General features: G+C 44.5%; 1 protein-coding gene and 1 long non-coding RNA gene across 2 annotated transcripts; one reads left to right on the forward strand and one right to left on the reverse strand.

The window, feature by feature from the left end:
* Positions 1–14,493: 14,493 nt before the first annotated feature.
* On the forward strand, positions 14,494–20,253 carry LOC140533385 (uncharacterized). Its single transcript, XR_011976903.1, has 3 exons — positions 14,494–14,731; positions 17,919–17,977; positions 19,989–20,253. It is a non-coding gene; the product is annotated as an uncharacterized lncRNA (long non-coding RNA).
* Positions 17,879–112,587, reverse strand: WNT3A (Wnt family member 3A). Its single transcript, XM_072653037.1, has 4 exons — positions 112,347–112,587; positions 81,147–81,388; positions 27,278–27,543; positions 17,879–23,804 (listed from the first exon to the last, which is right to left on the reverse strand). The coding sequence occupies exons 1-4, from the start codon at positions 112,415–112,417 to the stop codon at positions 23,325–23,327; spliced, it is 1,059 nt and encodes a 352-aa protein (XP_072509138.1). The 5' UTR covers positions 112,418–112,587; the 3' UTR covers positions 17,879–23,324.
* Positions 112,588–144,179: the final 31,592 nt, after the last annotated feature.

Below are 144,179 nucleotides of genomic sequence, written 5' to 3' on the forward strand. Positions count from 1 at the left end.
ACCCTACTAGATAGGTACTAAGGATATTATCATTCCCATTTAACAGATGACGAAACTGAGCCTCAGAGAAGTTAGTGATTTGCCCATGGACATACAGCTAGCTAGTGGCAGAGGAAGGGCTAGGACCCAGATATCTTATGACTCTAAGTGTAGCCTTCTTTCCCTTACACTGGTAGTTGGTGAAGTTGAAAGTGAAGATACCGGTGATTCGTGTAATGACAGTGGAAATGATAATGGTTAAGGTGGTTGTGATGGGGATGGCGATGTTGAAGATGGGTCTATGAATGTTGCTGCTGATATTATTATAGCAGTGGTGATGACAGTGACTGTGAGGATGGGATATCTTATCTAGGACAGAGTTAAAAAGGGCTGGTGGAAGAAAATAACAAATTCTACTTCTACTTAATGAGATTTGGGATTTCTCTTGGGGTTTCATGGAATAATCAGGTCTAAGCCACACCCAGTTTTTATATGGGCCTATAAAGAGCTGGCAAACTGTGCCCTTGTTAGCCACATTGATAAGCAGCTGCCATAAGAGGCACAGGACAAGAATGAACATTTTTGAACCATTGAAATTTAACAATTTTAACCAATTAACAATTAAGCTTCTAGTGTGCTTTGGGCCCAGTGCTGGTCACTGGAGAACATGTCATAGGATGCAGTCCCTGCCCTTGGGAATCTCTTACTCTGGTTGGTAAGAGAAGATTCACATGACTGAAAATGAATGAATAAATGAAAACACGTTTATCAAGTGCCGTTGGTGCCAAACACTGTACTAAGTGCTGGAGATCCAAAACAAACCAAGAAAGCGCTTGCTCTCCAGGAACATAACTTCTCATGGAGGAATCAACACACATTGGAGAATAAGGATGGGGAGGCGATGTCTGTTCAGAATGTCATGGGGCCGTAGGAGAGGGGATTGTCTCACCCCTTCAAGAGCAAGGCAGGGTTTGACCATGGTTCCAAAACTGGAGATGGGGTGGGATGGCAGGATGACAAAGAGATGGAGGGGAGTAGAGAGTAAAGAGACGCAGAGCTGGGAGATGCCTGAAATAGTAGGCTAGGGGAGCGAGTTAGGACAACAGAAGTCCTGGAGGTAAGAGAAGCAGCATTTTAGTAGTAGAGACTGATAACTATAAGGGCCCTTAGAAACCATCTAATTTAATCCACTCACTTTACAGAGGAGGAAACTGAGGACAACAGAGGGCAAGTTACTTCTTCAAGGTCACACATCTATAGGTAGCTTAGTTTTGATTTGAACTCAAGTCTTCTGCCTTTCAAGTCACTGGCTGGGTTGGGATTAGGGCTGAAAACAGCCGACCACAGTGGGTTCAAAGTGTTCAATTTTTCCCAACTCTCACTTCACCTAATCCAAACTCCTTTCATTTCTGGAGCTGTTGGCCACTCCCATCTTTCCCTACAGGAAAAGAGAAACTGAAGCACAAGACAGCCTAGATCCCTCTGTAGTAAGGAAGGAACTTTCAGAAAGACTTCCTGAATTTGCTTCTTTGCCTCTCTTTAGTGTATATGTGCAAACTCTGAGGGCTGTGAGAGTGGAGGGGTCAACTGGAAACCTGGGTACATTTCCTAACTCTGCCACTGACATGCTATTTGGCCTTAAGCAAGATATTTCCCATTTCAATTTCCCACCTATAACATGAACCATTTGGACCAGGTGGTTGTTAAGGTTTCTCCCAGCTTGGGCAGTCTATATTCTTTCAGCTCTTAACACTGGAGATTTTTTTCAGAATCCTTCTCTGATGAATTCCACACTTGGTTATCCTACTTTGTCACAGCCCCACTGCATAATTGTGGATTCATTTTCCCTGATTTGAACTGGTTTTTGCCTTACTAATTAAGTGTTTATGAAAGCATCTGTCTTTGTGTTAGCTTCTATCTTCCAGGGGTTTCCTAGGACTGGGATGATGACTTTCAGAGAATTTCAGGGTTAGAAGGGACCTCAACAGTCATATACCTGAAAGTCCCGAACCTGAAAGAGAATTCTTTGTCATCAAAGGCGATAGTGAGAGGGACCAAGGGAGCCCTTCACCATTCAGAGTGGTGGTAAAGATGCTCCCCGAGAGAGGGAGTCTGTCTCTCCAATCTGGTCAAAGCCAGAGGAGAGATGTGCTGGTGATGATGGGGTATTTGAGAATCAACTTTGATGTGACTGAACCTATCCAGGGCCACCATTTGAGGGGATCTGGGGAGAACCCCTATGCTTCAAATCCTATTAACAGCTGTGAATCTGCTCCCTATCCTTGAGAGGACCCAAGGGTCTAGAGAGGAGTCTAGTAAAAGAAACAGAAGAAAGGAGTGGAGAGAGAAGGAGTGGTGGGAAAGAAAGAGAAGAAAGCAGGGAGGAAAGGAGAGAAGATGGACGAGGAGGACAGGAAGAGCATGGGGCATGCTGAGGTGGGATTGTCTCAGGGCTACTTTGCAAGCCTGTCATGGAGACCTGGCCTCCTTCCTCCCAGGCCCCAGACCCTGGGTGCTTGCCCCAAGCGGCCACATCAAAGCTGATTCCAGCCCTACATCTCCCCCACCTCCTGGGTACTATGGGTGTGAGGTTTTTCAGGGGTGGGGTTTGGAGAGGAGGGGCAGGGAGTCCAGGAAGGGACTGTAGACCCCCAGCCCAGGGCCCCCCATGGCCCATTGTTGTCTCTTTTATATGGTTATTCCCCTCCTGTCTCAACTACCTGTGAACTGGCCCCAATCCCGCCCCATTTCCTCCCTTTGGGGGGTCAGTGGCTGTAAACTTTCCTCAGGGGGGATTTAAGGATTTAGAGCTAGTAAGGACCTTAGAAATCATCTAATCTAACCTCTTCATTTTATATATAGGGAAACTGAGGCCCCAAGAGGGTGAATGAGTGACTTACCCAAGGTCACATAGATATGGGCCGCCAAATCCAGTGCTCTTTCCATCTCATGAGATCACTTTCCTGGTGACTGTTCTGGGGCTCCAGTCTGGGACTGGAGGTGGGGTTGGGGGTAGGGAGGGAAGCATTTGATTTTCCAGACTTTTGGAAATGGCTTGTGAAATGGGTTTCTTCCTCTTCATTCCCCACCTTGTCTCCCTTTTCCCTACCCCCACCCCACCCCCAAAGTTGGGAGGAAGTCCAGAACTCTGGGCAGGGGTCTGAGGAGTCACCTCTCTTCTCCCTCCTAACCCACTCCAGCAAAGGAAGCCAAGGTGGTGGGGTGGAGGACCCTGTTCTTTTAGTTTCCTAGGGAGGTAGTTGCCCAAGGTCATCCTTGCAGAAGTAGGGTGGCACAGAGGGAAGGATGCTGGATTTGGAGTCAGCGGACTTGGGTTTGAATTTAGCCTCTGTCCCGGACTCCTTGTGTGACCTCAGGCAAGTTGCTCTCTGGGCCTCAGTTTCCTCATCTGTAAAATATAAGGAGGCTGAACAAGATGACCTTCCAGCTTGAAACCTTTAAGCCTGTGAAAATCAGGCCCTCTGACTTTAAATTCAGTGCTCCTATCTCTACACTACAACTGGAAGATGTCCAAATAGGGAAAAGGAGGGGACAAAATGCAAGCCTACCATCTCAGATTCTCAGAATTGTTCTCAGAACTGGAAGGAGCATCAAAGATGTTCAGACCACTTCCTACCTGACAGATTGAACACCTTCGGATACAGGAACCTCACTACCAGATGAGACTCCCATTCCATTTCTAGTAGAGCTCTAGTGGCTGGGAAGATTTTCTTTCTGACTTTTTCTACTTCCACTGATCCCTGCTAGTTCTCACCTCTGGATCCAAACAGAACAAGTCTACCATCTCTTCTCTAGATCAGTTTTTCAAATACCTGGACCTAGCTACCCTAGTATTTCCCTGCATGGACCTCTTCGGTCCCTCGCTTGTCCCCATCTAGGCATATTCACTGGCTGTTCTCCATCTCTGGGATGCTCTCTCCTCATCTCCATCTCCTTTTATAGGAAATCTTGCCTTTTATAGGAAACTTTTCCTGATTCCCCTTAATGCTAGTGTCTCCCCTCTCTTGATTATTTCCAATGTAGCCGCTTCATTGCTTGTTTGCATGCTGTTCCCGCTCCCCTCAAACCCCAACCCCCCCACATCATGAGCAGAGTATTTGAACGATCATCAAAAGGAACTTGCCTCTGGAGAAGAACCAGCCTTGGGGCAAAACCTACCTTCTCTTTCCTTCCTAGCACCTTGAAAGGAGGCCCGACCTCCCCTCTTGACGGTGCAATTGCTGCTGTCTGGCTAAAGTGATGCTAAATTGGGTGTCAGATTTGCCCTGAGTCATGGAGAGCAGTGCTTCTTTCAGAGTCAGAGGTCTGCTTCTTTGTATAATAAATGGGGAGGTTTAGACTAGATCTTTCCAGTGCTAACATTCTACATCCTTAGGTCTTTCCTAGACCTGATATTCCATGTTCTCAGGCCTTTCCCAGTCCTGACATTCTATGTTCTCAGGCCTTTCCCAGCTTTGACATTCTCTGTTTTCCAGTTGATGTTCTCAGCACTCCTGAAATTCCTCCTAACACCATAAGAGACTTTTCCTGTCTGGGTCAGTCCTACATGTAGTAGGTACACAATGGTTCTTGCCACCGCAGCTCCTCCATCTGCTCTCTGCATTTCTGGGAAGACGTAATTACAGCCTTGGTGCTGGTTTCTTTTCTTTCTAATAAAGGTCACAGCACTCTGGTCCTTCGCCAACAGTACAGAGTATCCAGCAATTACACATCCCTTATAGCCCTGGCTCTTCATATCTGCTTAAATGGAGAGGTTTGGGAAAGTTTGGGAAAGATCAGGTGTCTTCTTTCCTTTAACCTTTTCCCATTGCCCAGTAGAGTACTCTGCTCATGTGGATCAAGGGTCAAGAGTAGAAGTACAGGTTGACATGAGTCTCATTCCATGGGCAAGTCTGACTATTGTCCAATTCTTCCACAATATCCCCTTTGGGGAATGTGGCCCAGTCCATCTCTTTCCATTTTCTACCATTTATCTCGTCATTTCTCTTGGCCTTCCTCCTCCCCAAACTCTTCCTGTTGGAAACACTTGCCTGCTTTGTCTTGCTTTGCATTTGCCCTAGTGGAAGCAAATCATTATTGATTGCTTTGATATTTGATTTGGGACTAATAACAGTAATTCTTTATGTGTTATTATCTCTGCTTCCCACTCCCCCTCCACTGGTTGGTACCTAAGCCAGTGTGGCATCTCCTATGAAGCTTTCATCTGAGGATCTCCTAGGGCCTGACCTGGCAGGTGTTAATTAGGCCGGCTCCTTCAAGGTGCCCTGAGTCAAAGATCAATATCCAAGCTACCATTTACAAAGTAGGCAAGGCAAAAGACTTGCAATTGACTGGCTAGCCCAAAGTCAATGGGTACATCCAGAGACAGGCAGGAGACTTTCCTCCTCACTCTACAAAGACCTCAGTTTCCATGGAAAATGACAGAATTGGACTAGATAACCATCAAGCTATGACATTCTGTGTTTGATGTATTAAGGCCCCTTCAAGCTTTAACAAGTTATGTTCCTAATGCCATTTCTGGCTCTGATGTCCTGTTTCAAGTTTCCTTCTGGCTCTGTCATTCTATTCTATAAGGACCTTCTAGTTCTGACATTATAGGTTTTATATTCTATTGTTGATATTCAGTCGTTTCAGTCATATCTAACTCTTCATGACCCTATTTGGAGTTTTCTTGACAAAGTCACTGGAGTGGTTTGCCATTTCCTTCTCTAGTTCATTTTACAGATGAGGAAACTGAAGCAAATAGAATTAGTTAGTTAGCTAGTTACTAGTTAGCTAGTGTTTGAAGCCAGATTTGAAATCAGGAAGATGAGCCTTCCTGATTCTAAACCCAGTACTCAATACACTGTTGGCACTTAGCCACCCCGTTTTATGTTGTAAGGGATCTCTTATTCAGGTCAACAGGTTTCTATTACATACTTAAAAGATTCTAGGTGCTGCTGGTGATACAAAGAAAGGCAGAGGAGCTCACAGGCTAATGGAGGAGACAAACATGTACACATAAGATATCCAAGACGAGTGGGAAGCTGAACCAACTGAGGAGTTCTCAGTTCATCCCTGCAGGTTTTTCCAGTGCTCCACAGACAGACTGACCACATTCATACTCATCACCTAGATTCCTAGATTGTTAGAGCTGGAAGAAACCTGGAAATCATCAAGTCCTACCCTCTTATTTTATAGATTGAGGAAACTGATGATACTCAGATCTATGATAATTTTCATCTTTGATCTCTTCCCTGGATTCCAGGTCTCCATTGCCAACTGCCTGGAGACATTTCTACTTAGATGTTCCACTGGCACCTCAAACTCAATGTGTCCAAAAACAGAACTCATTGTCTTACATGCCTGAAACATACCCTCTTCTCTTGTTCCCTATTTCTGTCAACTAAACAACCTTAGTCACTCAGGTTAGCAGCCTCAGAATTCGCTTTGGCTCTTCCCTCCCCCTCCCCCTCCATAGCCTATAAGGCACCAAGTTCTGTGGATTCTTCTTCCACAAGACCTCTGGAATCTGTTTCCTTCTCTCCAGTTAACACAGTCAGCATTAGGGTTCAGGTTCTCCTTACCTAGGGCTTCTTAACCTGGAATCCATGAATAAATTACAAGAGGGGGGGCCTATGAACTTGAATGATAAAAAAATTGGATCTTTATTTTCACTGAACTCCAGCTAAATTGTAGCATTTCCTTCAGTTATGGATTTTTTAAAAAACACATTTTTCTATAGAGATAATATTTTTAAAATACTTACCAGAAGCACATAGTAGGTGCTTAATAAATGCTTGCATTCCTTTCTCCCTCCCCAGGGAAGGGATGAATTAATGTGTAGAATGAGATGTGCATTTTTGAATGTGGCCAGTATGGAAATTTGTTATGCTTGCCTATGGTTATTTGTTACAAAGGATTTTTGCCCACCTTCTTTGCCCTGCCCCCACCAACACACTTGGGGAGGGGAGAAAGAGGAAAAGGGAAAAAAATAAACGCTTAAAATTTTAAAAAATTTAATTTAAAACCATTTTGATTAAGGGTCTCTAGATTTCACCAGACTGCCAGAGGGATCCTGGACACACACAAAATGGTGAAGAATCCTGGTCCTCGTTTTTCACTTGGACTACTGCAACGATCTCCTAAATGTTCTCGTTGCTTTGGGCATCTCTCCAAAGCAGTCCCTGCCCACGTTGGATCTCTGTAAAGCACAGGGCTGCCCACGTCACTCTCCCACAGGAAGTAACAATAGTAACAGCTTTGAGACCTTCCCTTGCCTCTAGGATAAAATGGAAACTCTTTAGCCCAATGTTCCAGGCCCTTAACATCTCGCTGCACACTGAATGTTTTCCAGCCCTGTCTCACCTTATTCTGTGCTGTCCCAATGGCACTCTATCTTCCAGATGGTTGGCTGTTGCCTTCACTCAATCTGTCATGCATTTGCAGCATCTCTTCCTTGTGCTGGGAGTTCATTTATACCATGTTTGTATTGCATTTTATTACAAATACCATCTCATTTTATCTTCATTTTGGTTCCAGGAGATAGGGGCTTTTATTATCCTCCTAGTGCAGAGGAGGAAACAGAAGCAGAAAAAAGTTAAATGACTTGCCTAAGATCACGTAGCTAGTCAGGGTTTGGGAGGTCGGAACTGAACTTAGGTCTTCCTGATGGCAAGTCCAGTGCCATCCATTCCTTGCACCACTTGGAAGTTTGTGAAAATGACGATGTATTTACTTTTCCTTGTCCAATGTCATCCATTCCTTGTACCACTTGGAAGTTTGTGAAAATGAAGATGTATTTACTTTTCCTTGTACAATGTCATCCATTCCTTGTACCACTTGGAAGTTTGTGAAAATGAAGATGTATTTACTTTTCCTTGTCCAAAGTCCCAGACCTCCTGAAATCTTTCCATATTGGAAGTCCACAGATCCCAGGCCAAGAACAAAGGAGCATGTTGAGGGCCAGAGGCAGAAGTAACTTTCCTAATGTTACACAGTGACCAATTTGGACATTTTTCTTGATTGGCAGGAAGGGAGTGTTTGAAAGCTCCTTTTCCTAGACCTTTATACCCCTCCCTCTTCTGCCTCTTCCTTCAACACCAAACTCTTCCTCTGGAACAATTCTCCATCTAGTAAGACACCTTAGGAAATTCATAAATTGAGAATTCAAAATTTTCTCTTTGGTCTTTTACTTTTGGGGGTGTGTGTGTGGAGGTGGGCAAGGAAGCAGGTTGGAAGATAACTGACAGCAGAACTTCTCTGTGGGAACAAGAAACTGGAAACAAAGTGGGCACCCATTGACCAAGGATGGGCTGAACCAACCATAGCATATGAACATGAGGAAATCTTATAATGCCACAAGAAAAGACAAATATGAAGAATTCTGGGAAACGTGGAGGCCTTATGTGAATGGATAATGAAGCAAGTAAGCAAAACCAGGTGAACTATTTGCATAGTGACCACAGCAATGCAGAGAGAACCACTGGGAAAGACTTCAGACTTTGAAAGACTGATCAGTGAGTTCAATGACCCATCTTGTCTCCAGAGGACTGATGGTGCTGCTTGCCTCCTCCTTCTTGATACAGATGGCACTTACACACACACACACACACACACACACACGTGCGCACACATGCACACATACACCTCCACATATATGTATGTGATTTAATTCTCTCATCACAAAAGCCCTGTTATGTAGGTGCTACTATTTTACAGATGAGGAAACTGAGGTCAAGTGACTTAGGAAGTGTCTGAGACAGGATCTGAACTCAGGCCTTCTCTGTTCCAAGGTAAACACTGTGAATTCCACCACTTTGCTGGGTTTTGATAGATTATGAAAACAAGAGGCATCCATTTATCAGACACGGAAACTTGTCTAACTGCGCTTCTTTGTTACGAGGGACAATTCTGTTGGTGGTGGCAGGAGAACGAGGTGGGGAGTCATTGGGAAGATGTTGAATAAAGAGCATAAATAAATAAGACACTTATATAGAAAAAAGTCAATTTGGATTTGAATTCCAGCTTTGGTGTTTTCTAACAGTGTGACTCTGGACAAATCATTTTCCTGGTTTGAGTCTCAGTTTTCTCATCTGGAAGATCATCCATGTCATATTCACTTCACAGGATTGTTGGGAGGAACGTACTTTGTAATATTTAAAATGCTAGAGAAATGGGGGCAGCTAGGTGGTGCTGTGAATAGACCACTGGCCCTGGAGGACCTGAGTTCAAACCCAATTTCAAACACTTCTTAGCTGTGTGATTCTGGGCAAGTCACTTAACCCTGTTTGCCTCAGTTTCCTCATCTGTAAAATGAGCTGGAGAAGGAAACCACTGCAGTATCTTGGCCAAGAAAACCTCAAATGGGGGTGTCACCAAAAGTTGGACATGACTGAAATGACTGGACAACAGCAAATAATGAGGACAACAGTAGCGTCTGCCTCCAATGGTTGTTGTGAGGATAAACAGAATAATATTTGTAAACTTTGCAAGCCTTAAAGTACTAACCAATAATAACTAGGATTAATGATTAACTATTAGTTATTACTTATTAGCTATTGTGTTTGTTATTATTAGTCCAGGTAGAAGCAAATGAGACAAAAGCAGAGTTACAAGATCATGGGTCTGGTTGGACCAGACAACTATAAGGGTCCCTGGTGATTCCACTTTGATTTGGGACACATTGAGTTTGAAAGGTCTATGGGACAGACAGGGGAACAGACGAATGTGGGCGTCATGGAGCTGGCGAGCTGTAGGTGTGGAGCTTTTAGGGAAAGCCTCAGCTGTGTGGAGTTGCTTTCTCTTAGGGCTGTTGGATAACACTGCATCTTCTGTCCTCTCCACTTAGCCAACATCAAGGCCTCTAGAGACACTCAAAGGACCCATCTAGTCCAACACGTCAGAGGTCACATACTGTGTGTGAAGTACTTTCAAACATTTCACATGCTTATTATTGTGCATCATGCATGTATATGCATATATGTATATTATAATGTAGCATGCAGATACATTTGTGCATCTATGTTTAGATAAGAACACATGCTTATTTGTATAGGTGTACCCATGTCTGTATATGTATACATGTGCATGAATACAAAGATACGGCTAATGCAAATGTACATGAATGTGTGTGTGTGTGTGTGTGTGTGTGTGTGTGTGTGTGTGTAGTGTGTGTATGCCTTCCCTGGTTGTTAGCCCTCTTTCTACATGCGTGAATCAACACTCAATATCAACATGGCAGGCAACAGAGCTGATGTGATTGTAGGCTTCATTGATGGAGGCAGTGTTTGTACAAAAGAGGCAACAGACACTCTCTCTGTCCTCTGGCTTGGCCAGACCACATCTAGGATACTGGATTCAGTTGTGGGCGCCATATTCTAGGCAGGTCATGGCCAAACTGGAGGACTAAATGATGGTGACCAGTTTAGAGAGCACACTGAAGCCCATCCTTCATGAGAATTAGGTGAATGAACTGGCGGTGTCCAATCTGAAGAAAATTGACTTAGGGGGTGGAATGAGAGCGCTCTTCAAGTGTTTGAAGGGGTCTCATGTGGAACAGGAATTATACTTGTTCTGTTTGTCTCTAGAGGGCAGAACATTCCCCCCTGACAGGTTTAGGGATAGATGTAGCCACAGTTCAAAGTCTGGAGAGGTCAGACTTAGAGCAAGGCTCAGGGATGACTAGACCCAGGAGTCAGGGACAATCAGAACCAGGGACCTTTGATGGCCCTCTCTAGGCCTAGACCTCAAACTTACCACCACACTCATCACATTTGGGAGGAAGAATGAACAGTGTAGAATGCCATCTTAGGAACTGAAACTTCATCTATGAAGGAGTGAGAGTCTTTGTATCAAATGATTTAAAGCTGGAAGAGACCTGAGAGATCTAGTGCTATACTCTCATTTTACAGATGAGAAAACTGAGGCCTTAAGAGGGGAAAGGAGACAATGGAGAACTCGGTCTGGTTAAGAAAATGATTTTGATTTCTAGACCATGGCTTAAAATGGAGGAATGAGGAACTTTTTGCCTGGAGATCGAATGCGCCTAACAAGAGCTGTTAGCATGTGATTTGCTCAGAGCTTTGCAAGTTTAAACAAAAGGGCTTTAAAATGATAAGGAAGGGGGACAGAGAAAGCTACTTCACTACATCCAAGTTAGATACCACTGGGAATAGTTGTAATGTAGGAAGATCGAACAGCTTCTGAAATGCTCAGAAATCCGTAAGAGACAAAATAGAAGAAAGGAGGGGGTCATGAAGTGAGTGGCCTGTAACACACAAACTCTGGCCAGCCGGGAGGATGAACAGACTGAGAGCTCACCGGCATAGGGCTCCGCAGGTGTGTGTGTGTGTGTGTGTGTGTGTGTGTATGTGTGTGTGTGTGTGTGTGTGTGTGTGTGTGCATGTGTGTGAAGGGATGGGGCAGAAATAAACCATGTCATTGTAATTACATGATAATGTTACATTGTTATTTCATGTTATAGTGTTTTTATAAGGTTGCATCATATATATATATAACATGTTATGCGATATATTATTTCATATTGTATCATATCATATTTGTAGAATTAGAATTCTCTTTGGAGTGGGCATTGGAGAATATCCAGAGGAAGGAGACTAGGCTAGTATAAGAGCTACTCTGTGGTCTTTGTGCCACATTTGGTTGGGGTCTGTTTAGCCTGGAGATGCTCATGGAAGAGGGGTTGGACTTGTCCTCCTTGTTCCCAGAGGACAATGAGAAGTCACAAGTGGAAGTTGCCAAGAGGCATCTTTAGGTTTGAGGGAAGGAAGGAAGGGAGGAAAAAAAGGAAGAAAAAGGAAAGGAAGAATAGAAGGAAGGAAGGAATGGGCAAGTAGGGAGGGAAGGAAGGAAGGGGAAGAGAGGAAGGAAAGAAAGAAGGAAGGAGGGATAGAAGGAAGAAGGGAAAGAAGGAATGAAGGAAGGGCTTTCTAACAAACAGTGAGAGCTGCCCAGAAGTGGCATGGGCTGAAGGTGAGCTCCTCCCCATGATAGTCTTCAAGTCAAGGTTGGAGAACCACTTGTTGGCATGTTTCCTGGCAGGGGCAGGGAGTGGGGTGGGAGAGGAAGTGCAGATTCTTATTCTAGTATGGAGTGTAGTAGAGCAAGGGTGGGGAACCTGGGCCTTCGAGGTCACCTATGACACTCTAGGTCCTCAAGTGCAGCCCTTTGATAGAATAGGGCCACACTTGAAAACCTAGAGGGCCACACATGGCCTCAAGGTCCCAAGTTCCCCACCTCTGTTAACCAGAACAAGGTCTCTTAACCTTTTTTTTGTGTCACAGGTCCCTTTGGCCGTTTGGTGAAACCCTTGGATCCCTTCCAGAATAATGTTTTAGAATGCATAGTTTACAATACACAGGGTTGATTACAAAGGAAGCCAATTTTTTTGAAATGAAATTGTAATTTTTTTCCCAACTAAGTTCATGGGCCCCCTGAAATTTCTCCATGGACCCTTTGTGGGGAGGGACATCCATAGACTCAGGTTAAAATCCCCTGGCCTAGATAGTTATCGATGAGGTTTCTAACTCTGAAATTTGGAAATTCTGTTCATGAAGAGTACTGGGGAGGAAGATGAAGAGAAGCAGATTTTTTTTTCTTTTACTGAAATAAGAAAACACTTAAAAAACAAACAAACAATTAGAATTGTCCAAAAATGGACTGGGATTAAGTTGCCCATTATTGGAAGTATTCAGATGGAGGTGGAATGAGTTCTCTGCACCAATGTTATGGAAGGGCTTTCTGCCAAGATCCAGGTTGGACTAAGGCTGCTGTCAGCTCTTGGACTGTGGGATTTCACAGTGTGGACACTTCTTTTATGTCTCTCTCTGTATGTGTTTGTGCTCACACCGGTGCCTACAATTGTACATGGGCAGTCATATAGGAAGATGAAAAATTCACCTAGCCCATCTCTGTCTTCTCTGGCTGTCCTTCATCTCCCAGAAATCTGGAGCATGAGAGGGCTTTGGAAGAGGGAGGGGGAGGCTGTTCAAATTTCTCCACGGATTGATCGCCTGTCCACTGAGTCTTCTGGGCAGTCACCCAGACAGCGGAGGAAAACACTTCTCAATGATACCCTTGGCTTTCCACAAATCTTTCCTCCAACCTGCCTCCATCATTCCCATCTTACCCCTCCCAGGTTGTGACTGCTCCTGTGTAAATGGTGGATTATTTACGAGTGCGGAGGAATGGACACATATTTGGGTCAGTCAGTCAGTGAGGAAACATGTAAGTGATCACTGTGTATGTCAGGTACTGTGCCAAGCACTGATGATACAAAGAAAGGCAAATAGCACAAGCCCTATGCACGCAACTGTATGTGAATGTCCTGCATGTTTCTTGGTACATGTGCACAATGCACTTTCATGGACTAGTGCTTTACCCATGTGCGTGTATGTTTGTGTGTCTGCGTGCGTATTTTGTAGCGTATCGGAATATACCTGTATGTTTGTCTACATGTTCACATAGGCATGTTTTATGAATGCGTGAGCATATCTGTGTGGGAGTGGAGATTAGGAGGAGGCAGCCTCTGGGCCTGAATTGGATGTTTCCAACCAGGAAGAGTAGGGGAGGCTGGCCCAGTCCCATTGTCTGCCCTTTCCCCGTGCCCCCCTCCCAGCCCGTCTCCTCTTGCCCGGTGGGGCAGAGCCCCCAGCTGGGATAATAGTGTGATTGAGATTGAGAGTGTTGGGGGCCCACTCGGCTGGGGGGAGCAGGGCACATTGTGCTGTCGGTGAATGAGGCCAGAGGGGGCCAGTGCCCTGGCCCTGGGGGGACCGGCCGGGCCCTTCTCCCAGCTCGCCAGGGCCTCGGGGGTTTTGTTCCCCTTTTCTTAAGCGCCGGGGCTGCCCGCTGGGGCCTTAAAGGAATCTGATGATCCCCGCGCCGGTGGCCAATCCGCCCAGAGAATGGGCGTAGGCAATAATGATGGCATTGTGCCCGCAGCCGCCAGGGGCCGGGGGCCAGCCTGTCCGGCCTTCCCTGGGGCTTTGTCCCCTTAACCCTTTCAATAGAGCCCCAAACCACAGCCCTCCCTCTCTCGGCCCTAATCCCCGCCGGGGCCCTTCTCTTGGCCTGGCTGGCTGGCTCACTCCCTCCCAGGGCTCTCGGGCTCTGCCCTTCTGCAGGCGATTTATCTCCCCCCGGCCCCCTCCCTGCAGTGCCCCCCACCCCCCACTCCCGTCCCCCTGCCGAGGAGAGCTCTCCAATTAAAGGGCTCCTTGTTAATCATTAGAGAAAACACACTATTAAATCAGGCCCCGCCACTGAGGAGGGGTAGAGATTATTTCTTTTTTTCTCTCTTCAGCTTCCCCTCCCCCTAGGCCTGGCCCCCAGGAGGCCAACTGGCTTGCAAATGGACAACTGGAGTCTGCCCTGACTCCTGCTTGTACTTACTCTGGAGCTGAGGTGGGGCTTGAGCTCTGGGGCCTGCAATTGGTCTGGCTGGACCCTCCCCTCCTGACCAGCTGATTTCTGTCTGCGGGAGGATGTGGTGCCCTAGAAAGGACACTGCAGTCACAGGATGTGCAGTCACAGGATGACTTTCCAGTTCCCTACTGTGAGACCTTGGGCAAGTCACTTTTCTAGGCCTCTGTAATTCTTCTCCTGACTCTCGGCTCACAAGAGGTCCAGATCAGGGCAGAGAACAGTAGTAGGGACGAGGGAGTTTAGAGGGGGCCTGATCTCCGGCCCATCCAAGAGAAAAGGCTCTTCTCCCAGCTTGGGTACAAGGGTGAGCAACGGGGACCCAGAAAGGGAGTGGGATCCATACCAATAGTGCCCTCATTGACCTCTCTCCGCAGAGCCCCACCCTCATCTCTCCAGATCAGGGGCAGAGTTAGGGTTCCAATTATCTCTCTCCACTCTGTCCGTCTTGGATCCTAAGAAGAGACCTAGAATTAGGTCAGGTTGGTGAGTAGATTTTCTTCTTCTAGACATGGGGAGCCTAAGAAGATTGGGGGAGATCCCCCACAAGCTCTTCTGTCTGTCCTTTATCCCACCCTGGGCTGTGCAGGGGCTATGGGGGGATAGCCATTTCATTCATCTATGCCCCCTTTCTCCCTCCACCTCCTCCACACTTCCAGCCTCTCTTCCAAGGCCTTGCCAGCTGGCTTCAGGACAGGAGGCTGGAAATTCAGACTGTTACTCTGCTGCTTTCTGAGGGGGAGATGAACCTGAAGAGAGGAAGGAAAGGGGAGACTGAAGGGAGGGGCAGAGGCAGTTACCAGTGTCTCTCTTTATATTTTTTCCATTGGAAAGGGCACTGAATCAGGGTCAAGAGATCATTCATCCATTTATTCATTCACTTATTCATTCATTCAACAAATATCATGTTCCATGCTATAATGCAGCACTTGCAGCTACTTTTTAAAAAGTCCCTTCCAGATCTAACGGCCTCTAATTCTATTAGGGTAGATAGCCAAGTAGGACAGAAAAAAAGTATCTCCAATGATCTTTCCAAGAGGAAATCAAGGTTAGATTCCAAGACTTGGGTCTCATGTGTGGGAGGCATTTGATTCTCTGCTAGCCATGACTCATTGACCCTTAGTCCTCCTCTTAAACCCCCTTAATCCCAATCACTCCTCCCCTCACCCACCTTGGGGGCCCTTTCTCCATAAAGCCTTCTCTGAACCCCCCAGAGTACCAGGTCGGTGAACCACCCTGCTAATCCATCATCCTGAACCAATTGGGCGGTCTAACATGCTTGTCCAAGACTATTTGAGGCCCTTCACGGTACTTGTTAACAAGGCATTCAAGGCCCTCAACCATCTGTCTCCAACATGCCTTCCCATACCTCCTCCTCCAACATATACTTGAGCCAAAATCAACTGCTGCTTGTACCTGCTCATCTGGTGCTTCCCTGATTCTGGGACTTTGTTCACTACATTCCTATATACCTCCTGAAAATGCCTTTTCCTCCTGGTGAAATCCTGCCAGTTTCTCAAGACCCAGTTGGATGCTCTCTCCTCTGGAACGCTTTCTCTGAGTCTCCTAGCTAGAAATGATCTTTCCTTCTTCAGACTTTTACAATTTATTACAAGAAACATGTATTAACACGCTGCCACTGCGGGCAGAACCTGGGTCCAGCTTCCCTGCTCCAGGCCAGAGAGTGGAGGTAATAAAGGCTTTGTGGTTAATTGACTGACATAGTTCCAAGTTCATCAATGTACAGGAATAAAAAACATCTGTCCCTTCAATGGTTAGGTAGGGTCCCTTCCACCACCAAGTCTCTAGGAGTGACTTTGATTAGAATGACTTCACCTGGATTTCTTCCTTTCAATTCCAGTGACTCTCCAAGCCATGCCCACTCATTTAGACATTTGTTCACAACCTGTATTCCCTATCTTCCTGCTTCTGTGTGTGAATATAGTTTCTTTTTGTCTCTCTCTTCCCCTGCTCCCCATTTAGACTCTCCCCCATGCCTAGAATAGTCTCCCTCTCCACCTCGACCTCTTGGAATTCCGGACTTTTTTCCCCTTAAGGTTCAGCTCAGATGAAGGTATTTCCTGATTTTTGACCTGCCCACATCCCTAATTAATCTGGTTTACTTGGTATACATTTTATATTTACTTATCTCTCCCCACAGAGTGTAAGTTCCCTGAGGGCAGAGACTGTTCTCATTTTTGTCTTAGTATCTCCAGCGTCTATGCTCCTTGACTTGAATAAAAACTGGGGGCTTCCCAGCATCAGACATTGAACCTTCTTCTCTAGTTGTAGACCTTTGAACAAATCATTTCTTCTTTTCTGTAGGATGGTGGTTAGGGAGGAGGGAGTGGACAGAGATGCCAGAATGAAATTCTCTCTAAGGTCCTTTCCATCTCTAAATCTTTTGATCCTAAGAGACTTACAGACAAGGTTCACTGGTTTGGGAGTCAGAGAATCCCTATTCTAATTCTTTCTCTTTGACTTTGGGCAAATCGCTTAATCTCTCTGGGCCTGGTTTCTTCCTCTGTAAAATGCGAGCCTTGATCTAGATCAGAGGTGTCAAAGCTGCCCAGCCTCTAGTTGCCTGAACCAGATTAAAATGTCACTGGGAAATGTTTAACAACATACATTATTTTAAATGTAAAATATATTTTAATGATTAAAAATTTTAAATACATTAAAAATTTAAAAATACAACATAGATAATGTTAATTTGTGCTTCTCAAAGCCAATATATAGCCCAGGAATGTTTCTATTTGAGTAAGATCTACTGAACTAGACAATCTCTAAAGATCTCCCTCCGCCATACTCCTTATTTACTGGACTTCAGCACCACGCCTCAGCTGCCAATCTCATCCTGTAACCCTTCAGGACCTGGGGCCTTCTCAACCTGGAACATCTCTCTGTCATACAGGTCTCCCATGCGTGAATTCCTCCATTTGTTTTGTGGGGGTGGGGTGGAACAGGCCAATCAACTTTACTCTCTTCCCAGCTGTGATTCTGACTGTCCAGACTTCAATCCCATGCTTCCCGCTGATTCCTTCACCTTTATACCTATCCTACCCTTGACCTCCTCAGTTTCATTGTAAAGACTTCTTGGGAGCAGACACTTTCTTTTTTCTCGAAATTGTATCTTCAGAGCTCATCCACAATACTTGGCCCATAGGAAACCCTTAATAAATGCTTGCTGCCTGCCTGTCTGCCTCTGGATCAAATTCCTATGATCCATACTCTACTTTTGCCGCTTATTAGCACTAGTACCTTAAGGAAATAGTTTCTGTCTGTCAGCCTATGTCTCTTCTTCTGTAAAGAAAAAAAAAAAGAGGATTTGACTAGATGATGCCCAAAGACCTCCCCATCTCTAAATATCCTATGACTTGGAATTCAGTTGTGTGGGGAACGGATTCCTAGATTTGACCTTCAAACCTGGAATAAGGAGCAGGGACGAAGTTAATGATTGATCATTAACACATTTTTTTATTATCATTATAAAGTTAACACATCTAACAACTTGCTGCGGCCTCAAGAGACCCAATCCATCACCGATGTCCAGGTGGGTGAGCGGTGGTGGTGGGAAAACACTTGGAAGATGGGGAGGCCTTTCCCCTTTCGCTTGGTTCCCCACCACCTTCTGCAAATATAGACTCTCCCTAATACAGAAGACACTTGTCTGTCAAATAAATAATATTTGTAAAAACAAAAAGCCACAAATAGAAGGAATGACTAATGGGTACAGAAACCAGGGGATACCAGGTTGAATGAGTCAGACGGGTTAGGGGAAAATGAGAGAACATAGCACTTTTTAGACATAAGGAAAGAGCAGTGGATAGAGCCCAATTCACAACAACGGCTTGTCTGTTCTGGGAGAGACTTTGGTGTAAAGAGCCCTGGGCTAGGAGTCAGGAGATATGGGTCCAAAACCTGGCTCTACCACTGACTGGCTATGTGACCTAGGCAATACTCTTCCCCACTTTGTGACTCAGTTTCTTCTTTTGTAAAATGAGGGTATTGGACCAGATGACCTCTGAGGTCCCTTCTCAGCTCTGACATTTGTTAAGTGCAGTGTCATGAAAAGAAAAATAGACTTGGAATCAGGGGATACTGGGTTGGAACCCCAGTTTGGCCACTTAATGTGTGAAAAAATCAATTCTCCCTCTGATCTTTAGTTTCCTCATCTATTAATTGGGGATGATAATCTTTGCTCCACCCACTTGAGGGGTTGGTTGTTGTGAGGAAAGTCCTTGGCAAACCTTAAAGTGCTATCATAATAGAAATTATTGTAGTCTGTAATGTAAGAAAAGGGAGGATACAGAGGATTCTCTGGGAGGTTGGGACCTGGACAATTGAGATGGAATGGGGGGAACGAGGCCCTGGGGAGAGATAACAGCAACGCCTGTGTTGGCCAGGTCTAGGACTTCCTGTCACCCAGTAGAAACTAACAAAGTCCTGGCTGGAGTCAAGGGAAACCACATCAGTTTTGTGTCTCCTTGTGAGTTTTAGGGAAGGGACAATGAAGAGTATGGGTGAGACAAGGCCACCTTTAGGCCTGGAGACCACCCTTTAAAATCTAGGCCAATGGAACAGAAGATCTTGGGGCCCAAAGCTCCCAGGGAAAGGAGAGACATGGCCAAACCAAGACAAGAGGCTGGGGATGTAGAGGGTGCCTAAAAGTCCTCCCTCCAAAAGAGGGACTCCTTTATGTGAAGGAGCACTCACCAGAAAGGGAAGCTTGGCAGATCTCTTATTTCTCATCAAGAATCCTGGCCAGCTCTGCCATCTTAGCCAAACTATTCGGCATATAAATACACAGTCTTATGGAATCTCAGAGTTGAAAAGGACCTCAGAGGTAATATTGTCTAGCTGGTCTCCCATCTATAACAATCCTGATGTGGGCATCCCTACCTCTGCTTGCAGATTTCCAGGGGTATGAAGCTCACTACTTCCCTTAGGTATCGCATTGCACTTGGGGCCACCCCAACATTGATTTGGCATGAGCCAGCAGGAGAGAAACACATCTTCAATTACTAAAGATATTTTCTCCTCCAAGTCTCATCTTACATCCCACCACCAGCCCCAAGAAACCCAAAGGGGCAAAGATGAAGCTCCCCATATCATAGAGGGCCAGGTCACATAGTGATGCATAAGGTATTGGGATAATTCACAGGGCTCTTCTGGCTTCCCATGGTCTTAGACCCCTGGAGATAATTAAGGCCAGGAGCTGAACTGAGTAGGAAAATGTACAAGATTCAGAATCCTTGGACTTGGAGAAGGCCCTAAGGAAGACTCTTCTGCAATCTTGATATCAGATGTGGGAACCTAGTCTACCTTGCCCCATGTATTTTCTACATTGGTTCCCCAGGGACCATGCCCTACTCAGTGGCAGGGGCCCCCTCCTCTGCTATGATGTCAGATTCCAAAGGTTCAGGCATGGGGGTATAGAATGAATGGGCTTGATCTTTCTGTCCCCCATTGGGGGTGGGCAAACAGCTAAGAACCACAGAGGTTGGGGGCTTAGAAACCTACTCTCAGCCTCTTCTCAGCTGTTGTTGTCTTCTGTCACACAGAGAAGTGAGCCAAGGATCAGAAGCATCACCAAGGCCCAGAAGGCCCTACCTTCTCCCAGAAGTTCTCTCAGGTGACATCCAGGGACACCTTGAACATTGGCTGTCACATTCCAGGGAGATCCTGGACTGAGGCTCCTGCAGCCTTGGGAAATGAACGCACAACTTCACATTTCTTTTTTTTCTTTTAAAAATTTCCTAAAGCTAAGTCTAAAACAATTTCTTTCATAGAAAGAAAAGAAAAAAATAAATTTTGTCTGTTTGTTTAGCTCCAGTGTACGGTGGATATAGCAGCATTTAAAAGAAAAGTTTAACATAAGAAAGGAAGAGGAATTTCTGTCTCCTTCCCTCCATCACCTACAAATTTTTCTCTTTGCAAACTGCATGTCTCCTACCGGTCCCACCCTAACCCCCATCCCTGACCATGGAGGGCCGGGGTCCCAGCTAGAGAGCTGGCAGTCAGAAGGACCAGGTTCACATTTATCAATGATGGGAATTTAAGGGCAAAGGGGAAATCCAGGGGGAAACTGAGGCCTTGAAGGAGAGACCTAATTTGGCATTAGCTCCACTTTCCAGATGAAGAACAAGGGAGGGAGATGTCACTCAAATCACCCACACACCAGATGGTTTTGCCCCCAGCCTCTGCCTGGTCAGGTTGAGGTTCCAGGGAATTTGTTTCAAGGCCAGGATCAAAGTAGAGAAGGAAGAGAAAAAATGAAAGAGCTGGGGCATCTCTACATGTACACACAAGCACACCCAAATGCTTCCTCCCCTTCCCCCAGGATCCATGATAGGCTTGACTTTCAGACTATCCCACTGAGCCTAGTGACATCTTCAAGAGAGAAAATGGAAGTGGTAAGAGATGAGTGGACGCATGGAGGAAATACTGCAGGAATGGGAGGTGAGAACAACTCTATCTCAGAGGTTCTAGCTTGGTGCGCTTCATGCTGAGTGCAGCCCACCAAGTTGTTTTAGGGGATAGGAAGAGGAGGGGAGACTCTCCCTCCCACCGAATCTGCCTTTAATGAGGATGATTAAATTTCTGAATTGGAAGGCGATTGCGTGGCCCTACGTTAATGATTTTGGGGCAGATACTCAATTGGCCAAGATCCCTCACTCCTATCTTTGGAGGTGGCACTGTGAAAATTGGAGAAAAATACCTGGGGCAGGGAAGGTGGAAAGATCATAAAGGACAAGGGAAATGTTTTAGGTAGCCATGGAATGAGTGGGTATAGGGTCCTCAGGGTTGGAGTACAGAGAAAGTTACAATAGGATAAACCATCTCCTCAACCCTATCAACTGTGGTAGTCACTTGTGGGTCATATTCTTTTGGGGAAAGGAGGGACTGGGCCAACCCTAGGGGTTCAATTTCCATTTGTTTGTAGAAGAAGAGGGATATAGAGACATCTCTTGGCTCTTGGGGTGGTCAGTAAAGACCTAAGAAGTCAGAATTTCACATTCCAGAAAGACCTGATAGAAATCTTGCTCTGATGGGCATGCTCCAATCTTGGAACCCATTCCTGCCCTGTTTCTGCCCCAGTGACCACAGAAGAAAGCTCCCTCTACCTCCCTAAATGGCAAACAGACCATGGAAGGTAACCAGAAGGCACATATGTATACGTGAATTTATACACACTGTACGTTCTGGTGGGAATGAATAGGATGTAGTTCTATGAACCAGCTGGTATGACTCCTTGCTTAGCTGAGGATGACCATAAGTCTCTAGACTCGTGGTGATGCTTTGAGCTAGTCTGAATGTGGCTGAAAGTTTGTGGTTTCTTCTGGTACTCCCAGTGGAGGGCTGGGGTTGATTGGGATCCCAGATGGTCCACAATTCCATCAAATCTTGCTTTGGAATGACAGCATCTCAGAGTTGGGCTCTTACAGCTGGGAAGTGCCTCAGAGGGCATCTGGTCCAGCACTGACTTGAACATTTTCTTTACAATATCCCCAACAAACGACCCCTCCCAGCTTTGACTTCAGGACATCCAGCGTTTCTGAACTCTTTCTCCCAACTGTTCCAAAAGATACTGACATCTTCATCCCAGCCCAAACCTCTTGCCTGCTCATAGAGTACCAGAGTTGGAAGAGACATTCCAAGTCATCTGGCTCATATCTGAAAAGACAAGTAATCATCAATTGGAGACTTCCACTGAGGTAGGCCTTCCCCTTTTGGACAGTTCTAATGATTAGGAAATTATCCTTTATATTGAGGTGAAAGTTGCCTTTCTTGCAACTCTCCTCCCCACATTCCCTCTTCTGTCCCCCTATCCCCACGTGCTCCTAATTCCGAACTCTGGAGACAAGCAAAACAAACTGGAAAGGGATGACTTTGTGGACATGGACCTTGGGCAGAAACAACCTTCCGGGTATCACTTTCCACCACCCCCACCCCCAGCCTGCAGAATAGAAATCCTATTCCTGAGCCCTTGGGAACTTTGATCACATCAGAGATGGAGGGATGGAAACCATAGTAACAAGAGATCAGGGCAAACTTCTTCTCTGGGAAAGTCCCCCAGGATCCTTCCTGTCCCTTCCCTGTTGGCCATTTACCCCCGTAGTAGACTAGTCCACCAAGACCTCTGCTTTCTTTTTTTTCTTTCCCCCACCTCCCAAGGAAATGAGGCAATTGTGATAAAATGGAGAGGACACTGGATTTTGAGTTAGAGGGCCCAGGTTCAAGTTCTGACTTCTACTACTTACTAGCTGTGTGACTTTGAGCAAGTCACTTCCTTTCTCTGGCCTCAGTTTCCTCCTCTGTAAAATGAGGGGGGTCGGTCTGGATGATCTCTCAGGTCCCTTCCAAGCTCTAAATCCTATGATCCTACTTTTTCCTATGAAGGATCCTATAATATCAGGACCTCACGTTTGTGTAATTTTATACTTTCAGTGTGACACCACCTCTCAGTGCTCCCAGGCAGCTCTCTAAGACTCTAAGTTACAGATGAGTTGATGATCTGCACCAGTGGAGGGGAGTTTCCACACCGGTCCAGATGACACCGCACCCCCACCCCCACCAACAAGAACAAAAATTCTTTCCGGAGTGCCCTCGTGCCTGATTTGATTATACAGAGAGTGTGGCCCCACAAAGCAGCTGCTTGACAGAGTCTGAAGACTTGGGTCTGACGCCCAGCTCTGTCCCTTACTGCGGGTGTGACCCTCCCCTCCCTGGGCCTCAGTTTCCCCTTCTGTAAAATGAGGTTGTTGGACTGAATGGCGTCGGAAGTCCGTCCGTCTCTAAATCCTACGCCCTCTTGGTCTTGGGGGCCCTCGGGTGGGGCGGGGCGGGAGGGAGGACACAGCCCTCCGCAGCCCCCTGCTCCCCGCGCCTGGCCAGCTCTATTTGCACGTGTGCACGTCGTAGACCCGGGTGCACTCCTGGCAGCTGACGTAGCAGCACCAGTGAAAGACACAGTGGCACTTCTCCCGGCGCTTCTCCGTCCTGGTGTTGTGGCCGCGGCCACAGCAGAGCAGGTCGCAGCCGTCGATGCCGTGCGAGGTGACATTGCACGCGCGGTCCCTGGTGCCGAAGGAGCCCGTCTCCGGGTTGGGTTCGCAGAAGTTGGGCGAGCTCTCGTAGTAGACCAGGTCCCGATCGGTGGGGGCCTTGAAGTAATTGTAGCGGGGCCGCAGCGTCTCCACCCAGCCCCGGGACTCCCGGTGCTTCTCCACCACCATCTCCGAGGCGCTGTCGTATTTGTCCTTCAGGTAGTCGCCCACCGCCCGGAAGTCGGGCTGGGACCACCAGCAGGTCTTCACCTCGCAGCTGCCCGACAGCCCGTGGCATTTGCACTTCAGGTGCATGTGGTCAATGATGGCCTGGAAGGGGAGGAAGGGAGGACATCCGAGTCAGCCCGACTCTACGTGTGTTGTGTGTGTGTTGTGTGTGTGTGTGTGGGGGGGAGCAGAGGAGACATGGCATGTTGGGACGGAGAGCTAGAGACCATAGGGTCATAGATTTGAAGCTGGAAGTGGCCCGAGAGACCCATGGATCCAACCCCCTCAGCTTTCAGAAGAGTAAACTGAGGTCCGGAGTGAAGTGATTGACAAGTAGTAAATGGAAGAGTGAGGGTCCGAACCCGAGGTGACTGGCTCTAGTCAAGCCTCTTTCTGTCTCTGCCTTAATTATGTTGGTGGTGGCGAGGCAGAATGATCCTAGCATCTCAGCCTTGGAATGGGTACTGTCTCTACAAGGAAAGTTGTGGGTGTTTGAGACCTTCAGACCAATGGAAAGAGGGGTGGGCATGGCGTTAGAATATGTAAATCCTGGCTCTATCACACTAGCTGTATTACCAGACCCCTACCTTGGGCCTCAGTTTTCTCCCTTGTCAAAGGAAGGGGCTGCACCAGCTAGGACGACCTCTCTAGCTGTCATCCATCTTTCTCTTCCAATTCTTTTTCTCCCTTGACTGTCCATGGTCTCCACACTCTGCCTGGCCCCCTATTCCAGGGGCAGAGCTTCTGGGCAGTGTGAACATTTTTTCTTATGTCTGACCACAATCCCTGCTGTTTTATTTTAAGCCCCTTCTCTGGGCCTGCAGGGACTTGGATCTTCCCTCTCCTCTTCTCTTGGCTCATCCATTGCTGCCTACGGACATATTCAGTTTTTCCCTTTCTTTCTCTTGATATTCCCTGAAGCTATTGCTGTATCCTCATCCTGGAGCTCACCACTGGGCTCTTAGAAAGTGCTGTTTCTATTTGCTGCCTCTCTGTCTTTGAAAGGCACTCACCTCTCAGCCCCTTTCTTCCCCTTCTGGAGACACCTCAGAATCACCCTTGACTCTTCCTTCTCTCACCACACAAGCTGTCACCAAGTCCTGTTGATTTCAACCCTGCAGCATCTTCTAGATCCCTCTCTTCCTCTCGCCGCTTCCTCTGGCCCCTGTACTATTGCCACAGCCCTTCAACGGTCTCTCCCCATTTGGTCAGTCCTGCACATAACTGCCAGGTGAATCTATGTAAAGCACAACAGCCATCTCTGATTAGAAATCTTTTGAGGTTCTCAGCTTTCTAAAGGATAAAGTCTAAACTTCTTATCTTGGCATTCAAGGTCCCAGTCTGGTCTTGACTAATTTTTTCGGTCTCTTCCTTCATATACTCTATGATCTAGTCAAACTGGGTAACTCACAGGGATCACAGACTTAAGAGTTAGAAAGTACCTCAAAGCAGCTAATCGTCTCTCCTCTGCTCCCTCCCCCCATTTTACAGATGAGCAAACTGAGACCCAGAGATTTGTCAGAAGTTCTATAGGCAGTAGAAGACCCAAGATTTGAACCGAGGCCCTCTCAACTCCCAATCCATCATTCTTGCGCCTTCTGTCACCCTGCCTTTACAACAGTTCATAAACACACTCAGCCTTTTCTGCCTCTGTAACTTTGCCTAGGCAGCTTCCAGGGTGTACATTGCTCTGCACATCCTTTAACTTCAGGCCCAACTCATGCTGTGGCATCATGGTAGAATATAATGAGCATTATATTTGGAGTCAGAAGACCAGGTTCAGATCCTGGCTCAGCCACTTGCTGGTTTATGTGATGGTGGGAAAAACACTTACCTCTATAAAATGTGAGGCACAGGGGAGGGAGCTGGAGTCAATTGTTGCTAAGGTCCCATTCAGTTATAAGTCCTGTGATTACCTACCTGGGCCTTACTTTCCTTTTCTATGAAATTAGGTTCAGCAGAAAGGGTTCATGATTTGAAATCAGAGGACTAGGGTGGTGGCAAACCCCAGCTCTGTCACTTAATTTTATTTTACCTCATTTATAAAGTGGACAGCAGGGATGATTAGACTCCATGACCTCTATGGTCCCATTTCAGCTCTAACTCAATGACCTTATGAACCTACACTTGGATGGAGGATTGTTTCCCTTCCAGGGTGCATCTTGGCACTCCTTTACTGGATTATAGCTCCTGGACAGTGAGATGGTGCTTTGTTTCACCTTCCTACATTCCCCAGGGCCCAGTAGTTTATACACAGGCACTTAATAATTGTTTGTTGAATTGGGCACCTGTTCCTGCTCCGTTAGGACAGAGAGGACATGGGAGGAGGGGACAGCCTCTTCTGGAAAGTTATCACTGAGTACTTCAGTCCATGGGGTTCCCTCCTTCCCCTAAACTCCCATGACCCTATGTCTATGTAATCCCACCCTTGATGAACACTCTACCATGCCATTTTCTGTTTTATGGGTGGGTGGTTGTGGCTTCCCAATCAGACTGGGGGCTATCCTTCTGCTTCCTCTATTATCCCCACCCCCCCACCCCAACATGGTATCACTGAAGAAAGGGCAGGGGCTCTTTGAAGACAATGATTTGACTTATTAATCCTTTAAAAGCTTTCCCAGAGATTTGTCTTGCTGTTTGACTCTGGGCAAGTCATGTAACCTCTCCGAGACTCATTTGCTAAGGAGGGAGTGGTGACCAATGCAGGGAGAGCCCAGAGGCAGGTTCCTCCCTTGTCTGGCTTTGGGATGGGAATCCTAAAGCTAGTTAAATTCAAGGGAGGGGACTTCCTGAAGAGAACTTTGGGGAGTGGAGGGTGGGACCACATTTTCCAAAATCTTCCTGTCACTCAAGTCTCCTTTGGCTATGACTGACTCAGTGACTCCTGCATTTCTTTTTGCCTCTATTCCCAAGCTCAGTGTTCAAGGCTCATGGGTCAGGTTTAGGGGACTTGTTAGTTTCAGATTAGGACATGGAGAGTTTGTGGTGGATGGGAGAATGGCATCCAGATAGAGACTTGGTGTGCCACCTGCGAGAGGTTGACAGGCTCTAGTCTAGACAGAGGAAATGCCAACCAATGAACATGCCCTCAGAGACCACCTCTCCACATTCTTTTCCACTGAGCCATGGAAGTTCAGGGAGTTAAATATGGGCCAAGAAGATGGGAAAAATGGGGCCCTAAGGAAGGTCCCTTAGGACAAGTCTCTAGCCCTGTGAGAACTCTGAGGGGGTCAGATTAGAGGGAGATAGAGAAGTAGAGAAAGGTGAATACTTAGAGAGAAACAGATAAGGAAGGTTGAGTGCAAATGAGTGTCTGGGGGAAAACTGAGAGAAGAGGGTGTGGGACAGGAGAGGGTTGAGGGGCCTGGGGGAAGTAGGACTAGGGAAAATGAGGGATGGTGTTGGAACTGGGAACTATTGAGAGGGGGTCTGGATGGAGGTGGGAAGTCAGGTGGAGGAGACTCAGGAGGATAGAAGGGTGACTTAGGGAACAGAGGAAAGGATTAAGACGGGGGAGGGAGTAAAGGGGACTGAGAGAAGGCTGGCACAGAGGCCAACCTAAGGCCTCCACCTACCAGCCTCCCTGCCTCGTTGTTGTGGCGGTTCATGGCTGAGCGGGCATCAGGCCGATTCTCTCGGGCATCGGCGAACTCACGGGACACCATGCCGCCGAATTCCACGTCCTCACTGCAGCCCCCCCATTTCCAGCCTTCACCTGGGGAGCCCTTGTGGCGAGTGTCGCAGCCACAGAGGGCAGCTGAGCCCTCAGCGCAGGAGCGGGTCACGGCGAAGGCCACACCAGCTGAGGCAATGGCGTGGACAAAGGCTGACTCTCTGGTGGCTGCAGAAGGCAGAGAGAGACAAGGGAGGTTGGGGCCAGATCCAGGGCTCATGGGGCTGTTTGTGAGAGCAGTGGGGGTCAGGATGGCACCACTCACAGCCAACAGAGATTTTCAAAGTTACACCTGGGCCACCTTGCTTTCCATCCTTCCAAGCAGAGGCTGAGGTTTTAAAGGGGACCATGAATACCACCCCACAGAGGGAAAGGAGAGGAATAAGAAGGCATAGTGTGAATTCTCACCCTACAGCAAGTGCCCAACTGGTTCCTCTCCCCAGACCAGAGCTAAGCCCACGGTAGGCCCTGTGTGAGATCTCCAGGTCCCCCATAATGACTAGGTTTCTGGGAACCCAGACAGCTCACAGCTCTTCACAGCCTTTCACCTGGGTGAGGGCAGCCCCTTAGGCAGGGACAGGATTGCTGTCTTCTAGTATCTGAAGTTGTCATGTGGAAGAAAGATTAGATGATTCTGCTTGGCCCAGAGGGCAGAATTAGAAGGAATGGAGGGGAAGCTGCAGAAATGCAGACTTTGACTAATGTAAGGAAGAATGTCTTAGCAATTAGAGCTGTCCCAGAGTGTGATGGCCGCAATGCGTTCATTCCCCTTCTGCTGGAGGTCTTCCAGTGAAGGCTGGGTGACCACTTGTCAGGGCTATGACATAGAAAGCCCTGGATTTGGGTGTAATTTGGACTAGATGCCTCTGAAGTCACCATCAATGCTAGAGTCTTATCCAGTCCTCCCCTTTAGGCCATCCTGGCCCAGCTTGGAGGAGAGCTCCTTCCCCCACACCAGATACCTGGGGTTCTTATGCTTGTTGGGGTCCTTGATCCTAACCTCAGGAAAAAGGGGATTTTTAAGTTAAAACTATATTTATTCAATCCCCCTAAACCATGGAGGCAGAGCATCCACACACAATTAGTACAGAGAAAAGATAGAAAAGATGTAATTTCATTTAGATTTCTATTCTGGTTAATTTCCATGAGGTCTCTCAAGGACAACACCATGGTGGAATCTAGCCTTCTTCCTCACTTGTCTATTCTTTTTTTCAGTAAGTTACTTCTGATGTCTAATATAATCCCTCATTCCGAACTTGAACTGTTCTGGTCCTCATGATGAATGATTGGTTGGCATCTCCTCTGTCCAAATCAGAGGCTGTTGACCTCTAAAAAGTGGCATGCCAAAACTTCACCCAGATGCCCCTCCTGCCCACCTAAAACTCAACACACCCTGACTTCAAACAAATACCTCTTCTAATCCTGACTTCTCTATTTTTGCTAATGGCTCCACCATATTCCCACTCCCCATGGATTCAAAACTTCAGTTGCCTGTGACTCTTTAGTCTCCTTCCTCATCCCATCCAGCCAGTCAGGATCTAAAGATAACAGATTTAAACCTGGAATGACCTTTAGAAACCACTGACTTCAATCCTCTCATTTTACATATGAGGAAACTGAGGTTGTGCGGCTAGCACCGTTTGAAGTGGGATTTGACCCCAGGACTTCCAAGTCCAGTGTCTCGTATCCACTCCACCATTCTGGCTCATTGGTCTCCTGTTGACTCTTCCTCCACAATGTAGCTAGTATTTGCTTTCCTCTTCTCCATTCTTGATGCCACGCCTCCAGGATAGAGAACCTTAGGACGGCTGGAAAAGCCTCCTAATTCAGTTTCTCTTCGTTCTCGACATTCTCTAATTCAACTTTCATGGGGCTGCTAGATTAATCTTTTTAATGCATGGGCTTGACCATGCCATGACTCTGCTGAAAAAACCAAAAAGCCAAGCACCTTTCAGTGACTCCCTATTGTTTACAGGTTTAAATCAAAATGTTCCGTCTTGACTTCTGAAGATCTGTCCTCAACCTGCCTGTCCAGCCTAACTGATCCCTTTCATGGACTGTTGGTTAAATTGCCTACCTCCCTGGCTTCCGTCCTCATTCTGTTCTCTCCTCTTCAGTATTTGTCTACATAACCTGTAGACTTATGCTGGGACCCATATATTGAATGGCCTGTCTCTCTCACTCTCACCTTCACTGGAACCTCCAGTTCCATCCCTCAAAAATCTCTTTCCCTTCCAAACTATTCAGTTACCATCATCTACAAGAATCTTCTCTGATAAGCACTGACTTAGAGGATCATAGGACCCTAATTTGAGTTCCAGTTTTGCCACTTTTCACCTGGACTTCATGACTTTTAAAATCCTTTGAACACTAGATCTGTGAGCCTAGGAACTCTAGCTATCCATCATCTTTCCTTCTTGAGATTTTTCCTGGCATTTGGCAGAGGTCACTCTTTTGTAGTTACCACATCCTGCCTCGTAAAATATTGATGTATGTCTCAAGAGGCAGGGCAGGAGGTGTAGTAGATAGAGGGTTAGTCATAGTCAGGAAGATCAAAGCTTAAGTTGGATGTCTTCAAGTCACAGTCTCTCAATGCTCAAGACAAATCTCTAAGACTGAAAAGTGGCAGAGAAGATGCCAACCCGCATTTGTAGAGTATCCCTATCTGGGAGTTCCCTATGTCAGTGAAATCATGGGTCTAGTCACTCTCCTTATCCCCATAATATTTATATACATCTTGAGGGACAGTGAGATATAGTGTGGATAGAGGGTTGGTCTTGGAGTCAAGAATATCTGGCTTCAGATTCTGTCTCACACATGTTGGTTGTGTGATCCTGGACAAGTAAGTCACTTTAGCTGTCAGTGTCCCAGACAATTTTCCAACCAATCAATGCTGGTCACTGTGCTAAGTATGAAGTATGAAAAACAAACAACCCAGTGCCTGCCCTCAATGCACTTACGTTCTGTACTACGAAGATAATGCTCCGTGCACAGATAAGTAGATGTAAGATATATACAAAATAGATAGTGATGGGGGGGGGGGGGCATTAACAACAGTGGGAATCAGGAAAGGCCATCCTTGACCTGAGCTTTGAAGGCAGCTTCAGCTTCCAGGAGCTCCTGATAAAAGTATAAGACTATACTTTGCAGAATGGTTTTGAATCTGCATTGGGCTCTGCAATGGCATAGAGTATTTCCTCGTCAGGAGTTCCCTGTTCCCGTGAAATCGTGGGTCTGAACAACAACAAGTCTATGTCCTTCCTCTCAGACTAGAAGCTCCTTAAAGGCAGAGGCTCTGCTGTTCTTCATCTCAGTAGCCCTTTTAAAAGGCAGCAAAGTTCTATGCATGTAGCAAGTGTGCATTTGTTGAGTGGGCTCAGTTAGGAAAGAATCCCAGAATTCAGAACTGGAAGGCACCTCAGAAACCATGATTCCAACTCAGACCTGAGCAAGCACATCCTCTTTGAGATATCGCTGAGGAGCAGGTCTCCAGCCTCTCTCTGAGGACCTCTGGGGAGGGGAATCACTGACTCTCAAGGCAGCTCCTTCCATGGTAGGAGGGTGAGGAATTCTATCCCTTGGACCAACTTTGCTTTTCAGCAGCTTCCACCAAAGGCTCTGTTCTCCAGGGTCAAGCTGAACAATCCCAATGCCTCTTCCTCATCACAGCCCTTCAATTATTTTAGGACTGTCCTCCTTCAAAGTCATTTTTTCCCCAGACTAAATATCCCCAGTTCTTTCTCTCTTTTTCTTTTTCCTTCCTTCCTTTCCTTCTTTCCTCCTTCTTTCCCTCCCTCCCTTGCTCCTTCCCTTCCTCCTTCCTTCCTTCCCTCCTTCCTTCCTTCCTTCCTTCCTTCCTTCCTTCCTTCCTTCCTTCCTTCCTTCCTTCCTTCCTTCCTTTCTTCCTTCCTTCCTTCGGAATAGAACAGTGGAACTATCAATCAGTTCTGTTTTCAGGACTTGCTGCCTCTCTTAATGTACCCAAAGATCACGTTAGCTTTTGGGGGACCACCATTTGCCCTCTTTGACGGCTTATGTTAAACTTGTGGTTCACTAAAACCTCCAGATCTTTTTCACACAAACTGTTAGCTAGCCTTGCCTTCACCATCTCATATGGTTGAAGCTGAGTTTTTGAACCAAATATTAGATTTAAATTTATCCCTGTTAAGAGACAGCATGGCGTAGTAGGTAGAGAAGTGACCCTGGAGCCAGGAGGAGCTGAGTTCAAGTTTGACTTCTGACATTGCTGGCTGCACGACTCTAGACAATTTGACCTCTTCTTACTCTAGGCAACTTTCTAAGAACGTAAGTTGCAGAGAAAGTGCCTTCCTATATGGGTTGAGGTAGTTTCTTTACTGGGAGTTTGCTATACCAGTGAAGTTGCAGATTTGGTCCTCTCCAGACTACATTCTCAACTTTCTGAATTTTCTCAATAATGTCACAGAAACCTCTTCACTCTGGAAGCCCAATCCAATCACAGGTTTTTTCTACTATGGTCCCCTGAGCTGGGGACCTCTTCATCTTTCATCCTTCTGCATCCCTCCTGCTGTTTCATCTTCCTTTTAGATATTGTCTTACCCCCATTAAAATGAAAGTTTCTCCAGTGCAGGAACTTTTTATTTTCCTGCTTGTATTTGCATCTCTAGCACTCAGTGCCTGGCACATAGTAAGTATTTAATAAATGCTATTGACTTGACTCCCTAAATTTCATCTTCTTAGGTTAGGCTTAATGTTGTAGCCCTGCTGAAATCTTCCTAGCTTTTGACTTTGTCACTGTGTGTGTGTGTGTGTGTGTGTGTGTGTGTGTGTGTGTGTGTGTGTGTGTGTGTGTGTGTGTTCCTATGCTTTTTATTCAAGATAAAATTGGTACATAGCATTAGGCTGTTCCTAGGGGTGGATCCCAGGGGAACTACGCTAGAGACACCTTCCAAGTCAACCACTGAACTATTAATTACTATGCTTTGGGTCCAGCAATTCAACCAGTTCCAAATCCATTAAACTTGATTATCTTTGGCTCCTATCTCTCCATTTTGCCTACAAGTACAGCAGGGGAGGCTATTTCAAATACTTTTCTGGAATTTAGGAAAACTATGCCTGTAGAATTATCTAATCTACCAGTCAAAAAAAGGAAATAAAATCAGTTTGGTGAGATCTTTTTTCTTTGGAACCTTGAAATCCTTTCCTAGACATTTACTTGCCATAACTCAAGTTATATATTCTGAAGTTTCTGCCAGATACTGATGTCAAGTTATAGTTTGTAGATCTATAGTTTGTATATATACAAACTGATCTATAGTTTGTAGATTTCCTTTTTTTTTTTTTAAATGGGGACAATATTTGCCTTTCTATAGCTCCATGGCATCTGTTTTACGTGATTTTTCTGAGATCTCTGACAGTGGCTCAGCTCTCATATCTATCAATTCTTTCAGTTCTCTAAAATGTCCATCCTTCATCAGTCTGACCACTTGAACTCATCAAGGACAGCTAAGTACTCTCTGATCTTCTCTCTCCTTATCTTGGATTTTAGCTTCTTATTAGTAATATTTTTCTGTCCTTCCTAATCCAAAGATTATTTTCCTTAGGAGAGAAATTAGAAGTAAACTAAGAGCTGAAAAAGGCTAAACATCTTTCATTGTTGTTTCTTATTGTTATTCCATCCAGTCCCATCAAATGAAATATTTGTAAAGTACTTAACACTATGTCTAGCACATAGTAGGTGCTTAATAAATGCATGTCTCCCCCTTCCAACAATGGTCCTATTTCTCATTTAATCCTCATTTGCTCCATTATTGTTTTTTTTAAAAAAATCTTCTTTTTTGCTGTCCATATAGTTCCTCATCAAGCTTAGCTCATTCTGAACTTTAGCACTATTCTTTTAAGTCCATACTATACTTGTGAATTCATCTTCTATCATTTGCCTTGCTTCCATCTTCTGTACATGCCTATTTAACATTTACATTGGTGGATGAGTCAGTGAGTTTCCTGTGCACCCACATTAATTTCTTGAGACCATCCCACCCCCTCTTCCTCTTCCTCAGAATTGTTTCACCTTGTTTCTTCCGAATGCCATTCTGGAAAACTTACAGTCCTTTCTGTTCTGATTTCCTGCTGTAGAGTTTTAGGTCACAGAATCCTACTCATTCTTTTTCTGACCCCTTTATAATCTGCTTTCCCCAAGTCTGCTATAGATTGTAATATCAGACTTTTGCAATATCTTCTCTTTTACCACAAATTCTGGAATGGAATATTTTTTCCTCCCTTTCCCCCCAGCCACCAAATTGATATCAACAGTCAAGTTTTTAATAAATGCTATGGAATATAAATTCTATAAATACTATAGAATCAGGTCTAGAACAGCAGTTCCTCTTATTGTTTGATCTTAACCTTTTAGGTTTGAATATGTCATTAAGGTATACCAAGAAATTATTAACTGCTTAGCTTTTGATAGAAAGGGCACTCCAAAAGATGCCCATTAATACGCAGTATCAGTTATCTGGGCATCTTTTCGAGTATTCTGGCCTCTGTCAGATTTATAATCTCCCAATAATTTCTCAGTATTTTCATCTATTTCCTCCTTCTGTCCAGGTGGTCTATAGTATACTCCTAGCATGGTTCAAAGGGAAAAAATACTGGATTTGGACTAAAGAAACTGAGTTTGAATCCTGTCTCTTGCATGATTTTGGACAATTGACTACCCCTCTTAGAACCTCAGTTTCCACAAAATGAGGAGGTAGAACAAGATGACCTCTGAGGCCATTTCCAACTGTGATCCTGTAGCTCAGCTCGCCCCACCATCTTATACCCCTCCACATGCTCTTCATGTGCCTTGAACAAAAGACTCCATCTCCCGTCTCTGGGCATTTTCACTGTCTGTTCCCTGTGTCTAGAAATGTCTTCCTCCTCACCTCTGCCTGAAGTCCCAGCTAAAATCCTTTCCTGATCTGCTTCAATTCTAATGTCTTCCCTCTGCTATCTCCAAATTGTGGCATTTATTCATAATTATTTGCATGTCGTCTTTCCCGCTAGACTGGGAGCTTCTTGAGAACAGGGACTGTCTTCTATATATATATATATTTTTAAATTTTTATCCTTAGTACTTAACAGTACCTGGCACATAGTAGGTGCTTAATGAATGCTAGTGGATTGCTTCACTTCATTACTTATGCTGTCACCTCGGGCAAATCAAACAAACCTCTTTGGGCTTAAATTTCCACATCCACAAAATGAGGGGGTGGATTAGATCACTTCTGAGGCTCTTCCGGCTCTAAACCCTAGCATAGAGAGAAGGTTCTTATTTGATACCATTCTGGGTTTCGGCATCCCATGGCAGGGATTAGCTGACTCAAAGATGGGAAGGGCAGGGCAAGGAGATGGGGAAAGAAGGGGGAGGGGGTTGGGAGGGTGATAGATGGAAACTTCACCTCTTCCCTAATTTTGCTGATGGGACAATCCTGGATGAAGAACTCAGAATCATTCCCAGGCATTGCATGAGTCTAAACTAGCCCCAGGTTTAGACAAAGACTTATGCTTTATTCTTCACAGGATTTAGGGGGAGAAAATATCAACTCTTTCTTCAGGAGAAACATCTGCCCTGTGGGAAAGCTTCCTGATTAAGCTGTTGCCCACTGAACTTCCTCACACCTGGAGCTGTCATACAGTGGAATGGGTTGCTGTGAAAGATAGTGAGTTCCTTGTTGCTACTGATATTCAAAAAGAGGTTGAGTACTGAGATGACTGGGCTGCTAGGTGGTACAGTGGATAGAGCACCAAGTCTAAAGTCAAGAAGACTCATCTTCCTAAATTCAAATCCGGTTTCACCCATTTACTTGATGTGTGACTCTGAGCAAGTCTCTTAACCCTATTTGCCTCAGTTTCCTCATCTGCAAAATGAGCCAGAGAAGGAAGTTTTCCAAGAAAATCCCAAAGGGATCACAGAGTGAGATGTGATTGAAAATGACTGAACAACAACTGGGATGATTGATATAGGCAGATTTAGTGGAGGTAAGAGACCACAGTGATTATCTTTGCTTGCAAGACCTTGGGACTGAGTTGACTTGATCTGTGAGTGATTGCCAAGTGAGTATAAATTCAGATAACCCACTATAGCTAATCAATAAATCAATAGGTTTCAACTAAGTAAGTTCCTACTATGTACTAGGCATTGGGTTAGGTGCCGAGGATACAGACACAGAGAATAAAATAATTCCTACTCTCAAGGAGCTTACTCTGTTGGGGGAGACAAGTACATATGTGAGTATATGTAGAATAAATATAGTGTGAATGCCAGTTGGCAAAAGAGGGAGCTGGCAGTTATGAGGGGGGTGGTTCCATGTACAGGACAGTGCTTAGCTTGAGCTCTTGAAGGAAGAAAGAAACCCTGCTCTTTGGAAGTGAGGAAGGCATGCACTCCAGGCATGGGGGGATGGGCAGCCAGTCCAATGGCATGGAGATGCAGGAGAGGAATGCCATGTGTGAGGAATAGATAGAGGGCAGGTTTGCTTGGAGGTCACAGGTCAGGAGGGGGAGTCCAATGAGGCTGGAAGGGTAAGTTAGGGCCAGCTTGTAGAGGGTTTTAAAGGCAAAACAGAGGAGTTTATATTTGATCTTAGAGGCAATAGAAAGCCACTGGAGTTTATAGAATGGAGGAGCAACAGGGTCACATCTGCGCTTAAGCAAAATCACTTTGGCATCAACATGAAGAGAATGGGAAGAGGGAGACCAGTGGAGATTCCATTGGAAGGATCTAGCTGAGAGGTAAAAAGGGCCTGAATTCAGGAAGGAATGGAAAGAATGAGTCAAACATAGGAGACACCGTAGATGTTATAGAAAGGGCAAGCTTTGGCAGCTGACTGGATATGAAGGGGAGAAAGAAGGAAATAAGGGAACATCCAAGGAGGATGCCAAGATGATACAACGTCAGTGACTATCCAGGCAGGCTCTGGCCTTTCTTTATAACCCATTCAGCTACCAACCAGGAAACTGGGGCCTCCCAAGGCAGCCGGCCATGTGTCCTAGTTCTGCCTCTCATCTCCTCACTTTGTATCTTTGTATCTCCAATCCCTAGCCTAGCATTTAATAAAGGGATTTTCATTCAGTCATCATAAAGAGGAACCGTCCTATTGGGAGTGACTTATTATGGGGATGGCATAAAGGATGTTGACTGTTCATGGCTGCATCAAATGAACTCTGAACTTCCTTCCATCCCTGTAGTTCTAGGATCCCCAAGTACCATCTAAACTTACATTTTAGCAGTGGAAATAAGACATACACAGGAAGCTTCATGGTCCAATGGACAAACTTTGGTTCTGGAGTCAGAGGACCTAGTTTCAGCTACTACTTCTACTACCTACTGCTCCTGTGAACCTGGGCAAGGCATTTAAACTCTTTGGGTCTCTGTTTGCAAAATGAGGAAGTTGTTGACATCAGATTTATCAAACACCTAGCCTGCTGGCCAAGGGAAGCCTGAACCAAATGGAAAGGTAATTGGGAAGTACTAATAAAAGAAATAAAAATACAACCAAACACAGATAATATTAATAAGTGGTTTTCTAAGTCAACATGTTCCCACAGATGTCTTTATGGATGATTTAGTGGCCCCCATTTCTATCTGAGTTTATCCATTGGACCAGATGACTTCTGAAGTCCCTTCAGGATCTAAACCTGTGCACTTGTGATATAACTCTAATGAGTGCGCTCCCATTCCTTCCAGGCCATTTTCTCCTGTAAGGATTAGCTAATTAATGTCACCTGGGTATGATTATTCTTTTGTTATCATTCAACTGTGTGGGTATTGGGATGTGTTCATGGGCTCCTTTTGGATGTGATTTTCTTCTCCCCAACTAGAACATAAGCCCCTGGAGGGCTGGGACTGTGTTAGCTCCCTTTTGTTTAATAGTCAGTTTCCTCTAACGATTAAAAAAAAAAAAAAGAAAGCAATTAACCAATCAGCCAAAGAGGTAGACTAGATGCATCCTCCCTTCAATACCCTACGTTCCTCTGAACGTCCATCTACCCTAATCTTAGAGAACAGGGAGAATGGAAGCCTTGGGGATTTAGAATCTCGGGTCCTCATCTGGTGTGGCTGGTGTGTGTGGACTCTCCTATGGAATAATCATTGCTTGGAGACCGTTAGTGATGATGTCCTGGCCACCTATAGCTGTTAGACTGCAAGCAGGAAACCGTGGCTGGAATCCTGCTTCTGACACAAAAGATATGGGGCCTGGGGCAAGTCTTTTTTTTATTTCCTGGACCCTCAGTTTCCTTATCTGTAAAATAGGAATAATTTCTCCTTCATAGGGTTATTATAATGATAAGAAGGCTGGGATCCATAGAAGGTTTGGATAAGGTATGGTCCCTGCCTTCGGGGAGAAGAAATAGATAATCATAATACATAATGAATAAATGAGAGGAATGTAAACAAAATATTTTATGAGGAGAGGATGATTATTACCGGGGGGGGTAGTTAGGTGGTGAGACTGGGGGATTCATAGAGAAGACAATTGAGCCTTTAATGCACAGGTAGGAATTCAATAGGTGAGGAAAAGGAGGATGGGAAAGGCCTCAAGGACTAGTCCAGTGCAGCTGGGGTGGGTGGTGAGGACTAATATAATAAGGACTGAAAAGGTAAGATGGCACCAAGTCATACAGGGCCTTGAATGCCAAGGAAGGGAGTTTGACCTTTAGACAATAGGGAACTATTGAAGCTTTTTGAGCAGAGGAGTGATGACTAGCTCCATACATGTGAAAGATTATCCCATTAGTGGTATAAAGAGTGGTTTGGAGGATGGTGACAACGGAGACCAGAAGACTTATTAGGATGCCATTGGAATAGTTTAATCTGCACTAACAGGAGTACCACAGTGGAGCAGTGGGAATGAATTGCTGCTGTGTCTGACTCTTTGTGATGCCATTTGGGGTTTTCTTGGTGAAGATACTGGAACTATTTGCCATTTCCTTCTCCAGTTCATTTTGCAGATGAGGAAACTGAGGCAGAGTTAAGTGATTTGCTCAGGGTCACATAGCTAGTCTGAGGCCCGATTTGAACTCATGAAGATTTTTCCTGAATCCAAGCTTAGTGCTCTATTCGCTTTGCCACCTAGATGCCCCGTGGGAATAAACAGAAGTTGTGTAAGTGGAATTGACAGCACTTGGTATGTGAGAGACCCAGAAGAATGAAAGATAATCCCCAAAGTATGAAATGGGGGAAGGGGGGCATTAAGCCACCATAGACAGAAATAGTAAAGTTGGGAGAAGCAGATTTGGGGGCAAGGGGAGGGAAGATAATGAGCTTCAGTTTTGATGAGCTGGAGACTGCCAGTTTGGAAGACAGACAGATTGGTGTTGAACAGAGGAAAAGGTTTGGAACAGTTGGTTTGGGAAATAAAGGAAGGAATTAATAACAGTAGGACCGAGAACTCAGATGAGGTCATGTGCCATGGCCATGGTAGAACCAAAACTGGTTCTACCACTCATCTGTTTTACTTTGGCCATGGCATTTCCCTTTCTGGGCCTCAGTTTCCTCATCTGTAAATTGAGAAGCTTGGGCTGGAGGATCTCTAAGATCATTTGGAAATCTATGATCCTATGACTTTAGCAGTGCTCAACAGCCCTGGAGCAGGAGCAGTCAGCTGGCAAGTCAGTGAACATTTAATGAGCACCTACTGTGCGCCGGGCATTGATATAAGGAAAGGTAAAAGACAGGAGTTTGCAGTCAAATGGGCGAGACAGCATGCAGAAGACACTTACAGGAAAGACTGAAAATAACCAACGGAGGGCAGGCACTCGAATGGAGTGACACTGGGCAGGGCTTCCTGTAGAAGGTGGCAGAGACATCTAATGATGCGGGTGGCTTGGGGATGAGGATCTGCAGGCCAGGAACAACTAAAGGTCAGGAGAGGGGACAGTGAATTCTGGGTTCCAGCTTCAAAGTGACTAACTGTGGTGGTGAGGCTGAGTGTGGGCTCACCTGAGGGTGCTTTCTCTGGGAGCCATTTTTACCCATCGGTGTAGCTCATTACCCTTTTGTAAAGTTCTAATTGTTCAGAAGATCATCCTTATATTGAGTTGTAGTCTGTCTTCCCCAGCGCTGGACCTATGTCTGTTAAGCCAGGTTTGAATTCTGCCTCAGACACTTATTAGCCATAACAAGTCCTCCTCTTTGGGTCTCAGTTTTGTTGTCTGTAAAATGGGGGTCATAGGATTATTGAGAGTTGAGGTGGTACACCTGCCTTGTGGGGTTGTTGGGAGGAAAGTTCTTTTGCAGATGTCAAAGTTTGGTGTATCGCAACCCAATCATGGAATCCAAGTTTTTATTGATCATTGTTCCCTAGTTCTTCCACCTTTCCCTGAAACAAAGGCTTATCTTTTGAATGTTGATCATCTGCTTTTGAGTCATGGACTGCCACAGAAATATAGTTGCAGATTATTCCTTCAAAGGCAACAGAGAGGTGTGAGGCAGATAGAGTGAGCTGTGGCCTCTTGCCCAGGCAGAACCATGTAAAAGACACCTGGAAGAGGATGACTGGATGGACGAGGAGGTGAGCTAGCCATGGAGCGTGAGAGCAAGGGAAGTTACAGGGAGGCAGGTTCAATGAAAAAGAAAGCTTCCAAGCAGTTGTCCAAAAGTAGAAGGAAATCAGAATCTAGGGGGTGCCACTAGCAGAACCAGAGAAAACTTACTAGCCAAGAAGCTGTCTTCTTGGACAAGTCATTGAGCCTCAGTTTTCTCATCTGTAAAATTGGAATACTATTTTTGTCACAGAGCATTAAATGCTTTGTAATCTTGAAAGCCTCAAGGAACAACTAAATATGATAATTCTGAAGGAAACCTTTCTAGAGGTCTCTCCTATCACCAGGAGTTTTCTCTGCTAACAACAGGTTACTGTCAGATCCGTGGTCAATGGGAGCTTATAACATAGCTGTGAGTTGGAGCCAGATTAAGTCTGCAAGTTCTAAATTACAATCACACACATAACAAGAGTTCTAAAAACTCTCACTTACCCAGAGAAGTATCAGCTAAATAAAATGTAGATAAGAAGTAGTTTATGTGGGTTTCCCCTTAAACTCTCATTAAGCTTCCTAGTTTTCAATACCTTTTTCCATTTCAGATCCTGTGGGAACCTCACCACAAGCTCACAAGAGAAGTTATTCTTCTCATTCGATAGATGTGGAAAATAAAAGAGTCCCAGGCTCTGTGATCCACCAGATCCAGACCAGAACTCAGGCACTGTCTGTCCCAGGACAGTTTTCCAATGGGACCAAGAGGCATGGGACACTAGAAATCTCAAATAGAGGAATCTGAGGGGACCCTGGGGACCATCTGGTCTGATTTCATTTGAGAAAAGGAGGGATTGTTTTTTGCCTTTGTCTTTATAACCTCAATGCCTCGAATGGTGCCTGACGCATAGTAGGGACTTAATGAATGCTTGTTGAACTCAATTGAACTGAGGAATGTTGCAGAGAAGACACATGTTTTGGTTAAGGGTCAAAGCTGATGACCTCTGGGGTCCTTTTCAACTCTGGGATTCTGTGATGCTATGAAAATGAAATGGGATATGCCTTATTTAGGGCCACACAACCAATCGGGGCAGAGCTGGGACGGCACCTGGTCCAGCAGTCTCATTTTTAGAGACCTATATGCCTTTACTGGGGGAGGGGGGTTCCTTCGAGCCCTGAAGCCCCCTAATTGCCAGGTGACTGTTAGGGTCCCGACTGTTACTAAGGGTCAGCAGTAGATCTGTTCCTTCTGTCTTTAAATCCTCCCTTAAGTAATACCCATCCTCTTTAGGGCATGACAGGGGTGGAGGAGGGAGGCAGAGGAGGCCACTGGAATGGGCTGAGTTGGGGTGGGGGGCCCTTTGGGAAGGAGGGAAGAAGCCAGATTGTATTTGGTAATCAGGAGCAACTCTGGGGACAAAGGGATTGTCGAAAGCCACCTGAGAGAGGAATGTGGGCTTCAGTGGGCGGATTGTTGCTGCCCGCTCCCCCCCACCGCCCAGTTGGTATGGCAAATCGTCCTTATTACCTGCTGGGGCTGCTGAATCTTGGCTTTGTGAGGGCACTGTCACGCCGCGTTAGGCCCACAATGGGCCCAGATATTTTATATGAATTTTCCCCTCTCCGGTGATTAGGCTGGACCAAGTAAGTCATAGCAACCTGCAAGTATGCGTTGGCCCCGCTCGGCGGTCGGGCGCGAGGGGAAATCCCTATTGAAATGGTTTAATAAAACAATCTAAAGGGCGTGTGAATCGCGAACAGCATTTTCACTTTTCTCTTTCGCTTAATCTCGTCGTCACTGGGATATTGTGCTCCGAGCCGGGCCCAGCGGGGTGCGGGCCGAGGTCTCCCCTCAGCCCCTTTTACAGCGCCCCCCCCTTGGCGGCCGGTTAATGATACACCGGGGAGGGAGGGAGGCAGGCGGCCAGCCCAAAATCAGGGGCCCGAGTGGCAACAATTTCTCGTCCCTGGGGGTCGAGGGTCACAACCTGGATTTGGGGACACTAAGGCCAGACCCCCCTCTCCTCCTCCCCTCTCCCCGCCAGCTCCTCCTCCTCATTTTGGGAAGGCTCCAGGCCTTAGGGATGGCCAGGGCAGATGGACAGGTGGGGAAGGCAGACAAGCCGCCCAGCCATCATTTTGGAGGGTGCAGGGGTAGGGAAGGAAAGGAGCACAGGATTCTGTTTTCCAATATAAAAGGAGGAAGAGGGTTGAAATTTCCCTTCCCAACCTCCACCCCACCCCCACTCCAACCACACACATACACATATTCAAACTTAACCCACCCAAGTTGAAATCCAGGGCCCAAAACGGGTAGATTAGAGGTGAATTCAGTAGCATCCAAAGGAGGTAGGACATTAAGGAGACAGGGAACGAACTCAAAAGAGGATTGGTTGAATGAACTGGGGGACATCAAGTCAGAGGACAAGAAGGAACACCAGAGGACTGTGATGGCCGTGTTCAGAGCCAAGGACTGTGGTTTGGAAGAGGGATGGGACGGAGAGGTCAAAGTCAGAGGAAACTTTGGCTCAGTCTAAGGAAGAACTTTCTAACTACGAGGGCTTTCCATCAGTGAAACAGGCTGCCTTGTCTCTGTCTCCGGAAATATCAGGGCTAACGGGGAGATGTCAGAGGTGCTCTTGAAGCCAGTCCTATACTGGGGAGGGGAGGAGGTTGGATTCCAAGATTCCCTTCACTCGAACACTCCATACTTTGATACTTCAAAGGATCAGTGACCTTAGAAAATGTGGCTTTTTTGCTCCACTATTACAGACTGTAGATCATTGAGGCCTTCTTAACCCATGCTGTTTGCCTATATTTTTCAAACAATCCTCCATAGGAATTTAATCAATATATTGGAAAGAGAACCACAAATTTGGAGATCTTAGAAGGATCTAGTCAATGCTTCTCATTTTTACAGATAAGGCAACTGAGGCCCAAAGAGGTTAAGTAACTTGCCCAAAGTCATAGAGGTGGCAGATGGCAGAACCAGAACTAGAACCCAGATTCTCTGACTCCAAATCCAACACTTTTCCCACTGTACCATGGTGAGACCCTACTCTAAACCATTTACTGTTTCATGGCCACTAGGACTTGGAGTTATTCAGATGCTTTCTTGACGTGACTTTTTTTAGTTATACATATTCTTACATATGACTCTACTTATTCCATTTTTCACATAACATCCAGTGTTGGCAATTTGTTGTGGACTATCTACACCCACCACGTGTCTTTCCAGTGCTTTTGAAATTATTGGCTCCTTCTGACTCCAAACTGAGCATGCCATAACCATTAACCGGGGGTGGGGAAGCTTTGACTTCCAGGCCACATGTGGCCCTCTAGGTCCTCAAGTGTGGTCCTCTGACTGAACCCAAACTTTGAAGAACAAATCCCCTTAATGAAAGGATTGTTCTGTAAAATTTGGACTCAGTCAAAAGGCTGCACCCAAGGACCTAGAAGGCCACATGTAGCCTCCAGGCTGCAGGTTCCTCACCCCTGCACTAAGTTCATGCCACCCCACCAAAATGAGTCATTAGTGGCTAAAAGTCATCCTGCAAGGTCTCTAGTGGCTTTCCCCAGGGAATTTATTGTTGGCTCTGTGCTGCTTTCCACTTTTACTGACACGTATAAATTTGTAGATGGTATGCATATGGAGTCTGCAGCATTTGACAGAGCAGGAAAGGCCTGCATGACAAAGTTGGGATCTAAAAAGGTCTTGGCAGTTTAGAATACTGTACTGAATCCTTATAAGGTGAAATGTAATGGGGATAAGTGTAAGGTTTTACCTTTGGGTTGAGAAACTCACTTTATTAAGTACTAGATAGAGGGGAATTGTGGCTAGATAGTGGTTTGTCTGGGAAAAAATGGAATACTGTGTTTTAATGAATTGTAAACTCAATAAGATCCAGCAGTGGGACCAAACCACTAATATGACACTTGACTGCATTAAGAAAAAACACTGAATCTAGAAGAGAATGATGGACTCTACTGACCCTTCATTGGGACCTTAGAGACCATCTGGTCCAAAGCCCCCCATTTTGCAGAAGAGGAGAGTGAGACCTGGAGAGATAAAGAGGCCTTTCAGGTCAAGAGGTTAGAGAGAGCAGGGTATATTTTAGATGAATCTTTGTGTCCCCTAGTACTTCACACAGAGGTTTGCATATAAACAACACTTTATAAACATTTGTTCAATTGAATTGAATTCTGGGAGGATATGCTAATCTTTCTTCATACACCTTCAGAAGGACCTGAGTATCCCTGAAATGTGCCTTATTCTCAGAGCCAGGCTCTGATTCACCAGGATTTCCAAAGTCCTGGCAGCCATAGAGCAAAGGGTCTAGAAGAGAAAAGAGATTTGGAGATCAGGGTGTTTTTTGGGGCCTGAAACTACAGTGAATGCCAGCATGGTAACTGGGAGAGAGTTCCAGGAGAGACTCTTTATAGATTTAGTCCCCAAACCTTGAAACTGACCCTTGATACCTCCATAGTCATGTGTCAAACATAAAGGGAACTAGGGCAAAAAGTTTGGCTGGCTTATGACCAAATGATGGGACGGGGATGGAGGGGGGAAGTGAGAGAGAGAGAGAGAGAAAGAGAGTGAGAAAGAGAGAGAGAGAGAGGAAGGGAGGGAGAAGAGACAGAGAGACAGTGTGTGTGTGTGTGTGTGTGTGTGTGTGTGTGTGTGTGTGTGTGTGTGTGTGTGTGTGTGTGTGTGTGTGTGAAGAATGGGGTCATTCATTCTACCTGAATGACGTCAACACGTCTAGAAATCATTGATCCTTGATTACTGATTCCACTGGGATAGAAGATAGTTGGAGGGAGCAGGGAGCAAGGTGAGTGGCATTTCCAGCATTTATAGGATCAGAGATCTCAAGCTGGAAGAGCCCTTAGAGGTCATCCCATCCAACCTCCTCATTTTATAGATGAGGAAATCAAAGCGTAGATGGTTAATTTAGTCCAAGCGGCTGAGCTGGTTCTTCCTCCCCATCTCCCACTCCTATCCAGAAGTAAACGTTTATTAAATGCCTATTCTATACAGAGTGCTGTATTAGGTGGTTAGGTTCTGGGGGGATGTGTATGTGTGTGCATGTGTTATGTGTATATATGTGTGTGTGTCTGTATATGTGTGTGGGGGGGGAGGGAGCTGGAGGAGAGAAAGTAGGAGAGAAAGTAGATAAGGCTGGAAAGGTAGGTCGTAGAGGGCTTAGACAAAGGAGTCTGAACATTCTTAGTTAAGCTGGAGGAGCCCACTGAAGTCTGGGCTGGAATGTTAAAAGAATTTCAGATGTCATGGGAAACCCAGATGAGAGAGTCCTCCCCCTGGCTTCCTTAGGGCCATCGTATCCACATCTCTGTCTCTGGGCAACTGCTAGCAAGTGTTGGGGCGTTCTGCCTCTGGACTCAGGGCTCTTTTCACCTCATGCCACTGGTAGAGGAGACACTCCCCAAGGCCACAGCTTCCCCAGCTCTGCCCCGGTACATTCCTCTTCCCCATCTCCATGTTGAAATGTTGCTCATCTTTCTCTCTCCTGAATTAAACCATGGTAAGGGATCATAAGACCAAGAGGTGGGAGGAATTTTAGAGGCTCTAGTCCTCTGGGTGTAACACTCTCTTGTCACAGCACCACCCCTAGCTCTTGGCATCCCCTTACCTTTCCAGGGAAGGAGGAGAGCACATTAGCTAGAATGTTGTGGGTCAAGGCATCCCACACACACCATCCCCCATGAACTCACAACATCTCCAGGGAGGGGAAAGCAGGTTAATCATTCCATCTAAATCCCTTAGATGGGAGGGAGCCTCCACCCAGCCATCCTGGAGGGGGAACACCCCTGGGTGGTGTGAGTCTCTGAGTCCCCAAACTCTTCACACAGTTCAGGAGGGATGGGAGTTAAGCCAGCCACCAACCCCCACTCCCACCCACCTCAGGCTAAACGGTGATGTCGGAGTCTTGTTATGGGCACACTCCCTGCCCCTTGTTTGGTACCACCCTTACTCTAGGATGCTCTTTTCCTCCCCACCCCAAGCAAGATAGATGCTTCCCTTTTAGGTAATTTACATAAGTGTATTTAACAACAGAGATTGTCTCTCCTTCCCCTTCCCCTCTTTTAGTCTCCTCCTCCGTAAAATGAGGAGGCTGGGCTGGATGACCTCTAAGGTGCAGATCTATGATCCTTTTGTTTGGTCCAACCCAGGCAAGGAAATGGAATGGGCAGCATTTCAGGCCATGGTTAAGAGGATAGTCTCTGGGCAGAGTGCTGTGGGTTGGGAGAGCCCCTCGTCCACCAGTGGCATGTAGTGAAAAGGATGCTGGAGACCCCAAAACTTATTAAGCCAGATGACCTTGGGCACATTATTTCATCTTTCAAAGCTTCAGCTATAAAACAGGGAAAACAACCTGCCATGGAATCTTAGGTCACTGATCCAAGCAACTCAAAAATTCCTTCTAAGATATCCTTGACAGATGGTCATTGACGATTTGCACAGTGTTGTTTGGAAGGAAAATGCTTTGGTGCCCCTAAATTATTGGAGAAATGGGAGCAATGCTTATTATCCTTCTCCTATATATTCAATTAACAAATGCTAACGACTAACTTTAGGCAAGGCCCTGGGCTGGGTGTTGGGGATACTCCTTGCCCCCAAAAGTCCCTGCCCCTAGGGAGGCTGGAAAGCTGAATGGATGGTGATATTTGAAAGAGAAATGAGGTAATTCAGAGGAGGGGTGGGCTTTGGGATGGTTGTGGGACCTTGCTTTTGGACATGACAAGTCTGGGATGCCAATGAAATATTCAGGTTCAGGTAGCTAGTGATATGGGGCAAGAGTTAGGGAGAATGATGAGGATTGGTTATGTAGAATTAGGAGTTATCTGTGTAGACATGATCATTGAACCCATGGGAGCAGGTGAGGTCAGCAAAGGAAAGATAGGTAGCTAGGTGGTGCAGTGGACAGAGTGCCAGGCCTGGAAGAGCTGAGTTCAAATCTGACTTCTGACACTTACAAGTTGTGTGACCTTGGTCAAGTCACTTGACCTGTTCACCTTAGTTTCCCCGTCAGTAAAATGGGAATAATAATAGCACCTACCTCACAGGGTTGATGCTTTACATAGTGTCCGGCACATATTAACTATTACTACAGATAGTAGAAAAGCCCAGGATGGTGGCCCACAGATATGTGGGGAGAGAGACATTATTCAGTCAGAAGATCTGACTGACCCTATACTTCACTATTATTGACAAACATTTATTAAATGCCTACTGTGTGTGAAGTGCTACTCTGACAGTGTTCCCCTACCAGACTGATATTTTTGTGATGGTAAATTGGGCCACCTTTTGTCTCAAGTCTTATCCAGATTTTAAGCATTGAATGGACAAGACCTCAGACAAGCTGAGTCCTAGGAAAGACCTTAATTTTGGAAGCCAAGGTCACCGGCTGCATCCTGCACCATCACCAATTGCCTTGGCTTTTGTCTTGTCACTGGATTTTGATGACTCTGGAGGAGAGAATGAGGCTGGTGACTTTTGTGCAGCTCTGCCTCACTTAAATCCAATTCACAGGCAAGTCAAGACCTTACCCATGATATCACTGCTCCTCTTTGAGAACAAAGGATGAACGACCTCAGTGGATCCAAAGCCTATTTAAAACAAGGCCCCTGTCCTCGCTGTCAAGTAGGGACATAGGCCACAAAGAGTGATAACGATGACCCACAATATCACAGGATAAGTGAATTACATGATTAGAACCTAAGGGTGAGACTCCTGAGTAGGGACCTGGTGACAGCTTAGCTTAATTTAGAAAGGCCTGTGACACCACAGAATAACTAGAAGATGAAGGATTCCCCAGCCCCAGAAATTCTCTAAGACTGCGGTAGAAGGAGACCTGCCACCCCCTTCCTCAAACTGAAGAGCCTTGGAATATTCACATTAACGCTCCAAGGGGCAGGTGTGCGAGGAAGGCCTTACAAGCAGGACAGACTAGGGCAAAGTTTCTGGAGAAGTTCCCATTTGGGTTGGCCACAACTTTACCACCTATGTCAATGAAACCAGGAAATGGTAGGACAAACGTGTGTGTAACAAATTGCTGCAGGGGGTGAGGACTTTTTGTTGTTCAGTCATTTTTCCGTCATACCCAACTCTTCGTGATCCCATTTGGGATTTTTTTGGCAGAGGTACTGGAGTGGTTTGCCAATTCCTTCTCCAGCTCATTTTACAGCTGAGGAAACTGAGGCAAATAGAGTGAAGTGACTTGCCCAGGGTCACACAGCTAATAAGTGTCTGAGGCTGGATTTGAACTCAGGAAGATGAATCTTCCTGACTCCAGGCCCAGCACTCTCTCCACTGTGTCCCTTAGGCGCCATATTATATTATATTAGCCCTTCATAGGTCTTTCTAGACTGATTTCACATTATTGTTGCACTACCTAGCTCCCTAACTATAGGATTTAGCACCCACTGAATACTGAGCAAGATATAACTTGGTGACTACAGCTACACTTTGGAGGCTCCCTTTGTAAACCTTATATAGAAATGGAGGCAATTTTATAATTTTTCACTCTATATATTCAATTCAACAAAGAAACACACAAACCTATTATATGCAAGGCCTATATACAGGTGCTTGGGATAAATCTTAAAATGTTCAAGAAACAGGAGCAATTATTGCTATTTCCCTTCATACAATTAATACCTACTAAGTGCAAGGTACTGTGTTAGGGGCTGAGGGTAAACCTTAAAGCAGTGGTTGTTCTTAGGACCCCTTTGCACTCTTAAAAAAACTGAGGTTCCCTCAAAGAGTTTTTCTTTACATGAATTTTATCTATCAGCATTTGCTGTGTTGCAATTAAAATGTCTGAGTATTATGAAAATAATTTTGACCTCCCAACCCCCCTGAAAGGGCCCTGGGGACCCATCCACACTTTGAGAATCACTGCCTTAAATTGTGACAGAAGTGAGAAAACTGATTTATCATTCTCCCTCGACGTAGTTAGTTCAACATTTAGTAAGTCCTTACTGTATTCAAAGTGCTGTACTAGATGCCATATTTCAGGGACAGATAGCAAATCTCAATAGTTTAAATCCATATCTTAATTTTTCCTGAAAAACAATCAGTTAACTGTCCAAGAGTCAGTCCATGATCACAGACCAAGCTGTTTACCCACTATCACCTGGGTATAATGTTGATTCATAAAAACTTAAGAACAATGTTTTTCTTAGAAGCTGCCATCTCCAACGCTCACAATCTCCAAGCTCCAAGCAATGAAAAGCTTTCAAAATACAGAGACTTATCAGAGGAGATGAAAATCCTCTGGAATAGGATAAGGGGCAGTCCGGCCCTATTGTCCTGTCTGTTACTGGACCGGTACTCCAGTGCTTAGCACAGAACCTGAGATATTACTAAACCTTGATTCATTGACTGGTACCAAAGACGCTCCCATTCAGCCTCGAGAGGATAAGCTGATATGCTCAGACTTTGACTCCACTATGAAAAGCAGTTGCTTTTTCCACCTGTGCAACAGTCCTTAGAAATAAAGCATCACAGAATAAAAGGAATAGGTCCCTTTTCCCAGAACCCTTTCTGAGATTCATGTGAAAATATAAGAACAAGAGAAAGATAAAAATAAGCACAGAATATTAACTTGTCCTCGAACTCTTTGAACCCAGAACAAGGTATTAGTGATAATGGCAGCTTGCATAGGATATGCTTTCAAAAATAATTAACATCGAAAATCACAAATAACATAAACATATAGTAAAACATCAAAAGATGTTTTTTGTAAGTTTGTAACATTCATACTTTTAAAGCTGTTAAAGTTTAAAACTACACCAAGCCTTCTAGGACATCGTATACAGTAAAGGTTAAATACATGTATTTTAAAAGAAAACATTGATGAATAGTGTATTTTAAACTTTATAGATGTGATACATACACATAGAGAGGGGGAGGGAAAGGGGAGGAGAGAGAAGAAGAGAGGAAAAGAGAAGGATGGAGGGAGAGAAAGAGAGAGAGAGAGGGAGGGAGAGAGAGAAAGCTCTTAAATTTTGACTTTTGGGACACTGTACATATGGATATACGTACATCCATATATATTTATACACCTGATCTTTATGAGATAATACTTCTGCTATCAAAACTTCCACTTTATAGACGCAGAGACTGAGACTCAAAGAGCTTTAAGTGACTTGTCCATGAGCACCCAGGTACCCAGCTAGTAAATATGTGGGAGAGGATTTGAGCCTAGGTCTCTCCTGACTCCAAGGTCAGAGCTCTTTATAGGCTATGATTAACCAGAAACACTCCCTGAGCCCCAGGTGAGGCTGAGGACCAAGGTACCTGCCCTCTCAGGCCTGTTACTCACTAGATTAGCTTTCTCTCTGCTTCGCTGACACCTAGCAATTACCGCCAGAGAATAGTTGGATGAAGGAGAGTGACGCTAAAAAGGGACAGTTAATAATAATAACTTGCATGTCTCTAGTACACTAATGTTTATGAAATGTTTTCCTCGTAAATGGCATTGTAAAATGGGTCATATTGGTATGGTTGCCCCCATTCTACAGAGGAGAAGACTGAGGCAGCCTTTCTGCTTGGAAACACAGTAAATATTAGTCGAGATTGGTTGAGATAGAGTACAGCACTGCTGAGTACTGCCTTCTCTCCAGAGAAGACCCTCTATTCCCCAAGATCCAGAGATAGGCCATAGACTTACCCACTAACCTTGGCTGTAGACTGACCCCGAAATATGTACTGTATCAGAGTTTACAGCTTGAGATACACAGTACTTCAAGAATTATTATTTGTCTTTTCGAGAAGGAGGAAACTGGTTGAGGGAGAGAAAGAACTTGCCTAGGGTTGTGAAGCTGATGTCAGTGACAAGATCTGAACCCAGCTCCTCTGACTTGAAAACTATTTTTCTTTTCATTATACCATATGTTATACCATATGGTATATACCAGTTATTATACCAATATTATACCATATTGCTTTTCTAGCCCTAGAGACTGGCTCATCACTACTGCTGGAGGCAAAATTCAAAGTCCACGTCCTGTTGTTAGGGGAGAAAGGACTGGGAGGTGGGAAGGGGTGAGGTAGGAGGGAGGACTCTGCAAACAGAAGGACCTAAATCAAGTCATCAGCAAACACTTATTTAGCACCTACTGTGTGCCCGGAGGTTATCTAATACAAGCCTCTCCATGTATGGGGAGGAAACCAACAGCACCTCAATATTAGTATCACTTTCTCCTAAAAGAAAAGGGGGAACAGTTGAATTAGGGACTGAAGCAGACCTCTATATATTTGAGAAGGAGCAGAGGACACTGCATCGAGGTTCTAATCCAGAGAGTGGGGTTTTGGGTAGTCATAGAAATGGTCAAGTCAACAAGCATTTATTAAATGTTTGCTGGGTGCCAGGCAGGCGCTGTGCTAGGTCCTCTAGTTGAAGCCTCTCAATTTGTTCTCTTTCTCTCTGTAGAGAAGTTGGGGGCAAGGGGGAAGGCTACATGTGTGGAATGGTACATGCGTGTTAAATAAAGAGATTGTTCGTTTTGCTGAATTGTTTATCTCTGCTACAAGGAAGGGTTCAGTGGTATATTTTGGGGAAGGGTAGCGAGGTCAGGAGCATTATCAGGAAATGACTGTGGTATAAAGGCATCAATAAAATAAAAAAAAAATCCACAGGAAAATAAAATGATACAAGAAGACTGAACAAATGATCTGTAAGTGCCTTGGAAATTCTAGCCTTCTGTGATTCGAAAGTGGTTCTCTGGGTTTGATTGAGCCCCAATAAAAATGATGATCAGCCTCTGTCACAGGCCCCTGCCCTTAGAGATGTTCTGTAATTAGCCAGCTGACAACAGCTAGTTAATAACCTATTAGGAGCCCACCCTGACACCATATTAACCCAAATGGGCTTGGGTAGATGGCCCCACCCATCTGTCCAGAAAATTGGCAACTGAGGGGTTCAGAGGAAGCATGAAAAGCAGACCCTTCAGGTAATATCTACAATGGTAGGCTAGGAAACAGGAGAAGAAGACCTGACCTCATGGGACCACACCTCCCCCAGCCTGGGGCAAAAGCTCAGACTGGGCCTTGGAAGTTCTTTTGGGGAGAGCTTGTGTTACTCTTCGTGATACAGCTCTCCCAGGGTAGGGATGGGCCTCTTTGCACCCTATTCCCCTCACCTCACCCCCGGCTAGGAGCCCCTCCCCCAGGGCCCCTCCCTCTTGGGAAAAGAGGGCAGTCTGGGATTGGTTGGTCCCGAGATTTGAGGTCAGTTGGAGCAATCCTCTTGATCACAGCTTCACCAGATTAAAATGTAATTGGGAAACATTTACTAAATAAAAATACCACAGAACATAGATGGCATTAATATATGGTTTTCCTAAATCAATAGGTATTAGGTACATTTAGTGGTCCCTATTTCTAAATTTGACAACATTGCCTGACACCATGCTTCCCCTCTGATTTAAGACAGTAACCAACCAAACAGCTTCTCATCACCAACGTCATCCAGTAATGGGTCCCCCCAAATGAAAACCTGTATAATTTTACTGTTTGTCTGTCACGTTTCTTCTCCTGAAGCAACCCTTTTCCTCGAGTCCTGTTGTGAGCCTCAGTGTTCTACTCTGTAAGATGGGGGTAGACTTCAATGGATCACTGACTTGAGCATTATGGGTATTCCCTCCATCAGTACAGACTGAAACCCACCCTTGCCTTCTTGGCTTGTTCGGTTCTTATCCAAATTCCCCCAAAGATCCTCCACAGAGCTGGTCAGTGGCCTGGAGAGGTCTTTGCTGGAAATATGCTACGGCCTGTTTGGACCAATATGTGTGGGGATGACAATTCTGGAAACAGAGGATTTTGATCTGTAAGGAAGCATAGAAACCTTGTTGACTGGGGCAGGATAGAAAGACAAATGGATTTAGAGGCAGAGAATTCAGATTCAGATCTTGCCTCTGTCCTTTACTATCTGGTGGCCTTAGGCAAATCACCTGACCTCTCTAGACCTCAGTTTCCTCCTCTGTAAAATGGAGGGGAGGAGGGTTGAGCCAGATGACCTTTAAGGTTCCTTCCAGTTCAAAACCTATGATTCTCTCACCTTTTGGATGAAGATCAGAGAGGGCGAGTTAGTTGTCTAAGGCCACAGAGCTGACTGATGAGAAGTTCTCCCTAGTACGTCTCTTACTAGCCCAGAGCAGTCTCTTCCTAGGTCAGTGTGAGTGAAGTGCTTGTAAACCTCCAAGCACTCTAGAAATGGGAGGAGTTACAATAATCACTTAATCGGGCCCCAAGAAGGCTCTTACCCTGGTGTCTGGGGTTTGAGTAAAATGTCCCAAGGCTCCTTTGGCAGTTATGGATGTCATTCTGGGCCTCCTCCTCCTGTCCCTGGGGAGTCTGTGGCTTTCCAGGTGGAGAAGGCCTGATCACCTCAAACTGGCCTCCCATGGCACCACTCCCTCCTCCTTTCTTCCCTCTTGTGTTCCCCTTCTCAGGTTCCCCCTTACAGCTCCATGATGACTGTCTTCTGGGTGGTGATGAGATCTGCACTCACTACTCCCGAGTCAGCCACTTAGAGGTGTGGTGCAGGGGAGGAAGATGCAGTCTGCTTGGTTTCTAGGTCCCTTCTCCTGGCAGTGCCCAGTAATTTTGTCAGTTTTTAAGCTCTCCGCCACACACGGGGCCAATGTCTTGGTGAAACCAACCCTACTGATTCCTAGGTCTCTTTCCTGAGTTATCACCAGCACTGAAACCCATCCTATAGGAAGATGTTTATTTAATAAATACACTAGAACTTTATAGGACTGTAGGATTCAGACTGGGAAAAGAGCTTGGAACATGAATGCTAGGGCTGGAAGGGAGTTTAGAACATGAAACATCAGAACAGAAGGGAAGCTTAGCATATAAATGGGCCTTAGAAAATATGGAATGTATGAGCTGGGAAAGAGGAGATAACAAGCCCTGGGAGAGGAAGGGACTTGCTGGCAGTCACTCAGATTGTGAAACTAGGATTCAAACCCAAATCTTTCCCCTCCAAAACCACCACAACCATTGATTTAACACGTCCTACTTCTATAACCCTTTGCCAATTACAAAGCACTTGTCTTACCCCAGAGCTGGAAAGTAGGCAGTTCAAGGACTGTTGTCTCTGTTACAGAAGGGTAAACTGAGGCTTAGAGAGATTAAAAATGATTTGCTCAAGGTCACGGGGCTAGTGAATGCTGGAACTAGGATCCAGATCTAGACACTTGAGTCATCAAGTCCAGTGCTCTGTCTCCTATGCCTTGCTGCCTCTAGACACGTCAAAAAAGAGAGATCCTGTGTAAAGACTGACTTTGAACATGCACATACACAGATGCCAAGGTGATGGCTGTGTCTGAGGATCCTGATGAACCTCAGCTGCCACGTTGGTGCCCACATATTCAGGTTTAGAGAAGCCCTAGAGGGCTGGCATTTTGTATCTAGCAGCCTCTGCCCAGAACACATCCATTCCTTGGGCTTTGTGTTTGGGACTTCTGAGGGTGTGTCCTGCGTGCGTGCTTAGAGCCAGGCAATCTCTTTCTTAGTGGTGCTGCTTTGGGAATAAGGGTGGTTTAGCCTGGTGATTTTCCAAGACACTGCATCCATTAACTTTTCTCCACCAACATGCCCTCTCCCCTAGTGTAGGCCCTCATCAGTTCTCACCTGGGTTTTCACCTCTTCTTGCTCTCTCTGCCCCCTCCAATCCCTCCTCCAATCCCTTCTCAATTCTGCTGCCAGGGTTAACCCAAATCATATGTTACTCTCCTACTCAAAAAGCTCTGGCAATATCCTATCATTTCTCCTACAAACTGTTAAGCATTTAATTAGCTGTTATTACTGAGTCATTTCAGTCACGTCCGACTCTCCATTTTTGGTTTTCTTGGCAAAGAAAATGGTTTGCCATTTTCTTCTCCAGCTCATTTTACATATGAGGAAACTGAGGCAAACAAGGTTAAGTGACTTGCCCAGGGTCACATAGCTATTAATTGTCTGAGGATGGATTGAAGTCAGGTCCTCCTTATTCCACAGCCAGCACTCTATCTATTTTGCCACCTAATACGATTTGGCTCTAGCTTACCTTTCAAGGCTTATTATATGTTATTTTTTCTTCATTCCTCTCTACAATCCAAACAGGACTTCTTGCTCATATATGGCAGTCCATTTATCATCTCCATGTCTTTGCACAGGCAGTCCCTCAAGTCTGTCATGTACTCCCTCCTCACTGCTTCCTCTAGAACCCCTATGTCCCTTTTAAAGCACAGCTCATGAAGCAGGTGGCTTTTTGATTGCCTGGTCCGCTAGTTTTTCCCTCCCCCTCCCCGCCTTATCCCTTCAAATGAAATTTCTTTGCTTTACTTTGTACATGCTTTGTATCCATTGTATCCATGTTGTATCCTCTTGTCGAACAAAGGATACAAATGGAGGGACTGCTTTGCTGGTTTTCCTGTCCTTAGTGTCTAGAACAGTGGCTGGTACAGAGTAGCACTTCATAAAATGCTTAGTGATTGATTGGTTCTTCATGTTGAAGGGGTCAACACCTGATAATTCTTTGCAAGCAGAGAACTAGTCTTTCTTGTTCCATAAAATGACTTTGTACCAAGTGTTTGGGCCCCATCGTCTTGACAGACTGAGGGATAATTCCAGATTCCTTGTGAGGCTGGCTCAAGATGAGATCCATTTGCCATCTGCCTCCCTTAGTTAAAGGGCTGAATTAAAAAGGACAAGTTTATAGGTTTGATTTTTTTCAGGTTAGTTAGCATCACAAACAGAAAAGATCTATGTCTATTTGTCTACTTCACAGACAAATTTGTAACCTTAGCTAGCCCCTAACTCTGGTCATACAAAGTCCCTAAGCCTGGGCATTGACTAAGTGCTAAACTCTAACAGTGGACCCAGACTTAGTCCAAATCCTGGCCATTAACTAAGCCTTGACCTTGGCTACCAATGGAGCCCAAATCCTGGCCACAGATGAGCCTGAGTCCTAACCTTAGACATAAACCGATCCCTGTCCTACCTGCTAAAAATGGAAGGAAAGAAGGAAACATACATTTGTTAAGAACCTACTATGTGCCAGGCATTGTGTACTTTACAGAAATCTCACTTGACCCTCAGTACAACCTAGGAGGTAGGTACTATCATTATCCCCATTTTACAGAGGAGGAAAACTGAGGTAGACAAAAGTTAAGAAACTTGCCCAGGGTCATACAGCTGGTAATATCTGAGGCTAGATTTAAATTTGGGTTTTCCTGACTCCAGGCCCAGTGATCTATCTACCAACCAGCTGGCTGAGAGCTCCCTTGAAAAGATGACAGGTAGGAGATTATTTTACCCCCAGCCACATGTGAACTCAAATGTTATAGCTTTTTCTCTAGTTAGACTCCTCCAGGTTTTATCCTAAGATAAGAATCCCTGGCTGACATCTTGGCACCCCAGTCTTTCTCTCCAGGTACTGAATGAAGCCTGTGAAAAATTCAGCTAGAAGCAGAGAAAATTCTCTTTCTCGTTGCCTTTAGATCTGGGTGGCCACAGATGAGCAGGCACTTGCTAGTTCAGCATGGAGAGAGAGACAGTCTCCAGTGCTGGGGAGCCTCCGTTTGTAGAAAGACACATTAAGGCCCTAATATCTCAGCATGAAAGAATGACCAAATCTTCTTCCCTTTACAGTACATTTTGTGTGTTAATTAATGTTCATCTTTGAGGGCCAGTGCCCAAGACAAACTGTCTGCTGGGGACCCTGACTTACAGAACAGACAAATTAGGAGGTAGTTATTTACATAGTCATGGAATATCAGAGTTAGAAGGGGTCTCAGAACACGGAACAGAGAAGAACATCCGAACTGAGAAAGACCTTAGAATCGCAGAATCATAGAACTGATCACAGACAGAACCCTGAGTAATAATAGCTAGCATTTATACAGCACTTTAAGGCTCAAAGAGCACTTTATAAATGTCTCAATTTATCCTTGCAACAACCCTGCTAACATTATCCCCATTTTACAGATGAGGAAATCACAGTACACAGAGATGAAGTAACTTGCTCAGGATCGCATAGCTAGTAAGTGTCTGAGGCAGGTCCAGAAGTCTATCCAGGGCACATCAAAGGCTATCTGATTGAACCCTGACATTTTACAGATAGAGATGAAGGGGAAGTGACTTGCTTGAAGTCCTACCTAAAGTGCACTAGCGGAGAAGGGACTGATTCTTCTTTCCACTCTATCATGCTTCTTCACTGCAGGATTCCTTGAAAACAGCAACTTCCTTTGTGCATTTAAGGGTTTGTGGACAAAGAAGGGGTTTGGGAGCACAGACACTTAACTGGGAGGCCCCTGCTGAATAAAAACTGACGGAGTCTTGGGAATGAGGAGACCATTTGAGATGAGATAGGAATTCAGTTTGGAAATTGGGATAGATTTAAATCTAACTTTTTGAGATCCTGGCAATTCTCACCAGAAAAATGAGGTCCCTTTGGCTGAATTAATCAGTATTAATAATAATATGACATAACAACGGTGGACTCTATTGAAGAAGATGAGAATGAGATAGCTCTAATAATAAGATGTGGGCATCCCTATGGTTCTTTATGGTTATAAAGATTTTATATATAATTTGATCCGTAGCTACTACCTGGTCTGCATGCCCACCCATTTTACAGATAGACAAACTAGGGCTCTGAGAGGCTCAATCAAATTCAAGTCTCCTGATCTACCCCAATTTGTGTCTCGTAGGTTTGGGTGAAATCTCACTTGGAGATTCAGGATTTGAGGACCAAGAAACATTAAAAGCTATGACCATTCATCCCCATTGACTCTTGGAATTCCCTTTCAGATCATAGTTTGGCTACAAACCATTAGAACATACAAATCCTGAGAGGATGAGTTAGGCACTGGGGACTGTTCTACTCTGAGAATGAAAGGTTGAGGGTCAGGTAAATAAAAATAGTGTTCCTGAGCCTTTGAAGGGTGGTTACATGGAAGATAGTGACCCTCTGTCCTCTATTTTCACTAAAACTGGAACCCAAGGAAATGGATGGAGGGAAATGGCAACCAGAGGGCTGTAGGGTACATGTTAAACAGAAGTTTCTGGCACTCAAACCCTGGAACAGAAGACCAGGGGGAGGAGGCTCACAGAATCTCACAGAATCCTAGGATGTAGACCTGGAATAAGTTTTATAGATGATCTAGTTCCAGCGGTTTTCAAAGTATGGTCCAAGGACCCCTGGCTGTCCCTGAGACCCTCTAAGGGGACCCTTGAGGTCAAAACTATTTTCATAATAATACAAAGACATTATTTGCCTATTAAAATACTCCTCCCTTTTCCAACTACATGTCTGTGTGAGGCTAGATTTTCTTCATATACTTCAAGAATAATAACATCCCAACAGATTGAACAGAGATGCATTAGATATGAGAATCCAGCTGCTTTCTACGAAGGCAGATATTAATAAGATTTGTAATATGCAATATTTGTAATATGTAAATATCATTCTCACTTTGGGGAAAAGCATTTTTCATGAAATGCTATTTCTATTATTTTGTAAAATATTTTTTATTTAAAATGTCAGTGTTTTATTTTATTAAAAATTTCATTTAAAATGTTATTTCTAAAAATTTTTCATAAAATGTTATTTCTATTAACATGCAATGGGTTTGTAATTGTTATATTTACATGAATTAATAAATATTTAAAAATTTTATCAGCTTTAGTTTCCAATATGTTAATTATTAAGAGATATAACATATAAAACGAAAGCATTTTAGAAGGACCTTCATAGTTCTTAAGAGCACAAAGGGAGTCATAGATTACCCTGCCCAAAAACAGCTGGGTGGTGCAGTGGATAGAGCCATGGACCTGGAGTGGAAAACCTCAAACACTTGTTTGTTACTTGTTACTTGTTAGTAACCTCTGCTTTCCGGAGGCAGAGGGAAATAGTCCTGTTCTTGGATCCTCTGTGCACTTGAGACCTCTCTGCTTCTGTTGAACACAAGTTCTCAGGGAAGGCCCACGGTTGAAATACCAGAGTTTTTATAAGTTGGGGTTGGGGGTGGGGGGTATCAAAGCTAACACTTCCAGTGAAATTTAATCTTTGAAAAAGAGCCCATCAGATTCTCAGGAATTAAAGGGGGGAGGGGAGAAAGGGTGTTTATATATGTGGGGAAATGTGTATGAGTGACAAGTCTAAGTTACGACTTAGGATTCTAGAGCTGGATGGAAGATCAGGAGCCACCCAGTCCAACTCAATTATTTTACATAGGAGGAAACTGAGTAAATCCCTTCACTTTTCTGGGTTTCAGTTTCTTCCTTATAAAAAGAAGGGATTGGACTAGATCAGGGGTGTCAAATGTGAGGCCTTCAACACTACCTAGTGCTGCCTGAAATATTAAAATGTGATCGGGGAAATACTTAATAAAATAAATGAAAATACAATAGAACATAGACAATGTTAACGTGTGATTTTCTAAGTGAATATGTGGCCTACAGGGATCTTTATGTATGAATTAGTCGTCTCTGTTTTCTATTTGCTTTTGACCCCGAGGGACTAGAAAGCTTGAGTCCCTGTCGACTCTAAGATACTTAGGCTCTATGAGCCCAAGTAATCTGGGTAAGCTTTCTCCTGTACCAAGCTAATTAGTTTATTGGGAAAGATTACCTCAAAGGTCCTACCAGTTCTAAATCCCACGATTTTATGACGTCAAGTACCTCACTTTAAAGGCTTCTAGTACACTAAAAGAGGAACTGAAGGGACCTGCTTTATTTTCTTAAGTAGGTTAAACAGGCTTCCTTCCATCTTCACCACTCAGGCGGCTAAGGTAAAGAGGACTTTCTGAGAAGGGACAGAAAGCTGTCTTAATGGCCATAAGTTGTGAATCTTTGGAGGTTACGGTCAGGACCAGAAGACAGATTCCCCTCGACCCCTCTCCTAGGCACGCTGTCTAGGCTGGGCTGTGACACACACATGCAGACACACACAGAGACACATACACTCACACATACACACACACACACACACACTCATACACACTCATACAGACACACTCACACATACACATTCATACACACACAGACACACTCATACACACACATACATTCATACATACACTCACATACACATACATACACTCGTACACACACACTCATACACACATACTTATACACACTCACACATACACTCACACACATTCATACACACACTCATACACACACACTCATACACGCAGAGACACACACACATACTCATACACTCATACGCATACATTCATACATACACACTCACATACACACGCACACATACACGCACACACAAGCGCACACCCACTCATACGCACACACACATACATACACTCATACACACATTCATACACACACATACGTACGCACATATACACACTCATGCACACATACACTCATATGCACACACCTATACGCACACGCACACACACGCACACACACTCATACGCACATGCACTCACACACATACTCATACACACACACACATATACTCATACACACACAGACACACACACGCGCACACATGAATGCACACACATACTCATACGCACACACAGACACACATATACTCATACACACACAGACACACACACACTCATACACACACAGGCACGCACACGCACACACACACAGACACACACACATATACTCATACACACAGACACACACACGCGCACACATGCATGCACACACACTCATACGCACACACACGCACTCACACACATACTCATACACACACAGACACACACACGCGCACACATGCACACACACACATACTCATACGCACACACAGGCACACACACACTCATACACACACACAGGCACACACACACAGGCACACACACACACACACACACACACACACACACACACACACACACACACTCTCTCTCTCTCTCTCTCTCTCTCTCTCTCTCTCTCTCTCTCTCTCTCTCTCTCTCTCTCTGCGGCCAGGCTGCTGGGGCCCTCTCTTCAAAGGTGGCCCAGGAGTGTTAAACTCTGATCAACATGGCCCGCCTCGGTGGGGGGGCCAGGGCCCCCGCGCCCCCGACACAAAGCCCCGGGTGACCCCTGACACTATTAGGGGTCTCGCTGACCCTAATCCAATCAGCCTGAATAGGCCGAGCCGAGCGGGCCCCGGCGGCCGGGCCGCCTGCTGCCAGCGGGGAGCGGGAGGGGCGCGGGCAGGGAGCGCACAGGCGGGCCCGGCGGCGGCCCCGGCGCGGAGAGGCTGCTGCGCCCGGCGCCTGGATCTCCCCCGGCGGGCAGCCGCCGCCGCCTCCGCCGCCGCCCCCGCGCCTTCCTCCCGGCCCTGCGGAGCTCATTGAGAGCCGGGCCCACAATAGGCAGAAGCCATTTCTCAGCCCCGGTGGCAGGTCCCTGCCATAAGCCCCTCGCGGGGGGTAGGGCGCACAGATTTACTTTTCCCATTTAAAGCCAATGAAAAGGGGGGGAAGAGCGGGGCTGGGAGGAGGGGATGGAGGGAAGGAGGAGGGAGAAAAGCGGAGGGAGGGGAAAAGGGGAGAAAGGGTCAGAGAAGGAAAGCTGAGTCAGGGAAGGGGGAGAGGGATGAAAAGGGAAAGGGGAACAGAGGATGGGGAGAGAAGGGAAGGAGAAGAAGGGGGAGAAAAAGTGGAACATAAAGGGAGAGAGAAAGAAAACGGGAAATGGGAGGGATGGGGAGGGACAGAGGATGGAGACAGAGAAGGAAGAGAAAGGAGAGAGGAGGAGAAAGTGAGGGAAAGGGGAAACTGAGGAAGAGATAGAGGAGAAAGAGGGGAAGGGGAGAGAAGAAACTGAAGAGGGAAAGAGAGAGGAAAGCAAGGGCCCAAGGAGCAGAATTCAGAAACACTTGATTGTGGGGAAGGCTTCCCCTGGGAGGCAGAGGGTGTCCTGGACATGATCTCAGGTGAGCTTGTCTCAGGGTCTGGGCCATTTCTAACACCACAGGGATTTTAAGGTGCTTGCTAAGAGCTGGAATGAGAGACAAGTATAATTTCTGCTGAAGCTACACAGGGTCTGCTTGCTTAGGAGGGGCACCCCTGATACTCCCTTAGCCTGCACTACACTCAATCATCCCAGAAACTCAAGGCTCAGTTTTGCATTTATTTTGCTTCATCTGTATGTTTATTTATCTGCATACCCATTATTACCCTTTCCCCAAGAGTAGACTTACTTTGTCTTGGTTTGGACAATGCCCCATATGACAGCCTTGACCTTAATGACAGGCATGAAAATGAATGAAAGCTTGTTGAACTGAATTGAAACAAAATGGAACAAATTCAACCCAGCCTCAGCCTCTCTTTGAGAGTTATTTACGTTCTTCCATCTCTGCCTACCACAATAAAGTTCCAACAGATTCCCCACACATTGGGTAGAAGGGCTCCACAGTCACCTCCCTAGGTAAACCATCCAAGCAGAATCTCCTGATGTCTAACCACAATCCTTCCTGCTGCAGGAAGCCCAGGGCTGGGATGACCCCACAGAATAGAGGAACACACTTGCAGCTTATCACACACCCTATCGTTACCTATAATGCCACTCTGGGAAGCTCCAGGCTGGAATCTGGGGTGAAATTTGGGGTTGCTCTCCATCCTACAGGGGATGCAGCATTTGCCAGCTGGCGGTGTGCCTGCTGAAAAATTCAGGTGAAGGGTGTGGCCATGGGGCTGAGGCTGGACCTGCCGCAGATCTTAGCTTCTCCACCCTATGGCCCAGTGCCACTTCAACTGAAGTCCTAGAGAATCACCATCCCCCTTGAGACCAAAGAAGGTTGAAAAGGGGGTGGAGTGAGAGAGAACTGCAAAACCCAATAGAGAGAGTACGTGTCAGGACTGAAAGCAGAGCACTCAGAAATGAATGAGTAGTAGAAATGAATGTGGTAGTGGAGAAAGCTCTGTAAAGCTCATCTGCGGCATCCCCCTGCTTCTGGAATCACACTGTGTATCAGAACCAGAAAGAAGATTCCCCATTCCCCCATACCCTTGACCTTCCCACCTCTTTCCCTAAATTATTTTCTCAAGGTAATTCACTTAAACTTCTCTGTCATCTGTTCTTACTGTCCTACCCACCTTCTTAGGGTCTTTCTTGAGTTTGACCAAAGCCTCCCCTATTGAAACCCAAGGCTATCCCTCCCTCCCCCCCCCACAAGGAAGTCTTGAGGTATAAGGAAATGATTTAAGGCAAATCCAATGGATCACCCAAGGAGCAGCAGCTATTGGCCCAAGTCCTGTTCCTGAAAAGCCCCCTAGAATCTCTCCCCTCTTCCTTACTCCAAATTCTATCAATGACTCACCTCCTCCAGGAAGCATTCCCTGACTGCCTCAGCCCCAGATGATCTGTCCCTTTCCGTCTTCTTTTTCCTACTTTTCTTGCTCTTACATCATCGAGTCCTGTTGGGAATACTCACAAGTGTGGTGCAGTAGAAAAATGCCTTTGGTGTCAGAAGACCTGAGTTTGAATCCTAACTGTGCCACTTGTATGACCTTGGGCAAGTCACTTGACTTTTCTGGGCCTCAGGTTTCTCATTTGTAAAATGAGGGGATTGGCTTAACTGTTCTCTAAGGTCCCTTCCATCTCTAAATCTATGATCACATGACTAACCTCTAGCCTGAGGACCTGGGTCAGTCTGATGGATAGACTTGCCTTCCTCCGCAGCTACCTTCCTCACCATTTGAAAGAGAGACCAGCATGCCTGTTCCCAGAATTCCAGCCTTCATTCTCCACCATCCTTCAAGTTCCACCTCCACTAGGAAGCCTTCCCTGGACACCCTGGCCTGCAGAGATCATCTCCCCTTCCTCTGAGCCTCACTGGTGCTTGCAGGTTTACCTACTAAGTGTAATACTTAATCATGAGTTGTCCAGGAGTATTCTTTTTATGTGAAGCTGTGTGAATCTTGTCTCCCCAATCAGACAGCAAGCTGCCTGAAAAGCAGGGCAATGGCTTCTTTTCTTTTCTCCTTTGAAGTGCCTAGCAAAAGAGTTGTTCGGGAGCCAAGGTTTGGTCTCAATTTTTGTGCAAAATCTATAGGTTTTAAAGGCCCTGAATTTAAGGGTAAGTGTGTTTAACTCTTTCTCAGGTTCTCGGAGGAAGGTATAAGGATCATTGACTCCATTTTGGAGAGAAGGAGGTTGAGGCTCAGAGAAAGGAGAGGACCAGCCTAGGGTCATTTGTTTAATAATTTCTAAGCCAAGACTTGAAACTGGGGTTTTCCAGACTTTAGGCTGAGTACATTTTCCACCCAACCCCACTCCAATCCACTCCACTACAGTCATAGCTCCACCAAATCTGGATTCCATTGCTTTCAGGGTCCGACATTTAGAACAAAGGGTGTACTCTTGGGGTTGGAGGGTCTCCACTCTAACTGCACATGGTAGGGCTCCTTTGCCTGCCTTGACAGCAAATCCCCAAACCCAGCACCCCTGGGGTGCCCTGTGGGGCCAATGCTTCAGCCATGAGTCACAGGGCACAGGGCCTCTCTGGCTCAACCCTTTTCCTGCAGCACCTGGCATTTTCCCCAGCCCTCCTAGCCCTGACTAAGCTGGGCCTGAAGGCACCCGGCTGTGCTGGTGACGTCACTGTCAGTGAGGGGAGAGGGGAAGGCTGGGTAAGAGCCCTCCGTCACCCTCTGCGTCGCAGGACTCACAAAAATGCCAGTGCTCTTTGCCCATTCATCTCTCACCTCCCCTCGCTTCCTATCAAACTGGGGCCAGAATATCTACTTCCAGGAAGTCTTTTCCCAACTAACCCCACCCCATTCCTCCCTCTTCTGGCCTTAGTGAAGTGGAGCACAGCTCATTCACACTTGGTGACATTGGGTTTTAAGCGTTCTCAGGTTGTTTCATGTGCAAGTGTCTAGCCTCTGATTTTAAACTCCCAAGAGAAAGCGCCGCATCACCGCCTGGACCAAGGGACCATTCCCCCACCCCCTTCCCCAGCCAGAGGTCCAGTGTCTCCCACAGCTGCTCCCACAGTCCCCAAGGCAGGCTCCCCTCACATACAAAGGAGCTTTCAAGCTTCTCCCTGCACCCCAGGACTAGCTTTCCCTATCCTATCATGCCTCCAAAGTGAGTAGAGAGTTCTGTGCTGGAGTCAGGGAGACCTGGGCTGAAAACTTGCTTCTAACACAAGCTGCATAAGTGGACAAGTCACCTACGCTCTGTGAGCCTCAGTTTCTTTGTCTTTAAAATGGGAATAATCAAACCTAAACCTTAATGCAGGATATGGATTTATGATGTATTATGATCTCATTCTTCTCTTTTTAGCTAGGGTTCAGAAACTGTCCAGAGACAAGTCACTCCCCTATTGTTCATGTGTACTTAATGTTCTGAGGATAGGTGGAGAAAATAAAAGTATTAGGATATAAACTTAGCCTTTATAAGCTCTCTGAAGGCCCTCTCAGTACACCTGCATCAGCAGCCCCAGCTACAGGGATGGCAGACACCATATTATCATTTTGACCTCCTCTGTAGGAGAGTATATTTTAGAAGCTTTTTCATTTTATTATTAGTAATAATATGGCAGGGCCAGCAACCCTCTTCAAAATTAAAAAAAGTAGGAGTGAACTCAAGGTAGCCAAATAAAGTTCTCCCTGGGGCTTCCATGGCTGACACAGATCTTGCTGGTCCGTCGTCACAGAACCATTGATAAAACGTAGAGCTAAGAGGGACTTGAGCACTCTTAGCCTATCCCCATCATTTTCCAGATGAAGAAACTGAGGCCTTGAGAAAGAAGCAACTAGCTCAAGGCCATCTAGGTATTAACCTTTGGAAACAGAGGGCTAGAGAAAAGTCCATTGTCCACATAAGGGTTCCTGAAGACCTGAGAACTAATCCTAGCTCTGTTACACATTACCGTGATCAACTGACTTCCCCTCTTGGGGCCTCAGCTTTCTTTTCTGTAAAATGGATTGAAGTACATGGGATTCAAAGTATCTTTCTAGCTCTAACAATTATTTTCCCCAAATTCCATTTTCTAGCTTTATTTATTGTGCTGTGGCCATTCAATCGTGAGAGAAGAAACCTAGCCCCAGTGGTGAAGTAATTGTGATTTTTAGTGGCCAGCTCAGAATTATGTAGTGAAATATGCCTGTACATGGAGGAGTGGTGTGGAGAGCCCACCTTACTACCTCCCCTTTGCTCTTGACATTCTTTTTTCACTCAGGGGTGTGGATTATCATTGCCCGCCTCTGTCAATGGGAGTGGCTGGCTGCTGGGGCAGATTTCCATGTGCAATGGCTTTTGCTCCTCAACTCCCCCCTCCCAATTTACACACACACACACACACACACACACACACACACACACACACACACGAACTCTTGTTCCTCTCCTTCCTCACGAAGGAGAAATGCAGACTTGGCATATCATTTTGGAAGGGTGGTTACCCACTTTGCCTCAGTCAACAGAGAGATCTCTAACCCTAGATAACTCAGCCTGGCATGCTAGCTGCACGGAATCACAGAATGCCTGAGTAGGAAGGGACTTTAGGGATCATCTAGTCTAGTTGGGCCAGAACTGGAGGTTCAGAAAAGATGAAGTGACTTTCTCTCTGGATCACAGCTGTAAGGAGGAGAGTTAACCCCGATCTTAACACGGCAAGTCCCGTGTTCTTACATTCCTTCCATCAATCAAATGACATTTACCAAGTGGCTACTTGAGCACAGGCCCTGTGCCAAGCGCTGGGACCAATATGAAGAAATTCAAGTTACTGTTCTTACTCTAAAAAAGCTTAGTTTCACAGGATTCATACAATGGCAGTGTTAGTCGGGACCCTGGAGTTTATGCAGATCAATCCCTTCATCTTATAGAGAGGGAAACTCAGGCACCATCAGGGAAAACCACTTGTTTCCTAGGCCAAGTTTGCCTAGTGGTAAAGCTAGGATCCTAATTCAGGTCTCCTGACTTGTAGTCCCCAGGGCCAAAGTTATAGCTGTTACTGGCGCTGGAGCTAGCCTGGGATGAGAAATCTGGTCACTAAGGGGATTAATCCATTGGGAAGATAATGTCAGGCCTCCCTCTAGTAGGGATTGTGTCTAAGATTCTTGCATTTGGGTCAGACTCCAAGGGTTTTGGAAGACACAGAGGAATTCCCTTCCCTATTTCTCCCCAGCTATCCCTAACTCTCACTGAAGTTCAGGGCCCTGACTTGCAGGCACCCCATGTTTCTAGATAGCTGGTTGCCCCAGGCAACCACAAACACTCAAGGGCAGGAGGGGCTTTGAGAGCTCATCTCACCCATCTCCTGATAGGAAAGGTCTCCTCCTGTCTGGCCTAAATCTTTCCTTCCATTACTCAAAATGGATCCATCTGTGGCCTCATCCATTTGGATAGTTCCTTGAGTTCGGCAGATTCCAAGGTTTCTGGCCTGCCAATCTACCCTGTGGCACCCTATCTATTTCCCTTCATGAATTCACCACAGGGGGTCCAAGCAGGACCTTAAATCTGTTACTCTGCAATTAACTCCCATTTCCTTCTCCTTTTGAGGAAGCCAAGTGCTCAGTACTGGTTTCCAGCCCCAGGCACAGTCTCAGCTCCCTCCCTTCTCTGGAATAGCCAGCCAGAGGAATCCAGTACGGGCTGGGGAAGTCCTCAGAGAGTTTGGGTGCGTGTGTGTGTGTGTGTGTGTGTGTGTGTGTGTGTGTGTGTGTGTGTGTGTGTGTGTGTGTGTGTGTGGGGCTGTGTGCCTGCACCCCTCTGATAACCCAAGTATGTCCCCCTCAGGGAACTCCAACAGGAATGTGGCTGAAATATCTAACAACCCCCTCCCACTTCCCACCAGTGACTGAAGGGTCCTCTTTCCTTCTCCCTGAGGAGCAACATTCTTCAGGCATGAAATCTTTCAGAGTTTTGCCCCCTCCCTCTTCTTTCCTCCTCTCTTCCCTGGTGACTGTGGCCCCAGTACTGGCCAGAAGGTACCTAAGCACAGGAGGAGAGAGACTGGGGCTCCAGGGAGAGGCAGTGACCCAGGCCAGAGAAGACAGAACCAGCCCCAGGGAGAGAGACCAAAGGGGAAACAACACACACATACATAAACAGACAGACAGACACAGGTACACACACACACACATGCACAGACACACACAAAAGTGTACAAATATACCCAGGCAACATGCACAGACAAAAATTCAAACACACACACGTCTTCCCCAAGGAGAGACAAAGTATCTAGGCATAGGAGAGGCAGCGTGAGCCCCACCTCCAATACATATTGACTGTGCAACCCTGGCCAAGTCATTTATCTCCTACAATGTTCTAGGGAATTCTCTAAGAGGAGGACTTTCAGAGAAGGATGGCAACCTGCACTGTCAGTGGGAGTTCCCTCTCCTGGGAGTTCCCTCTACCAAAGAAATCACCAGTCCCGTCCCTTTCCCTGTGCGGATATATATTAGACAAAAGCACTGAAACCTATATGTATGTACAACTCCCACAGAAATACAAACACAAGCATGCGGAGATACTTAGATGAAGTCCTCCTTTCTCCAACATTTTCCCCAGGAGGCATCTCTCTCCCCAAGAATATCAGGTTAGAGTCAGATAGCCCCAGGGAGTCTCCACTTCTGCTGGGACCCTGTTGTAATGATCTGTACCTTATATTCAGATGTTATGGTTATCATCGGACTGAGGAAGGAACTGTTGCCTGGACATCGATGAGGTTTCCCTTATCTTGGGGTTTTAAGTAGAATAATAATAGGAAGGTTGAGTTCTACATTTTCCCCAATAAATGAGTCAAGAGAGTAAAGGAGGCATTGAGGAATTTTCCTATAGCTCCATCACAATATATGGATGAATTCTTTTCAAATTAATTTGAACTTTTGGCCATCGAATGAAAGGCCCACGATGCCACACAGGAATCTGATTGATTGATTAGGGAGAGGTTGGACTTCCAATCTCACAACCTGAATTAGAGGTGGGGCTAAGACAAGACCCCAGACTTTCTGATTCTCAGATTTCTCAGGTTACTGCTTCTTCCTAACCCAGCTCACTCCCTTCATCAGGCTGCCTAGATAAATCAGATTGTGGAGTTCCCAATGGCTGTTTGGGGCCAGATGCATGAATTTATAGGTTCTCTTTCCTAGATCCTCTTTTCAAGATCAGCCCAGATCTCATTTGAGAGACAGCCTAGAGTCGAAGAATTCTCACTAATATTTTGAGGATGATGGTTATGCACAGTGGGCTCTGGAAACAGGAGGAGTCAACCTCCTCTCTTTCTTGGGCCCTCCTGCTGCTCTGTCTCCATTTCCTCTCTTGAATATCAGCTGATATGCTGAAAGATGAGTAGGAGTTCCCTGCAATTATGTAGTGGTGGTAGTACCTAAAAGAAAACTTTCTTTTTCTTTCTCCTTCCTTCCTTCCTTCCTTCCTTCCTTCCTTCCTTCCTTCCTTCCTTCCTTCCTTCCTTCCTTCCTTCCTTCCCTCTCTGGGGACAGATTCAGCACTGGGGAGATATTTCTCTTTCTTTCTCCTCACCCCCTACTTTCCTAAACAATGGCAGCCTCGATTCTACCACATGGCAACAAGACCATATCCTCCCCTAGGTGAGCCCATGACTGGAAAGATTTCATGGGGTGTCAGGCAAAGGGACAAGGTTTAAGAGACCTGGGTTCTAGCCCTGATTTAATTGATGATTCAGGGCAAGCTGTAGGACCTTTCTAGCCACAGTTTCCTTATCTAGAAAATGGAGTCGATAAACACACCTCAGAAAGACCTTAGAACACAAAATGCCAGAGCTAGAAATGACCTTGGAACAGGGGATGTCAGAGCTGGGAGGTACTTTAGGATATGAAACATAGCACCCTTAATCCAGACCTACCACAGAGCCAATTGCTACAGCTGTGTCTTCTGTCCTTGGGAGAGAGTAGGGGGAGGGGGCAGTAGCGTTGAGAGTCTCTTCCCTGGCCTGGGGCAGGCCTGAGTAATGTAGGCCTGGAATTTTTTTCTGGTCCCTTATCTCCTAGCCCAACTGAGAGGAATAGGTTTGACCTCTGAGAGGCAGGGGTCCTGGTCCAAGATGGTACATGCAGGGATAAGCTTTGAGTAAAGGGGACTCCTATGGTACACCACTCTTCTGCACTACCCTCTTCCTCCCTCCAAATCATCAAATGCCCACATCACACACACTGTGAAAACATACAACCACATATCATAGACCATCCACTCACAGAATATATAGCACTTGAATGCCAGCCCTGGACACGACACTAGGTCACTAGTGTGACCCTGGGCAAGTCACTTAACCCTAATTGCTTTGCCAAAAAAACCCAAACAAAACCAAAACTATATATTACAACCAAAATAAGACGAATAAGAACAATATAACCTCTATTTCTCCCCAGCTTCAAATTTCACAAGGCATACTGTCTTTACACATCTCGATCTTGGGGATAAATCAGGAGAAAGTTTTCCATCTCTCAGTTCCAATCCTTTATGAGAACACTATTTCCATCATCTACACAAAGCCTTTATACAACCCTGTGAGGGGGCCACTGTAAGGATTATTTTCTGACTATGGGGAAACGTGCTCAGAGCCTCAAGGAATGACTTGTCCAATGTCCCACAGCAAGGCAGTGGTAGTGCTAAGTCTCCAGAACCCAAGGTTTCTTGACTCCCAATCTAGGGCTCTTTGAAGAGATGGGGAGGGACATGTAAGAAAGTGTAACTTCTCCCTATCTACTTAGGGCAGTAGGGGACATCTTCCAGAATCCAACTCTCCCTAACAAAACCCAGAGAGGAGTGGGTAGAGGGGCTCCAGCCTAAAAAGGGGGCAGAGTTGGCCTCTTGTGGCCATGAATTTGGACCCCAGTGGTGAAGGTACCGACTGTGACCATCGGTTTTGAACCCCAAACTGGGACTCAGGGTGTGGCAAGGGATATTTGTCTTGTAAATCTCCAACAAAAAACTAATACTGTGCCAGAAAATGCCCATATTCCCTCTATCTCTTTGGCCTTGAGGACCTCTCCCTATAAGCACTCGAGCCCTCTGTTTAATCCAGTAATACTTGCGTCTGTCTCCTCTTCCTCTTTGCTAACACACCTCCTGCTCGAGTGAGGCTTATTCCTCCCTGGTCTGACAAAGTCATGCTGCTAAATTTGACACCTGCAGGACTAATCCCCCCAGAGGTTATTTATTGATGAGTAGGGTAGACAAGACTTTTACTATCTTGTAGGGGCTCTTGCTTCTAGATACCTTAGAGATCACCTCCACTCAATTCCTCCATTTTTCTGGATGAAGGAAATGAAGTGAGAGATAGAAAGCTGACTTGCTAAAGGGCATACAAGTAGTTTAGTAGAATTCTGGAATTCAGTTGCTTTGAGAGCTGTCAAAGAAAACATAATCTCTCTCTAGCAGTCTGACAGAGTAAAGGAGAACAGACGTTAGAGTGGAGACCTGAGCTTTAATCCCGATGTTATAACCAGCACACTGTGTGCTCCCTTCCATAGAGCACTTTCCTTTTCCAGGCTGGGCCTCAGTCTCTTTCTATGTCAAAAGTGAGGCTTTGGCCTAAGTGGTCTTGAGAGCCCCTTCTACTATTCATTCCTCTCCAGCTTCCCCCCCCACCCCCCCCCCCCCCGCCCCCGCCCCCGCCCCGATTGCAGAATCTCTACCATGTCGTAAAAACCTCTGCAGCCTGAAAGCTCACTTCACCACTGGATTTCTCTCACTAAAAGTACTTTTCTCCCCTGTGGCCTCTGGCTCTGATGGGCTGGTTCTTCCCAGAGCCTCCATTGGAAGGAGGATGCTCAGTGCAGCCATATATCTTCAATACCCTTCTGACTTGCCCTACCCTACCTCTTCCTGGACTCTTCATTTCTTCTCTTTTAAGTTTCTTTTTATGGCTTGTCTTCCTGAATTGGATTGTAGTTCCTTGAGGGCAGAGACAGCCTCTTTTTTTCTGCTTGTATTAGTACCCCCAGCACTTGATTTCTAGTTCCAACATTCCCTGTCATATGTTTTAACATTCTATGTGTTAAATTCACTTTTGGTTCTGGCATTCTATTTTCCAAGGTTCTTTCCAGTTCTGAAAGTCTGGGTTCTACATTCTAACATCCTACGAGGTAAATTTATGCCTGGTTCTGGAATTCTATGCTCCAGCGTATTTTCCCGTTCTGAAATTCGGTCTTCTACATGCCAGCATTCTACATGCTAAATTTACGTCTGGTTCCAGCATTCTATGCTCCAAAGTACTTTCTAGTTCTGAAATTCAGCACTCTGCATTCTAAGGATCCTTCCAGCTTTAAAATTCACAGAATCTCTGAAGTTCAGAGCTGGAAGAGAACTCACAGACCATCCAATCTAAGACATGCTTAAGCAGGAATCCCCTTCACATCATACCTGAAGAAGTAAGCCATCCTCTTCTTGAAGACCTCAAGAGTGAGGGGACCCACTGCCTCCTGAAGCAGTCCATTCTCTTTAAGAAGATTATCTTTATCTCAAGTCTAACTTTGCCTCTTGAAAACTTTTACCACTACTTTTAGTAGTGACAGGTTGGGGGGCACCCCCACCCCCATACCCCCATCAAGAAAAAACAAGTATCTGAAATACCTAAAGACAATCATCATTTCCCCTTTAAGTCAGCTCTTTTCCAGGCTAAACATCAGAACTTCCTACATAAGGCGTGCAGACTCAAGGCCTTTTATCCTTCCCTAGATAATCTCTATCTTTTTAATATCCCTTAAGATATGAGGCCTAGAACTGAACACAATATTCTAGCTAAAAATCTAGTATAAAATCCCTTAGTCTTAGATACTCTCTCTCTCTAAAGCCAGCCCAACTCTGCCCTAGCCTTCCTGGCTCTCATATCATATGAGCTGACTCACGTTGACCTTGAGGACCCTAAAACTATCAGATCTTTCCATCCTTCAGCTCTGGACATTTTCTCTGGCTGTTCCCCATGCCTGTAATGCTCTCCCTCCTCGTCTCTGCCACTGGCTTCCTTTAAAATCCCATCTTCTACAGGAAACCTTTTCTAATCCCTCTTAACTCTAGTGACTCCATTCTGTTAATTACTTCCTGTTTATCTTGTATATAGCATGTGCACATTTATTTCCATGTTGTTTCCTTGTCAGATTGTGAGTTTTTGCCATCAGGGACTGTCTTTTGCCCCTTTTTTGCTCCCAGATCATTTATTAAAGGACTCCCAGTTCAACAGATTAAAATACACGAGTGGAAATGCACACACTTGAAGGGATGTTTCTTCCTTCCTATTCACTTAGGATAGCAGGGGGCATCTCCCAGAGTCCATCTCTCCCCAATAAAACCCAATGAGACCATATGAGGGAGAAGATTAGATAGAGGGACATAGACAGTTTTCTTGTAGCCACTCTCTTGTTAACTAAGAGCTTAAATGAACTAACAAGTAATTTGGCGCACATAAGCCTTGGGAAAAGAAGGCTAAAGGGAAACACACTCGGAGATTCATGAATCTTTAACCCTTCTAAGACTATTAAAGTAGGTAGCCAGAAACGTACTTTGAAGGCCAGTAATACTTCAAATGATGGAAAAAAGATGGATCAATGTTGTTTAGGGTCCTAATAAATATTAATGGGAAGAAAAAAAACCAGAGGATGAGTGAAGTCCCAGATATGCTACCTACTACCCATGTGACCCTGAACAAATCACCTCATCTCTCTGGGTCTGAGTTTTCTCATCTATGAAAAAAGGGAATTGGATTAGATGCTCTCTAAAGTCTCTTCCTCATTCCTTAATCCCTTTCCCCCAATCCATCCTGCATGTTGCGGGCAGAACAACCATCTAGCTCAGCAATATTCAGTACTGTATTAAGGCCATTTCTTTAAGGTCTCTAATCTGGCCCAAACCTACTCACCTCAAGAGAGGTATGGGAATAGAAAAAGAGTATTGGGTTTGGGGGTCACGGGACCTAGATTTGGGCCTTGGCTCTATCTTTGCTTCACTTTTCTTTGCTGAGCCTTAGTCTTCTCTCTTCTTTAAAATGGGGATCAGAGGACCTGGACTCCCTCTCCCATAGTATGATTGTAAGGAAAGGACTTTATAAGACGTAAAGCTCAGTAGAAATGAGCCATTATTATTTTCTTATTTTTCTACTACTTCCAAAATGCTCCCTCTATCCTAGTTAGACCTGTCTCCAGGGACTGTACTCCTTCCCACCTTCATGACTTATTTTTTCTAATGTCTTCTATCTATAACTATAAGCACTGATTTCTTCCATCCTCCCCTAGACTTCTGAATGTGCAGATAAGTACTTAATCATTCTTAAAGTCTTCAGCCTGGCATGTAAGACCTCCCACAATCTATCAATAACCTACTTTATCCACCCTTTCTTTTCAGCCCAACTCTCTTCATCCTAAATCTCCCACATCTCAGACAAACTGCCCTCTGATTTCCTGCTGCCATTACCTACCACTGTATTTGTGCGTGCTGTCCCCCAAAGCCTTCAATTCCATCTTTCCTTTTAAGCACCAGCTCAGGGGTCAACCCTGGCATGAAATGGCCCTGAACCTTGGGCTGATGACCTCAGAGCACTTTTCTGGATCTCTGCTTTGCCCCCATCACATACTCCCCTGTGTCGTATTTACTTCTGCAAATGACATATCTTCCTATGAGACTAAGCTCCAGGAAGGCAGTGATAGAACGATTTTTCATCTCTCTATGTTCCTTAGTTCCACCGTCCAGTGCTGTATGGAGTACGTACATAACAAATGTTTAATAAATTAAATTGAATGTGTGACAAACTAATCTCTATCTTGTTACCTCTCTATCCAACTGAGAACTCTTTAAGGGAAGTAAGCATAAACTTTCCTTCTTTCTGTCTTCCTCACAGGTTGGTGGAGCTCACCAGTCATCTTTATCTTAGCCAAAGCTGTAAGAGTCCAGAACAAAATAATGAGGGGGGAGAGACAGAGAGAGAGACAGAGAGAGAGAGACAGAGAGACAGAGAGAGAGAGAGAGAGAGAGAGAGAGAGAGAGAGAGAGAGAGAGAGAGAAGGGGACAAGAGATTTTTCTTAGAACATTTCCATCTGGAAATATGCTCAAAGTGATAATTTTGCAAGAACCAAATCTCTAAATGAGTATTCTTCTGTTGTTACAATAGAAAAGCAAAACAATTTGGGGGATACTGAGACAGGGAGAGAAAACTGTGGAACATACTCTCCCTCCCTCTCTTCAAAGCTAATGGGGGGGGGGGGGCAGTTTCCAAAAATGGAAGTCCTTAGGTTATTTTGGCTTCTCCTAAAGTAACAAAAAATTTTTGATATGGAAAATCCACTTAGAAGTATGCCATGTGTTTCAGATATTCTTATACTTACATCTCTCTGTTCCTCTTCCCCCCTCCCCTTAACATTCCTGTCAAATTCATATCTCTAGCCTTGGCTTAGAAATACCTTCCTTTTTCCTGGTCTATTCAAATCCCACCCATCCTTCAAGGCACAGTTCAAGTTCCATTTCCTCTCACAAGCCTCCTTTTATTATTCCAGTCCCCTTTGACCTTTCTCTTCTGTGACCCCCAATAGTCTTTATTGTCTGTAATACACAACTTCATTCCACAAAAGTCTTGCTCTGCTAAGACATTCCAATACAGAGGTGACCCTGGGTTTTCTAAGGCTGCCTTAACAAAGTGCAGACTCTTTCAGGTCCAACCAAACTGGATCTGCTTCAAGTACAGTCCCAGTGATAGTTTGTGTCTTCTGTCTATGGAGTGGCTTGATTAAGTACAGAGAAACTCATCATTGACTGATTGGCTATTAACTGATGAATTCTTTGGCTACCGTGAGGAATGAAACAATTAAAAATATTCAGTGACCCTCAGTTCTATGTGGTCCCATTCTTTGGCCCCATCTACATGTGGCACCATCTACAATCATTCATTGAAGTGTTGGCACTCTAAGTTTCAGATATTTATCCAATGATCTCCAAGTTGATATACAAGTGGAAGACTTAAGTCACCTCCACACTGGTGATCTCAGCATAAATGAAACCTCCAAAGATAAATAAGTGGAAGTCAATTGGAAAAAAATGTCTCTCAATCTCCTAGGAGAAGTAAACAAAAGACTTGGCATAGTTGCTCTCATTCTATACCCAGAGACTAGAAAAATCACATTTCCATGGGACATTTATCCATCTTGCCTCACAGTTCTCAAGATGATTGTAGGCAAGGGAACCATCTATACTGTTGTAATTTATTGGCCAACTTTTGCTGTTGAGAATGAAGAAATCCTAAGAATACCAAGATTCCATCTCCTACTCCCTACTCCCAACCAAGTCAACATGTTCATTAATACTCAGTGACTTGGATGAGAAGGTAGACACAGGGAAAGACAGGGAAAACCATGTTGAAAATTATGCTTTGCTGAGAAATGAATGGGCTGTGTATTCCTCAGAAGCCTCATATCTCTATATTATATTATGGATACTTTCTTCATGAAGAGTTGGGAGGCAGTGGACATGGTGAGCTCCAAACAACACCTAAAAAAAATGAAACTGACTATATCTTAACAAACAGGAAACAACCAATTACTAACATGGGAATCATTTGATTCAGCTGTGTGTAGCCAGATGGACTGGTTGGGGTAAAGGGCAAAACAAATAACAAATTAACTAATTAAGCTAAACATTAACTAATTAAACTAATAACAAATTAAAAGAAAGGATAAAGATGAGAAGATGCTATATGCAATTAAAATAGCTTCAACCTGCCCTACTTAGGCTGTTGATTCTGAATAATAATAACTGACATTTACAGAGCGCTTGATTGCTTACAAAGCACATTATTTCAACTGAGCGTGGAAAAGATTGTGGATAGTATTACTACAAAAAAAAGGGGCAGTAAAACTTGTCCCCTATATCTACTTCCTCATCTCTATAAAATCATTATGAGAATGATCTATGCATTCATCAAGGGCACCCTTGATGAAAGTATGCCAAGAAAACAGGTAAATTTTTACTGACAGTTCTCTCTATAGTAGACCATGTCTTCATAGTTGCAACATTGAGAGTGTCCAGAATACACCCATTGTTTTCTTCTGTTTCTCATTCTGCCCCCCACCCAAGTGTTTGACTCAGTAGATCAAAATGCAGCCTTCAAGGATCTTTCCACAAAGTTTCTCCCTGTGCATTTGCTAGGATTATGGAGGATTCCTTGAGAGCTACAAACACAGAGGTAATGTTGTTCAGTGATCATGAGATTATCAGTAATTGAGTGAATCATAAAATGGGGAGACATCTGCTTATGAAAATTATTTACCAATGTCATGGAAAATGTCTAACTGAAATAATAATAGCAGTAATAAGTACAATAATCATAGCAATGATAATGGTAGTAGCTAATACTTATCTAGAACTCAAAGGTTTGCCAACACTTTCCACATATTTCATTTGATCCTTACAACAATTGGTAAGGTGGGTGCTATTATTCACATTTTACAGATGAGGAAACTGAGGCTGAGAAAAGCTAAGTGACCTTGCCAGGGTCACACAGATAATAAATGTTTGTGGGAGAATTTGAACTCAGGCTTTCCTGAATTCATGTCCATCCGTATCCATTACATCACCTGTATTTGCTGTAGATGTTGAGGCTTTTCAGATGCCACTGTTTACAGTTAACATTGAGTTGATTCCATTTAGCACTGGAGTGATGAAGGACCTCTTCTGCGGCCTTCATGCCCCTCAAAGGAGATCAGTAGAGCAAGCTATGCAAATAAAACAAACTGGATGATGAAGGCAGATTGTTCAGATTATGATTGCAGTGGGATGGGGCAGCTCATTGACTTAGTCTATGCATTCAACCAGAATTTCTTAAAGCCCCTCCTACTATGCTAGGGTATCAGGAATACAAAGACAAAAATTAAAGGGCCTTGCCCTAAAGAAGCTTAAATTCTATTGGGGGAGAAGAGAAAAACAACATGTACTTTGAGAAGTAAATAGAAAGTAATTTGATGGGGGGGGGGGGGGCACTAGAAAGATAATTATGTCTTGTCTATACAAGATGGCATTTTAGTTGAGCCTTAAAGGAAGCCAGGTACCTATGAGGCAGAGAAAAGAATATGGGGACAGGAAATGAAATATTATGTGGGGGGAATAGCAGGTAGATCATTTTAGTTGAATGTAGATTGCTTGGAAAAAAGAATGTGATACCCCAAAGAGCTGAAGGAAATAGGAAAAGAATCCATGTGTACAAAAAATATTTATGGCAACTCTTTTTTAAAATGGAAAACATTTGGAAATGAAGAGGTGTCCATTATTTTGGGGAATGGCTGAACAAATACGTCATGGTAACCAATGGAATATCATTGTACCATGAGAAATGATGAAAGGGATGGTTTTAGAGAAACCTATAGCAACAGATGCAGAGCAAGTGAGCAGAACCAGGATGGCAACTTATACAGTAACAATAACAATGAAAAGAAATCAACTTGGAAAGACTTAAGTCCTCTGCTCAACAGAATGACCAACCAGTATTCCAGAGTCCCAGCAAGGAAGCTTTCTCTTTCCACATTCTGACTGACAGCAGATGGATCCAGAGACAGAACACTATACCCATTGTTGGACATGGCCAAGATGTGAGTTTAGTTTGTTTGTTTATTCACAGTTGCCACACGAGTCTTGTTTTACTTTCTTTTCCCACCATGTTCTCTCTCTCTCTCTCTCTCTCTCTCTCTCTCTCTCTCTCTCTCTCTCTCTCTCTCTCTCTCTCTCTCCCCTTCACCCCCTCTCCCTTCCCCTTCTCCTTCCCCCCTCTCCCTCCCTCTTCCTCCCTTTCTCTCTCTCTCTCAATCTCTCTCTCTCTCTCTCTCTTCTCTGTAAGGATTAGAATTAGGATCTCCCCCCAGACAAGAAGAGAACAGAAGAAGGGACAGAAGAAATTGCAGAGAAACAGAACATCTTTGAAAGTTAAATACTAAATTTATTACAAACTTTAAAAGAGATGTGCGGTTTCATGTATAATCCCTTCTTTCTATTCTGCAGTCTAAATGGAAATGATAATTATTTCATGTTTGTTAAATTCAGAGAAAAAAAGAAAAAAAAAATCTGTGAATCTATCCTGGAAAGGCCAGTTGGAACCAGAGCATGACGAGCTTTCATTAGCACATACATCTTCAGACAAGAGCTGTACATAGACAGTGAGATGGGCTTAGAAATAAATAGGGGAAAAGAGGGGACTAGACTGCATTGGGGAAATTATGCAGTATTTTTCCTTATTCCAAGTTACTCTTTCACCCCAATCTCATCTTTTCAATATCAATATTCCCCTGGTGACATCAGATAGTTGCAAGTCATGGAATGCCAACCTCTCAGAAGAATTAAAGCTAAAAATGACCTAACTAGTAATGGAAAGGTACATGACAGGTGTGTGATGGTTGCAGAATATCATCAGTGAGAACTTAAAAAGAAGAAATGTCATAAAACATGTCACCCCAGACATGTATGACCCAAAAAAAGAAGTGGGCCAAGTCAAGGAGTGGGAGCAAAAGATAAGAGATGAACAGATCAGCATGTGGGGCATTATGCCCCATGTGGAAAATTTATGCAAAGACATGCATAGTAACTGCTCAGGAGGAAAAGGGATAGATGACCTGGACTGACCCTTGTGGCAGGAATACCCACATATAGAAGATGGAATGTCAGAGTTGGAAAGGACCTCAGAAATCACCTCATCAGATCTGCTTATTTTTGTAACAGAGGACTGGAATGTCATGGGTGACTGACCAATAGGACCCTGGTCCTTTAAGTATGTACAATCTGCTCTGCCTGGTGCCAATCCATGTAGATACTTGGAGAGCCTACTTCTAGAAGCATACGTAATAGAGGCCCTGCCCTTCACATCAGAGCATAGGCAGGTATTCTGTGACTGTTTCCTGAGTGCACATTCAAGAGGTTCCTAGGGAGAAACTTGTTCTCTTTCCGTGTGGCTATTAAGGTGGAATAATGGATAGAGGGCTGGGCTGGAGTCAGGAAAACCTGAGTTCAAATCTGACCTAAGAGATTTACTCCTTCTATGAATCTGGGGCAAGTCACTTAGACCTATTTGCCTTAGTTTCCTCATCTGTAAAATGAACTAGAGAAGGAAATGTATCTTTGCCAAGAAAACCCCAAATGGGGTCACAAGAGCTGGGCACTACTCAACTGAACAATGACATTAAGGGAAGACTTTTCTCTTCCCACATAGACTGCTATGTGGCCTATGAATCTGCTGCTTTGTCTCTTTGTATTTGCTCTTTCTTTTCTTAGGTGAATGGATATTAGAGATAACTTTGGGAGCTTTGAAAGGTCAAAAGAACTATCAAAGATCCTAGAACTGGAGTCCATATAAAAGTCTGCTAAGCTTAGTGAGGAGGGCAGTCTTGGGGAGTGATCCATAGGGTTCAGTAGATCAGCTTGGAAATCAAGGTGTCATATCTTGCTGCAAGGGAGTGGCTTGTCCATTGGCTGTGCCATAACTGGAAAGCGAACTTGGTAAGGTGAATGTTCACAGTAGCTACTTTAAGTTTGAATCCACTCTCCCCAAGGACTGAGGTAGAAGAGAGGGAGAGTGTGTCCTAGTTTAGTGGAGTTATTTTTGTACTTTGATTCTTACTATATATTTTAGTAAATATTCCTTTTAAAAAGTAATTGATATTAATCACTTATTGATGACATAACAAGAGTTTAATGATATTGAGACAGCAATCACTGTTGGCTGATATTGGGAGAAACACACCAGAATGGGAGTTTGAGCCAATACCATCAGAGGAGGCCTCATAACCCCTTAAGATTATCCCTAGGACCTTGAAGGGGAGAAAGAGCTGAGCTCTGGGGCCCAGAGCTACCAGTGGGAGTATGGGTTGTAAGCATATGTCCAGAAACCTGCTTTACTTTATAGACGAGGAAACAGAGACCCACAGAGGTCAAGGGACATGCTCATGGCCACTGGGAGAATATAGCAGAATCAGAATTAGAATTAGGTTACTTGGTGAATCATCATTTGGTGATTACCTGGAGAGATTAATTAGCTGGGATGCCTTCTCCTGCCACTTGGAAGGTCTTCCCTTCCATCACCCACCCCAAAGCAGGGGGAGGAGGAGTTGTCTGCTTTCCTATTACTAGAGTCTTCCTGGGTAGTATAAAGATTATTCAGTACAACCTTCCCATTTTAAAGATGAGGAAACCAAAACCAAGAGAGGGCAAAGGGCTTTCCAAAGCCGCACAGAGAATCAGTGGCAAAGCTACTAATGATACAGGATGACATTTACCAGACACTACAATTCCCCAGGAATGGTCGGTGCTTTTCACTAAACCCACACCCCTAGCCAGTACCTTTGTACAGTACCGGGCCGAAGATGGCGAGGCTATTGTTGACAGTGGTACAGTTCCATCGTCGACCTCGGAACTGATGCTGGCACTCTTGGATGCCAATCTTCACACCTTCAGCCACACTGGGCATGATATCCACATAATTCCGACAGAAACGCAGCTGTTTGGGCACCAGGCCAGGAATGCTCCCACACAGGATGGGCTGAGTGCCCAGTGAGGAGTACTGATGTCCCACAGCCAAGGACCTAGGAGGTGGGGGTGGGGAGAGACAAGAAGACCCTTGGTTAATGATGTAATTCAATTAAATTCATTTCACTTCACTTCAATTCAAGGTAATTCAACATACATTCATTAGGCGCCTACTGTATACCATAGAGTGTTGTATTTGGCACTGGGGGAGGTACTAAGATAATTAAGACATGGTTTCCACCCTGATGGAATTCACAGTCAATAATCATTTACTGAGTGCCTACTGTGTACAAAGGCATATGCTGGAGGCTGTGGGACATCATAAGGGATAAGGCATAGTTCTTGCCCTCTGGAAGCTTCTAGTTGGCAGGGCTGATATCGAGCACATACAGATAATGGAAATGTCAAATAACACAAAAGAATTCCAAAGTTTGCTGTAGCAAAGGGCAAACAAAATGCAACATGAGGTCCGGGAAAGGAAAGGTTGTTACCAACAGATGAACAGAGGCTTTCTGGAGCAGACAACATCTGAGACAGGCCGGAAGTGACTGAGTAGGAAATTATAAGGAAACCAAGGAGAGGAAAGACATTTCAGGGAGAAGGAAGTCAATTCAATCAACATTTATTAGGCACCTACTCCTACTAAGTGACAGGTGCTGTTCCAAGTGCTAGGGATAGAAAAAGAATCAAAAGCCAGGCCCTGCCCTCAAGGACTTTACAGTCTAATGTGGGAGAAAACATGCAAACCAATGTATACAAAGCAAGCTACACGCAGGATAAATAGGAAATAATTAACAGAGGGAAGGCCCTGGAGCTAAGAGGGGTTGGGAAAGGCTTTTTGTAGGAGATGAGATTTTAATTGGAACTTAAAGGAGGTCAGGGGGGTCAGTTGTTGGAAAAGAGGAAAGAGAGTGTACCAAGCTTGGGAGACAGTCAGAGAAAACGCCCAGAGAGGAAAGGTTGGGTGTTTTATTCACAGAACAGCCTGGAGGCCAGTGTCACTGAATCAAAGAGAACATGAATGTAAACAAAGGTCCAGAATTGGGAGGGGGGGAGAAAGAGGAAGGGAGAGAGAGAGAGAGAGAAAGAGAGAGAGAGAGAGAGAGAGAGAGAGAGAGAGAGAGAGAGAGAGAGAGGAAGGAAAGGAGGGAGAGAGAGCATGTGATATATTTGAACACTTCTGACTGGACCAAAGAAAGAGTGGGTTGAAGGGAATAGGACAAGATAAATCTGTCAAGATAGAGTAGCACCAGATTGCCAAACAAATGAGCTTTACTTTTACTCAGTAGGTAGTCAGGGATCCCCTGGAGATCGGAGAAGTCACATGACCAGGTTTGGCACCAGGAAGCTTCTCAGGCAGTGTATGAAGGATGCGTTAAAAGGGAGAGTGAAAGCATGAAGACCTTTTAGCAGACTGAATCATCCAGATGGGCAGAAAAGAAGGCCTATTCCAGGGTGGTAACAGTGGGAAGAGAGAAGAGAGAGATGTGGGAAGTATTTCAGAGGTGGAATCAATAAGACTTAATGGTTGATTGTCTAGAAGTAGTGAGGAAATGGGAAGAGTCCAAGGTAACATTAAAATTTCAAACATAGGAGATGAGTGAATGTTGGTGCTACACAAAGGCATAATAAGTGGTGGCTCATCTGAGGGAGGGACCCTGATGAGGGAGGAGCAGTCTCTGAGGGAGCCACTGGTTAAATGAGGAGACATGTTTAACAACCAGCTCTTGGCAGGGGGCAGTGTAGGGCTGGGGAATGTACATACAACAAACTTAAGTTTTATCTGCATTAACATTTTCTCCAGCACTTTCTTAAGTCTGGATAACCAACAAAACAATAAATCAAGTCCTGATTTGTAGAGTTCGTCAGTTTTCAAGGGCTTACCAAATGCTCAGACTGAAAATTTAACAATCAGATTTGATTGTCTCTGTCACAGTCCTGGGGACATAGGACCCAAATATGCTTGAGATAATTAGAATAAGGACAGGGCAATGTAGTAAAATACAAGAAGGGGCACATGGTCTAGAAGAAATTCTGAAATCAGAGGGGATTATCCCTCAGATGGTCATTCAAAGCCTTCCATGATCTGACATCAGTCTGACCAATGTCACATTTCCCTTGCCTCCTTTCCTCACATCCAGTATTACTGATAAACTGCACAACTGGCAGCCCCTGATCTTTGTCCTGCCTGCCTCCACCTGAATATACTCAAACAGGCTATTTGGAACTGGGTCCCATGTCTTTGCTTGTTGACCCTTACTGCAAGGCCCAATTGAGATGCTACCTTCTCCTTGAAGCTTTCCCTGGTTCTCTTCCCATTCCCAAGTCTCCATCATTCTCTTACTTGCGACTTACTTGCAGTCTCTTACTTGTTGGACCTTCCTACACACTTAGCACATTACAGGTTACGGTAGTTATCTGTATAGTGGGGGAGTCAACGGGGGCAGTCCTTTGCTACATTTCCATATTTATCTTAACTCCACCCTCCCCTTGGACTGTAAGCTACACGGACTGTTTGTAGTTTCATGTCTTTGGCCCGAGCCCCTGAGGATGGTTGGAGACACAGAAGGTTGAGGGTTAGATAGATGGGAACAACAGGTCAAGGGGGTGAAGGACTCAAGAATTGCAGAAAGAGTATTACTAAAATTGTTGGTCATAGCATCAAGACTGGGCAAGAAGGGAAGTGAATTCAGAAAGAAAGAGGATAGACTGAAACACAAGGCAGAATAAGAGGCCAGCAATCAAAGAAGGCAGAGAAGAGATACAGGAGAGAGGTAGAAGATGGAGGAGGAGATGAAAAGACATGACGATTATGGTTAGAGAGAGAAATTTTAGAGTTCAAGATCTTGGAGGTGGAACAATTTTAAGTCCTCAAAGATAGGGGTAAATTATGTTCACCTGCTGGATAACTAAATTTAGAGAGGAGGTAATGACCAGAATTCAGTCCTACAACTGCTGAAACACAAGATTGGTTGAGGGAGCTGGGGATGTCTAGCATGGAAAAGAGAAGAGTTGGGAGAAATATGAGAGCTGTGCTAAAGTATCTGAAGGGCTCTCATGTGGTACAGGAATCTTTTGTACTGCTTGACCTCAGAGGGCAAAACTAGGAGGAGGAGGAGGAGGAAGAAGAAGAAGAAGGGGAAGAAGAAGAAGAAGAAGAAGAAGAAGAAGGAGGAGGAGGAGGAGGAGGAGGAGGAGGAGGAGGAGGAGAAGGAGAAGAAGGAGAAGGAGGAGGAGAAGGAGGAGAAGAAGAAGAAGTAGGAGGATGAGAAGAAGGAGCAGAAGCAGGAGCAGGAAAACATGTTATAATAATAAGGATCCTGAGCTGGGAACTGGAAAACCTATGTTTGCATGTACCTCTATTATATACTGCCTATGTGACGAATGGGTGAATCACATCACTCTTCTGGACCCAATTTCTCCATCTGTAAAAATGGTGTGTGTGTGTGTGTGTGTGTGTGTGTGTGTGTGTGTGTGTGTGTGTGTGTGTGTATGTGTAGTTAGTTGGATTAGATGAAACCCTAGAAACCCTAGGACTCTAAGTTATAAGAAAGCAGATTTTCATTCAACTTAAAGCAAACACACACACACACATTCCAAATGGAACTTCCCAAAAGTAGAGGGGGCTGCCTTGGGTTTTCAGGCAGAGGCTGGATGATCAATTGTCGGGGCTATTGTAGTGGAAATTGCTGCTCTGGGTAATGGCTGTCCTGGCTGTGCTTGGAGGGCCTTTCCTGCCCAGATCCTAGCGTTTACAAATCCAGCCCTCATTCACAAGTAATTTGAGAGGCCCTTTGCAGGTAATCTCTTCTGTATTCTCATTCTCAGGCACAACTGCGCCTCTGGAGGAAGCTGCTAGTTCCAAGGGAACATGATTTCGTCAGCTCCCCGCTGGTCGGGATGCACTTTCTCAAGGCTAACCCAAAGATCTTGTGCGACATTTTTGAAAAGTGGGAAATGTCAAGTTGGTGGTGACTAGTCTCCCCTGAAAACAAACGCCCCTGCCAGGGGCTCATTCATGAATGCCAAGTATGGTCATGGAAATGCTGAAAGAGATGGGATGAGGAGTGGTTTCCACATCAGTTAGGACTGAGGTTATCCTGGTGGCAGAGAAATGCATTATTTTCTCACTATTCTGCCCTGCTTGTGGCCTCATACATGCCTTGGTTCCCTCTACTTCCAGGCCTTTGCTTGGCCCATTCTCTTAACCTGGAAGGCATCTTTCATGCACCTGCCAGATGAATCCATGTTCCTGACCCTGTGCACAAACATTTCCTCCAGGAAGCCTTCTCCGCTTCTCCCCAACTCTGATTCTTTCTAATGAAAAGAGTGCTGGGAATAGAAGAACTGGGCCTGAATCTTGGCTCTCAGACTGATCATTTCTATCACCTCAAGCAAGTCCCTGAACGTGTTTTGTGTCTCATTTTACTTCTCTGTAAAAGAAGGGGGTTGGATTAGAGAGGCATCTTTCAGTTCTGAACTCTATTCTGGGTCCTGGAAGCACTTAGGGATCTAGGACTAGGGAGGGGCAGGGGAAGAGAAGGATAGCTCATTATTCAGGTCTAAGACAAAGGGAGAGAGGCAGTGTGGGGTAGTGGATAGAGAACCAGCCTCCAAGCCGGGATGAAAGAGGTCTAAACCCTGCTTTTAGGGTGATCCTGTACAAGTCATTTAGCCTCTTGGAGGTCCCAAAGAACTCAACTCTCTAAGACAATAAATTAAACAACAGGTACCCATAGAGGGAATTTCTTTGGGAGTTCCCTCTATCAATAAAATCCTGATCTGGTCAAAAACTAGCAACACAAGGAAGAGGAGGAAAGTAAGGAGAAACAAGGACGTGGGAACAGAAAAGAAAGAAAAGACTATGAGAGGAACAGAGATCCAGCTGCAACCATGGGATGATAGTGTGTAGAGGCAGCTAACTGGAAGTCAGGAAGATCTGAGTTCAAATCCAGCCTATTATTAGCTGTGTGACTCTGGGCAAGTCACTTAACCTCTGTTTGCCTCACTTTCCTCATCTGTAAAATAAGCATGGTAATAATAGCACCTTTGTCCTAGGGTTGTTGTAAGGTTAAATAGATATTTGTGAAGATCTTAAAGATCTATATAAATCTTCTCTCTCTCTCTCTCTCTTTCTCCCCCTCTCTCCCTCTGCCTCTCTCTCTCCCTCTCCCCCCCGCCTCTGTCTCTCTCTCTCTCTCTCTTTGGGGAGCAGTGATAAGATAAAAAATGTCAAAGTTGAGAATCTCAGAGCCTGGTGCCATGGAGACAGCACTGGATTTGGAATCGGTCGATAAACATTTATTAAGCAATTACAATGTGCTTAATTTTCTATCTGATGCTCCCACTAAGCACCAAGTATACAAAGTAAAGCCAAAGAGAGTTCCTACCTTCCAGGAACTTACAGTCTAACTGGGGAGACAACAAGGTAGCAAATATGTATGAACCAGATAGAGACAGGATAAATAGGACGTAATTAACAGAGCGAAGGTCTTAGAACTACCTGATGACAATGGGCCAACTGCTGCTCAAGGGAAGGCCAACTCTGTCCCATAAGCATGCCATCAAGTCACTGGAATTGTTGAAGGGGGAGAGACAAGGTGAACGTGACATCCAGGCAGAAGAATGTGACAGTCTGTGTTTGTGTAAGGGGGGCAGTGTTGGAGATGGAGACCCTGGAGGAAGGGAGCTTAGTTAGACAGAGTGGGCTTCTAGCAAGGCCTGGTCTCCTTTGTAGCCCAGACAAATGCCTTGGGTCAAGTGAAAAGAAGGACTGGCCTGAAGGCCTTGAAAGGCAACTTGTAGGATCGTAGATGCAGAGCTGGAAGGGACCTTGGAGTCTTTTAAACCCAACACTCTCAGTTTACAGATAAGTAAACTGAGGCCCAGAGAAAGTTAAGTGACTTCCTGAGGCTCACACAGCTAATAAGTGTCTGATTTTGAGTTCAGGTCTTTCTACTCTACACCCAGTGTTTGATCCCCTTTGCCAAAGTCTGTAGCCTGCCAGGAACTCTCCTAACCATGCTATGGGTCATAGATCACAGACTTAGAGCTGAAAGGGATCTTTGAAGTCATTAAATCCAACAGATGATGACTCCGGAAGAGTTGAATGATTTGTCCAAGGTCACACAGCTTGTGAGTGTCTGAGGTGTGAATTCTACCCTGGGTCAAGGCTTTTATGGACTATGCCACACTGGTTCATTGTGTAAGGGATAAACAGAGGAAATGGCTTCCTTCCCTCTATTCACCAACCCGAACTCAGTAATCTCACAAGGGCTTAGAATTTGGGGTGGAGGAGGAGGGTGAGTTTTGGGGTTCTCTCTGTGTAGTCTTGCAGCCCTCTGTTCTGGTCGGATTGCCTCTGGGGCATTATGGCCACTTGGGGACATCTCATTTTAGGAAGAACATTAATGAGCTGAGGACTATGGAGGGGCGAAGGGGAACAACAAAGAGGACACGAGCCAATACTGTACCAGGATTGGCTGCAGGAGATGGAGATGTTTATTTCAGAGAGGAATTAGGGGGAATATTATCACTCTTTTCAAGGAGCTAAAGGGCTGTTCTGTGGAAGAGAAATTGGCTTTGTTTCATTTGACCTCAGAGGGCAAAGCCAAGAGCGGTTGGGGGCATTATGGGAAGGCAGATTTAGACTCAATATAAGGAGAATACACCTATGGGTTAGATCTGTGCAAAGGCTGCATTGGCTGTCTTAGTAGGTCGTGAATTTGTCATCATTATACTCCTTCAAAAGGGGACAAAATGCCTGAGCCCTTCTCACGGATATTCCTGCTCAGGTCTGGATGACTTTCCCACTCTTAAGATTCTATGATTCTAGCCCTTCATCTTTTCTTTGGAGAAAGACTCCCTACAGACCACTCCCCCAGGGAAAGCAGGGGAGATGGGGTGCTCCTCCCCTCCAGCTTCTGCAGGGTGTGCTGAGTCAGCAGCCTTCATCCTTGGGCTCCCTCTCCTCTTGCCTGCCCCACTCCTCCCTGGGCATGCTCCTGGCAGGCCCCAGCATGCCTGCCTCCTTGGTGAGCCTGCCAGGGTGCTGAAGAGTGAGCCGCCCCAGCTCCAGACGCCACTCCAGATGTTTCAAACCCCGCCAACAGCTGCCACGCTCCCTCTCTTTCTTGTGTCCAGGGCTATGAGCCATCCTCCCTCTGGGCCTCCTGCCTTGGCCCATGCTGGGAACTGAGTGAGCCCTGGGGCTACCTTCCTGGGGGAGGTAGAGATAGAAGGCACCTCTGCTACCAGGGGTATAGGCTACATTCTGTGAGTTTTAGTGAATACAGAGAGACCTTAAAGTTAAAGAACCCACCGGATCATGGATAGTCTGAAAACGAGGGAGGACAATCTCAATCTATGGATAACTAGACAAACATAAATAAGCCCCAGTCATTTCTATCTGATGCTCTTTGACAAGCTACTGGTAGGCTTTAATTTTCTCATATCTGGTCCTCAAAGTCCTGCAGAGAATACATCAGTACGTATTGGTATATTTTTCATAGGGCCCAGAGTAGCACACACTCTTAAGAGTAATGGTGAAAAAAAAAAAAGTGATGGTGTGGTGGTGGAGGGTGGATGAGGGAAGAAAGATGCAGAAGAACTGTGGATCCCTATTGCCTGGACCCAGTGATATCACATGGGGTCTCAGGAACCCTGAGAAGCCTTTGCTGAACTGAACTGAATTGAATTTACCTGGCCTAGAGGGAGAGGGTTGTCTCACCTTGCCTATGGTAGAATCTGGGGTGCAGAATGAGGATGAGTTTGGGGTTTTCTTTATCTTGCCTATCACTGTGTCATATCATGTCTTACCATCACAGAAGATCAGAGCTGGGAGGGGCTTTAGAACATGGGACACAGATCGTCAGAGCTAGAATGAACTTCAATTTAAAAAAAATCATTCATATTTTTAAGAGCCATGATTTACAAAGAATTTTCTTTATAAAAGTCCTGTAAGGTATATACTTTATTATCCATATTTTACAGATGAAGAAACTGAAATTCAGAATATCACATGTAGTAATATCAGAGTTAGAATTCGAACCTAGGTCCCTGACACTAGGTCCTGTGCTCTTTCTACTACAGCTAGACTAAATCTCAGAGACAATATAGCCCAGCGGATAGAAAGCTAGATTCAGAGAAGACCTGAGTTCAAATCCAGCTTCAGATTCTGGTATATGACCCGGAGGAAATAAGTGATTGAACTTTTCTTGGCCTCAGCTCTTCATCTGTAAAACCAGGGTTAGTTGGTCTACCAGCCATTCTTCCAACTAGTAATCTATAATCTTATGCATAGGAGTCTTGGTAGGTATCTTGGTAATTTTCTAGTCCAACTCTTGTTTTATATGAGGGTAACCCAAGAATTAGCAATGAACGAGAAGCAGCTTGCTTGAGGAAATAGAGCTAGTTAGTGATAGGTTCTGTGGTGAAGTGATTAGAGTGTTGGGCTTGGAGTCAGGAAGACTGAGTTCAAATCTGGCATTGGATAATTTACTAGCTATGTGACCCTGAGTAAGTCACTTATCCCTGTTTGCCTCAGTTTTCTCCTCTGTAAAATAAACTAGAGAAGGAAATGGTAAACCATTCTAGTATCTTTGTCAAGAAAACCCCAAATGGAGTCACAAAGAATTGCACATGATTGAACAACCAAAGTGATAAGTTTGCAGTAAAGTCTGTCCTTTTGTCTCTTGGTCATAGCCTCAAGGAAGATAAATAGCAATTGTGTGACTTCAAAAAGTCAAATTGTGGAAGATACCAAGACCTACCTGTGATACCTGTCTCAGCAGTAGGACACGTGTATGTGTGTGTGTGCGTGCGTGTGTGTGTGTGTGTGTGCATGTGTGTTGGTTCTGAACTGTCCTTCCTGGTGGTAGAGGGAGAAAGCTGCTGGACAGTCACTCCAAACTAGATCTCCTGGTGATAACCCCATGAGGGAGGTGGCACAAATAGTCAAATCCTCATTTTTACAGATAAGGACACTGAGCCTCTGACAGGAAGTGACTCATCAAAGGTCATACAGGCAGGAAGTAGCAGATTTGAAACCTGGTCTCTTGATTTGCAAATTTCGAGACTCTTTCCACTGCATCCCTGGGATGAGGGTCCACCCCAATTGCGCTCAGGTCCAAGAAGTAGCTCTCTTTTTCTCCCATCCCTGACCTGAAGTGTTTCATCCTGGAGGAGGAGTTCATTCTATGGCTCTTTACACGCAGCATGTCACAAAGACCAAGAACCATGACAAGAAGCAAAGTGTGGAGAGAAGTTTCCATAGAGCATCAGAGCTGGTCCAACCCCATCCCCCCTCACTCTTTTCCACAGATGATGAAATTGAGGGCCTGAGATACAAAAAGACATGCGAAAAGTCAAACTAATAAATGGCAAAGACCGCACTCAAACCCTAGTTCTCTGAAGGGTTTCGTAGGTTTCTTCTAGTCCCCAATCCTACGATCCTATAACACTTCCCTTTAGGTCTCCTTCTGGCCCCCAAAGAATGAAACCTTGTTTTACTGTATCAGGATTTCTTTGGGTCTCTCTTTATTACATTAAGCACATCAGAGCTTAAAGGGATCTTAGAGACTTTTTATTCCAACCTCCTAATTTTTCTGAGATCCAGAAAGGGGATGTTTTGTCCAAGATCATAAAGCCAGAAGGACTGAGAATTGAACTCTGGTCTCTTGATTACCAGACTTGTGAGAGGCAAATGTTGGAGAGGGTAATTAGCCTAAAGATTCTTGGACTCAGACGATTCTGATGGAAGGAACAGACTTCTGAGGAGGCTAAAAAGGAGCTTGGAGGATTCTGGGAGTAGAGGAAAGGACTGTGTTCAGATGTTGGGAAAAAGTCAGAAGAGGGATGGATTACCTGAGGCCCTAAGGATTCTGGCAAGGTTACTACAGGGGAATCTAGACAGAGGGCCCTAGAGGGTGCTGGGAGAAGGCCTGGGAAGATGGGGGCCAAACAATGCTAGGAGAAAACCACTGCTCAAGATCATGGAGGAAAGACTGGGAGCCAGAAGGATTGTAAAGGAAGACTGGGGGATTCTCTGAAAAAGATTAAGATCCAGAATTCCAGTGTCCTGGAGGATCATGGGAAAGGATGCCAACCTGGCTTAGCTGGAACCACCAGACTAATGATTCCCTGTTCTTGAGCCCCTCAGGTTGTGCCAGTCTCAGAAGGAGAAAGGGAGATTGGAGGGAGGATGTATTTCATAAAGAGCATCATGGGAAATGAGGACCTGGTCTGGGTACTGCCCATATTTGTGTGTGTGTGTGTGTGTGTGTGTGTGTGTGTGTCTGTGTGTGAGATGTCTTCATAGAATACCCCTTATCATCCATAGCAGACATGGACTCACCCCTCTCCCACCTAGGTTGTGCCTAGACTAAACCATGCTTAAGGGTAGTGGGACAAGTAAAGGACAAGCTAAATGATATTAGAAGATTCTTGAGTCTTCTTTGGGCCTTAGTAAAAGGGCGGGGGTTGCATTTGATTACCTCCATGACATCTTCCCATTCTAAATCTACAGTGGAATGTGGAATGGTCCACAAATTTAGACCTGAGCTTACATCCAGCCCAATTGCTCTGTTTTACAAATGATAGAACTGAGACCCAGAAGGATTAAGTGATTTAACCAAAGTCTGGAGGGCATTAAGTGGCTACTTGGGATTTGAACTCAGGTCATCTAACTATAAATTCAACATACTCTCCAAGATGGCACAACCAGGAACTACAAGATCAGCAGCCTGGGGCATGAAAACCACAGAGATTGTCTAGTCCAACTCGAATTTGACAGATGAAGGAACTGAGGCTTAGACAGGGAGGGACACAGTTGGGATGCCCCACCCTACGCCTCTGACAGCAAACTCAGTCCTCTTTCTCTGTGATAATGGTGTAGAGCAGTTTCCATAAACCCTGTATAGGACACACCCCCATACAATAAATATGTATGTTACCAATAAACTATTGCCTAACAGAAAGATTCCTAGCTCTGATTATTTCAAGCAATGTTTGATTAAAAAAACAATGCTCTAACTCAACCAGACAGGAATGGCAAATGCATAAAGTCAGAACCAGAGGGTCTTTCAGAACTGGAAGTCACCTTAAAAAAATAATAATGTTAAACTGATGGATCAGTCCAATTGGAAATCAAGGATCCTGTGGCCTTGTTCAACCCCTTCATTTCACCCAGGAGTATGCTGAGGTAGAGGACGGAAGTGACCTGCTCAAGGTCTCATAGCTAAGTCAGCAAGTGGCCAAACCAGTCTTAACCTCATCATTATGCCTGTTCCATAGCCTTGGGTGGGGCCTTCTACAGCTGTACACTCATCTTATGTTACATATGATGGGATGGAGGAGCCATGTATTCTCTAGGTGAAAATGGAATGGCTGTCTCTGGAATATGGTTAGACCCTAATTTTCTCCATACTCAGAGTCAGTCTGGTGCCATGTCAAGAACTTGGGACTTAGAGTCAGAAAAATGAGGTTCAAATCCCAGCTGTATTAGCAGAGTGACCTTAGACAAGTCATTTCCCAACTCCTCTGGAGACTCAGTTTTCTCATTTGTCCAATGGGGGTGGAAATTCTTGCATCACTGACCTTTCAGGGTTTCAGTGAAGCAAGCACTTTGTAAACCTGAAATCACCCCAGAAGTATGAGCTAAGTCTAAGTCTTTCCATCCCTTCCCTATTGGCAAGTCTTGAAACAGAAACTCAGTAAGCCCTGCCATTCCTTAGGGATACTGAGGGGGACCCTGCTCTGGTTAGTTAGATGCCCTATGAGTAGTAAAACAATAGAGAGCAACTCTAGCCTCAGAGATCAAAGGTTCGAATCTTGTCTCTGATGCTTACCACTTGCATGAGCAAGTGACTTAACCTTTCCGGGCCTCAGTTTCCTCATGTGTAAAATGGGGGGAAGGTTTGACCAGATGACCTCTGATGTCCTTTCTAGCTATAAGTCTATGACCCTATGATATGGCTAGTCCTCTCCCTCCCCCCATCCACCGTTAGGATGTTCTTTTTAGCTCTAGTCAGACACCTGTGAAGGTAAATATGAAAAAGAAAAAAAAAAGCCCCAGAATATCATTCATAGTCAGAGAAATGAGTCTTCTGACCAGATGTGAAATGGCAAAAATTAATCCCTCAGAAGTTCTCAGCACCATCCCCTCCCTATCAACTTATGGTACCCCATATTTACCCCACCTCTTTCCTTTATTCAATGAATATCTATAAAGTGCCTACTATGGGCCAAGTTCTGTTGAGTGTTGGGATTACAAAAACAGTGAATGAAACAACCCTACATTCTGACAGAGAGAGAAAACAAGGAAGAAATGAGAGAGAACTTTTGGGTCACCCTGTATAGATATGGATGGCATTAATTCAAAATAAAAGCATCATAGTTAGTTAGACACAAGGTAGTTTGAAAGAAAGGGTACTCATGCCCACAGTGACGCTAGCCTCTAGCCCTGGACTACAAATCCTGCCCCCCCCCCCCCGCCCCCAGTCGTCCCCTTTCCATCTTGTTCCCTGGGCCTCATCAGAGAAAAGACAGGATCCTGTGATGGTAATAATGTGGCTTTCCTTTCTTCCTCCCTTCCCACAGATGGAATATCTTGGCAGCCCGGCCTGCAGTCAACCAGGGCCTGTGGTGTGTGTATGGGGTCAAGAAACTTGAATTAACCCCCTGGCTTTGATGTTTATCTTGTATGACCTTGAGCAAATCTTTTCCTTTCTTTAAGTCTCATTTTCCTCAAAGGTTTGCTATGGAAATCAAAAGAGATAATGCTGCAGAGCCCTGTATAAATGTGGTTTAAAATAGGTCTGGGGTCCTGGCTGTCAGGCAAAGAGGGTGAAGGAGGAAGTTAGGGGTTTTCACTCACGGTACAGGGTTGCCCAATGAGGCTAGCTCTGTCCACCAAAGTTATCTTAAGCAGTCAACAGTTGGCCTGGACCTGCTTGAGTCACACAGCTGAATCTCACTTACCTTCGGCTACAGAGGAATGGGGGCTGGTTGTTTATACTGTGGCCAGGTAGAAGGGCCAGAGGGGAGACAGGGGCTGGAGGGGAAGAGGAGAGCACCGGTATAACCCAGGTCCTAACAGTGTCCCTTTCCATCCCCTGTGCTTCTACCTCTACATCAACTAGGACTACAAATGATGCCCCCTCCTTTTCGTGTCTTCTTCCTTCCCCTTCTCCGCCCCCCCCTTCTGTGTAGATGTTAGGTCTCCTTAATCGAACACACTGGAAAATTGAAAACCCCTTGCCTAGCATTTGAACTCCACAATGGACAACTCAAACATCTGTTATTGGAGAGGTAGAGATGCTTAAAAAAAAGGTTTTTCTTCCAAATTTGGCTAGATAAACAATAGGAAGGATGAAGAAGTAAGCCAGAGACAGAATCACTGAATGTCAGATCTGGAAGCAATCTCGGAGATCATGTGGTCCAATTGTCTTATTTTAAAGAGGAGGAATTAAAATGACTTGGCCAGGATCCAAGCCCATGTCTATTGCACTCACACTGCCTCAACTACTCCTCAAGGGAAGTTCTGCCCTGTGGGCTCTTTCATGGGGATGATACCTGCTTTGTGAGGGTCAACTCAGTAAACATCTATTAGGCACCTACTGTGTGCAAAGTCCCACATCAGGGTAGTGGGAGAGATAAAAATAGAAAATTCATAGTCCTGGCCTGATCCTGAGGGAAGTTCGCAGTTGAATAGGGAAATGTGATATGTGCACGTATATTATATACCAAATATATCAGAGAGGGGGCAAAGTGTTAGATATGCTCTGAGATGAAAGAGAGACAGAGAGAGACAAAGAGACAGAAAGACAGAGACAGAGACACAGAGAGAGAGAGGGCAAGAGAGAGACTATAGGTAGAGTTTCTATCCTACTGACTTGTCTGGTCTGGTCATTGAGGTGGTTCGGTCACATATAGAAAAGCAGGGGTTATTTTGAACTGAGGATTTTGCTGTAAGCATCCCCAGGAATCAGAGCTGTAAAGAACTTTAGAAACATCTAATCCAATCCCTTCACTTTACAGAGAAAGAAACTGAGGCATAAAGACACTTGTTCAAGGGGGAACAGAAGCCCAGAGTGTATGGGTGTGTGGGGATGACCTATTGCAGGTCACACTGGTAGTACGTACATACCCTTGCTTGGATTCCAACTCCAATCTGATTCCAGATCTAACATTCCTGCCATTTCCCTGCCCTGCCTTCCAACTTGCTCGCTGTCTGCGTCTCTATTTTGGGCTCTGGGATGAGTGTTAGGCCTGAAATAATCACTGCAACACCTGGAGTTTCTGCTCTCTTCCTTAATCTCTCAGACACTCTTCTACCAGCTAACTACCTTGCGTTATGTAATTCCCCTTTCCTTCATTCCTGGGAGATTATCAGCACCAGAGGTGTAAGGGACCTTGGAGATCATCTGGTCCAACTCCCCTTCCTCATCCCCATTTTACAAATTAGCTGACTGAGGCCCAGAAAAAGGAAGTTACTTGTCAAAATCAGAGGTTGTAAGTAAACATCCGAGCTGGGATTCAAACCTAGCCCTAGCACTCCAGAGGATCATAGGATTCTGGGATTTAGAACTTTTTAGGGATCTTTGAGAACACACAATAAATATACTTATTTTACAGATGACAGTGCTATTGTTTACTTCCTATGTGACCCTGGGAAAGACATTTTCCCTCTCTTGGCCTCAATTTCCCTTTCTTCAAGATTAGAGGATTGCATTAAATGATCTGTAAAGTGCCCTCCATCTTTAAGTCCTATGACCCTATAAACAGTGCCCCAGAGGGGTTAAGAGACTTCCCAAAGATTCCACAGGAAGTCTGTGGCAAAGGTGGGATTCAAGCCCAGATTGTCGGAATCCATATCTAGTCTCCCCTGCTGGTGATCTCCCTGGAGCCCCCTAGAGTCTGGGCCAAAGGGACTGGCAGCCGGCCGCCAGGGTCCCCTTTCCTTCCTCAGCTTTCCTCTCCTTCTCCCTCAACCAGAGTCCTTGCCTCCTTCTCCCGAGCCAGGGCCTGCTGCTGGGATTACTGACACATACTTCTAGCAAGTCCCAGCAGGCAGGCCGAGACGCTGCGCTCTGCCCGGGGCCACACATTCACCCGCTTCCATCGGTGGCACGTTTCGCTTGGTAAAGAATGTGAAGGCACTACACCTCCAGCGATTTCACCCAGGACGCTGAGGAAGAAGGGAGGGAGGGGAGGAGGGAGGAAATGGGGAGGGAGGGAAGGAGAAAGACAAGTTGGGGAAAAGGGGAGCAATGGCTTTTGACCATGGCAGCCCCTTATGCCCAGCCCAACCCACTGTGGGTGGCCAGCCAGTTGCTGACCTCTGGGCCCGGGGAAGGACAGCAGAAAGAGAAGGAAGCAGAGGGATTAGGGTTAGGAAAGATGCATGGTGTCTATCCCTACTTGGAAGTGCTAAGTTTGCGTCACCCATTCTCCTTCCCCAACCCTCAAACCATCTGAAGAAAGGACCTTCTCTTCCAGAGAACCACAGCATAGTACATTTAGAATTGGAAGGGACCTTAGAATTTATCTAGTCCAACCATCTCATTTTATAAAGAGGAAATGACTTGTCCAAGGTCACCCAGATAAATACTAAGTGGTAGAGTCTGGATTTGCTTTCCCACACCCTGACCCCAAGCCCTCGTATACCATGTGGCATCTCACCCGCTCCTCCCAATCTGTCACACAAAAAGGGTCTCCTTAGGGTGCCAGTAGGTCCACCCAAAGTACAGAATCACAGTCTTGCAAGAGACCTTGGAAGTCATTGAGTCCAACCCCCTACCTGAGCATAAATAGGTTAGCTTCCTTCTCCCAAGAACCCTTTCCTTTCTCTCCCACCCCCTCAATTCTTATAAAAGTGGCTCTGTGATCTTAGACAAAACATATGACCTCCATGGGGAGTCAGCTTCACCATTTGTAATGGATAACGATACTTGTACTCGCTTTTCCACAGTGTTATTGTCACCATGAGGAGGGTTTTAGGGGTCACTCCAGCTCTCCTAGGTTCACAAAAAAGCTCACATGATTTTTAAGCGGCACCAATAGGAAAGGGTGGATCTGCCCCCACCCCTATTCTTCTGGAGTAATTTCAACTCACCTTTCTATTTCTACTGACAAATAATGAGGCCCGAGGGGGAATGAGAACTTGAACTCAGAGCTTCCCCAGTCAGCCCTCACCCTCTTGAAACAAAAATAAAGATATCCAGCACTTTTCAACTTTACAATGAGCTCTGCTCAAGACCCATTAATGACTCTCCATGACTTAAAAGAACAAACTGAAAATCCCCTGCCTGGCATTTGAATTCCACAATCAACTATTCCTTTACCTTTCCAAACATCTGTTATTCCCCTAATTCCAGTTTAGCTGATCCCTTAACATCTCATCATTGGACTTCTGCTGTATACCATCATTTCTTTCAAAACCCTCTCCTTTCCACATTCCCTTATCCAAGACCTACTCATGCCTCAATCTTATTCAAGTGAAACGAAACTCCTTCCACAGTCATTCTGCAGCAAGCTAGACCCCAGTCAGAGACCATCCCTTCTTCTGAGCAAAACAGTTTAGTACAGACATTTCCACTCAGTATTCCTTTGACTTTTTAGTGACGCTTCTTCCCCAACCATTTAATATGAAAGGAAATGAATTTTAGAGTTTATCAAGCACGTGCGTCTAAGAAATAAAACAAATTTATCTCAAGTTGGCAGTATTTCCATAGGATAATATAGTTATTTACCAAATAGTCCCTGCATTCTTTTGATAAACTTTTTGCACTCCCATGAGAATATATTGATTCTATGTTGGGAAGCACTGGTTTAGTAAACAAAGTCATGGCCTGGGAGTTAACCATGGCTGAGCAGGGGTCAATATTGGATTTGCTATTTGTTGTAGCTGTTGACTGGTCAGTCATGTCCAACTCTTTGTGACCCCATTTGGGGTTTTCTTGCCAAAGTTATGGGAGGGGTTTTCCATCTGCTTCTCTAGCTCATTTTATTGATGAGCAACTGAGGCAAAGAGGACTTGTCCAGGATCACACAAGTAAGTGTCCGAGGCTGGATTTGAACTCATGAAGATGAGTCTTCTTAATTCCAAACCCAGTGCTCCATCCACTGCGCCATCTAGCTGCCATTTACTGCAAGTCAACGGATATCTCTTAGGCTCAAGTTTTCTCAACTGTAAAATAAGGATAATGATATTTACGCTAGCTACCTCACAGGATTACTGTGAGGAAAGTGCTTGCTAACCTTCAAACAATAAAGATGCTATCAGTCTTCTTATTATGGTCACATAGGGACTGGACCCGTGATTTCCTTGGTTCAAAGAACTCCCAGGTGAGGGTATTCTTCCTAACAATTCTCTGAAATCTTAGAGAGTTGTCTGGTGCACAATTAGAGGTTAAATGGCTTGTCCAGGGTCGCACAACCAGGATGTGGGAGAGGTACATCTTGATTCTAGGTTTTCCTGGCTTTGCCCACTACTCTCTACTCCCTAGACAAGCTGCCTCTCCCATTATCACATACTTGTATGTGACAGCATGTGATAATAGGAGAGGCAGGAAATGGCAAACCACTCCCGTATCTTTGCCAAGAAAATGCCAAATGGGGTCACAGAGAGTTGGACATGGCTGAGTACATAAATGTGCTCATCTAACCTGGTTACTAATCTCTCCTCTCTTCCTTCTTGTCTTAGCACTTTTGAAACCCGTTTGCATTGCTGTCCTGTGTTTGTTATTGGGGAAATGTTACGAGTTTGGGGATTTCCTCCCCAAGTATATGTCCTATTGCCCTGCAGCATTGCAGAAGGAGCTCCGAGACTATAGATGAGAAAATCCTGACTCTGGCACCAGTTCTGCCTCTAAGTCACTGTATGACCTTAGGCAAGTCACTTCCCAAGATTCAGAGCAAGACAGACCTGTCTCCTCCTCCAAACTGCAGAGGCTCCTCAGGGGTATTTCCTGACTCCTCTCTCCATCATACTACAAATTCCTTGGAGGGTAGGGGCTTCAACTCTCATCAGTTCAATGCTGACTAGTGGAAAAAGATGAAAAAGTTCATAGATTTAAAGCTGGGAGGATGCTTAGAAGCCATCTAGTGCTATCTTCTCCTTTTACAGAGGAGGAAATTGAGACCCAGAGGTCAAGTATTCTACCCCTTGATCAAATGACAGGGACAGGATTTAAATCTGAGTTCAAATATACTGCTTTATCCACTGTACCAGTTGGGGAGTGTGTGGATTATTTAGTTTAGAAAGTCAATAACCAAGAAATATTGCCTAGTTCTTCCCTATATTCACTGTGAGTGGGACCAGAGGACTTTCTGGATCTTAATTCCATGATATTATGAAGTCCACTAATATCTTATACTGGTGTGTGTGTGTGTGTGTATGTGTGTTTCCACAACTAGACTCACTGACTTCTACTCATTGGTTTTAGTTCCATCTTCTGGAATCACAAAGAATTTGTTTCATCTGTCTTCCCACATGACATCCCTTTCAGTATCTGAAAACAGCTGCCCTGTTCCCCGTAAGTCTATTTTACCATAGGACTAAACATTTCCCCCAGTGTTGTTCATGATTTCCAGATTTCTCATAATTAAACTTAAGCAGAGATAAATGTGGAATTTACAAATCCATTTGAGGATAAAAGGGAATTTGACAACTGCAGTTCATGTGAAGAAAACACAGGGGTCTTCGATGACCAGAAGTTATGACCAAGTCAATTGTGACACATTTGTTTAAAAAACTAAACTTAACTAAAAGCAAATATGATTTTAGATGCCATTGGCAGAACAGTTCCCAGAATAAGGAAATCAGAGTCCCAAAGTTTGTTCATTTCTGAGTATGTCATTTTGACATTCTGGGTATGTCAACCTGTAACACGTTCAGAGGAAGATGAGAATGAGGAAGGGACTGAAGACCAGGCTATAGGAGGAAAAGCTGAAGAAATAAGAGAAGAGTTAGAGGGCAAAGGGCATTATTACTATTTTCAAGTATCTGAAGGGCTATCCTGGGAAACAGAGATTCCACTGGTTCTCCTTAGCCCTTGATGGCAGGACTAGGTGCAACGGAGGGTAAAACTAAGCAGAGGAAGATTGCAGGGGACAGAACAAAGAATTGTGTAAGAATGAGAGCTGTCCAGAAATGAAATAGACAGCCTTGGCAAGATATGAGTTCTCCATCATGCAAAGTATCTTCAGCAGAGGCTGGTTGAGTGACCCAAGTAGATCTTAGAAGGGATTCCTTATTATGTGAAAGCAGGATGGAGAGGGAGTCTGAATGCAATGACTTTGAAGGTCCTTTCCAAACTCTGAAGAGTCTATGACTTGAATAGGGTCTTGAAAGAGAGGGACTGGATAAAATGTCAGATTTACAGTCACAGGTCCTGGGTTCAAATCCTTGCTCTTCTGCTTACTATCAGGGTGATTTTGAGTACATCATTTCCCTGTTTTGGAACTCAGTTTCTTCATCTATAAAATGGGGGGTTGTACTAAATTACCTTACCTAAATCGATTATACTTTGATGAAGCAGCATTCTTTGGAGAAAATGGGGAAGAGAGAAAGATCCAAGATTTGTGATGGCGGAGAGTAAAGGTACTAGTCTGGCTGGAGCAAGCAGGAGATTGGGCTTGATACTTGCTATCCTATTATAGAAAGGAAGGAAAGATAAGGCTTGAGGGGGAAAAGGGAGTTCACTAAAGATTTGATGCTGATGGTTTTCCTTGAATTAAGCTCAAGACAACCAAGCCTTGCAGCCCTCTTTCTCTCCGTATGTGAATTGGAGGTCAAAGCTTCACTCCCACTAGTCTCAAGATAGTGAGTGCAAGCAGCATGGACTTGCAGTCCCTTAAGAAGAGTCCCCTCCTTAAAGCTTCTGAAGATGGTCACAAAGCAGGGATTCTTAACTTTTTTATGTCATGGACACTTTTGGTTGTCCGGTGAGGTCTATGGATCTTTTCTTAGAATTTTTTTTAAAGCATAGGATAAAATATATAGGACTTTACAAAGGAAACCAATTATATTGAAATAATTATCCAAGCTCATGGATCCCTTAAAATCAAGGTCTGTGGACCCTAGTTTAAGAATCCCTGTCTTAGAGATGCTGGGGATTTCTTCATATCTTTCACCTCTCTCTTCTTCTCTACTCTCAGTACCACCATTCTAGTTATATCCCTTATTGCTTCAGCCGGAATACTGTAACATCCACCTACTTGGTCCCCTGCCTCACTAGCATCTCTCCTCTCTATTCCACTTCTGCACATCTTCAGTTGTTTGGAAGTGCCAAAATTGAATTCATGTAACTTGTACCAATTCACCTTCCCCCTTCCCTTTTCCTACCCATTCAGTTCTAATTCTGCTCTTTCAAGCCACATTGAATAAATCTGATTCCTCTTCTCCAAAACCTGGCAGCTAGGTGGCACAGTGGAGAGAATGTTGGGCTTGCACTCTGGTAGATTCCTCCTTTTCCTGAATTCCAATCTGGCCTCAGACACTTACTAGCTGTGTATGACCCTGGATAAGTCATTTAACCCTCTCTCCTTCAGTTTCCTCATCTGTAAAATGATCTGGAGAAGGAAATGGTAAACCACTCCAGTATCTTTGCCAAGAAAACCTCAAATGGGGTCATGAAGAGTCAGACATGACTCACCACCACCACCACCACCACCACCACCACCAACTCTTCATGATATCCTTTCAGATATTTGTAGACAATATGTATTCACTCCCTAAGTCTCAACACCCCCAGTTCCTTCACCTGATCTTCAGGTGATATGATTTCGAGTTTCTTAATGCATTCATTCCCTTCCCTCCACTTATACTACAACCAACCTAATTCAAGCCTTCCTTATCACTTACAAGGACTATTGCAATATCCTCCTAATTGGTGTCCCTTCATTAATACTCTCCTCCAGGGTTTTAACTAGGGTAAGGTCATGAGAATTTTGCCCAAGAGCAAGAAATTTAGAGAGTACTGATAGTGAAAGCAAGTTCTTCCCTTACCAGTTCTCTTCCCTAGAAGGGCAGTTTTAACCTATGGCATCTTCCTCCCCTGCCCAATCAATCTTCTGGAAGTAGCTTGGAACCAAGATATTTCTCCCTTAAGCAACTTAGAAAGCTCAAGTCACCCTGGGATGTATTTCCTCCTTCAGAAGGTGGATTCCCAGCTGACATTCCCTCTCTTTCCACCCCCCGGACTTGTCCTAGATATAAAATTGCTAGCTATGGCTCTGATCTTCTCTTTCCAATCCATCCTCCACATGGCTGCCAAACTGATATGGCTAAGGCACGGATTTGGCCATGTTCCCCTCATGCTCATGAAGCTTCCTTGGTTCCCTAGTGTCTCTAAGATCAACCCCCAACTTCTCTGGCATTTCAAGCCTTTTCCAGTCTGGCTCCAGTCTCTCTCTTCTGACAGATTAAACACTACTCCCCCTCAGGCACTCTACATTCCAACCAAACTGTCCTACTAGTTATTTCCTATACACAACATTCCACCTCCCATCTCCCATCTCCATGCCTTTGCACAGGCTACCTACTCCTCATGCATGGAATGCTCTTCCTCATCACTGTCTCTTGGAAACCTTACCTCCCTTCAGGGCACAACTAAATGACCACTGTCTAAAAGAGCACTGACTCCTAGTGCTCCAACAATTATTTTGTATTTATCATATAAATATGTGTACACACATATATACATATGTATCTAGTATTTAGTTATGTATGTATATTTTATTTTCGCTGATAGGATGTAAGTTCTTTGAGGTCAGGGACTGTTTTGTTTTCATCTTTGTAACTGTGATGCCTAGCTCAATGCCCAACACATGGTAAGGACTTTATAAATGCTTTTTGAACTGAGTTGTTAATGTTTTTTGTACCTAACCTCAGATGTCCTCCCCAACTTTCTCTGCCTAACAACATCCTCCTCATCCTTCAAGTCCCAGTTTGAGCCCCATTTTTTCCGGGAAGCCTTTCCTCAACACTTTAGCCTACAATGATCCAATCTGGTTAGAGCCTACAATGAGAGGAGAAAGAAAAGACAGGAAAGGTAGGGTAGTGCTAGATTGTCGTAGGTCTTGCACTTGGTAGGCAAAAGGGAACCACTGAAGACTTAAGTCCAAAATGGAACTCATATTTTTCCCCCAAGCCCATGACCTCTCCAAATTTTACTGCTTCTACTGGAGCTATCACCAGCCTTGTAGGCACCTCTCCTTCAACCATATCTAATCCGTTTCCTAGTTATGTTGATTCATCATCTGTCTCATCCTTTCCTTAGTCACTACTTATATAGCATCTCTTCTAATTCAGAACCTCAACACCTCTGACCAAGATTTTTTCAATAGCCTCCTATTCTCCCTGTTTCCAGCTTCCTCTCCATTCTATCTTCCACATAGCTACCAAAATAGTATTCCTAAAACACAGCTCTGATTTCATCATTCCGCCCCCCCCCCCAACACAAAAATCTTTAATGGCTCCCCATTGACTCTAAGATTTAAAATACAGACTCCTCAGCCTGGTATTGAAAATCGTCTACAGTCCGTCTCCTATCTACCTGTTCAGTGATTTTATATTACTTCCTCCAACATTCTCCATCTCAATTAAATGATCCTGCTGGCAATTCCCTGTCCCTATCACATTCTATCTCTGGTGTCCTCCATAGGTGGAGTGCCACCTCTCATGTGGTCTGTCCTGTATCCCTTAGTTTTTTAAAACTCTCTCCTTCTTGAAATTATTCCATATTACGTTCTACGTACTTTGTATTGACTTACTTGTGTGCATATCACATTCTCCCCCTCCCCCAGTTGAATGGCAGTTCCTTGAGGGCAGGAACTTTCATTCCTGACTTTCTATTCCCAGAGTATACATAGTAAACACGTAGCATACAGTAAGCATTTGTCCAATTATTGTTGGGTTGAATTAGCTTTTTTTTTGGAACAGTGATATGGGCCAGATTAATAGGAAAGAAAGATTATTCTGACTGGGAGCAGTGGGAGCAGACTGCATTGGAGAGGGAGAGGGTGGACACAGGAAGGTTTGGTAGGATTCTACTGAAATAGTTCATGGGGTCAAAATGAGAGTTTGTACCAGCAAAAAAGAGAGAGGAGATGGCACGTTCCAACCACAGTTCTGAACTTGTGATCTGTGGACAGATTTCATTTGGATGGGGAAAAAAATTACATCTTGATTCTCACTAGCTTCTAACTGAAATTTAATATTTTCTTCAATTATACAAGTAGGCAACAGACCACAGATATTGGGCTTCAGTAGATTGCCAAGGGGGTCTATGACACAAACAATGTTCAAAGCCGCTGCATTAAAGGGAGTGTTTCAGAGGAGTAATTCAAGGGACTTGGTAAAGTGCTTGGTAATCTAGAATATGAAGGAGCTGAATTGGTCTCTTACATTGCCCTTCAGTTTGAACATCCCATGATTCCACCACACTATGCCAATGGAGATATAAATGGCATGAGTTCAATTTTACTTTTTTATGACTTTAGCTCCACAGGTAGTCAGGTCAAGTCTCATTATTTGCATTTTCTAGAAAAGGGAATTGAGATTTAGAGAGGTTCTGTAACTTGTCCCAGTAAGGGAGAGAGACAGGACTAACTCTAATCTTACTTCTAACCATTTATCCCGTGTGCCTTCTACTACTGCACACAGATCTGGAATGAGAACACCTAGGTGCATATCCAGACTTCCTTAAGTACTAGCTATATGACCTAGGATGTCATTTAACCTTTCCTGAAAAAACCTTAGTTTCTTCATCCGTAAAATGAGGGGATTGGATTCAATGACTTCTGTGATCCATTTTGACTCAAAATCTATGATGCTAAGACCAGCCAAGAAACCACAGCTATGCAGAAAGCAAGCAGGACATTAGGATGGCTTTGAGGGTGTGTGACATGTAAGGGCCAGTATACCTTGTTACTCATACCTTCATTAGTGGGTTATGCCTACTTCGGGTCACTACAGTTTACAGTAGCAATGAGGAACTGGAGGGTGGCCAGAGAAAATTAAGAGAAAGCCCAGACAAGCTTGTACTATTCTAGAAGGATTCTTGGGATTGTGGAAAATCCTGGATTCCAAGTCAGAAAACCTGGGTTTGAGTCCCAAGTCTGATGCTAACACTAGCTGTTTGACTTTGTTAAGCTACTTTCTCTGAGCCTTAATTTACTCACATGTGCGATGTGGGAGGGGAGCTATCTAGTCTAAGATTCCTTCTAGGTCTAATTTTTTATTTTATTTTTTTTTGGCCGTAACATTTTAGGTTGTAAACCTCCTCCCAGCTCTGATATTCTCTATTCTAAGGTCTCTTCCAAGTCTAACAGTCTATGTGTTCAGGGCCCTTTCAGTTCTCTGAGGCAGGGGGTTGAACTGAATGACCTCTGGATGTGGCTTGTAGCCTGTGGGTTCTATGATTCTCTACTGAGTTCCTCTAGCTTCTCACACTTATCCCAGTGAGCTTTGATTTTGTGATTCGGCAGTTCGAGTTAGCATTTCACTAATTTCATATTCCTGGGTCTTTCTCATTTTTGTGGCCTCTCTTTTCTTGCCCTGCCCAGGCTCTGGAGCCAGACAATTTCTCTCCCATTTCTATAAGAGTTTCCTCTCAGAACTCCTTCGAGGTACAAGTATTAATTATCTTTTTTTTACTGATGAAGAACGGGGAGGTTCCGATAACTGACTTGACTTGTTCATGGGTGTTGGATCAAGAATACTAGGTCTTATGATTCAAAATGCAGAGAGTTCTTCCTAGGATCCCAAGGCTGCCTCAGGACCCAAGGCTCTGGAGGGAACATAGCTTTTCCCAGCTTTGTTGCTGGAAAGCCCAGATCAGGTTCTGGGGGATGGGGCAGTTTTTCAAAGTCCCTCAGTAGGTTGCCAACACCTCCCTCTCAGCACCCCCCCCCCCCCCCAGACTAACCAACTTCAAAAGCCTAATTGCCCCTGATTTGGGCTGTTTCCTTGTTTGGTTTCTCAGGTGAGGAGGTTCCCCGGTCAGTTTCACTTTTATATGCAATGGTTGTTACCACAATGTCCCAGCTATCAGGACTCTCCACTGTTTGGGAGAGCATTTTGAGAGGAAGTGTTGGCTCAGAGGTGTCATCATTTTTGGGGGGAGGGGGCGTTGCAGAAGGCATGAAACAAAAGAATAATTAAGAAGGCGAAGAGTAAAAGTATGGGTAAAAAAAAAGGGGCGAGAATTTAAAAGGCTAAAAGCAATGCCCCTTCTGGTGAAGTCAGATAACCTAGGTGTGAATCTCGCACAAAGGTGAGGATGCTCTTATGATGTGTGTGACCTTAGGTAAGTCACTTCATATCCCTTGGCTTCAGTTTCCTCAACTGTAAAATAGGATGAACTAGACTAGAGGAACTCTATAGTCTTCTAAATCACAGAACTTCAACTGGAAGGGATTTTCAAGGAAATCTAGTCCGATCCTGCTCAAATATCTTTTTCTCAAAGATGAGAAAATGGAGACCCCAAAAGGCAGAGCAACTTGTCCAAGGTCAAGCAGCTAACAAAGCACAAAGCCCCGATTTTGAGTCCAGGTCTTCCGAGTCCAAATCCAGTTCTTGGGCTTTCGGTTGATTCTAGCTGGTTTGTGTAAATGCCAGGGGCCTTCTCTGGGGTCAGCCAACTGAGGTTTTGATCCTACAATATGTTTCAGAGCCTTAAGCTTAAAGAGTGGGAGGGAAAAGAGAAGTAGCTGAGAGAAACTTGCCTATCCTCCCTTAGCTTCCCTGCCTGTCCTTCATTTCTTTCCTGGGGGACTATAGTATCTTTTTAGTTCAGGAAATGGAAGGAAGGCCATGGATTAGACTCATCAGTCCAAAGATATTTCCTGACGCAGCTTTAGAGTATGGGGTTGGGAGACTCTTAAGTCATGTGGGTCTTGTAGGTAGAGCCAGAATGGAAATTCTAGGCTGAAAGGGAAATCAAAGGCCGTTTAAGTCAGTTTCTTTAAGAGACTTCAGGTGAATGTGGAAAAATTCTCCTCTAATAATAGGAGTCAATATTTTCTAAATCATTTCACAGTTGGTCAAACTCCTCCCCTTCCCCCCTTTTCCAGTCAACATTTAGCAAGCATTTATTAAGTGTCTATTGTGTACATAGCCTTGCGCTAGGTGCTGTGGAAGATTAAGAGAAATTTAGAGGAAATTGTGTGATAAGAGGGCTTCATAGCCTGGGGGTGGGATTAGATACAAGCACAGATAATTATAATACATCACATTACATAATGAATGCTTAGAAGAATATAATACAAAATTCTATATGAAGTTGGAAGGGGAAAGATTTTAATTGACCTTTCTCAGGAAGGAAATACTTAAATGTAAGTATGATTATTCCCAGTTTTTACAGATTAAGAAACTGAGGATCCGAAGTATGGCAGAGATTGTATCTGAGGTAGCTTTGAACCCTGAACTTTCTTCTCAAAATTCAGAGTTCTTTAGTTGCCTTTTATATTTTACATTTACTTCTCTATGTAGACGCTGTCTCACCTCAGCAGAACATAAACTACATGAGATCAGGAAGTATCTTTTGGCTTGTCTTTGTATCTCCAGAGAGATTTAATGGATAAGTCCCAAGCCAGGAATACTTAGGAGTCAAGTTCTATTCATACTGGCTATAAGACCCTGGGCAAGTCACTTAACCTATCAATGCTCTATGCACCCCTCCAACATGCAGTTGCAGAGAATATGCAGACCTATATTAGTGGAGGGAATTTGCTCACCAGAAGTTCCTCACACCAATTAAATCACAAATCCGGTTCCTATCTCGCCTATCTGGTACAGAATAAGTTATAATAAATACCTGCTGTTTTCCTACCATACCAGGCTGCTGGAGATGGAGAGTGAGGGGAGAGAAAGAGATGGGGAGGGGAAGAAAATGGGCATATGTTGTTGGCCATGGGTAGACCAGAAAAAGGTAGAAGCTCTTAGGGTAGTGGGGTAGTGACAAGACCACCCTCTTTGGCATTCGAGGACTTGGAAGCTCTGTTAGACATGGGTCTCAGTTTCCTTCTCTGTCAACCGTGGGACTTGGCCACTATAATTTCTCTACCCCAACTCTAAAACCAAAGAAATCCCAAGCCGAGCTCCAAGATGCCTCAAAAGAGCACACTGACATTGGCCCTTCGACTTGCCAGACATCTCATGTTGGAGTGACTAGGCAGGGGGATCTCCTGCGACCCAGGGTTCCTAGGGCTATCTCTGAGGGTAAACTAAACAAAATAGAAAGGAGAGAAGGGAGGTCGTGGTGGTGAAAGGACAGTCTGGAGTCCCTGGCTGACAAATCTTGCTCGCATCAGTCTGGTCCCAGGCTGTCCGGGAGAAAACTGTTTTAAAGGCAAATGCCTGCCCAAGGAAGAGGAGGAGGTGTACTTGGTGAGGCCAGGCGGGGGACCAGGGTGGGGGGTTGGGACAAGGCTCCCCAGTGACAGGAGGGATATTTATATCAGTAGTTTGGGGGCGGAACGTGCTTCCTTCTCGCCCCAGGAATGCGGCTGCCCCGGGGTTTCTAATTAGGGCTATGGAGCAGGGATCTGGCTCCAAGTAACAAACATCGGCGGCACACCTCCCAGATCACCACCCCCCCCGACTTGCAGGTGTCCCCTGCTCCCCGTCCCGCCCCCGCCCCCCACCCCGTCAATGACCCCGACTCCACGGCTTTTACTCTCCTCAGTGCACACCAATTAGGTTCCTGAACACACGTAGATTCCTCCAAAGACACCTCACCTCGCCCCCCTCCTCCTCCCCGTCGTCCCAGCACTTAATTCAGGCTCTGCTCCCTCCTCCCGGGCAGAGGGAGACCCGCGCCACCTGCTGAGGTTCGGGGCTCTGTCCGCTTGGCCTTCTAGCTGGGGTTCTAATCCTGGAGCCACACACACTTCCACACCCTACGCACCATCACATTCCTGGGGTGGGAGAAGAAGAGCCCAGGCCGACTGAAGCCACAGGTGCTGCAGAGCCCCGGGCCTGCGTGTCTCTGCACGTATGTCTGTGCATGTTTGTGTGGGGGTCTGTGTGTATGTTCGGGTCACTGTGCGTCTGTGCATGTGACAGTGGGAGCTATGGGGTGGGTCCACGTGTTGGATGGTATGTGTGTGTATGTGTGTTGCGCCTTCTCTGGGTATGTACCCGATGTGTGTGTTTATGCCCCAAGGTGGAGGGAGGTGTTCAGGGTACTTGTGGGGTGTGTGTGTGTGTGTGGTGTGTGTGTGTGTGTGTGTGTGTGTGTGTGTGTGTGTGTGTGTGTGTGTAGTGTGTCTGCAGTGCGGTGCGTATGCCCGTGTCGTGCGCGTCCGCGTTGTGCCATCACGGCGAATTAGCATCTCGCAGCTCGGCGGTGCGTTCCCGTACTTACTATCGCCGTCCCAGCGTCACCGCTGCCCGGGCCGCGGTGGCAGTGGCGGCGGCGGCGGCGGGGCACTCCGTGTTTCCTCGCCCTGCTCCTGCTCGCCTGGACACGGTGTCCTTGTCGGAGAAGGGCCTCTTCCGGGGCCAAGCCCTTCTCCCCGTCTAAATCTAATTCTTCCCAAGCCCAGCAAGTTCTTAGCCAGGACTGCTCCCAAGCGTCTACAACCGAGCAGCCCAGAACGACATCGTTCCTAGCCCCGCAGCCTCCTTAAGAGGGGCAACCCCCGCAGCGTTCCCCACCCTCCCAACCCTGAGTGCTTAGCTCTCCAGATCAGCTGAACCCCCCCAACTCCTACAAACACTCACACTCTCCCGGCACCCCTCAAGTCTCCCGGAGGCATAAGGACTTCCGAAAGAATGATTTTTTTCTTAAAGGAAATCGACACTCTTTCCCTGAACACCCATCCCCAGCCTCCCGGAATGGGGAACCCTCCCTCACTCCCCTTTAACTTTCGTTTACGTCTAGGAGAACTTCCAAATTTCCCCAACCCGACCCCAGATAGTGCCTGCGGCCCTCGGCCGCCCCAGCCCGGGTATCCAGTCCCATTCGTCACTTTCCCCCGGTCCGGACCCTCCTCCCTCCCCCTCCCAATATCTAGTCCCATTCGTCATTTTCATCCCCTCCCTCGAGTCCTGACTCTCCCACCCCCACCCCTCCCCGCCCAGTATCTGGTCCCATTCGTCACTTTCATTCCCCCCAACCCCCTGCCTGATTTCGGGACCTTACTACCGCCTGACAGGTCAGAGGGAGCAGACGGAACCCGAGTCACCCACAACAACTATATCACTCCTCCCCCCACCCCACCCAGCTCCGCCCCACCCCCTCCCGTGAACCATCTTAGGGGGAAAAAATCCAGAAAGAAAGAAAAATTATTATCGGATTAAATGTACTTCGGCTGTCTCTCCTCTCCCTGCCTCCTCCCTCCGCCCCCCCACCCCAGCATAATTATGCTAAATCTTAGGCACAGGCAGGTCGGAGAAGGGGAATCAGGAGACTTTCTCTACCCTCGATCTCAATACTCCCCTTATTCCCACCACCCCTGACTCCCCCGACTTTTTGCAAGTGAAAACTCCAGGGTTTACCCTCCGGAGTCCGGCCCTCTCTAGGCGCAGTTGTAAGTCAATAGCGTCCGATAGGCGCCCAGGGCAGTTGGGGTTTTAACTTGGGCTTCCGACGGGGTTAGATTAGGTTCAGGCCAACATCAGTAACTCCGAGCCCCCTCTTTAATAAATCCCCACCTTTATCTACCTTAAGTGTCCGCAGGGGGAGGGTTCTAGGGAAGGGCAACTTCGAAGTGATAGTGCTCTCTTGTTCGACTTAGAGGGTTTTGCTTTAATTTCACTTAATTCTTAGGGCTAGAGGAGGAACTGGAGAGCAGGGAAGTGCAGATCGAGCTCTCTACCTCTTCCCCCTCCCAAAATTGAACGTGCTACAGGAACCCCTTCTCTTCTTTCCCAACTCGATCGCTCCAGACGCTTTATAACGATCTCCTCTCACTACCAAGGGGCTCAATCTCAGCCTGCCAAAAGACCTCCTTCACTGACACCGCGGACTAGGCACCTGGGGTGAAGCAGAAGCTGCGGCCGCAGTGCAGACTTCGATGAACCCGCAAGTCCGCCGGAGCGGGAGGTTTAACACTCCTATCTAGGGCCCTTTGCACGTTGAGAGACAGGCAAAAGACGGCCCAAGAGAGATTGCACAAGCCTCGGTCCTGCCCCTATCTCACCCACTCTGGTCCCCTTTCCTGTTTTTTTTTTCTTTCTCTTTTTACGTAACTTTTCTCCTCTGAAGTGTTCGGTCTTGCCTTACCAACTTTTTGGTTTGTTTGTTTTTTTTAAAGTTTGTGTATGTAATGTATGTGTATAAGCTATGCATAACGTATGAAGAGAAACCTATTCCTTCAAGAAGTCTTTTATCTTTTCATACGCCTTTCTTCTCTTCTCCGTCATTTCATCTCTCCTCCTTTCCTCTTTCTATTCTTATCCCCTTTCTTCTCCTTTTTTATTCTCTCCTCCCTGTCCGCCCCCCGTTCTCCTTTTCTCTCATCTTCTGTCCAACACTCTCCAGCCTCGACTGTCTCGTCCATCTTCTCCCTTCTCTCCTTCCCTGCTTTTCCTTTCCCGTATGTCGAGCGAAATCACCTTGAAGCGCCCGTGTCAACTGAGATCATTAGCTCTTTAATTCGGCAGCAGTCTCTGGCTCCAGTAGATCAAAGCCCCCGGAAGCTCCCTTTGCTACCCCGTCCCACCCGGGTCAGTGGTGTGGATTGGGGCGGGTGCGGGGGGAGAGGAGGGTGTCGCGGTACCGACGTACACAGGTCAAAGGGGGGAAAAAACCCAACTCGACCTCCACTCCCTTCCTGTAACACCAAAGTGGTGAGACCTGGCGGAGGTGGGGGGCACAATAAAGATACAGATATTCCCTCCCCTCCTCCCGCAAACCGAGCTTCGGACCTCAAGGGGATCCGTCCCGGTAAATGCTTACACAGGGTGGAAACTCGGGAGCGGCGGCTGGGGCATGTGTTCAGGGGGGAGAGGGAGTGGGGGGGGCAGAAGGGGGGAGGTGAAGTTGGGGAAGCCACACTCACCACCAGATCGGGTAGCTGCCCATCGCCTGCTTCAGCCCGCACAGAAAAAAGAAATATCCAAACGGGGCCATCGCCACAGCAGCAGAGAAATACGGCAACAAACCGTCCCCCCAATTATATTTTTTTAAAGAGAAAAAACTCGAGGTTCTTCAGGACCTCTCACCCCAGTCTCGGGGAAAAGTTGGAAAGAAGAGAAAGAGGGGGAAAAGAGGAGAGGCGCCCCCCTCCCCCCTCCCCTGGAGCCCCCTCCTGGCTCCTGTGCGTCCCCCTCCTGGCAGCGAGGTGTGCGATCAGCTCCTCTCCCCGCCTCTCCCCCCCTCCCTCCCCAAGCTAAACTCTCGTAGGAGAGAGACTAGGGCAGGTAAGAGGGAGCCAACTCGCTTTCCTCGGGCGCCTTCGGGAGCGGGCGGGGAGGGGGGTGGAGAAGGAGAGAGCAAGTGTGAGAGAGAGGGAGAGAGAGAAAGTAAAGGGGGGGGGGGGGCTTTTTGCGCCCCAGCCAAGACAGTGGAGAGCCAGAGAGGCAAATATTTAAGAAGGAGAAAAAAAAAAAACAAAAACAAAAAAGGTAGCAGGAGCTCCCTTTGAAGCCTCCAATCAGCACTGATCGCCACAGGGAAAACGCGGATGCTTTCCCTCGTCTCTGTCAGTCAGAGCCGCCCGGGCTGGAATGAGCTAATTGCGCGGAGATAGGGTTTTAATACTCATTAAAGACAAGTTGGCCCGCGAGTCCCGGGGAAGATGGTGTTTAAAGGGGGAGGAAGATTTAAGGGGCTTTAAATAGACAGACGGAACCCCTGCGGATCTGGGTAGCTATAACAACCTCCCCGGATTTCACTCCCGGGGTCGAAGCTGCTAAAATGCAAAAGGAGAGAGAGAGAGGGAGAGAGAGAAAGAGAGAGAGAGAGAGAGAGAGAGAGAGAGAGAGAGAGAGAGAGAGAGAGAGAGAGAGAGAGAGAGAGAGAGAGAGACTATGAGACTGAGAGAGATCTTAGAAATGCATGTAGGTTCGGGGTGCAGGCTGAGGGTGTTTGGAGGGGAAGGAATGGGGTGGGGAGTAATTGGGGATAGTCAGTTTTTTGGGTCTTTCTCATTCGAGTTATTTTACTGTTATCTCTCTATGAGGTGTTAGATATGGAAAGACTTGCTCTGTCTGTTTCTGTCTTTCTCTCCTCCCCTCTACTACCTTTTTAAAGTAGAAAGAGGAAGGACATTCCCCAAATCAATTTAGAGACTGGGTTTGTGTGGCTAAGACTGAGGAGAGGACAGGATCCAATGGAAAGGGTGTTAGGTTTGGAGCTAGGCTAGAATACTGGTGTCTCTGTCAAGTTGTCTCTCCAGTCAGGCCTTAGTTTCATCATTTGTAAAATGGGTTCTACCTGGTTCTAAATGATATGACTCTTTGAAACGGTCCTTCCAGAGCTGTCAGTTCATCCCAGCATAATCTCCTTATCCCGGTGTTGACCTTGGAGAAGTCCCTAGTACTGGATTCAACTGTATCCTTCCTCCTCCCCCAATACTTCCTCCTGGGACAACCCTCAGGATTTTCTCTGGGTCACATCTTTTCAACTCCCTGTTGTCAGTCACTGTGTTTGTTTGTTTGTACTATTGCATCTGGAAAAGACACTAGAGAACATCTAGCTCCAGTCTCCTTCATGCCACCCCTCTCAAAAACAGGCCCAGAGAAGAGGAAGGACTTGTCCAAGGTCACATAATGGAGTAAAGGTCTGGAACCTAGCGCTCCTGACTCCTAGTAGAGGGATTTTCTAGCATTACTGACTGCCTTTTACTTCTGGACTTATAGGGAGTGAGGGGGGGGGGGGGGTGTGGAGAGAGAGAGAGAGAGAGAGAAGATAACATTGCAATTTGGAAAGTATGGTCCCAGAGGTCCTTAAGCCCCCCTAGCAAAATGAACCATTAAATTCCCCTTCCCAGAATGAGACTTGATCACATGATCACTGCTAACTCTTCCCTCTCCTCCTCTTTCCCTCTGCAGGGACACTAAGGCTCAGTTGGGAAAGGGAGAGAGGATGACCTCTAATAGTTTCACTGGTTTATTGGAGGCGGGGGTGGGGGGGGGTGGGGGGTGGGGGTGGGCAAGAGGAAATGAGAAGGAAAACAGAGTTTAACCGAAACCAATTTCTACTGATTCACCCTTGGGATAGACGCCTGAGTTCTGTTCCTCAATCCCTCCATTCCTTTATATGATGTGACCTTGAGCAAGTCACTTGCCCTATATTGGCTCCTGTTTTCTCCTTTATAAAATGAGAGGGTTTGGATTAGATTGTTCACCTCTGATATCTTTCAGATCCCTTCCCCTCTCTGGCATTCTCCATGTCTATCAGTGAGCTGATCATTCAGGAAGGTTGTATGGCTCCCCCCGCCCCCCAGTCCTGGCCTTGGTAAATAAGGCCATCCTTCCCTCTCCTATTTAAATCAGTGCTGTCTCCTCCCCCAAACTGGCACTACTTTGGAGATAATAGAATGAACTGAACTTAGAACAGAACTAGCTGGCAGACACCTTGGAGATCATCTAGTCTATTCCTTTTATTTTACAAAGAGGGAAACTGAAGTCCAGAGAGAAGGGACTCCAGGAGGCATGCTGTTGGAGTTATGACACTGGGTATGGATTCTGGCTCCCCCTGGCCAGTGTATATGACCTTGAGCAAGGGGACTTCCCTTCTGCACTTCAGTCAAGAGTTTGTCATCTTGGAATGCTGCAGAATTGAGAGTTATTGTTGCCTGAGGTTACCTAGCTCATAGGCTCAGATCTGGGGTCCAAACCCAGGTCTTCTGCTTTTTAGTCTAGGGTTTTCCATTGTAACAAACGAGCTCCTTCATTAAGTTATTAGTTTGTATTTGAGTCACCTCTGCCCCCACCCCCTGGAGAGAAGGGCGGGGGAGGAGCCAGAAAGCTCATCCTGTGGACTTTCCCTCTGTCTCTCTGAAAATCCCACCCAATTATAGCATGACTGGAAGGAACCCCAGGCTTTGTGGGGAGGGAAGGGAGAGGGTGGAGAAGGGGGGCTGGAGGAGTTCGCTTTGCAGCTGAAACGATCTGTTTCAGCCTAGAAGTCCCATTCTTCGTGTGAAAGGATCTGAGTTAGGGTCTCTAATGGGATCTGAGCCAAGGAAGGCTTAAGGGAGAGATAAGAGAAAGAAGAGGTCAGCCGTATGCTCTCCCCTGTTCAGTGCCAAAGTCCTGAAACTTGGAACTTAGCATGGGGAGAACTGAATGTCTGGGCTCTAGAGTGAGGTGGTATAGTGGAAATACAGATCACTGGATTGAGAGTCAGAGAACCTGGGTTCAAATCCTGTCTCTGCTACCAACTTGCTAGCTATCTCTTGTTCCTTCTTGAAGACTCATTTCCAACATATGGCCAAAAATGGGATTGGTTCCTAAGGTTCCCACCAGTTCTAACTCCTATGATACATGGCTCCTGTTCATTCTCCAAAGAGATCTTTCTGACTCACTTCCTTCTAGCTAGCCCTTATCCTAAGCCTGGAATGCCTGGCATAGGTAAATACCTTAACTAGGAATAATGGTCAAGAGGGACTACTAGCATCTTGTGGGAGAGGGATGTTGTTGGAAAATTGAAGAATAGTTTATGGAATCAGCAGACCTGGTAGAGAGGGCCTACATATTTGGGGAGAAGAGAAGGATTTCCTGCCTTATGTAGAAGTGGGTAGGTCTCAATCTTGGGGGGAGTCAAGTCAGAAGGTCATTCAGAGCCTTCATTCATCCTCTGTTTCTGAGTATGGCTTGAGAGAAGATCCTGGACTCTTCCTATATTGGGTCAGATTCTCTAGATCAATCCAGTTCCGCTCAGGGGCTTCCTCCTTTGTAATGCCTTTCCTGATTCTTCTATTCAGAACTTGTCCCTGGCATAGTGGGATGAGTACAAGATCGAAAGTTGAAAAATCTGGGCCCATCTGCCACCTTTGGCATTTACTACTTGAGCCATCTATGGCAAGTCATCTCACCTCTCAAACATCCATTCTTTGTATGTAAAATGAGGACAACAGTGTTTTTACTTCCTAGAGTTATGAAGGCAATGCATTGGAAACCTTCAAGTGCTAGAAAAATGAGTTACAATATCATTTCCTGGGACACTGGAGTCTTACCAATTTACCACTTCCTAATTTTCTCTGTGTATGTCTAGTCTTCTACTGCTATTCTCCTTTAACATCTTCTTATGGAGTAAAAGAGACTCCTGTTCTTAAAGGTTATATTAGTAGGGCTGAAGACCTGTCAGGTCCAAACAATCAATCAATTAACAAGCATTTATTAAGTGCCAGTCATTACATTAAACTGTGGTCATACAATGACAAAGACAAAACAGTTACTGCCCCCAAGGAACTTATAGTTAATCTGGGAGAGACATGTACACATCTTGGCATAAATAAAATAGATTTTAATTGTGATGGAAAGACAGTAGCAGCCAGGGAAAGGCTTCACGTAGAAGACTTCATGGTTCTTGCGCTGCGCCTTGAAGGAAACTGGGGAGTGTAAGCTACATAGATGATAAAAGCTAAAAAAAACCTTGAGAATAGCCCTTGTAATGGATCAAATGCAGAGAAGCTCATCACCAGAGGTTGTTCAGTAGAGCATGAACTGGAGTGGTTAGAATGACTCCTTAGGCTTGCCTATTAAGGTTTATAGGGGCAGTGATCTACCACAATAATGAAACCTTGGACCCCAGAATATGCTGTGTGTATCATGTGTCCTATATGAGGTATATTGAAATTTGCTTGCTAGGAGGCTCTGTGTTGTTACTATCATTATATCCTTAACCTCAAGCATCTCATTCCTCAAAGTCCCTCTTACATCTTCCTCCCTTCCTCTCTTTCTTTCTCTTCCTTCCTTCCTTCTTCTTTCCTTTTTTCCTCCCTTCCTTCCCTTCTTCCTTTCTTTCTCCTTGTAAATGAGAGCAGGACCCTTTATTCAACACTGTGGAGAAACCAGAGATGAATTCAATATAATTCAAATTCAACAAACATTTACTGACAACATGCAGTGTGCAGGCTCCAAAAGAGATGAAAAAGTTTAGTCAAGATATAGTCTTGAACTTACAGGCTAATAGAAGGAAGATATACAAACAGAGAATTAAAATATAAACTAGCCCATCAGAGAAGTGCAGAGTGCTTCATGAGGTTCCAGAGCAAGGGGAAAAGGCTGTTACTCTGTTCTGTGTGTCACAATTCCCCATTTAGAAAGGAAGTTTCTTGAAGGTAGAAGCTTCCTTCTGTTTCCCATGAGGGTATCAGGGCACAGGGAGGGCTGGGCTCACCAGAGGTGCTGAGGAAATGCTTGTGTGTCATTGAATGGAGCTAATTCCAGCACCAGGCACGATACTGACTGAAGGGCAGTGGAATATCTAATAAGCATGGCACCTAAGAGGTGCTCCAAGTTTCACCCCTGGCCTTTCTGCTGACTAGCTGTATTACCTTGAGCAAATCACTCACTCTAAAGAATAATAATTGACATTTCTATGTCACTTTGTGGTTAGCAAAGCACTTTACACACATAGTCTCACAGCAACCCTGCCAGATCAGTGATACAGGAAACATTTCCCCCATTTTTCATATGAAGAAACTGAGACCAAGAGAAATTAAGTGACCTGCTCCGCATCACAGGGCCAGTAAAAATCTGAGGAAATATTCAACAGCAGGTCTTCCAGACTCCAAGTTCCCTAGGCTTCCCTGCCTTAGTTTCCTCATCTATAAAAGAGAAATAGTAGTATAGTATTGCTTCCTCCCAAGGATGTTGTGGTGCAGAAATCTCTATAAATCCTAAATATAAGTCTCTATAAATTGTCTAGTCTTATAGAAATGGGAATTGTGAGTCAATCATTTCTTCCTGCCAGCATTCACAGTTGACACACTCTCAGAGAACTGCACACTTCAAGGAATGGATTAGGCAAGGGGATGACTTTCCTAGCATCCTCCTGCCTGGAGCATGGGACAAGAAAGGACTTCACCTGCAACAAAAGCCCTGGGAACTGTAGGCCCTGGACAGTTAGGCCTGCAGGTGTAAGTGCTAGCCCAAGGGATGGCAGAGGAAGACAGAAGACGGAAGATAGGATAAGCCTCTCACTTCTATCAGCTTAGTTCTATCCTGACCAGACCCATACTTTCCACCATTGCCTGACTGAAAGTGTTTCCTCCATCCTCAAATTTTCCTAGAGCACTTTGAATCTCCCTTTCATTCCCATTATGCCACAGCCCTCCCTCATTCAAATCAGTCAATTGCAAGTCTTGTCATCATCTCCCTGATGTCATGGTCCTCTTCGAGAACATAGGACAAACCACACACACACACACACACACACACACACACACCCCCCTATCTTATATGATACTTATCTCTTTACATATTGATACAGCTAGGTGGCGCAGTGGATAAAGCATTGGTCTGACAGGATAGCTCTAAACTCAAATCTGACCTTAGACACTTCGCTTATTTACCACAGTTTCCTCTTCGGTAAAATGGGGACAGTAATAGCACCCACCTCCTATGTTTTTGGGAGGGCAATGAGATATTTATAAAGTCCTTTGTAAACCTTTGCAAACCAAACTTGTAAAGTTCTAGCTGTTATTTTTAATTAATTCTCCTAATAGATTTAATCAATGAATCAACCAGCATTTGTTAAGCTTTTCTTATGTTCCAGGCACTGCTAATCATTGGTTGCATGAAGGAAAATTTAAAATGCTATCTGGGGCAATGAGCTTATATTGTAATTGAAGGAGACAACATCTCCATGAAAAGGTCACTGTAAGATATATACCGAGCCAACATAAGGCAACCTGAGATGGGAAGCCACTAGCAGCTGAGGGGACTTGAAAAAGATCCCCTGCATATACTGGCATTTGAGCTAAGTCATAAAGGAAGCCTGGGATTCTAAGCAACAGAGGGAGAGCATTCCAGGCATTAGGGACAGCCAGTACAAAGGTGTAGAGATGGGAGATGGAGTCAAGGCATGTGGTCCTTAAGAAATGTTTGCTGAGTTTAATTCAATCCAATTTCCTTTGGTGTCTTTATGGGAGCCCTTACTAGATGCTTAGCTAATGGAGAAACAACACATAGATGGAGAGTTGGCTTTGGAGTCAGGAAGACCTGACACATGCTAGTTACATGATCTTAGAAAAGTCATTTAACTTACTGGTATATGAGGAAATTCTCTAAGAATTGGTTAAAGCTCTCAGATTTAGTGAAGGGAGTGCCCACATTGGGAGTTCCACACACAGAGGAAATCACAGTTCTGGACCCCTCTTCCCAATTAAAAATATATATTAGCCTAGGACTAGTGGCCATGGTGCCACCTACATCTCATCTTTCTCTCTGAACCTGCTCACCAATCTTCCCTTGCCATGGCAGGTCTGGGGTTTTTCCCAGAAGGTACGGGCCATGGGCAGCTGAGCTGCTTCAATTAAAACTGTCAGTGTCCTAGAAGGGGTCCTGATATGGGGGAGGGTGGGTACACTTCTATAACCCACTACTGCAGCTCCTAAGCCACTACCACTATGTTCATTTATACAAAATCAGTCACAGTGACATCATTGATTATCTTAGACATGAAACATTTACTAAATGAGAAGCCAAATGTAAGAATAATTACATTTATTAAATAGGAGGCCAAAGCAGGAATATTTAATACATCCCCATCCACCCGTATATCTGAGTCGTAGTCTCCCACCAATGTATATAGTGTTGAGGAAGAGGGGCATATGCTTACAGAAATCTAGCAGTGAGGCACAAAAATGAGTAGGAAAACGCACATGCCTGGGGCAATCTATGGCTCTGCATCGCAGGCCTTGATGTCCTTAATCTCTTTAGAGAACAGTCTGTACCATGAATCATTTGGGCAAAACTGCTTCTGGTTCTCCCAGCTCTCTCCCAACTCTTTTAGTGCATAGCCACTCATACTGAAACACTGGGAAAGTGTTCTATCCTTTTAGCAAAATGTGACAGCTTGACATTCTTTTTAATTAAATGGAATTCCCTTAAGTTTTGAATTTGTCATATTACTCAGCTCTGTTCTCTGAAGGTTATTGGGGTTTCCCCTTCTTAGCCCACAGAGGGCGGTAAAGGTCAACAAGCCCAGACAGCTCTTCACATACTAACTAACTACTTTCCTCTAATCAGCCCTATCCTTCGGGAAAGAGCCAGTTCAACTCTTGTTTGTGTATATTTAGTTCCTAGGATAGCATCTGGAATATTTTAACTCTCCATGACCCTATCCAGGGTTTTCTTGGCAGAGATACTGAAGGGGTTTGCCATTTCCTTCTCCAGTTCACTTTATGGAAGAGGAAACTGAGGAAAACAGTTAAGTGACTTGCTCTGGGTCACACAGCTAGTAGGTTTATGAGGTCATATTTGAACTTCCGTCATCTTACCTCCAAACCCTGGTGCTCCATCCATTGGACCATCTAGCTGCCCTTGGTAGATAATAAAGAAGTGCTTATTGATTGATCAATTCTGCATTGTGCAGTGAATTTTTTGCCTAAATGAAGAGCTTGGTATTTGTCTGTATTAAATTCAGTCTTACTACTTTTGGCCTATTAGAGTATTTTGGGGTGCCAATTCTGTCATCCACAGTGTTAGTTATTCCCTTTCAACTTTGCCTCATCTACCAATTTGATAAGCCCAATATCTATGCCTTCATCCAAGTCATTGATAAAAGTGTTGAAAAGTGCTTTGAATTTGAGATCCAAATGGGAAGCACCCATTTTGACTCATTGTTCTTACTAAAAATATATTTGTTTCAGAGACAACAAGGCACAGCGGATCAAAGGCCAGTTTTGGAGTCAGGATCATCTGAGTTCATGTCCTGCTTCTGATATGGATTCACTCTATGAGCCTGGGTAAATCACCTAATCTCTCAGTGCCTCCTGGCAGTTCTCTAAGGTCATGAGCTATAGAATACTTGGTGTATTGGTGGAAGGAGTTCCTTAGACCAAGGAAATCAAAGATTCAGACTTCTCTAAAACTGATCATAGAGTCACAAATCCTAAAATTCCATTATTCTAGAACCAATAAATGGGAAGATTGTTCAGTGTATCCCTTGTATGGGATCCACCCTGTTCAGCCCCTATTCCCATAGTCCTTGTAGTCAAAACTGTTGTCAGGGCATGGAGTTGGGAAGGTCAAGGTTGGGAAATGGAGTTGAGGAACTATCAAAAATATTTATTGCCTAACGTTGGATGAAAGGAGTGGATGTGTAGACTACTATCAAGATTTAGGGAAGGGAGATGAGTTGGGGTGGAATGAAGAAATAATCAGCCAACAGTGGACCAGTTTCTCAAAGGTTAGATCAGTCATTAACATGGGGCAGGTGGAAGAAACTTGGGTCTTCATAGGAGGGATAAAGAAACATGACAATTGAATGGAAATGGAAAGAAAATGGAGAAACATGTAGGTAAGAATCTAGGCAATGGAGGATATAGGGTTCTCATGACATCCTTATGAATAAGATTGAGGGAGGTGGGTTAAATCACAGTCATTCATTCATTCAATAAACATTTATTAAGCCTTACTACATCCCAGGCACTATGCTAAGCCCTGGAGATACAAAGAATCTTAAAAGATAGTCCCTTCCCATCAGGAGTTCACAATCTAAGGTGGGAGAGAATATGCAAATAATTACATGCAAACAAGTTATGTACAAGATAAATGGAAAATAATCAGTTGGGAGAAGATAGTAGAATTAAGGGGAATTGTGAAAGGCTTCCTGCTGAAAGGAAGATTTTAGCTGGGATTTGAAGGAAGGTGGATGAATGACTGGGACCAAAGATTAGTCATTAATGATTTGAATTCAATTTGGACAGAGGTTTCTTTTGCAGTGCTCCTGGGATGTCTGTTTGGTCTTTTGCCATTTAACATTTTTATCAATGAACTGGATAAAGGAATAGGAGACTCAGATCTGGGAGAGATAGATAACAACAAACCCAGGATCTATCCATAAGGATTTTGACAGTCTAAAATGCTAGGCCAAATCTACGAAGATGAAATTTAATAGCAATAAATTAAATAGGGATAAGTGTAAAATCCTGTTTTTGAGTTCAAGGAATCTCTTTTATTTCTCTTTCTATATATTATTTAATATATCTATCATATAGATATAATCATTTGTGTATACATAAACGTGAGTATATGTGTGTATATATGTGTATGTATATGTGTAAACACACATATATGTATATATGTGTATGCATATGTATAAACATACATATATGTATATATGTGTGTATGTATATGTATGTATATGTGTGTATGTGTGTGTATATATATATATATATATATATATGAAGAGAGAGAGAGAGATGGCCACATAGTAGTTTGCTTGAAACAGATCTATGGGTTTTAGCAAATTGCAAACAGTATGAATTGACATTGTGATATGGCAGCTGAAAAAGATAACATAGTCTTTGGCTACATTAAGAGGGCTACAATGGGAAAAGAACATGCATAGAGGCTAGAGAACCTCCCTTGAAGTTAGAGTGACTGGAGTTCAGGTCTAGCTTCTGATATATGCTGGCCATGTGACCCTGGATAGACCTTGCAGTGTATGAGGAAACTCTCTAAGACTACGAATTGTAAAGCAGTTGCCAATTTGCATTGGTAGAAGGAATTTTCTTCCTGGGAGTACCTTACCTTAATAAAATTGCTCTATACCTTTCTTTCTTCTTCTTTTTTTAATATATTCATTTTATTCATTTTTAATGCTCTACAATCACTATCATAAAACTTAGATGTTTTTTCCCCTACCTACCCTCCACCACCCTCCTCCCTCCCCAAGATGGCATACAATTCTATATAGGATCTACACATACATTCCTATTGAATACATTTTCATTATAGTCATGCTGTGTAGAAGAACCAAAATAAATGGAAGAAAGCATGTAACAAACCAAAACATAATGCACACACAATATGGTCTGCTACATTCTGCAATTGAATTCCATAGTTCTTTCTCTGAATGTGGAAGGCATTTTGCCTTAGAAGACCATTGGGAATTTTTTTTTTAATGTCCTTGCACTGCTATGAAGATCCAAATCTACTAGAAAAAACTCTCACACACTGTGGTCGTTGCTGCGCACAGAGTTCTCCTGGTTCTGCTCCTTTTGCTCAGCATCAGATCATATAAGTCTTTCCAGACCTCTCTGAAGTCTTCTTGTTCATCATTTCTTATGGTGCAATAATATTCCATTACATTCATATACCATAATTTATTCAGCCATTCCTCAATTGATGGGCATCCTCTTGATTTCCAGTTTTTGGCCACTACAAAGAGTTCTGCTATAAATATTTTTGCACATGGGAGACCCTTTCCCATTTTTATGATCTCTTGGGAATACAGTCCTAGAAGCAATATTGCTGGGTCAAAAGGTATGCACATTTTTGTAGCCCTTTGGGCTAGGTTCCAAACCCCTCTCCAGAATGGTTGGATGAGCTCACAGCTCCACCAACAATGAATTAGTGTTCCAACTCTCCCACATCCTCTCCAACATTTATCATTTTCCTGTTTTGTCATGTTTGCGAATCTAATCGGTGTGATTTAAACATTTATATCTCTAAAATCAAAAGTGATTTAAAGCATTTTTTCATATGATTATAGATATCTTTAATTTCTTCCTCTGAAAATTGCCTGTTCATGTCCTTTGACCATTTATCAATTGGGGATCTATACCTTTCTAAGAAAAAGAATCCAGAACAAGGAGAATGAGAGTTTCTTAGTACTCTGCCTTGGTTAGATCACATCTAAAGTATTGTGTTACATTCTAGGTGCCACATTGAGAAAGGATATTGATAAACTGGGGAATATATGGCCATGCCATAGGAGGGTCAGTTGTAAAGAACTAGGGATGTTTAGCCTGGAGAAGACTTAGAGGGGACTATGATCACTCTTGTGAAATATTTGAAGGCCTCTCATGGGGATGAGGGTAATTTGACTTGCCCTGCTTGATTTCAGGGAGCAGAACTGGGAGAAAGGAGTGGAAATTACAGAGAGGTAACTTGAAGCTTCAGGTAGGGAAAACATCCCCAATATGTAGAGTGATCTGAAAGTGGAATGGGTTCCCTTGGGATGTATCAGGTTCCCTTAGTGCTTAGGGACATTTCACTGTGGAACATCCTTCTGCCATATTGGTCCTCTTCTCCCATTGGTGAATTCCGTACCAGGGCATCCATTTGGGGGAATGGGTCAAGGGTGGCCATGCTTCATGTTTCATGTCCCTCCTGGATGGACTTATGACTCTCCCAACTTTGTCACCATCTGTCCCAACACTTAGGTTCCTATCTATCCCTTCCATCCTTTTCGGCACCTTTTATGTGTTGTCTTCTGTCATTATAATGTAAGCTCCTGGAGATCAGGACCTGTTCTTTTGCTTGTATTTCTGGTGCTTAGCACAATGGCTGATACATAGTCAGTGCTTCACAAATGTTTGTTGCCTGTTGCTTGCCTCCTTTCTTAGAGATCTTCAAGCAGAGGCAGAATAGAAGCTTCACATGGGATCGGGGAGACGGGGTAGGGATGAGGCTCCTGTTCTCTACTGTCTTGGGTGCAAACCCAGATCCAAAATAACTTCATCACCACTTCCTCCTTCAAATAGGATTTTCTGGCATAGAGGACAAAAGGAAGAACTTGGGAGGAATGAACACAGAGGTAAGAAAGGCTTGGGCTCAGGATGCAGAGTCTGAGGTTCCTCATCCCTCTTCTACACAGTTTGAGATCTGGTACAGCTAGGCCATCTTCTTTCATATTATTTTTCATTAATTCTTTTGATACTCTTGGCTTTTTGTTCTTCTGGATGAATTTTGTTAAGATTTTTCCTAGCTCTATAAAATAAGTTTTTGGTGGTTTGGTATGGCATTGAATAAGTAGATTGATTTAGGTAGAATTATCATCTTTATTATATTGGCTCAGCCTCCTCATGAGCAATGAATACTTTTTCAGTTGTTTTGATCTGACATTATTTGTGGGAAAAGTGTTTTATAATTATGTTCATATAGTTCCTGGGTTGGTCTCAGCAGGTAGAATCTCAAGTATTTTATATTGTCTACAGGTATTTTAAAAGGGATTTCTCTTTCTATCTCTTGTTGCTGCACTTTATTGATAATATAAAGAAATGCTGATAATTTATGTGGATTTATTTTATATCCTGCAACTTTGCTCAAGTTGTTAATTATTTCACTAGATTCTCTAGGATTCTCTAAGTATACCATCATATCATCTGCAAAGAATGGTAGTTTTTTTTCTCTATTGCCCATTCTAATGCCTTCAATTTCTTTTTCTTCTCTTATTGCTAAAGCTAACATTTCTTGTACAACATTGAATAATAGTGGTGATGATAGGCATCCTGGCTTCACCTTGATCTTATTAGGAAAGTTTTTTTTAAAGCTTGTCTGCATTACAGATAATGCTTGCTGATGGTTTTAGAAAGATATTACTTATCATTTTAAGGAAAGCTCTATTTATTCCTATGCTCTGCAGTATTTTTTTTTTAAATAGAAATGGGTGTTTTATTTTGTCAAAAGCTTTTTCTGTGTCTATTGAGATAATCATATGATTTGTGGTTTTGTTATTTATGTGGTCAATTATGCTGATAGCTTTCTTAATATTGAGCCATCCCTGCATTTCTAGTATAAATCCCATACTGGTCATAGTGTATGATCATTGTGATATATTGCTGTAATCCCCTTGCTAATATTTTATTTAAATTTTTGCATCAATATCCATTAGGGAAATTAGTCTATAGTTTTTTCTGTCTCTGTTTTGGCTCTTTCTGGTTGAAGTATCAGCATCATATTTGTGTTATAAAAGGAATTTGGTAGGATTCTTCCTTTGACTATTTTCCCAGATATTTCATATAGTATTGGAATTAATTGTTCTTTAAATGTTTGATAGAATTCCCTTTTGAATTTTTCTGATCCTGGGGATTTTTTCTTAGGGAGTTCATCCATGACTTGTTTAATGTCTTTTTCTAAGATGGGTGATTTAAGCATTCTATTTCCTCTTCTGTTAATCTGGGCAATTCATATTTTTGTAAATATTCATCCATTTCACTTAGACTGTCAGATTTGTTGGCATACAATTGGGCAAAATAGCTCACAATTTTCGCTTTAATTTCCTCTTCATTGGTGATGAATTCACCCTTTTCATTTTGATACTGATAAGATTTTCTTTTTAAAAATCAAATTAATGAATGGTTTATCCATTTTATTATATTTCCCCCCATAAAGCTAGCCCTTAGTTTTATTTATTAGGTCAATGATTTTCTTACTTTCAACTTTATTAATTTCTCCTTTGATTTTCAAGATTTCTAAATTGGTATTTAATTGGGGATTTTTAATTAGTTCTTTCTCCAGTTGCATGCCTAATTCATTGATCTACTCTTTATTTTATTGATGTAAACATTTAGAGATATAAAATTTCCCCTAAGTACTGTTTTGGCTGCATCCCATAAATTTTGGCATGTTGTTTCATTGTCATTTTCTTTAATGAAATTATTGATTGTTTCTGTGATTTATTCTTTGACACCCTTGTCCTTTAGAATTAGATTATTTAGTTTTGAATGAAATTTTAATCTGTCTTTCCATGGCTCTTTATTAAATGTAATTTTTATTGTAGCATGATCTGAAAAGGATGTATTTAGTATTTCTGCCTTCTGCATTTGATTGTAATGTTTTTATGCTTTAATACATTGTCAATTTTTGTTCAGGTGCCATGTACTTCTGAGAGAAGGTATATTCCTTTCTATTCCCCTTCAATTTTTTTCCAGAGGTCTATCATACCTAACTTTTAAAATTTTATTCACCTCCTTAACTTCTTTCTTGTTTATTGTATAATTAGATTTTTCTAGTTTTGAGAGGAGAAAGTTGAGGGCCCCCATTCGTAAAACTTTACTGTCTATTTCTTCCTGTAACTCATTTAACTTCTCTTTTAGAAATTTGGATGCTGTACTTTCTGGGGATTATATATTTAGTATTGATATTACTTCATGGTCTATGGCATCTTTTTTAGCAAAATGTATTTTCCCAGTTTATCTCTTTTAATTGGATCTATTTTTGCTTTTTCTTTGTCTGAAATCATGAGTGCTACACCTGCTTTTTTTTAACTTTAGCTGAAGCATAATTATATTAATAATATACTAATATAGTATATAATATATACCTTTACTCTGTGTGTCTCTCTGCTTCATGTGTGTTCCTTGTAAACAATATATTGTAAGATTCTGTTTTTTAATCTATTCTGCTATATGCTTCTATTTTATGGGTGAGTTCATCCCATTCACATTAAGAGTTATGATTACTAACTATGTATTTCATTTTATCCTGTTTCCCGCTCTTTATACTTCTCTCTCCTCTCTCTCTCTCTCTCTCTCTCTCTCTCTCTCTCTCTCTCTCTCTCTCTCTCTCTCTCTCTCTCTCTCTCTCCTTTTACCCTGTTCCTCTTCACCAGTGTTTTGCTTCTGACCCATTCCTCCCTCAATCTTCCCTCTCTTATTTCACTCCTCCCTTTTGGAATAATTTAGGTTTTCTCTTTCCTGTTTGCTTTTTATGCTTCTTGAGTCTTATATTTGAAAATCAAATCTTCTGTTTAGTTCTGGCCAGTGTTGGGAGGCCCCACAGCTGGACCACTGTTTCAGGGCCTCTGTTACTGACCTGTGCTGGGGCTAGGGGACTCCTGTGGCTTTCCTAGACACTCCTGTTTACCCAAATGAGACAAACTTCTCCTTCAGTCCTTCTAAGTTATCTTGGGCTAGAAAATTTTTTCACCCCATCCTTTTGTGGGTTCTGCCTCTCCAGATTTCATTCAAAGTTGTTTGGAAGGGAATTTGGGAGAGCTCAGGCAAATTCCTGCCTTTTCCCCACCATCTTGTCTTTGCCTGAGAATCATGTTTTTAAATGCATAAAATAAACTAACCATGATATAAAATGGAATCATGGTTTTGTAGAAAGAGCTCTGCACCTAGAGTTAGAAGAACTGGATTCAGATCTTAGCTTTGCCAGTAACTAGACAAATCACCTCCCCTGTCTAGGTTTCCATTTCTTCACCCATAAAACAGGGATGTTCATTGAATCAGATTTAATTGGATTATAGTCTTGGCTCTACCACTTACCACCTGTGTGACTGTGGCATCCCTTCATTTCTCTGGTCCTCAGTTTCTCCATCTGTAAATAAAATACTTTGCCTTTCTTTCTGGTATAAGGTGAGAATGAATGGGAGTTGATGTTTCATAAACTGTTAGGAGCTATGCTATCCAGATATCCAAATATCTTCTTTTTTTCTGTGCTCTGGTGTCCTCTGAGCTTAGTCACACATTGGAGATCCCAAGGTCATCCGCTGCATCTCTCACTGTTGCCAGTGATCTTTATTTTCATCTTGCCACTGGACTTTGATGACTCTGAAAGACGGAGTAAGGCTGATGACTTTGTGCAATTCTGCCTCACTTACATCCATGTCAAAAAGCCACCTTGTAATGTCATTCATCCTCTTAGAAAATGAAAGGTGAACAGCAACAGCCATATGGAGCACATTTCTTGGAAGAGGGGGAAGGGAACAAGCATTTATTGAGCACTTATAATGTGTTAGACATCGAGCCAAGTGTTTGACAGATAATATCTTATCTGATCTTCACAAAAACCCTGTGAGGTAGGTGCTATTACGACTCTTATTTTACAGTTGAGGAAACTGAGGCAGACAGAGGTAAAGTGACTTACCCAGGGTCACAGAACTATCAAGTGCTAGATTTGAAGTCGTCTTCCTAACTCCAGACCTCCTACTCTAGGTCCTGTGTCACCTATCTGCCTCTTAGAGAAGGTAAAGAGAATGTAGTATTTTTTAGAAGACTTGGAGAAATCCCTGAGGAGGAACTGCTCCCAAGTCAGTAAGAAATGCAGAAAATGTGTAGCTTTGGAGTGGAAAGTGACAGTATTTTTTCTTGTCTTTGTCCTGTATCCTTGCATTGGTGAAGAGGCTAGAGTTAGGGACAGGGAATCCTGACCACTATCCACTCTAACATTTTACCTTCCTTTTCCTACTCCTAAAGTGAAGGGGAAGAGATATGGTAGATGAACAAGGATGATGGGAGGGGAGGGGAGAAGGCAAAGAAGAAAGAAAGAAAGTTCAGTGTCTGGAAGGAAGCCCTCCCAGAATCCTGTGAGCTGGGAAAAAGAATTCATGGATTGGGTGAGCCTATTACAATGGCTCCTCAAAGTAATCGCAAATAATTCCATAAGTCCCATTTCTTTAGCACTTGAAAGTTTGCAAAGTATTTTTCCTTATGTCCCAGGGATGATATGGCAATTTTCTTTGGCCCAGCCCCTGGCAAACACGACTCAGGAGCCATTGGTAGTTTAGCAAGGGGCCAGAGCGTGTGTCCCTCCCCACAGAGCCTGTTCAGCTGTCTTGGAGGGACTCCAGGGACTTCCTCTCCTCTCTGCTTCTTGTAAGGGGTGCAGGTGAGAATACTGAGGTGTGGAGGATTGAGTTAGGCCGTCACTGGGAGGTTGGAAAAAACAGATGAGACACATCAGTTCAATTAAGGCAGCGTATTGAATTCAGTTCAATCAGTTCAGTTGATTTAAAGAAGGAGCGTGGTATACTGGGAAGCAGAGTGGCTTTGGAGGCAGGAGACGCGAATTTGGCTCTACCTGTGTGACCGCAGGCCACGTGGTCATAGGCAAATCAGTTTTCCTCTTGGGGTCTCAATTTCCTCATCTGTAAACTGAGGCATTTGCACAAGACAATCTCTAAGGTTTCTTGTAGTCTAAATTCTAGAATTCAATTCAATTCAATCCTGCAGACATTTGTTGAGCACCTCCTATATACTTGGAAACGTCAGTCCAGCAAACATGTATTAAGCACCGATGTGTGTCAGGAACTATGCACTAACTGCTGAGAATACAAAGAAAACAGGTAAAAATAGACCCTGCTCTCAAGAAACATACTTTCTTTTTTTCCTTTTAAAAATTAATTTATTTGTTTTCCGTTTCCTACGATCACTTCCATAAGTCTTAAATTTTCTCCCACTCCTTACCCCCTCCCTCCCTGAAACGGCCTGCAATCTTTTTTTTTTTTATTTATTTAACTTTTAACATTTATTTTCACAAAATTTTGGGTTACAAATTTTCTCCCCTTTTATCCCCTCCCCCCCCCCAAACCCAAGCATTCTAATTGCCCCTGTGACCAATCTGCTCTCTCCTCTATCCTCTCTCCCTGTCCATGTCTCCGTCTTCTCTTTTGTCCTGTAGGGCCAGATAGCTTTCTTGACCCCTTAACCTGTATTTCTTGTTACCCAGTGGTAAGAACATTACATCTGGTCCTAACACTTTGAGTTCCAACTTCTTTAGCTCCCTCCCTCTCCACCCCTTCCCCTTGGAAGACAAGCAATTCAATATAGGCCAAATCTGTTTAGTTTTGCAAATGATTTCCATACTAGTTGTGTTGTATAGGACTAACTATATTTCCCTCCATCCTATCCTGTTCCCCATTACTTCTATTTTCTTATCGTCCTTTCCCTCCCCATGAGTGTCGACCTCGGATTGCATTCTCCTCCCCATGCCCTCCCCTCCATCCTCCCCCCCACCCTGCTTGTGCCCCTGTCTCCCACTCTCCTGTATTATGAGATAGGTTTTCCTATCAAAATGAGTGTGCATTATATTCTTTCCTTTAGTGGAATGTGATGAGAGTAGACCTCATGTTTTTCTCTTGTCTCCCCTCTTTATCCCACCACTAGTAAGTCTTTTGCTTGCCTCTTTTATGAGAGATAATTTGCCCCATATAACTTCTCCCTTTCTCCTCCCAATATTTCTCTCTCACTGCTTGATTTCATTTTTTTTTTTAAGATATGATCCCATCCTCTTCAATTCACTCTGTGCACTCTGTCTCTATGTATGTGTGCGTGTGTGCATGTGTGTGTGTGTGTGCTCCCACCCAGTACCCAGATACTGAAATGTTTCAAGAGTTACAAATATTGTCTTTCCATGTAGGAATGTAAACAGTTCAACTTGAGTAAGTCCCTTATGACTTCTCTTTGCTGTTCACCTTTTCATGGTTCTCTTCATTCTTGTGTTAGAAAGTCAAATTTTCTTTCTAGCTCTGGTCTTTTCATCAGGAAAATTTGAAAATCCTCTATTTCATTGAAAGACCATTTTTTCTCCTGAAGTATTATACTCAGTTTTGCTGGGTAGGTGATTCTTGGTTTTAGTCCTAGTTCCTTTGACTTCTGGAATATCCTATTCCATTCCCTTTGATCCCTTAATGTAGAGGGCGCTAGATCTTGTGTTATCCTGATTGTATTTCCACAATACTTGAATTGTTTCTTTCTAGCTGCTTGCAATATTTTCTTTTTCACCTGGGAATTCTGTAATTTGGCCACAATGCTCCTAGGAGTTTCTCTTTTTGGATCTCTTTCATGCGGTGTTCTGCAGATTCCTTGAATATTTATTTTGCCCTCTGGTTCTAGAATCTCAGGGCAGTTTTCCTTGATAATTTCATGGAAGATGATGTCGAGGCTCTTCTTTTGATCATGGTTTTCAGGTAGTCCCAGAATTTTTACATTGTCTCTCCTGATTCTATTTTTCAGGTCAGTTGTTTTTCCAATAAGATATTTCACATTATCTTCCATTTTTCGAATCTGCACGCTATGTTCTGTGATATCTGTCTTTCTCATAAAGTCCTTAGTGTCCATCTGTACCATTCCAGTTTTGAAAGATCTATTTTCTTCAGTGAGCTTTTGAATCTCCTTTTCCATTTGGTTAATTCTGCTTTTGAAAGCATTCTTCTCCTCATTGGCCCCTTGCACCTCCCTTGCCAACTGAGTTAGGCTAGTTCTCAAGGTGCCAATTTCTTCAAGATTTTTTTGGTTCTCCTTTAGCAGGGAGCTGATCTGCTTTTCATGCTTCTCCCTCATCCCTCTCATTTCTCTTCCCAGTCTTTCCTCCACCTCTCTAACTTGATTTTCAAAATTCCTCTTGAGCTCTTCCATGGCCCGAGCCCATTGGGTGGGCTGGGACACAGAATCCTCGATTTCTGTGTCTTTGCCTGATGGCAAGCATTGTTCCTCCCCATCAGAAAGGAAGGGAGGAAGTGTCTTTTCTCTGAGAAAGTACCCTTCAATAGTTTTATCTCTTTTCCCTTTTCTGGGCATTCTCCCCAGCCAGTGACCTGACCTCTGAATGTTCTTCTCACACCCTCCTCGCCTCCTGGTCCTCCCAGCCAGCGTTTGGGAACTGAGATTCAAATGCTGCTTCCCGCCTTAGGATTTTTGGCGGAGGCAGGGCTGCTATTCAGTGTGAGAATTAAGTTCAGGTGGTCAGGGGCAGGACCGCCTCTCTGGCTCAGTTCCCTCTGGGGGTTTATGCACAGACCTTCCACAATGGATCCAGGCTCCCGCCCGTTTGGGGAACCCCTGTCTGCAGCCGCCTCTCAGCTTCTATCTCCTGGGGGGACCCGAGTCATGGGGGCACCCCACTCCCCTCTCCACCCGCCAAAGACACTCTCTCACCTACCCCCGTCAGTCACCTGTTGGTGGGGGGGCTTGTGCCGCCGCTGGAGATCCCGTCTCTGGAGCCTTCTCGGATCTGTACCTCTCCGAGCCACGGCCGCCGCCTCCGCCGCAGGTCTGGGCTGGGCTCCGCGTCTGCAGCGCGACGGACCTTTTGCGAGAGGTTTGCAGGTCCCTCTGTGGGTGGAGGGACCCGCGCATGGCCGCTGGAGATCCCGTCCCCGTAGCCCGCTGGGATCTTTTCCTCACGGTGTCGCTGCTGCGGCAGGGCTGCCCTCTGCTCCCTGTCCTGGCGCCCAGTCCACGGCGCGAAGGACCCTCCCGCGAGAGGTTTGCAGGTCTCTCTGGAACAGAAATCTCCCTCGCTCCAATATTCCATGGTCTCTGGGTGCAGAATTCGCCATAAGTTACTCCCCTCTAGCCGTTCTGTGGTTTGTGGGTTCGGAGCTGTGTGTATGTGCGTCTTTCTACTTCGCCATCTTGGCTCCGCCCCCCAACGGCCTGCAATCTTGTATGGGTTCTACACATACATTCTTATTAACCACATTTTCATATTAGTCATGTTGCACAGAAGAATTAAAATGAATGAGAGAAACCATGAGAAAAAACAAGCCAAAACAAAACGTAACACAAGAGAAAATATTCTGCTTCATTCTGCATTCCGATTCCATAGAAGAAATATACTTTCTAATGGGAGAGACAACCTGCAAACATCTAGGTAGATACAAGATTTATACGGAAAAAATGAAGATATTATAACCGACGGTAGCTCACCTTACCCAGGTACTTCAGGGTTGGCTTTACAAAACTCTTTCTCCACAATAATCCTGTGAGCTAAGATGTGGCAGAGATTTTTATTCCCATCCTGCATCTAAGGAGCCTAATGCTTTGAGGGAGCTTTTTTGTTTAAGTCCATACAGTTAATGAACAGAAGAGCTGAGATAGGATTCAGGTCTCTGGTCTCCGTATTTTCTCTCCTATGCCACAGCTTACACGTGTATGTGTGTGTGTGTGTGTGTGTGTGTGTGTGTGTGTGTGTGCATGTGCACAACAGGACATGTTATACACACACAACCAGAATACAAAGCAAATTGTATTATCATTTGAGAGGTGCAAAGAGCTAGGAATGATTGCATTTGTTTGGGGGTACTAGGGAGAGTTTCCAGGAGCTGACATCATTTGAACTGGGCCTTGAGGAATGCCTAGAATTTCATTTGTTTAATATTGGGGCTAAAAGGGTATTTTAAGCATAGATAGGGAGTGCTGGCCATCATCCAATCTAACATTTCACCTTCTCTTTTTCCTGCATCTAGAGAGAAGGAAGGGGAAGAAGTACAACAGATGAGCAAGGATAATGGGGGCTTGGGGGAGACGAAGAAGGAAGCAAACAAGCTAACATCTAGAAGGAAGTCTGAGTAAAGGGGGCAGACAAGCACAAGAGGGGCTTAGCCACAAGTGGGCTGAATCTGAGGGCAGTGGAAGGAGATAGTGAGTGACAAATCTGGAGAGATGTGTTGGGGGCCAGATTGTGGAGGACCAAGACAAGGGAGTTCAGACTTGAGGAGTCCAGCTGTAGTGGGAGCTAGTTAATGGGCAAGGCACTGAAGGTTTTTGAGGAGAGGAGTGGAGTTTGAATTTGAATTTGACAAGTGTTAAGGGCTTCCTACCAATGGGAATGTGACCCCAGTATTGGTGTGAAGAACAGATTGGAAGGGGTGAAGCTGGAGAAAGGGACATCACCCATCAGGAGCCACTTATAAATAGTCCAGGCCAGAGAGAATGATTAGGCCCTGACCTGGTGGTGGCAATGGAAGTTGTAATAAGGGGACAGATGGGAGAACATTTCAGAAAGAGGTTTAGCAACTGATGAGACATGAGCTATGAGGAAGGGGGAGAACTAATGTTACTAAACTGGAGTGGTGGAAAGACCTCCAAATCTGGGAGTCAGGGAGGCCTGGGTTTGCATCCTGGATCTTCCACTTACTGGTGACATGACTTTGCACATTACCTAACCTCTCTGAGCCTCTGTCCCCTCATCTTTCTTGTTTCTTCTCTACATCAAAATTCTGTGATTCATTCTTGCAGTGAGCCCTCCTCCCACTGCTGAAGACTGCCGTCCTCCTACAGTTTTGGAGAAGGTTGTCAGGGGTCATTTCAAGTGAACAATTCATCCCCTTGCAGGCCAACTGAGGGGACACCTTTCTAAAGTTACCCAGCTTGGGTCAGGGACAGTGGGCATGCAGTCTATTGCTAGATCTCTACCCAAAACCTTTCCAATTTGGTACAAGCTGCCAGGGATTGTGGTCTGCTGACAGCCTTGGAGAACCCATGGTCACCTTCATGTTAAGATGAGAAACTGGAATAGCACTCTAAGTGTAGATCATATGTCAAACGGAATAATAATCTCTCACTTACAGCTTTAGAGTTGGAAAGGACCATGCCGGTCATCTGGTTTCCCCTGCTCTCCTTCATTTCTTCAAAGTGCCAGGCAGCATTGGACGCAGATCTTTTGACTCCAGGTCTACTGTTTTTCCACTACATAACCTGGAAGGGCAAGGACCAAGAGAGCCAGGAGGGCCACCACATGGCATGATGAAGTTACAAATACACAAGGATCTCCAAGAAAAGCAATTGGATGAAGACTGTGTGCATGTGCATGTGTACATGTGCATGTATACATGTGTGTGCATATGCTTGCGCGTGTGTGTGAAGAAACAGAAACTCTCAGCTCAGAGAGATTAAGTAAGCTGTGAGAAGTCACACAGTCAATCATACTGAGTATCAGTTTGGAAGTACCTTCATACTGAAACTGAAGTGTGGTCATTCTTTTATAGAAAACCCACATAGTTTAAAGTGTGTGTGTTTTTTCTGATCTCTGAGACATTATGGGAAGATGGTCTACTTCTCGGGGCACAGATAGGGCCAGACCAGGGCTGAGCTCCCCTACCTTTTCTTTAGAACTGAAAAGATGGAACAGCCTAACTCTTCATAAAGCTGTCATTGTAAAAAAAAAAAAAGTTCTTTGTAAACTTCAAAGCTCAATTAAAAGGGCTTTTCATTATGAGTTTTATTTGAGATTTGTTGGGTTTAAGGTACCCATAGAATACACAGTCTGAGATAGACATTGGGCAGGTAGAAGTGTGGGTCTGGAGGAAGGACTAGATATATAAATTTGGGAGTCATCTGGATAGAGGTGGTAGTTGAGATCATGGAAGCAGATTAAATCACCAAGGGAGAGTTTGGTGTGGAAAGATGACAGATAAGGTTCAGGGACAGAATCTTAGGGGAAAATTTATATTAAAAGGGTAGGAGGAATTATGGTATAATGGGCAGAATTCCTGACTTGTAGTCAGGAAAACCTAGGTCTGAATCCTACCTCAAGCATATATTAACTATGTGACCATGAGTAAATCACTTAACCTCTCTGAGCCTCAGTTTTCTCATCTGTATGATGGTAATAATCATGCCTATAGTAGATCTGTCTCACAGGGTTGTGGAGAGACTCAAAGTGCTTTGCAAATTCTTAGGCCATATATAAATCTCAGTTCTTTTTATTATGAAGAAGATGAACCAGCAAGCAATGTGGAACTGTGCAAATGAAGCGATTCCAGTGTCCCCAGTCTCTGACCCAGCAGGACAGGCCTCCTGAGTGGTGAGTAGAGATCACATTAAGCTAACACTATCATTTTATGCTAAGCATGTGCTCCAAGGAGGTAAATGGCAAAAAAAGGAAGTCCTTATATACCCCCAAATATTTATAGTAGCACTCTTTTTGTGGTAGCAAAGAATAGGAAACCAAGTAGATGCTCATCTGCAGGGTAACGGCTAGGCACACTGTGGTGTACAAAATGTAGCGGAATGTTGCTGTGCTATAAGAAATGATAAACATGAAGAATATAGGGAAACACAGAAAGATTTACATGAACTGATGCAAAGTGAAGTAAGTGGAGCCAGGAAAATAATATTACACAATGGTGATAACGAAGCAAATGGAAAACACAGCAAGTCACAAAACAACCAAAACTTCCTCTTCTTTCTTTCTCCCTTCCTGCCTTCCTTGCTTTTTCTCCAAAGAAGAAATATGATGGTGATAACAGCATTTATAGAGCATTTCCACTTTAAAATATCTCTTTTGATTCTCACAACCCTCCTGGAAGGTAAGTGCTATTATATATTATCATCTTAATTTTGCAGATGAGCAAACTGAGAGGTCGATTAACTTGCCCAGGGTCACACCATGTCAGCTAGAAAGTGTCTGAAGCTGGATTCGAACTTAGGGCTTCTCTCCCCTGTGTCACCTGGCTCTCTGCACTATCTCTCCTTCTCTCCCCCCCTTCCCACTACTTCTTTGTAGAGAAGTGTGTGGATGGGGTGGGGGTAATTCAGAGATAAGGAACATTGCATATAATATCAGATTTTTAAAAATGGATCAATTGGTTTTGTTGAATTTTTTTCTCCACCTTAAAAATTTTTTTTTTTGTTCTAAGGGACGGTTTTCTGGGCAGGGGGTAGGAGAAGAAGGCGATAAAGGGAAAACAGGTGATGTCAAAAGATATCAATAAAATATAAATTTAAAAAGTAAACAAAACAGAGGATCCATCTAAGGAGATTGAAAAGTAGCCAGCTAGAAGAAGAGCCAGAAGAAAACTATATCCCAGAAGCTAAAGGAGGAAAAAGTGCTCTGATGAGCAGTTGGCAACAGTTTCCAATGCTTCAGAGAGTCAAGAAGGGCTAGGATTGAGAAAAGGGTGCGAGGTTTGGTGATTAGTAGGTTCAGTACAATGGTGAGGCTATAGGGAGCTGAGCAGCATGGCAGTGGTAAGGCTTTAAAGGTAGGGATTATAGACAGTCCAATAAGGTTGTCTCCCTAACTGCATTTCAGTTTCTCCAAGGGTACTTGATGAACTTCTCTGGGCATCCAAATTTGGACATAATTTTCCATAAGCCCTCATGATTAACAGTGTCAAAGGCCTTGGTCAGATCTCCAAACGTTGTGTGCAGACCTCTGTTCTGCTCCTGGCTGAAATGAACTGAATAGCCACTCAGATTCACTCCTCTCTGTTTCTGCTTCTCTCCTCTAGTTCAGACTCTCATACTCTTTCCTTCACAGTCTCCAAATGGACCTCCTTGCCTCCAGCCTCTTCTCTATCCATCCTCCCTTCTATTGTGTCACTCTCCATCAAGGACTTTCGATGGATATCTATTTCTCTTGCAGGGGTCATTTTTTAAAAGTCCTTCCCCCTGCGCCTCCCCTCCCCCCCCCCCCCCCCCCCCCCCGCCTTAGAGCTTCCTTCCAACTCAATGGATTTGGAACAGTTTCCTATTATCTCTTCTCTTGTAAAGTCTCTGATTGTAAAGACTGGAACCTGAACCAGAAGACCTTTCAAAGACTTTCCATCTCCGTGATTAAAAACAAACAAAGAAAACCTGACCAATGGGATTAAAAAAAGCATAAAACGATAGTGTTAGCTTTATGTAATCCTTGCTCCCCACTCCGGAGCCCTGTCCTGCTGCTGGGCTTGGGTTAGGGCAGGTCAGTAGCTCCTTTGGTTTTTTTGGTTTTTTTAGAGAAGAACTATTCATTTAAATTTGGGGGGGGGGAGGGTATTTAAATTTTTATTGATATCTTTTGCTTTTACATATTTTTCATCTTCATACATTTCTCTCCCCCTTTTGTGACAAAGAATAAGAAAGAAGGGAAAAAAGCTGCTCAGTTAGACAACATACACAATGTTCCATACCCATGGTTCCCTACCTCTGCAAAAGGAGGGAGGCACATCTTCTCTTTTCTTATTCAGACACAAATCTGGACCACCAATTTAAAGTTCTGAGGTGAAAGGATCTCTGACTTTTCTTCATGACCCACTGAATCTCAGAATCATGAGATTTCAGAGTTGGAAGAAACCTCAGAGACCATTTAGGCCATCCATAACCAAAATGAAGCCTTCTTAATAACTGACCAGAGCCAGGTAGGATGCTATGATCTATGGAAAGATAATGCTTCCTCTGGGAGCTAGGACTGTGGAGGAAACAGAAGGGTGGAGTCAGGGGGCTTGGGTTTGAAAAGCTGCAAGTCCTTTTTCCACTTTGGGTCTCATTTTCCATTTCTGTAGAAAGAGGAAATTGCTTCAGATGGTCTCTGAAGTCCTTTTTGACTCTAAAAGCCCATGATCCTAAGTGCCTGAACCACAGTGGCCATACTTCCTGAGCTGGGTCCTTTTCCCACCTCTAAATTCTGTGATCCTAATTTTACTGGTTGAACTCCTTCCCAGTTCCATAGTGGACTGTGCCCTCTAGTGGCCAACATACAAAACTACAGCCATACAAATGTCATTCCTATTCCATATGAAATTGGAATGGTTCAAATAAATTCAGTTTAATAAAAATCATTTCTATAGAAATCACAAACTTCAGCTCTGTCAGGGACCCTACAGAGCAACCAGTCTGTGGTCTGCCCCTCAACTTTTTCAAAGAACCTACTATTAATTCATCAATCAATGAGTATTTACTATTAACTATTATCTATATTATGAACTGTGGTTCCTGAGATAAAAGCTACCCTTAGGGAACTTAGAGGGAGATAATATGAAAATAAAAATGCACTTATAAAATAGATTCAGGTTAACTGGGACAAGAGGAGATCTTGCATTTGGAGGGGTACCCAAAAAACCTCACCTGGAAGATAGAGCTTGGGTTGAGCTTTGAAGGAAAGTAGGGACTGTAAGAGGTAGGGAAGGCATGCCAGGCATGGGAGAATAACCTGTGAATGGAGATGGAAGATGGAGCCTTGTGAATAGGGAACCGTGGGAAGGCCACTCTGATTCTACTGAAGAGTGCGTAAATGGGAGTCATGTATAATAAGCCTGAAAGGTGGGTTGGAGTTAGGTAGTGAAAAACTTGAGATATTAATAGGGAGCCATTGGAGCTTCTTGAGCTGGAGAGTGACATGGTAACATCTATGTTGTAGGTATATCACTTTAACAATTTCGTGGAGGATGGATTAAAAAGAAGACTGGAAGTAAGAATACATATCACTTAGGAAGCTATTGCAGTGGTCAAGGTGAGAGGTGATGAGTGATTGTATGAGTGGAAAGGCAGGAAAGAATGTAAGAGATTGTGCAGGTAAAATGGACAAGATTGGGCAACTGATTGAATATAGGATCTAAGGGAGACTGAGGAAATGAGTATTACTTAAAGCTTGTGAACCTGGGTGACTTGAAGAATGCTGGTATTCCCAACAGAAACAAGGAAGTTCAAAAGAGGGGAGCAAGGCTCTAGAGAATCAAAGAATCCCAGACATCTATAAAGTCTTACCATGATGCATGGAGGAGACTTTGAGTTCTTAAAGACTGGAATTTTGAAAAGCCAGTTCTGGCAGAAAAGGCTTTGAATATAGTCCCAGAAATATACTTGGGTCCACTTTCTAAAGACCAGCTTAGCTAAAGGAGGAGAGGCACATCACCAGCAGACTAGCCTCTTAGTGATGGGTTCTTTGATCATGGCAATCCATGAAACAAAAATACAAATTGGCCTTCAGTCCTGGCAGCCAAGTTCTTTCCACTTCCTAAGCCATGACTGCAATGAGGTGGGAAAGGAGGCAGAGGGGACTAAGGATCATACAATCTTTAGATAACCTAGAAATATTGCTAACTTTTGCTACTCTAAATTTGAGATCTCCATCCAGTGACCAATGAGTAGATATACCACTGGAGGAAATAAATCATATCCATGTGGACATTCTTACCATTAAAAAAACAAACAAGTAAACACAATATAGAACATGAAAAAAGGTGTAGCTGAATGGATGCCATCATGTATGATTTTTTAAAAAAAATGTCTGTCATGTCCTGAGGGAAGGAAAAAACCAACAAGCCTGCTGGACCATAGGCTCCATTGCTATCCTCACAATGTCTGAAATCATTAATGACACATCACAATCCCATCTGCCATGTATCCCAGTGCCCATGATTATAATTCATCTGGGCACGGTGACCTGAACTGACTAAGGTTCCCTGAGCTCCCTTCCTAGTGCCTCACTTATCTTGAGTTTCAAGTCCTGCTAATTGTCTTTGCTTTATCTTTCCCAGACCAAAGATCATTCCTCTTGGCAGAGAAAACAGAAGAAAAATAAAGTTGAGAAAAGCTGCCTTCTCTCCATTGTCTGTTATTATCTCACCCATTTCAGAAGTCCCATCCAGCCAAACAAGCAAACAGACAAACAAATGTTCTTTTGGTGGTTTTGGGAATTCATTATTTCTCTGGGCTTTAATACTCTCCAAATCTCCCGCCACCATATGCATACATACACACGCATCAGGAGACTGACTCTTAATGAATGTCTGTTGTATTCATCCTCAATGACCACGTCTTACCATCTACCTTTTCCACTTCAAAAATCTTAGTTTATTGATGACCCTCCTGTGGAATTTGAACCATTTACGACTTATCGCATCGTCTGGCATGTAGTAAGCCCTTAGTAAATGCTTGTTTCTGCCTTTCTATCCTCCTTGGAGCCGGGTCATCGTGGCCACCCCAGCTGGACTTCTCTGAATTATTCCTAGTCCCCAAATTAGAAGAAAAACTTACAACAGGTCTAACAAGAGAGCAAAAGAATTCTTAAGCTACATCACTGAGCAACATGGTATTGCTACAGATTCTGGAGACTGAGCCTGGGTTTGTAATGGAACCCTAGTCAACCTCTTCCAAAATTTCATTTTTCACTGTTCAGTGTGGATAGCTCGTCGTCATTATAGCAATCACAGGAGTCGTGGCTGCAGAACTGGAAGGGACCTCAGAGGACATCTAGTCCAACCCTTTCATTTTACAGATGAGAACACAGAGACATCACCATCATCTCCAGCATCACATGTTCCTATGATGCATGTTATTTCATTTGAGTTTCACCACAGTTCCCAGGAGATCGGTAACACAAGTATCATTATTAATATGCAATCATTTTATTATTAACATGATGGTATTGGAATAATGAGAATACTGCTACTGCTACTACTAATGGCTGACATTTAGAGTGTTGGATTTGGACTCAGGGGGATCTGAGTTTGATCCCTCCTCAGATATTTGCTAGCTCGGTAAGCCCCCTAAGTGGTTATCAGCCTCAGTTTCTCCTTCTGTAAAATGGAGATGACATCAGCATCCACCTTCTCGAGTTGCTAGGTATCAAATGTAAAGCACTTTGTAAACCTTCTAACGCTACAGAAGTGGTAGGTAGGATGGGCCATTATACGGCAAATCAAGGTTTTCAAAGCACTTTACCTGCATTGTTCTATTGGGTACTACAGATGGAATTTTCTCCATTTTGCACCTGAGGAAATTGAGACTCAGAGGTTAAATAAGAATTTCTGTTCCTTTCAGTGGTATTCAGAAGGTATTCAAGCATTGCTTTACCAATTCCTTAATGCTTGTCTGCCTCTACTCTCCCCAGCTTTTCATTGCGGAAGTTAAATGTATTATTCTCCTTGGTTCCATTTTGCAAAGCACTTTCCATATGTTATTTCACTTGGTCCTCAAAACAATCCTGTGATGTGTTATTATTATCCCCATTTTACAGATGAGGAAGTTCAGGTTGAGAGAGGGTAAGTGATTTGCCTAGGGTCACACAGCTAGTAAATGACTGAGGTAGGATTTGAACTCAGATCTTCCTGACTCCAAGTCCAACTCTCTAAATGACTGCCATTACTACTATTAATAAAAGCATTACATAATAAAAATATTAAATTATTAACGATAATATGTGTATTGTCTATCTCACTGGGGCTCTGTCAAAGATCAGATGAGATAATGTATTGGCCAAGCTGGCGATTCAGCTGGGAGGGGCGGAGAGATTTCTCCATGACTGGAGTTGTGATGGAGGCCAGATGTCCTGATCTGATGTAGCAACCCAAAGAATTAGATCCAGAAAGATCCTTAGAGCTCACTCAGGACGTGTCCCCACTTTATAGGTGATTCTTTTGTTCATTCATTTTAGTCATACCCAACACTTCATGACCTCATTTGGGGTTTTCTTGGCAGAGATCCTTGCAGTGGTTTGCTATTTCCTTCTCCAGCTCACTGAGAAAGTGAGGCAAAAGGGTTAAGTGACTTGCCCAGGGTCACACAGATAGTAAATGTCTGAGGTCAGATTTGAACTCATGAAGATGAATATTCATTTCTCCAGGCTTAGCACTCTATGCACTATGGCACCACCTCATTGCCCTTTTATAGGTGATGCCCAGAATCAATGAAATGATTCTTGGTTTCAAGTGTTTGATGTGCTGTCACCAGGAAGAGGTATTAGACTTTTCTCTTTGGTTCCAGGGAACCCATTGAGGAATGATGAATGACAGTTCCAAAGAGGCAGATTTAACCTTGATGTTAGGAACTGAGAGCTATCCAAAGGTATAATGAACCATCCCAGGAGGTACTGAGCGCCTCCTCATTGGAGGTCTGCAAACAGAAGCTGGGTGACCTCTTGTTGGATGCATTTTAGAGATAATTCCTTTGTGGACCTTTGAGGGACCCCTGAGATCCCTTCTAATTCTGAGATTTGGCTGGTCTTCCAGGTGCTTCCAACGCTCCAAGTGAAATTCTTACCTTTAGACAAGAAAGCAATGAACCCAAAGTTTGCCTCCCCCGTTTCTTAATTTAAACATGAGAAGGCCTGTCAGGACAGAAGAAAGTTGGAAGGCAATGATTTACCAAAATGTTTTTGATTCAAAGATGTCTATCAGCTTGAATTGGTTTTTTTCTCCCATTCAAAACTGAATTTGTTTTGAAAATAGTATTTATTTTTTTTCCAGTTGCATGTGAAGACAATTTTTAACATTCATTTTTTTTTTTTTTACAAAATTTTGAGTTTCAAATTTTCTCTTCCCCTTCCTTCCTCCCTGAGTCAGTAAGTAATTTGATACAGGTTATATATGTGCAATCATGTAAAACATATTTCCATATTATTCATGTTGTGAAAGAACAAAAGGCAAAAACCACAAAAAACTAAAGTGAAAATAGTATTCTTTGATCTGATTCCGTCAGTCCTTTCTCTGTGGGTAGAATTTTCCATCATGAGTCTTTTGAAATTGTCTTGGGTCATTGTTTTGCTTGAGAAGAGCGAAGTCAGTCCGAGTTGATTATCGCACAATGTAGCTGATACTGTGTACAGTGTTCTTCTGGTTCTGCTCACCTCACTTTGCATCAGTTCATGTAAGTCTTTCCAAGTGTTCCAAAACTGAATTTGAAAAGAAAAGGGAAGGATTTTGGGAGACTTCCAACTTAACACTGTGGATCCTATCAATCTATGAGAACACTGCAGAAACCTTGTCTTCCTTATGA

The sequence above is a fragment of the Notamacropus eugenii genome, chromosome 1, assembly GCF_028372415.1.
Source record: "Notamacropus eugenii isolate mMacEug1 chromosome 1, mMacEug1.pri_v2, whole genome shotgun sequence".
NCBI classification, from domain to species: domain Eukaryota; kingdom Metazoa; phylum Chordata; class Mammalia; order Diprotodontia; family Macropodidae; genus Notamacropus; species Notamacropus eugenii.

Bases quoted from the DNA above. Each gene is read 5' to 3' on its own strand.
- WNT3A (XM_072653037.1), bottom strand. From the start codon at position 112,417: ATGGCCCCGTTTGGATATTTCTTTTTTCTGTGCGGGCTGAAGCAGGCG. The intron at 27,544-81,146 runs GTACTGGCTAGG...TGCCTTCTGCAG, and splicing joins CGGCCCGGTACTGTACAAAG to CCACCAGAGAGTCAGCCTTT. The intron at 23,805-27,277 runs GTAGGTGGAGGC...CTCCCCTTCCAG, and splicing joins ACAACGAGGCAGGGAGGCTG to GCCATCATTGACCACATGCA.